This window comes from Anser anser (genome assembly GCF_964211835.1).
Source record: "Anser anser genome assembly, chromosome: Z".
NCBI classification, from domain to species: Eukaryota; Metazoa; Chordata; class Aves; order Anseriformes; family Anatidae; genus Anser; species Anser anser.
In genome coordinates, this window is record NC_139723.1 from 42,645,544 (window position 1) to 42,789,722 (window position 144,179).

The window sequence follows — 144,179 nt, forward strand, 5'->3', positions numbered from 1 at the left end:
TCTGGATCCTCAGAACTGTGAAGAAGAAATGTCCTGTACCAATGGACACTTCTTTGCATATGACAGAAAGACCTGACTCACTGATAAATGTTACCATGGGTGGGCGTATCTGAACAAAGGCTACTGGTCCTAGCTTGGTGTAGGAAAACCTCAGTCAGTGTTGGCTATTTTTACAGCAAACTTCCCATGATAGTAGTGGAAGCCATGTCCCCTTGAGAGTTTGAAGAGTAGCTCTATAATTTTTACACCTGAAGTGTTCTCACCGTGAAATGAATTCTTTCCAGGTGGAAATAAGCAAAGCTGGCAACATGAAAAGTCTACTGGTGCAAGCAGGCTTTGTTTCCAAAAATTACTGCTAGGGCTCTGATTCTTTAATCAGTGCTTACTCTGGTCGTGTGACTTCAGCAGCAGCTATGTGCTATGACTGCAGATTCAGACCTTGTCTTGAAGGTTAGCCAGCTACAGAGATATTTTCATAAACTGTAGACTGAAGTAATTAACTGGCAAAAAAACTGTGCATGCTATGAGAGAGACTGTTTGACAGGTTGTATGTATCTGTGTAATGAAATGAATTTCATTGTTTTACAGGCATTCTTAACTGCCATAGGAGACAAGAACCATAGGGCTGTCCTTGCCCTGGAACACATGTTTGCACCAGTGCTGGATGGAGCTGTGTCCACTCTGCTTGGAGTGTTAATGCTCGCAGGATCAGAGTTTGATTTTATTGTCAGGTAAAGCATTTGCGTGTGTCTTGACTTTATTTTAAAAATAAAAATAAGTATGCTTTTAATATTTAGTCATTTCAGTGTGTCTGTCATTTTATTACTATGCATGGTGTGTCAAGCATGCTGACATCATGGTCCTGCTTTCCTTCTGTTTTATTAACTCCTTGTTGCATGCTAGACATAGTAGTGTTTCCATTGCTGGTATTAAAATCTGTTCCAGGAAAATCTGACTCCCAGCGTGGAAGGAAACAAAAATGGCCCTCTTCAGCAAAGTTGGCTAATTCTGGATTTGAATCAGTTCAAAATAGCGAGTATTGTCTGGTATTAGCTGGGTTTGACCTTTAACCTTTAGATCCTCCAGACTTCTTGTATGCACAAAAATTTTATGTTGAAAGGACACATGAACCTACAAACGTGCTGCAACTGTGCTGCAAGCGTCGCTCTCTGGGCCTTCTCCTTCTGTCGTTATACGAGGCTTACAGCAGTGCTGAAAGCGGAGAGAAAGAAAGCTCTGGTTGGGAGCTAGGGAACCATAAGTATGAACACAGAACTTCATATTAAAATTTTGTAAAGCAAAGCCTGAAGGCCCTTCTGTTTAGAACTACAGGCAGGCTGTTTCTTGTGGATTTAATTAAGAATGTGAATTCGTCGAGTATGAGAGGAGAGCAAGTTTTTCTTTTGAGGGGAATTTGAGAAGTTCAGTGAAACAGATCCTATTCTATTCCAAACAACCTGTGGAACTCTGCAAAATGGCTAATCTTAGAAGTAACACAGGTTCTTTGTGGCAAACTACAGCATGAAAAAAAAAATTTTAAGACCTAAAACAGAACTGAGGTAGAACCGGGCCAAATACAAGTTGTCTTTAAGATGACTTAACTACTTAGGTAGACATAAGCTGGATAGATGACCAGACTTTGCTGACATCCACTTGACAACAGCAACAAAACATCAGAAGCAAGAACTGAGAGAATGGCTGCTAAATCTCATTAGGATTTTTTGTTTATGTGTATAAGAGATCTGAAGAAAGCAAGGTGGCAGGAGGCTTGTAGTTGGACCTCATGAAACCTGCATGGGGATTATTGTTATAGAGACACCGCATCTCCTGAAGTATAACAGGCATTTTTTGAGGTCAGGATTTTTTATTTTATTGGTGTTGAACAAATAAGTTAGAATTATTCTTTTAGGAGCTGATCTTGTAAGAGATGGAGGTGTTTGACATATAGGTTACTTACAGATTTAACCTAAATTTACAGGGGTACATTTGGTGTTTTACTTTCCTACTTAACAGACCAGATTTTGGCAAGAATATTTTTGTGTCATTGCAAATGGATGATTGTAGCAGCCCTTCATGCCAAATTTGGATTGGATATTCTCTTAGTATATAAAATGTGCCTTTCAACTTTTCAACTTACGTTATTTTACTTTTTTGGGCCATCAGTTTCTCATTTTCTAGCACAATCTGACTTTAGTTTGCCCTGTTTAAAAAAAATACAGTAAAATAAACTATCAGAGCCCAAGTATTGTTATAGTGGGTGAAGAAGATCCCAAACTTCCGGAAGGGGATAGATTAGTCCAACAATGTGGAAGATTAAGTAAATTAACAGACATTGTATACACCAAGTGGTCAGAGCTAAAATCCTGCTGTTTATCCTAGTGTTAGATGGATGAGATGCAAATGTTTTTAATGCCTGTTGTTGATTTCTGTCCCAGTATAAAGTTCTGGTGGTTTATGTTAGTGGAGTAGATTGGTTTGCTGATTTTTGCTAATGCAGATCAGAAATTCCAAAATGTTTATAATAGTAGGATATTTGTAGTTTTACAGGAGTCTGATATATTTGATCAAATGTGGAAAGACAGAGGCAGTAAAGTTTGTTGCCAGCTAGACAATGTAATCAGCAGACCCATTAGTAGCAAACTTGCCCTCAGTTCTTCTCCTACCCCTTCTCCTCCAGGAATTCACCAAGACCGAGTCCTTGAAATCATTAGTTACAACGCAGCCTTAAGTTTAGTCTGAGCCCCAGCTGTGCCGAATACCAACTAGCAAGGCTTTCCTTTTACTGACAGGTTTACCTTGGTATTCATGAAGGATCCCAGACCTTAGCCCTCAATGGTGGGAAAGGACAACCACTTGTGCACTTTCCTCTTCTTCCATAGTACTTCAGCCTTTATGTTTGAATTGGCTGACGCAAAACAAGAGTATTCAGAGATGCTAAATTGTTCAACAAAAGATTAGCCTGCAATGCAGCTCTGCCATTGTGGAGTGCTCTTACTCAGTACAATGCTGAAGCTCGCTATAGAATGGGCAGCATTTTCTTTGCAGAAAGCGGGTTCCTGTGTTGTAAAAAGGTTGCAATTTGAGCTATTTGGTAAAACTGGAACTCACAGAATTCTAGGCGGAAAGTTGTGATTAATGAACAGCAAGGGAAAGCCTTACCTGATACACTAGAGATTTAATTAGAGATTCTGCTGTAAGATGCAGAAGCATTTCACAGTGGATTAGCTGCTGCGAGAAGAGGGCTTCTTTTCCTTCTAGGCTAAATTGTTTAAATTCTACACCCTTCACTTCATTTGTTTGCTTCTGCTGGGTTTTCACTAATGGGGGCCCCTTTTCATTGTATTTGTGCTTTCAGTCCATTCAGCTATTCACTGCACATTCCATATTTTTGTGTTTGTGTAACACATTCATAAATAACATTGCATGCTTCCAGATTCTGGGAAATTAACAAATGTAATTTTTTTTTCTTTCCTTTATGAACTAACACTTTTGGTTGTGGAATGTAGCTTCTCTGATACAAAAGGTAAAAAAACCTCTATATCTCTATATAGAAAGTGATACAATTATTTAGTACAATATTAGTAATACTTGAGGCTTAATTTTATAAATGTATTATTTTAATATATTTAAGGGTAGTTTGTAATCCCTTATTACTAACAATATTTGTGGCTCCTTTCTTTTCCCCCCAATCCCTGAAATCTCACTTCAGGTATTTCTTTGCTGTTTTGGCAATCTTAACCATTCTGGGAGTTCTCAATGGATTGGTGCTGCTTCCTGTTCTTCTTTCGTTCTTTGGACCGTACCCTGAGGTCAGTAAAACTCATAGAGAACAGAAGAAATAATAACATTGTCTTTGCAACCCCACCTCCCAGGACTACTCCCCTTTTCTAGAAACTCTTTATTTTTAAAATTTTCTTGGATTTTTAAATGTAAAAGTTTCTTGCTCTAGTTTTATTTTAAATCTGTATTAAATTTGCTATTTCTTGTTTATTTAATATTCTTATATTTTTAAAGTATGTTTTTTAATAAGTATTGTTTTAGAGGTTGTCAGCAAACTAGATACGAATGTAGGTTTTAAGTACACTTCTAAAAGCATAACGTGATATAAAAACTAGCCTGTAAAATTAGGCTTTTCCTCAATATTTCACAAAGGACGTTTCCTTTTGTACACATACCTTCCCCTTTCCTACCTCACTGCCTCTGTCGCTTTCCTCAAAATATTTAACTGAGCAGACCACCAGGAAGGCCTGTGTGGGCCAACATACACCAGTGGTGGTCCACAGACCACACCTTTATAACCATGACCAGAAGTCTGCCAAAAGGTCCCCCCGTCCAGTTGCCCCTCCCTGCAGAATGCTCTTGGCTCGAGCAAGGTTCTTGATGGATGGGAGGGTTCACTTAAATGTCGATGACTTTACAGTATGAAGCCCAAGTCCAGCAAAAAAAAAGGATTCATAGCTATCAAATTTGTATTTGATTGTACACTCTCGTTAACACAATTACTGTGTTACACAGGGTAATCTTTATTATGCATTAGTAGGATAAGTATGCCACGCTTCATTTGGCTGTATGTGTGTGTGTATAAAAGTAGAACACAAGGTATATATGTAGCATTAGTAATGTGAGATGTATTTTTTTTTGAATTAGTAAAACATTTTTGACAAGTGTGACATCTCTTACCTTCACAATAGTACGCGTACATAGCCTGTCCCTTATTCAAACAGTAAGTATGTACATGTTATTACCACTGTGTCCTGTTAAGTGTGTACCTGTCTCCTTTTGCAAATAGTCACTGAACCATACTATACACACGTTTGAGGCAATTTATAAAGCCACGGTTAGTGTATGCTGCAGGGGGAGGGAAGCCCACAGGTGACTTCTGTATTTATAACTGCAAGAGCCCGTGCCCGTACACATACATGCACTTGCTGAAACAACAGTACCTAGAAGAACCTCAGTTCATATACGTATCTGCAGGTGGAGATCGTGTCTCACTTTCATGTGTGTTTTTCACATTAGTACAGATGTTCATCAGAAAACTGGTGCTAGGGTTCTCACAGCATTGAAAGGTGTATTCGTCAGAAGAACATTTGTATCAAGCGATCACAATTAAAAGGGTAATGCTAATCATATGTCTTTGAAGGCTTGTAATTATAATTAGCGTTGTCATCACCAGGTTTCACCAGCCAATGGACGAAACAGATTACCCACACCATCTCCTGAGCCACCCCCCAGCATCGTGAGGTTTGCTCTGCCACCTGGGCACACAAATAATGGATCAGATTCCTCTGACTCAGAGTACAGCTCTCAAACCACAGTGTCAGGCATCAGTGAAGAGCTCCATCATTATGAGGCTACCCAAGGTCCCGGGGCACCGGTCCATCAAGTGGTGGTGGAAGCCACTGAGAATCCTGTCTTTGCGAGATCCACTGTAAGTATCTCAAATATTGGCTGCTGGATGGGCAAGAAGAGTGTTTGGGGTTTTTTATTTAAATGTATTTATTTTTTTGTGGAAGATTTTTTCATGTTTCTGGCTGATAATGCTTCGTGACTTTGTGCCAAAACTTAGAGTACTTATAAACAGGGAGTGAAGGCTTTTCTTATCCTCACTTTAGAATCACGTTGGGTATAAGGTGATGGTACCAGGGCTGAGGTCTCCGGGATGTGTAATTGTTGTTACATCGTATTGGCACCGATCACAAGAGAGAGCTCTCTGTCTGTTTGATGGCTGTTCTAGATGACCTCTTAGAATTGGGAGAGATAAAGAGATCCAAACCTCTTCCGTGCACCTCCTCGTGGATCACCATCTCATATACCTCTTTCTGACAGCAAACTTTGGAAAGAAAAAATAATACAGCCTAGAAAAAAGCCGTTTCAGGGTTGTACCAAGTCTCAGGCCTGTTGCATCTTGCTACTGGGTTGGCATAACTGCAATTTCAAAGGAAAGTGAAAAAGCTCTTGTCTCCTACCCCTGCTGATGCTGCATGCTGAGCTGCAATGTGGATCTGTTTTTGTTCAGCAGAGGCCTAGAAATAGGTACAAGCAGAGCCACATTTGAAGTTGGTCACGGTTTATTGACTGATGTGGCTGCTGTGCTTCACGCTTTTTACAGAAATCAGAAAACAGATTCCTACAGCCTATACAAACTACCCTGCTAACATCCTGTGTATGTACCCTGCACGGAATAGAGCCTTTTCCAAATGCCTGCAATTCTGTTTGCTGAATCAGTTAAGATGAAGTGCTTCTTATCCATCCTTTTGAAAACATGGACCACTATGTAGGAAGCCTATAATAATATTTTCAGCTGTAGTCCTGTGTTTTTGTGGTGTTATACTTTCCAGTTTTTAATAACTTCAGACAAAAACTGTTTGGAAAAATCAACAGTTACAAGGCTCCAGAACATGACCTTTGTAGAGCCAGGACAGCAGTCTTGTAAGTCTTCCTAGCGTAAGCTGTAAGAGAGCATGGCATTTGTTTTCCTTGCTTTTTCAGAGGCCTGACTGTGCATCTATCTTCCAGGTGGTTCAGCCAGAGACGAGGCACCAGTCAAGTCCCAGATTACAATCGAATCCAGAGGCCGGCACACAGCAGGCGTGGCGTCAGGGCAGACAACCCAAACGGGAAGTGAGGGAAGGGCTGCGACCACCTCCTTACCGTCCTCGCAGGGACGCTTTTGAAATTTCTACTGAAGGGCATTCAGGACCCAGCAATAGGGATCGCCTGGGCCACCGGGCTCGTTCTCATAACATGAGAAGCCCCGCGTTCGGTGCCATGGGCACCTCGGGACCAGCGTACTGCCAGCCTATCACTACTGTGACTGCCTCAGCTTCAGTGACTGTCGCTGTCCACCCTGCTGTGCACAGCCACAGCTCTCGGGGAGGAAGCTTTCCATCCTACGAGGGGTACCATGAAGCTGACCATGGGATGTTCGAGGACCCCCATGTGCCTTTTAATGTGCGGTGTGAAAGAAGAAATTCTAAAGTAGAAGTTATAGAGCTTCAAGATGTCGAATGTGAGGAAAGGACAGCTGGCAAAAGCTCAGTGTAAAGGTGGGTCTGTCTGTTGTAGCTGTGAGCTTTGCCTATGTTGGGCAATGGTGTGCAAAAGAAAGGGGGAAGATAAAATTTCTCTGAAGTACCTTACCTTCAGGTAGGCGTACTTCTTGATTCCTGTTCATCGTAAATCTGCTGACTGTGAAGATAGTACATTTTACACTGGATGAGATAGCACTTTACAGTACTAAGAAGTTATAAGGTGTTCAGACATGAGTTATTTCCAAGCACCTTGCAAAGTGGGTAAGTACATAGTACGGTCCCGGTTTACCAGATGAGGAGAATGAAGCAGATACGTTGTGTTATGTTCAGAGCTGTGTGATTACGTTTACTGTTGACAGATCCTGTCTTCTGATTACTGAATCTTCTGCCTTTTAAAAGCATAATACTGAATGACATTGTCTGGGAGAGTGTAAAACTGCTATCTGCTTTAAGAGAGATGGGAGATGGGCTGAACGAGGGAGGCAGAAAGGCCTGACCTTGGCTAGTGCACTGCTGAGCTGTGGGGTGTCCCCTTCACTGTGCTCAGGGACCTGCCCTGCCCGTTCACAGCCTGGAGGTGTCCCCTGGCCAAGCTCTCCCTCTTGCCAGGGTAGCTGCAGTGGCTGTCACAGATTTGTGTAGCTCACAGCTGACCTTCAAGGGCATTTAATGTGTTCCCATGAAACAATATTCCCCTTATTCACCCAGGCGTTTGTGTTACTTGAGACTTATATCATTGTCCCCCTAAAGCTTGCAAGAGAAAGTTGCAGGAAATAGTGCTGTTTAGAACAGACAAGATATTTTAGCAGATGTTTGAGGAAGAAAAATGCTGCTTTTTTCCTGAAAATGTTACGCTAATCTCACAGGGAGTGCTGCTTCAAAGAGGAGAAAGTAATTGAGTTTTTTACTTAAAAACTCTTTCTACTTTTTAAGTAGAAAACTTTTTTTACTTAAAAACTCAGTTGTGGCTTCAAAACTATGTCTCAGTATTTTAACTCAATCTTCCTCTACTGGGGAGAAGAGGAAGTGTTAAATTGTTAGCTGTGGATTCTTTTTGTCTCACTTTTCTTTTCGGAGCTTTCAGGGACAGACACTAGTGTGATCAGAGCAAGCCATCTTATTTTGGCTGTAGAAGTATTCTGTGTGCACACACATAAGTAGAGAGTTTTGATGAAAAATTTTTGATGGCTCGTGATAAAATTGCCTTCTGATTTATAAAATTTCTCTCCAAGCATCTCAAAGTTCAAATAGCCCTGAATGCCTTTAGCCTCACAGGCTAGAAATACTGCAAGTAATAGTATCGAATGAGGAAATACTTGGGCTCGGCTTTTCCAGGTTTAACTGCAAGCTAATGCAAGAGTCTTAACTGTGCCCAGTATCCAATACAGTTTATTACTCCCTGAAGCATCCATTGGTTTCGACTAAATTTGTGGCAGGTATCTAAAGCTGTACACTCTGAAATGAAAGCATCTACATTTTATTTAATTGGTGTCAGTATCTTTTTACCAGGAAGTTCATGACTAAAATGAAAGAAGAGCCCACGTTACCTGACTGCTGACTGTAACCATAAGAATCATGAACTGAGTTTTAGATTAGCTTGATTTGCTTGTTTTTCTTCAACTGTAATGAATGTTTATTTGTTGGTTTGTTGTTTTTTTTCCCCCTCTTTATTTTTAAAGGGTGATAACTGAAGCAAAGAAGAGGCCAAAGATGGAAAACTGTATTTCCAGAACTGCTTGAAGAGAAGAACTGCTTGAAGTTATAGAAAAGGACATGCTGCATCAGGACAACAGTTCACTGTTACTGTAACCTATTGTATTATTTTGTTAAATATTTCTTTAAGTATTTAAAAGATGTACACATATGTAATATACAAAAAAATCAATGTAAAGTAGTATAATCTGGAGTCATTTGCCTTCAGACAATAGAGTGGGGACATTTTTGTTTGTGCTCTGTACTTATTGTACATTGATCTCTGTGCCACAACTAAGCTTAATCTAGTTCTAAATTTCAGCACAAGTTGCTGCTGCTTAAATATTGTATAATTTACTTGTATAATTCTATGCAAATATTGCTTATGTAATAGGATTTTTTTGTAAAGGTACATGTCTGTTTAAAATATTTTAAGTTTGCATATCACAACCCTGTGGTAGTATGAAATGTTACTGTTAACTTTCAAACACGCTATGCGTGATAATTCTTTAAAATAAGCAGATATGAAGAAAAGCACGTTAATCTTGGAGGCTTAAATAGATTTAGCTATGTGCAGGTTTTGTTTTGCTGTGTGTATCCATGTGTGCATCTGGAATTATGCATGCCTGTGTATGTGTGTTCCTGATGTACTGTAGTTTCTCTTATACTGTATGGTAACCTTTAGTGGGCTTATAAACCCACTAATGCTGATGTGAGTCTGCTTTTCCCTCTTAGCAGGCAGTACTGAAAACTACGTTGTTTACCAACATGTACCATAGACTGCCATCAACAAAGGCCCAGGATAAAATAGAAGAGAAGACAGGGAGTCAGGGTGTTGGTGTTGTGGTTCTGTTTCCCACACTATTAATGACTTGGTTCACGTGACTTTGGTCAAGTCACTTAACTGCCCTGTGCCTCAGTTTCTCGTTCTGTAAAATGGGTATAATTATACTTACCTACCTCCGAGAGAGTTGTGAGGCTTAATTACTGTTTGTGAAGTGCTTTGATACTTTTTTAAAAGGTGCCAGGTAAGTGCAAAAACTATATTATTTTGTCACTTCCAAAGGTGCTGGATATTGAGAGGTGCTGGTGGTTACAGAAATTCAATGAGCACATGCCGTATTTTGATGCTGTTAATAACTATGAGTGGCATTAGAAGCTGAATAATCGAGTTGTCTGATGGTGAGCCACAGCTCAGCTTTGTCCTTATAGCATTCAAAGCAGTATCTTCTGTCACCTTATTTTCATGGCAGGAAAGAAGTTAATAGTAAGTGATAAAAATCAAATGGAAGGATAAATATATATATATATATATAAAACTTCTGTTTTCACTTATTAAGTATAAATGGCTTTCTATTGGGTCCAGGACTGTAATTAATGACACACAAGACCTGGGGTGTTCTTTTCTCTGTTGTTTGTATTTTCCCATGCTGCATTGGCACTTTTAATTAAAACAGCTAAATGGGGATCTCTTTGCAAAACTAATTTAGCTTTTTGTATTATTATTTTTTAACTAAAGATGGATTGCTGCAGGTGAAGGGTCTGAAAAAAAAAAAAACAAAAACACAACAATATGTGTTCTGGTTGGAAACAAACCCTAAGTATGGAGAACCTTAGATTAAAATACTAGAAGAAAAGTTTTCATTATCTCTGTCCTCTGCTTTCTCCATTATTTTTTTCTGCCCTTCTACAAGTTGTTTTTTTAGAGCAGGTAGAAGTGCAAATGTATGTTCGGAGCCAAGTAAACGCAACCAATATTCAGTTTCTAAATACAGCACTGGTGAGGCTTTTCTTCAAGTACGATGCCTGAAGGGCAGTGGCCGGTTCTTTGATGGGAAAGGGTATTTCTCCAGTGGCTTCAGGGAGTCTATCTTTGCCCACAGACCTTCCTAGCGCAGCAAATGGGGATAACTAGAATGCACAAATTTCCATGCCTTTTTTTTTGCTCACTTGAAAACACTTTGATATGAGGCACTTGTTTACAGATCTCCAATGTGAACGCTCGAAGAGCAGGTGAGAGCCTGGTATTGTTCCCGCGATACATAAGCTACTGTTTCAACGTACACTAAGGGTTAATGTCGCAACTGCCTACTGGTCCAGTTCACTGTCTTAGCATGAAAACTCTTAATGGCAAAAAGACGAGGGGCCCCAGTTTAGCACTAGCAGCATAGTGACCTCAGATCATGAAAACTCTGCAACAAAACTGTATGATACTAATTGGAAGCTACCTTCAACTGCCAAGTGCGCGCGCTCCTGTGTCAGAGGTCAGCAGGGCTCCCTCCCACTGACGCTGCCGCCGGCATGGCCGCAGCAGGCCACCTCGCCTCGCCTTCCTCCCTCCCTCCTCTTCCTCTGAGGCGGCGGCGAGAGCCTCAGCATCTCCCACCCCCCGTGCGTTTGTGCGCAGGGTGAGCTGTCTGCTGCTTCGTGCACGGTGTGCGCCGCCTCCTCCAGTAGTCACATTGGCCAAGGTTGAACTCAGTGGCTGGCAACATTTGTTCTGTTTTGGCTTTGTCTTAAACTTTTTTTTTTTAATCATGGGTGATATTTATATTTTTGTATCATAAGAATGTTTTCTTACAGTATTTGTCATGCCAGTTTATAACAAACAAAATGCAGGGATTTTATTTCTATTGGAAACACTATTACAGCTATGTTTTTACTTTTTAATGGATTTTTATTTGTATAGAGTGCTTACTAATGTTAAATAGGAAAGAGTATATAACATTTACATTAAGGACTCGTCGTAGCTTTTAGCGTTAAGGAGTTAAAAGGAAAAAAATATTCAAACTGGGTCTCATTGCCTGCCTGTTTTGGTAGGAGTGGGTTTGTGTCATTTCAGTTACAAAGATAAAATTATGCCATATAATTTATTTATATGAAAATTTATTTTTGTAGTGTACATAGTAGTCATCAAGTCTTTTGACAGAAGTATATTTTTAAAGAGTTATATGTAATGATGATACCATTATGTTTTGGAACACTGCTGAGATGTGATTACGGTGCACACTTTTCCTTGTAAACCCCCTGGCAGAAAAGAAAGTGTTTAACAGTGTTAAGAGAGAAAGAGAGTGTGAATATTCATACAATTCTGAACTGTGTTTTAGTTACCATTTGTGATCTAGTGTGGTTCTCATTTTAAACTTTGAATGGAAATTTTACAAACTCTCTAAATATTAATGTTCAAACACTGATAGAAATTCTAACATGAATAAAAAAATATTATAACTTACTGCTTATGGACTTGTTTGTTTATAGAATGCTTTTTTTTTATGTACTGGTCAACTGTGCAGATACAATCATGCAGCTATACTGATTTGAAGCACGGATTTGGGGTGTTTTAGGGGATTCACATATCTGGGAGGTTCAGTTTTGGCCCACTCTGTAGCAGGAGCCAATTCTAAAATTGTGCCTAAATTGTGATAAACTGGTGCTTATCCGTTGATTCTGTTGCTTCTTCTATATGTTAGGAGCATGGGGCTTGGGCTGGATTACACATTTCATTCTCATTCTGAGAAAACCATTTTGTATAAACATTGAACACAAAGCAGCTTATGCACAGATTATTTGGGTTTAGAAGTAGGGGAAAGTTTTTCGGCTTTTGGTTCATTCCCTAAATTGGATTAGAGAAATAGCCTACTTTTTCCAGCTGATGGAACAATAAATACATAAATAAATCTGGGGTTCTAAAAACTACAGTGCTCCTTGAGAAGGGAGGCTTAAGAAGCATGCAAGCAACTACTGCCAGCCAGACTGCAGTTCCCTGTGCCCATGCAAGCATTGCTTGGGAAGGAGGAGAGACCACTGCATTTCTGTCAGAAGCCACTTGCACCATAAACGTGGTTTGCTACGTGCAAGCGCCAAGGAGAGTACCATAGAGGCAGCAATCCTCTGCTTCATCCTACAGCCCTTACATGCGTTTATCACGAGTCTTCTGAATTTCTTAAAAGGCTCAAGCGAGTCTCAGCATAACTTAGAATTCAGCCTCTACTTTTCACAGCCAGATGAAATACAAACACAACTCTTTATGTTTTCTGAAAGTTTAGCCAGAAAAGAAAAAAAAATACAGCTAAAGGACTTGAACTGCCAAACTCCTACACATATTTTCGCTACTCTCCATCAGATGCTTGGAACTGGCCAGACTAAGTCAGATTACATATTTGGCCTTAGCGGGTTACACACCATGAGAACAGCGTCCACTGAGATCCTGCATTAGCTAAAATCACTGACTTCGCCCTTTGTGTCCCAGCTATGCATGGGAGCAGCTCCGCTCGCTAGACCAGAGATGATGGGAATAAATCAATACATTCTTCCAGTCAGAGCACAGGATTTTTCTTTCAAAATTCCATTTCACATCAATGAAAGCTATTTACCTTACACTACTTGTCATGTGTAGATTTCTTATAAACGACACTTCTTGCTGTCAGTCTTATTAACCCCAGGTAAGACTTTAATCAGATTTTTGTCAGAGATCGGCCATATTTATTCAGGCCTTAAGTAAACATGTGGCCAAATTTTTGTTGGCGTAATGCATGTATTTAACAGCTTCAGGAATGCTGCATGCTGCTAAACTGCAGCAGCACTGATGTATGAACAGGTGTTTCATTTTTGTTAAGTTTCACTCCCAATGAGCATCTGAGACACCGACTCTTTATATCTGAAAACCACCTTTGCCAAATTGTAATTACTTTTAATGGCTGTTGCAAGTAATGAGAACAATTACTACTTCCCTATTCCATTTAATCATTCTTGTCCTTTTTGTTGCAGACATGTTGAACCTCACTGCTAGAACAGGATGCAGGCCAGGAAACTGCATTACCCAGCCTGAGCGGCTTGAAAAAAATGCTTGCCCACTTCAGCTTTGCATGGTTAATTGCAGGCGATTGCATACAAAACTGAAGCAGTACTGCTGCTTTGACAAAACAGTTAAACATACATACTGGCATAGCAGGTACTGCAGAAACCATTCTGACCCTGTAGGTAGTATGTAAGCAAATAAAATCTGTATCTCAGATTTTTGGCTGCCTTTAGTGGCATCATCTACAGCGGCACCTGAGCTTCTCACTGCCCTACAGTAGCTTTTCTTAGAGACGTTTCCACCCTGCCTTTAAGAGCTGTAACTGCACAGACAGGTCGCTAATGTTTGTGCTGCCCTGGTAGCCGTACCTGCTCAGCACTGAGGTAGGGTAAGGCTGCACAAAGAAATTTGTATCTACCTGGGGTTAGTTAAAGTGCTGCAACAGCTCGCCTAAAGAAGCAGCACATACAAGCCAGCATACATTTTAATTTGTCTTGCTAATTCATGCCTCCTTGCAGGCCTTTCCCCAGGCTTAGCTCACCCTGCCAGTTAGGAGCTGCAGGGCCTTTGAGCCAGCGGATTTCAATAAGGACCTCACCTTCACACGGTGGGGACGGTTTTGCACAACAGGGCACAACCCCTCGGCTTTTCTGCCTGGTCTCTCAGCCCCTTGAGCTCAGGCCTTTGCAGTGGGGCTGCCTTTGCAGGGCCCCGGCTGCCTGCAGACACCAGAGCCTTACAAAACCTGCCAGGAAGCAAAGCTATAAACCAGGGCAGATCAGGAAGAGGAGGAGTGTTGGAAGCTGGAGGCTGGAAGCTGCTTCCTAGGCGCGGGAGGGCTCTGTCTTGGTTGAATAAGGGAGGGCTGGGAGGCATAGGTCAGACCTCATTCACGGGTGAGTGAATTAGGTGGGTTTCCCCGTCTGCTGAGGTGTTTGCAAAGTGATTTATGCCGAAAGGGAGAGACCCTGAGTGCTCTGAAAGAGAGAGAGCTCCACCATCTGATTTCAGAGACCCAGAAGGGCCTTGCCAATGCGTTGTAGAGCCTGGGTAAGACTGACTATTTTTTCTCTATTCCAGGTGCTGTCCATTTTGGCAGACCTTTTGTTCTGAACGTCATGCTGGGGAGCAGGCCTGTAGGGAGAAATGTCGGGCCAGCCCTTTGAATGATGAGGGGAAGAGAAAGGAATTAAACAAGAATCGTTTGGTAACTAGAAAGAGCTCACAGGAAGAGCATTATTATGATTCCTTTTTCCATCTTATGTTACTTTGGCTAATGGAAATCTTTCCTCTCTCCCTCCCTCGCAACCTATGTTTTGTCCTGCCCAGAAGGAGGGGTTGCACCTCCCAGGCCTGTCGGACCTTGGCAGGGCCTCACGTGGGGACCTTCCTTCAGGAGAGCTGTCACCAGAGCGTGCTGCTCCTGCCCAGGTGTTGCACTGTCGGCAGCACGTCTGGCTCCCGAAGTCACCAAGCAGAAGTTTAAGAGGCGTTTGGGCTGTGCTCTTAGTCATATGGTCAGAATTGTGGGGTAGACCTGTGTGGTGCCAGGAGTGGGACTCGATGATCCTTGTGGGTCCCTTCCAACTGGGGATATTCTGTGACTCCATGAGTCTAAGTGACAAACGACCTTTGAGATGGGCTGGATTTACACGAGTAATCTCGAGGCTAAAATACCAATTTATCCTTACCTAGTTATCAAACGTGTAACACATCTGTAATTACAGTTTATCCCTATTATGAGCCAAATGGGTTGTTTCTTCTCATTAAACAAGAGAGCAGGTGTTTTATTAGTTGCTAACTCTAATAAAGGTAAAGGATCTGAGTACCTTTTTTCGGTAGAGTAACTGGTGTAAATAGGAAGCTCACAACCTTCACCCTAAATAACTAGCATTTGCCATTAGATAGTTTGGTCAAAGCCTCTTTCACTTTATTGCTTCCCAATTAGGCAATCATATTAAGCAGGCTATGTATTTTAACTTTAGAATATTCACTTTAGTATCCAATTTAATAAGCTTCTGTAGCATTTTGCGAGACTTTAGAGGACAAACGCATTCAACTTTAAACAGTTACAAACGCTAAGGGAGAGTGTTATTGTATGGTACCACAGACCTATGCAAATTTTCAGATGACATCTAACAGCTGGAAAAAAGCAGCGTTTTGGAGTTAGTAGTACGGAGCTTTCTATCTGGCAAAAGGGCAGGGAGGACCTCTTTTTGTTCACTTTCATCTTCTCATGATTTGCAAACCAAACTGACAACAAAGTTCTTGTGCAACTAAATGAATGGAATAAAAGTATGCATGGTATGAACTCTGTGAGCACCATGCAGTTGCTGTTTCATTCAGTTAGGCCTACATTGAATCAAATGAGGAAATGGAACTGTAAATGAGTTATTTTTAGCCCTTAAAATGTCCGAGTATGAATACAGCTGATTATTAAGCACATATTTGTTAAACATACCAACAAATACATAAGCTGTGGTGTCTGACTATTTAAGTTACTTAACATTGCTTGATTTAGTTAAACTTTTCATTCTGCATCTCCATGCAGTTGTCAGGCATTTCAGCATAGTTTTGAGGAAAAGTGTATGTATAGAGGCAGAAAGTGTTTGTAAGCATATTCTCTGTGAAAGATCTAACCTCATTCATAAGCAGTTTTCCCAATTCATTCGATAACACATGGATTTAAACCAATTTCAGTGGATGTTCTCTAATGCAACAGGCTGTAATGCTCCCAAGTAATCGTTACAGTCCACTGAATCAGTAGCTCATGAATTAATGAGGATTTACACATTAGCTGGTTATGGTTCCTTAGGAGCTATTAAGAACTTTTTAACATTTTGTTGTTGAAATGAACGTACATGGAGCATCATGGAAATTCCTGCCAAATCAAGTGGGAATAGACTGTGAGTCAGCAAGGGCATTTAAGAGCCTTAAGCAACTACTGCTTTTTAATTGTCTTCAGCAGGATTACTCACCGGTAAATCTGCATCAGTATCAGTCTTTCATGGTTTGTCCTGCAGAGTTTATAGCGAAAAGTGTGGTCTTGGTGATGCTACTAACACCCTTCCTTTAATCCAAGATATGTGACTTGGGCACAGCAGGTCATCCCTCCATCTGGTCTCATTGACTGCAGAAGGTATATGGACTATAGAGGCTCTAACTCATACTTGATCTAGATTCCCAAAATTGTGGATGAGAATCAAGTCAGGGTGTTTTTTCTCTCCCTCAGGCTGCAAATTGTACTTTTGTTGATGATACTCTGGGACTTGAACAGATCCACTCGCTTAGGAGTCTGTTTGAGCTGCAATGGAAACACGAAGTTGCACAAGGAAAGACAGCGAGCAGAGGGCCTTGTTTGTGAAAGTGACCTATCTCTCTGCCATCTGAGACATGCAGAGGAGCTATGCCAGAATATGCTCCAGAACCTTAATTGTAGGCCTCCAGGTCACTGCCATTACATCCATGCTTTCTGTCACTATTTTGATATTTTAAAATTGCATTTTATTTCGACCATTCTGTATTAAATTTTCACCTTTTTATGTTCCCTTTATTTAAATATTACAAAACCTCTTAAGTCAAGAGAATTACTATAGCCTAAGTGCAGTGACCCAGATTGTACCTTTTATCTCTGTGGCAGTGGATTTCTGCAGGAAAATAGCTCTTTTTTTTTTTCTTTTTTCATTTTAATATGATTTTAGTCATATCTATGACACTATTCTTCCTCTCTATTCCCTTCCCCTTCCTTGCTTCCCCCCGGCATCCCCATGCAGATGTCCATCCAGCAAGGCTCATCATTACCTGGCAGATACAGCAATGCCCAGAGATATCTGTGGCATGTACTTCAAGCAAAGCTGCTCCAGAAAGCCAATGGAAAAAGCTGGTGCAGAATTGCAAGATCTCCTGTGAGCCAGCAAGATAGTACAAATTCGAGGCTGGGCAGGCCTGAGGAATCCCAAAAATGAAATGACTCTAACAAACCTCTCAGGGTATGTTCCCTGGGAAATGATTACCTGCATTTTTTCTGCTTTGTTTTGTTTCCGTGCTTTCTGTGTACATTTCACAAATTGATGTATGGTTCCAGTTTTGCATGAACCTAAGGAAGAGTTTTACATTTTTAAAAGCCAAGCCATTTTTATCAGACATACTTAGCAGAAAACATATTGTTACAGAAAACTCAGGCTTCTCTAACAAAATGTGACATGGGCCCTGATCCCCTAAACATCTAAGTCCTTTGTTCATCGTGGTAAGTAGCTGGAACTATTCAAACCAGAAAAATTACACAAGTGCTAAAGTAGTTGCAGAAATGGGATGTCACTGCTGTATCTGGCAAAAACACATGTAAGAAAGTTTGAGTTTTATTACTAGTGATGACGAGACTTGGTTCAGTGTGGCAGCATGGGTCTCAGAATATTCTGCACACAGCACAGACAGCAGACACGCTTGTTTGCTTGCCCTCATAGATGCAGAGAGAAGAGATGCAGAGAAAGAGGGAACCAAAGAGCCAGTGAGCCATACAGCAGAAAGTGAAGGGAAACAGCAGAAAAAGCGAAACAAGAGAGAACTATACCTGAGAGCATGTGGGAGGACTCACAAAAGTTTCTTTAAAAGGTGCATTTGAAGTCTGTGTAAAATGACGAGGGGTGCCGTTCTGCTGGACAAGGGAGGCTTAGCTCTGCCTAGATGCTGAGCATAAGAGCCCAGTGTTCCTACTCATAGGGGAGGTGATAACTTGCTTTGGGGGATATTTTTTATAATGTTGATGCTGGCTTTTTCAATGTTTTTCTATGCAACGTGTGTGTGTCTATGTGTGTGTGTGTATGATGGGAAACACACGAGCATGTAGAAAGAACTGTGGTTTCAGTGTGTGGAATTTGCTACTGGCAAGTTATTCTAGCGTGGAGTCCAAGATAAATACCAGGTAGGCTCATATTTTTGCATGTGCTTTTTTGTCCTGAAATGTTTTAAAAGTTTTGCAAAATGCAGGAAGTTGCACCTGGGGTTTCAGAATTTTCTTGGGGTCGACGACCCTGTTGGACATCTCTTAATACTCTGCTTCTGCTTTAATTTTTGTTGATTGGCAAAATCCTGAAGGGAAGCATAGATGAAGAGGCTTCAGAAGACTGTCTCAATCTGGGGGCTGGCTTCCCTGACTCTTTCTAAAGATTTTCTTCCGCACTGCCCTACAGACTATGGGAGTCTCTAGACCTCCTTTCCATACTCCTGTTGCGTTGATTCATTTCTCCACGGTACAAGTAGGACCAGGAAGAATGGAAGGACACTGACTTATTGGAAATGGTTGTTAGCTTCCTTATTATACATGTTAGTTTCCTTATTATACATTATACATATACATAAAGGCTTTGAATTGATGACACTCCACTGTGTCGTTTAAAATTATTTTCTCTGGCCTCAGAGAAAATACCTTTCCCTTTAAGGTCGCCTTTGCACAGACAGTGGGACAAATGCTTAATTGTTTCCCATTGAAATTTTGTGTCAGAATTTTTTTTGTGTCAGCTGTTTGTGGCCCTGCGGAAGCCTTTTTCCTATTGCAAGGAGCACACATCCCCTTATTAACCATCATACTGTTCCTCACGTGCCACCTAAGAGGCTAAGTACGTCAAAAAGCAGAGGCTCTGGAAGACCTCGTGACAGAGCATTGCAGAAGGGGGTGTATAGGAAGCCATCACTTAGGGGACACCTGGGGGTCGGGGTGCCACAAAGGCTTTTCCTGGCTTTTCTCTGGGGATTTGTGGTACATGTGGCTTGGTGTGTGGTTTTTAATCCCTGAACATCTGGTCAAAAAGAACTGAAAGAATGAATGGACTTGGCTAGCCGTGAAAGACAATAAAAGGGTGGCAGATGGGGAGAAAAATGCCAGAAAGAGCATTGTCTGGGTCCAAATTATGGGTAACAGCAGCAATATTCCCTTGAGTGGCCATGGGGCCCAACTTTGTGTTCAGGCAGTGGCAAGGAAGGTTTGGGAAGTATCGGGGATTTGGCTGGGGATGGGTGAAAGGGGCTTGAGCCAGGAGGGGAAGGGTTAGAAGGAGCAGGGGACTTCTGATATAGGAGCATCGCTTTGGGAGGAGTGGGATGCTGGGATCAGTTGTGGGGAATTGGGACCGCTTCAATGTAAAAGTACAGAAAAGTGAATGAAAAACAGCATAAGAACAAATAATAGAATCACACAACCGTAGAACAGAATCCCAGACTGGTTTGGGTTGGAGGGGACATTAAAGGCCATCCAATTCCAACCCCCTGCCATGGGCAGAGACACCTCCCACCAGCCCAGGCTGCCCAAAGCCCCATCCAGCCTGGCCTTGAACACCTCCAGGGATGGGGCATCCACAGCTTCTCTGGGCAGCCTGTGCCAGTGCCTCACCACCCTCTGAGTGAAGCTTTAGTTTAAAGCCATCAAATCCACCTTCTCTACTTAAAAGTATTCAGAAACTTAAAATACTCATAGAACTTTGGAACAGACCAACAAAATGGGATGCACAAACTGGAAATCAATGCATTTGCAATTGAAATAAAATGTAACATCAAGGTCTTTATTTTTGCGTCATAAGAAATCAGTTCTTGTAAAATACTCATTAAAAGCAGGGGATAATTATCTGTTCGGTCCAAATATTATATTTCCGAGCCCTACGTTACAATAATGATAAATACTACGGAAGATTAAGGCAGTTGGAGAGGAAAGGGGCTGCCATCACAGGGGTAAGCTAATGCACTTACAGTTCACAGACCTAAGAGCAGTCAAGTGTTGGCGTCCCGGAGGCTATGTTCTCTCATAAATGTGCTTTACTTGACACTTTGCCCATTTTGCTGTCAGTTTCTTCATAGCTTGGAATGACCCTTAAAAAAAAGAAGGGGGAAAAAAAAAAAAAAGGAGGGGACAGTGCTGTCCTAGAGCCTTTTCTTACAAAACTCTGCTATATTAAAATCACCAGTGGTAAAGAATGAATTTTATACCTTTCTTCCTGTTTTGGTTAAAAGTGGTTTCTTTTTTGCAAGATCAAATTTGTAATTGTCATCTTATTTATAAGCAAGGAATTAAAAGGCAAATGGGGCGTGGGGATGTCACGATAGGCTGTCAGTAAGAGTATAACTTTGCTAGGAACACCATACAATTAAGCATATACTTTAACTTCAGAAATTCTGCTTTCAAATTCATCAGTGCACATCTACTGTCTGTGACAAGGAACACTTCTCACTGAGTTAACATCTTGAACATTTGTTTCTCTAAAGCTTCGAGAGCAAAACACCTCTTCAAAGCAACCAGGAAAGAGAAATGCACTGTGACGCAGTTAACTGCAGCAAGTGGATAGGGAATTCTGCCTTCCTAAAAGGCTTGTCTGGCTTCGGTTTTCCCTGTGGGTCTCTCCAGGTCTATACAATTTTATTTAGGCACCAAAAGAGGTCACCAAAATTTCAGGAGCGCTGAGAACTCAGCTGTGGTTTCTGTGTTGGATGATGGCCCCTTTGTTCCACCCTACAGAGGTAGGAAAGAGTTATCAAAGCTTTTCTTTTCTGCTACGCTTTGTTCCAAAGGAAGTGGGCTCTGGAAACATTCACTGCTGTAAATCATGGCTTAAATTCAATCTGTTCATCTGTTCAGCCGCTGCTCTGCGTTCTCAGGAGTGCTGCAGTCACAGGAGAACAGAGGTAGCTGTATTGTCTTTCAAAAATATATGAAAATCAAAACGGTTTGAAGTAATTTACGCAGCACGCTGCTATTGAAGAGTCCTTTAATCTCTTTTTAAAATTAAAAATGCCTGCACATCCTATTTATTGTGTGCCATGAATCCTTCCCCATTCTTTTTGATTATATCTTGTAATAACTGATAAAATCTAAGCCTTTCATCCGTCACAGACTTTCCACATCTCAGTGCACCTTTGATCCAATATGATCTCCTAAAACAATGCATAGGGTCAGGGCATTTTCTCTGCAGAGTTTTGAGCTGAAGCATATTCCATAATAAGGCCCTCTTATTAAGATCCATTCTGCCACTCTAATGGAAAACATAGATCTCTGATCTGCCCCTCATAAGATATTAAACAAAATTTTTACTATATTTATTGGATTATTTACCTCGATAGCTTCAGAGATTAACTCATTATAACTGAGGTTTTCTAAATATTGCTTGTTCAGTGTGGCTGGAGTTTGAGTGATCCTGTAACTGGAAAATTGATGAAAGGACTGGCAGCATGATCTTTTAGGCTAATAAAAAAATGTGTGACTCTCAGCTTCATACAATTGCACTTGATTTAAAGTCCCCCCTATATTTTTATTAGGATTTTAATCCTGCTCTGCTGAAATTTTCCCTGAAATCAGTTCCATGCTTAGCAGCGTGGAAAGAGGAACCAGGGAAGGATTTTTCTGTAACTAGTTAAGAAGAGATGAGCTGAAGTGAACGTGCAAATCTGACAGCAGGATTTACGCTATGTGCAGAGGCTTTAGATCAAGTAGTCTGAGCAGATATTTACTTCTACAGCTTCGTATATGTTGCAAAGCTTGTTGCTGAAAAAGCATTCACTGGGTCAGCAGAAACATAGCCAGAATACTGGTCCTCTTTCCCAAGGCCTCTGATAAGACTGGTCTGCCTAGGTGCGTGCCCATTTAAGCAGTTTATTATCATCGCCAGGGGACAACGGTGTACAGCACTCTAGGGAATACGGGAATTTGAAACTGCGTGTTGTTTGCAAGCTGTTGAAAGAAGACTCTGTCTCTATAAAATGTATGCATTTGTATGCTGCTATATGTAATGATTTATACTCATTCTAGGAGTCTAATGTGAAAGTGCCCCTGTTAGGTTCTCTCTAACATTTTTAAGGTGCATACAGATAGATCTGAGGAAGTCCCTGGGAATAAAGAAAAGCATACTTGGAATCCCGTTAGCAAGGATGCTCTGCTTTCCCCGTGAAATGCTGCAGTGACTCCAACATGTGCACACTACCTTCCAGAACTCCTCCTTCCACTAGGCATACACCTGACCTGTTGTTTTGGGTTAGTGGTTCTGTTGCCGCAGTTAAGCCCAGGATCTCTGTGCATAGATTAGTTTAACCCTTCATGAAACCCAGCCACATTGCTGCGTGAGCTTCGACTGTTCCAATTTGTTTTCGTCTGAAATTATGAACTGAATTTAGTGGATGCTGCTTGGTAAGGCCTGTGACTTCTGAAAGTTCCTGCAGTGGTTGCATTTATTTTGTCAAAATACAGAAATTTGTGTTCACTTCTAGTTTTCAGCATTTTGCTTCGGACCTCCATATTGGTCATATATTTTCACTTGTGTTTTTCACTTGGATTTTCACTTGGGTTTGCCCCTATTTTCATCTTTCATCCACATTAAAAACTGTGACACTTATTGAGCCGAGCCACCTAAATGGGTGTCAGGTAATGTACAAATAACAAATGCTAAGTTGTAGTGCCATGAGAAGGCTTCTTTTTATTTTGATGCAATGTATTCATCTTAGGAAAAACAAACCAACCAACAAACAAAAAAAAACACTTTATATCCAGTCGAGCGACATGTAGCTATGCTCACAAGGAAAGACTTCTGCCTAAAACCTGATTAGTATGGAAAAGTGTTAGTTCTTGGGATACCCCAACAAAAAAAGAAAAGAATACATATATATATGTATTTTCAAAGACTTTTTTTTTTCTATTTGTCCATAGAAAGATAAACTGCAGTATAAAACCTAGAGGCATTTATATCTTTTGCCAGTATCCCTTCTGAACGTCTGGTACGGATTTCAGGGTTGAAGCTATCCATTTGGTGAGAAATTTTTGTTCAGAGCAATGTGCAACATGTTGGACAATCAGATAGTGCTAAACTCGGGTATATATCTGGGGTGCTAAATTGTGTTTTGGAATGGTGGTTTTATTATTAATTGTCTGGTTGAGAGACTTAAACCATTTGGTGCTTGGACAAATTGGAATCCTTTAAGTAAATAGTTTAGTCTTGGCATCCTTTCACTCTAACTGCTGCAACTTATCCAGTTAATGTCGGAGGGGTGGATGTTTCATCTCGAAAGCACATTTAGAAGGACAAAATTTGGTTTTATACACACTGTCTCTTACTCTAAAAGCACAGATTTCCAAACAGTGTATAAAAGTCCATAATTCATGCCCAGGCACAAGCAGCATTTGCAACTATTTCAGCCTTAACTAGGAAAGTGCCTTTTTTTTCCTGTTGCAGAAACTTGAGTTTCTTAGACTGCCCTGAATTCAGGCTGGGAGGCTGGCTTCATGGATTGCATTTGGCTACTGCCATCAGATGCTGGTGGCAGAGAAGGAAAATTTACATTGTGAGCAGACAATAGCATCACAGGATATGATCATACTCCTATATGCATAATAATGTATTACAATAAAAAATACTTAAGCTTCAATTCTGCAAATGTTTATTAAGTGCTTAACTCCCAGAGGACTCTCAAGTCTGTAAAATTAAGCAGATGTGTAACTGTTTACAGGATTTGTGCCTTAGGACTCGCTCTGAATCCTACCAACCTCAATAGAGGCTCGGTTTGAGAGATTCAGAAGCCTTCAGATAACATACATGCACATTGCTGGGACGGTGAAAAGTTTTTGAGCTGGAAATAGAAGAAACCTTTATGTCAGTGGAAATAATATCAAAATAGGATGGAAAGGGTATTGGGGTGTATGTGTGTATAGAGAGAAGGCAAACAGTTGTAAGAGTATTTCACTAGACATGAGATTTTTAGCACAAGAGGACACTGACGGAACTGCTGGAATTATCTTGTGCTCTGCAGCTCTGAGCGCTGTAAGAAAATAATAATTATTTTCACAGTTGAAACATTGTTTGCCCAGCAGGAGGACTAGCTTTGAGAACTGCCCTGTTTACTGACAGTGATTCCAACAACAGCTACCAGGGGATCTGTTGATACTCACTTTCATCTTACTATTAAGTGCTGAAGTCGAAGCCCAAAGCTCGGAGCCCTGCCACCTCTCTGAAATGGTAATCATTCAGGGAGTGAAATTTTGGTGAAATAGCAGGCTTTTATATGACAAAAACGGAATTAACTTTATGCACTGGCCAAACTTGGAAGCTCCAGGTAAGTAGTCTAACTTTTAGTCTGAAAATCATCAGTGAGATTACAGACTCAAATGTTATACAATTGGCGATATGGAAGATTGAAAGCCTTATCTGTACCAGGACTTCTTTGTGGTATCACAGTACAAATGCATAAAACAGGTTTGGTTTGGTTTGTTTTTTTCCTACGAAACTTCCAGAATTTCTTCTCCTCCTCCTGTCCCCCAGCAGTAGCAATATTTCAGCAATGTTTTTATGTTTTTACTGTTGTTTCTTTCTTCCTTCGAATCAGAATATTACAAAAGTAAAAAGCCATGTGTGGATGGCTATCCTGAAAGATAACTGATTTGTTAGGAACATAAGACCCAAGAATTATTCAGTAGTTTGTAGTGCTTAAATCAATTTCTCTTTTATTCAAAACTGTGCAGTTCCCATCTCCACTTATGAGCAGGAATACTTCCACTGAATGCTCCTTTTCTGTTCCAGCAAATCAATTCCAAATGTATTTTCTTGAATTCTTTTCTGCTACTACATTGTCTCCCCAGAAGATGTTTTAAATGGAATTATTTATTATTTATAGGCCCTTGTTAAAGCCTATAAAATCCTGCCTCTGTTAAATTTTCATTTCGGCTTGTTGGCCAGCTGGTATTCTGAATGATCATGTCTTTGTGCAAACACATTAGATAATGAGGAGAAGAAGATGGAGTCCTTACTTCTTGGCAAATGTATGTACATTGCAATGTTTTTGTTTGTTTGCTTGGGAGGCAAAAAACATCCCATGTCTGCTAAGAGATCTGAAATGATAATCATATAAACTGATCTGAAAAGTCAGAGTGCTCTGCTTCCATTCTTCATAATAAGTATAATTAAAAGTGTATGAAGACTGGAATGCTGAGAGGTGACTCAAGTAATTGGCTGGTTAATGTTACGAAGGTGTAAATTCTCCAGAAAAGCCCTCTGCATACCAACTGAAAATGCAATCCATGAAATAAATCCATCTGCCTACATTTGTTTTAACAGTAATACTGACCTTAGAGCAAGGTATTTCCGAAGGATTTTTAATGACCAGCTGGAGTTAATAGCCTTTGGCTGTACCTCAGGCTTTAAACGCTGCCCAGTCAGTCATTAATTCTTAGGAAATGCTCTGTTCCTTGATTGTTACTGCTTAACTGCAAGTCAACCTGGACTCCAAATAGCTGTTAGCAGAGAAAACATAATTATTGTTAAATGCACATAGTACCTTCCTTCACAAAATACTCCAAAGTATTTACAAGCTGAGGGTTCTGAAAAAAAAAAAAAAAAGTAAGACAAGGTGATTTTTGTTGCTGGGAAAATAGCTTGTTTTGTTAATAGACAGGACTAAGAAGATTCATTTTCGCAGTAAGTCTCTGAGAAATTAGACATCCTTAGGGTTGTCTGACTGCCAGCCACGGCTGATTCTGGCTATAGGCTAGAGAAGCATTACCTTCTTCTACCCCTGGCTTTTGGTTAAGAGGATCTGAATTTAATGGACATTTACCTATCCCCTGGGGAAATAAGTCAGAAGTCTTCAAACATCTCCCACCAGAGCTTCTACATGGAGAAAAAAAAATATATATGCTCATGTAACTAGTAAGCAGTTAAGTCTTATGATATGGGTACTACATCTAAGGAAGCATAGCGTTACTTGCAATGTCTGCGTGCTGCAGGGGATTTAGGAGGGAACATCTCATTGCTGAACAGGCTGAGCTGGACCAAGTAAGTCTAATTTCTTCCCTGTCATCAGCAACATTAATGCAGAGACATTAATAACCAGAAGGATGAAGAGACAGACCCAGTGACCGATAAAGCAGAGGAATCAGGGGGCTGAAAGCCAGATTTTCTGGCTTGCTCTATGCCAGCAACGTGGTCAAAGACCATCATTTTCCACTCAACCACAAGCTTTAGTGAGGTGCTGAGAAATTTCACCCTGATGCTGGAAAGCCAGGTAGGCCTGCATTGGGTGTCATGCATATCATCTGCGCTCTCACGTGCGGGAATGGTGTGCCTGGTGTGAAGCACAGGACCAACTGCTTTGCCAGGCTACCAGCAAAGGCTGTACAGGTTTTGCTGGGCATGCAGCTGTGCTGTGCAGAAGAACAGAGTTTCTGGAGCCTGAAGCAAACTCCTAAAGAGCCACCATTAGACCAGCCTCTTTTAAAATTGTAATACTGCAACAGTCCTAAACTTAATATGAGAAATGAGTTTTGGCACATGCAGGCTCAGGAATTTTATCATGTGAATATGAAGAAAAACTGATGATGAGCACAAAGCTGCCTGAGATATCACTTGTACATAACTTCAAACCCAGCTGACAGAAAAAATGGTGTTGTTCTTATGGACAATGTAGCATGGTTGCGATCTTTTCAATTATATCATTGTTTGTAACTGGCCTAGAATGACTTTTCTAGATCTTATATAGTTACAAGTTTCCTGAATATAGATTCTTCTATAATTCTAAGTTGTGTGCTGTTAAAGCTACCAAAATGACATTTTAAAACCTTTTCTTCAGTGCTCACAGACTTTCTTAAAAGAACATACTTCTTATATTTTCTCCCTGCTGTTTCTTAGTTAGAATTAACTTATTACATGATAAATGCTTATCACACCATTTCCCAGTTACAGACCAGTTGTCGCATGCCTTTCCCATGCATGTTAGTGCATCGGCAAGACCCAGAGCATGATTTGATCATGCTCCATTTGTAATTTCTCTCAGGGGTACAGAGCAGCCCCCTCTGAAGAGCGTGCCTGGCGAAGCGTGAATCTCCCAGATGGCAGCGTCAGCTCAAGGGCTCCGCTGACAACAGAGGTGCCACATCCCACCGAGTTTTTGCTCCTCTCTGTTGCAGCCAGAGAAAAAATCCAGATGGGGGTCAAGCCCTTGGTCCTTTTGGCCACCTGCTCCCGTCAGCAGCTTGGCTTGCACCCCTGAAGCCTGGAGTGGATTTCTGGGAGGTGACGAGCAATGCTGCATCCCCTACATTCGTTTTGAATAGTGAGGAATTTGGAACCACTAACGACAGATGATGTCTCCTTAACTTAGTTACTTGTTTGCAGCCTTTCCTATGCTATAATGTACAGCTACATACTACCGCATTTAAAACATGTATCCTGTATGTTTCCAGTAACTATACTCACTGGAAACCGCCTTTTCAGCAGCCTTTTTTGCATCCTGGATGCCTCCCCCTGTAAGTTCCTACTGATAGTTTGAATTTTTTACTTTTAACTATGGCCTTGTGGCATTTAGTTAGCACATGAGAAAGCTGAAGGTTAATGTCTTCCTAGAAATCATAAAGCCAGTTAACGATGACTCTGAGGAACCAGGCTTCCTGGCTGTCTTTCAGCTATCTTTTTGACTCTACAATAATGCTTGGAATGATTTTTTACATCACGTTCCTTAGCCCTTGTTCCTAGATTATCTTACAATGCCAGTATCACTATCCTCATTTAACAGATGGGGAAAAATTGCCACTTGGAGGAAGGAAGTAAATGTCTTTAGCCAGCCAGAAGACTCATTGTTCTTCCAGTGCACTCTTCACAAAATTCATTGCCCAATAGATTTATTTTGAATATGGTTTTATTGCCCTATGGTATGCAAGGCACTGTGGCTTCAGTGAGAGAGGGTAACTTTTCTAGATAGGACAGAAATGGATGCTTAGGTCTTCAGCTTTTCGGTAAGGTCAGTCTGGATGGATTTTACTTTCAGGCATAGGTGGAGATCATGGGTGAAAAGATTACTACCTCTGTTCTCTTACAGTCAAATACCACCTATTTCTGGAGTTACTCCAAATCTAGTTGTCTCTTCAGTCAATTTGTACAATCTGAATACCTGAAGTAAGAGCCTTGTTAATGAGAAAGTAAGAGGACTTTTGATATTTAGGAAATAGAGAATAAATAGTACTTCTAAATGCTTACATTTTAGGATTGGTAATACTAATTATTTTTCCATTTTCATCTGTACAAACTAGCTGAGGAGAAAAGAAATTAGCATCGTGGATCAGGCCACCAGTATAGCAATCTAGGTTACCTGTCTGCAGTAGTAGCCCATGGGTAAGTAGCTCTGAGCTGTTATTCATGGGTGCAGAATTGCTTATGCTAGCATTATCGGTCACTGCAGGCTCTGCGGCTTACGCTAGCTCAGGTGCCGGTAGCTGAAAGGCTCCCTTGTACACCCCTGCCTTCACAGCTGGGCAGCCCGACACCAGAGAACAGAGGAGCACCTGGAGTATGGACATCTCACAGCTTAATATATTGGACTTCGTCCACAATATCTTTATTGAATGCTCTGCCCAGACTAGTGGATTTCTGATAAGAGCTTTGTGGGCAAGAATTATGGTTGCTTACACCTACCTTCAGGTCCCCATGAGCCCCATGTTGTACAGCCTAGTGGTGAGGGGATTCAGCTTGGTATCCTTATCTGATATCATGTTATTTCATGACAAAAAATTGTTTTACAAGATTAAATACAAAAGAGCTTCTAGCAACGCTGTAGATGTTCTTAGAGTTCATATATGCCCTATGGAATGAAAGTACACGACTGTAAGGCAATGCATAGTTAAATTCTAAGGCTGGGTTAAAGCTCTTGAGCAAGCTTCCAGGGTCACCACCAAGAGAAAATAAAGGGTGTGACATTGTGGGTGACGAGAGAAACAGGAAACAAGCAGCTATTTCCAAAATTCATAAAATTCTGTATGGAGCAACCAACTCTGTATTTTAATCCTGTGGTTATTTCATGAACAGCCTTACAAGATTTTTCTCTCTTACTTTGTATTTTGTAATACTCTTAGATTTATTTTATATGTGATCTTAGCCTTAGTTCTTAATCTGAGTTCCCACTCAGATCTGGGATAATTCAACACAACTAATGTTGAATTTATTGATTTGTGATTTAGTGATACACATACTCAACTGTATCACAATACATTTTTTTTTCTGCCTTTGTTATTTTATTACATATTATGTATTTGTATACCCATCTTTCCTTTGTAGAGATATCTGAATCAATGACTTTAAACTGGGCTTTACGGGCCTGCATGAAGCTGTGTAAAGCTGTTTTAACTGTATGCATTATATGCATGTAAATTATTATCAGTTGTGAATCAGATTCACCATATTAGATTATAGAATATTTTAAAGTGATCCAATGTAAATACTCAGTTAAGGCGGCGAGGAAATTAAGGAAACAAAGGAACACTGTTTTAATGAGAGAATGATAGGAAACAAATTGATATTTTGTCTGGGATGTCATAAGGAAAGGACTAAATCTGAAGATAGACAAGGTTAAAGAAAGGTTAATACCAATAAAGGAAGAAGGATTGCTAAAACAACTGAGAGGAGATTTATGAAAGAGTGCATTCCAGAGATTTGCAACTATGAATATTGCAGGCAAAGGAGTGTGGATGACAAACTGTTTAAAGAAGCAGTGAAGGCACTGGAATATTGGAGTTATATTTCCTTTGGGAGGTCAAAGAAGCACCATATTGTAGTGTCCAATAAACTAAACGAAGGAATGAGAAATATGAGGTTTCAGTTAACATATAGAAAACATGGGGGCAAAGCAAGCAATCCACAAATTGCAGTTCTTGTTTTTTGGCCGCAGACCTGTATTGTTTCAACCTTGTTTTGACCAACAACACGATGAATGCAGTTCTACAGAGTTGCTATACTATTTTGGTAGTTACTTTAATACTCAGTAAATGAAAACCTTTTCCATTTTTAAAATAATCCCTGCTTGGGGACTGTTTTTGTGAGGCAGGGATCTGCTACGCTGAGGAAACACATAATTCCCAAAGTCATGAAGGTTAGGCTAGCGAACTGGCCTATCTGACTGTGAGCAAAGGATCACATACAACATTCAGCAAATGCTGAAAAATGCAGCACACGGAGGCAATTTACTAAACTGATTAGCTGATGACTGTATGAGAATGGGTTAAGCCTGAGAGATATATCTTCTTACTGTCTCTCCATCCAGTCTTCTTTTCCTGCATATTTTATTTTATTTTATTTTATTTTATTTTATTTTATTTTATTTTATTTTATTTATTTTATTTTATTTTATTTTATTTATTTTATTTTATTTTATTTTATATTTTATTTTTATTTTTATTTTTATTTTATTTTTATTTTATTTTATTTTATTTTATTTTATTTTATTTTATTTTATTTTTTGCATTCCTTGCACTTTGGATTTCTTTGGTTTTTAATGGTGATTTTGGTGATTTTTGATGGAAAGACTTACAGATGAAAAGACAATTTGTTTGGCTGAATTTTTCGTTTAGCAGGGAAATATAGGGCAATATTTTGCTTTTATCTCAGTTAGTGATTTCTATCATGTTATGAAAATTTGAGGTGTACCTTTCACGTGAGTGAATTTTGCTTTTTGTTTTATTTCAAACTTCTTGTGTTTAACGGAATAAGAACTTACAAACTGTTTCCCTTGTAACGCTTTACAGTTCTGTGGGCTTGTCTGAAATTTTATTTTCAGGCAGAGCTCAGCTTTCTTGTGCATGCATTTAAATTGTGAAGAAAAAATAATTCATTGAAATGTAATTTCTTAATTTGATAATCTCATTTTTAATAATCAAGTTTGCAAAAGAAAAATATACTAAAGATTTTCAGTGGGTGAAGTTTTAGAGTTCACTGATGTACTTTTAATTATGCTGGTAACTTCATTTTCTAAGATTTAATGCTTCATAACTTGACACGAGTTTGAATAATGATGTAAGTCACGAGAGAATATAAAGTTTTGTAGCTGCATTTTGATTCTGAACAGGCAGTTTCCCACACCTCCAAATCTCTGTAAATTGGTTCAAGCATGATCTTTATCACATTTTGTTGATTTGTTATTTTGACTCCTGCTTGGTGGCGATAAAACTGGTGTTTCCCTTTTTACTATATTAAATTTTGCTAAAACTTTTCAGGTTCTAGGATGTGTAAACACCTCGCCTGTATATTTTATGTACAGCAAGAAGGAATATAGTCCCATACATGAAACTGAAGTTCTCACTGAAGTATTTCATATTGGTAACAGCTGTCACTGAGACAACAGGTCAAAGCTCAGTCATTAACTTTCCGTTCTGCAGCAAGTATTTTATGCTCCTTCCGAATACGTCCCAGAAACATTTCGGCGTATCAACAGGGAATATCACAGAAATGAGTAAGCTCTCGGCTTCTATGCGCCGCACTTAGTTCCTGGGGACCAAACTTCGGAAATGGCTCAGTATTCATCAAGTGTTTGCCCTTTCCACAACAACAGCGGGATGTCATGGAAGATTTTTATGTCTTGCTGCTTTCTCGGTGTCTTGGGAATGACTGACTTCACTCATGTTTTTCTCTACAGCACCTGCTGAGAGTGCAGATAGGTACAGGGATAGGAATTATTCTCAGGATATGAATCCACGAGGAAGTTTATAAAGACAGAAACATAATCAATCACCAAGCTAAATACTTCAGCTTGGTGAAGCAATGTGCATATTGAAAATGCACATATTGAAAAGATATGCAATGAGACAAATTACGACAGTCTTGACAGTGTCAAGATTAGCTAAATGATCAATACATGGCATAATTTCCAAATTTTGTTCTTGTGAACATACGTTTTACACAAGACTGGGAAACAGCAAGGGCATCGCTTAAATAGATACTAAGAGAACTCCTAAGGCCCAGTTTAAGGAGCATAAAATACCATTGGCGTATTCAAGGCCAATTTTTCAGAACCTTGCAGAGGCTCCCCAGCTAAAGAGTTGATAGGGTTTGTGCTGTATGTGTATACGTAATGGCATGGAGCTGGGACAGGGGAGGGTCGGGCTGGGTGTTAGGGAAAGGTTCTGCACCCGGAGGGGGGTCGGGCACTGGGACAGGCTCCCCAGGGCCATGGTCATGGCACTGAGCCTGCCGGAGTTCAGGAAGCGTTTGGACAATGCTCTCAGAGATAAAGTCTGATTTTTGGAGGGTCCTGTGTGGAGGCAGGAGTTGGACTCGATGATCCTTTTGGGTCCCTTGCAACTCAGGTTATTCTATGATTCTAAACATAGATAGGCATTTAAAACAATTATGTGTATGTGTGTTACACACTGTGGTCTTCTCTGGAAGGAAAGGACGCCTTTTGACTGTTTTTGACACTATGCTTGCCAGGCTAATACTCAGGCAGGTCCAGGTCAGTCCATAACGGACAACAATACATATTCAGTGGATATGCTAACTCCTTGTTGTCTTGTTCAAAACAACCATTTTGAACTAAACGTGGTCTTACCTGAAGATACTTAGCATGTTTACTTCAGGTACAGTGCCTGAGGGCATTTTGCTTGGTACTGTGACTTCCCATAGGCAGAAGCTCTTCCAGTCCTTCAAGCAGCACATGTTCTTTAGCTCATGACCATAATGTGTACGAAACATATTGTATACACACTGATGCACGCTGATAAATTATACTTACCACACACCTTCTGAGTGTCTCACCTGCAGTGTGTCCCATTAATCTATCTCCCCCAGTATTTATTCTAACATTCCAAGCCTCTGAGCAGCTTCAAACAGCTGTGGGGCTTTTTGTTTTGTTTTGTTTTGTTTTGTTTTGTTTTCCAACACCTGTCAAAGATGTATTTCTTTCTTGTCTCCCAACAGGGGATTCTTTCCTACCAAATTAATACCGGCCAAAAGACAAATGGTGACATTTTGCCCTTAACCGAAGTGTGGTATCTGCTCTATCTCATCAAAGTGCTCAGCTTAATGAGGGGCTTTTGCAATGTACCCGAGGAAAGACAAGATTGCTGCGGCTGTATAGGAGCAGCCAGCAGCTCTCCCGTGTTTGGAATATCCTTCCCTTCCTGTTCAGATCTTGAAGTCATGGCATTTTTATTTCTAGCAGTACTATTTCTGGTGACTTTTATCAGTTTCATATAATTTCTGGAAGTTTCAAAGATTTACTCTTAGTAATTCCCTCTTCGAAACTAGATGGCTGGGTTAGCTGTATGCTTAGTACTGCCTGCTATTAAAGGACAAGGCTATGAGAAATGGTCCTAATAATATTTTTAAACATTCAGATGTTTTGCACGTATTAAAGGTAGGATAGTGGCAAGCTGCACACAGAATGTCTGAAGTAACATAACATTTGTCTTGGCATTCACTTGATTTGTACTACCTAATTCATTATTCAAATCAATGCCAATTATTTTTTGAGTATTTAAAATAAGGGTCATTTGAAGGTAAGTGCCAAGTATTCTTTCCACCTATTGGAATTTATGCATATAAGTCATTTGCTTTCATCTTTGCTATGATATTTACTCCTATTTTTATACATATGTTATACCGCTGCCTGTAACTTCTTAGCGCCTTTTTTTTTTTTGCCCTTTTTTTTTTTTAAATCATGGATTTATTTTTAGCAGCTTCTGGTATATTACAATGATTTTTGGCCATATGTTTGGGTGTGCATGAGAACGGGTATGAGGATTCTTGCATAGAAAAGAGAAAATTGGCTCTGTTGGTGGTATAAATATCAAGCTGATTAACTAAGGCAGCTTTTTGCTACTCTGTGACTACAGGATAGAAATAGACTTTGGACAGCTATGGAACGTACCCAGTCAGAACCATGAAAAATCGAACTTTTTGCAGTCAAGTTTATTTCACTGCACCAGAACAGTTACACGTTTCAGCAATGAAATAATTAATAATCTTGACATCTAAGGAAGTGTTAACACAATTGATGGTAGAAAACAAATATAAATTTTCCCGTGTTTTCACTTGACAAGAAAGGGAAGGAGCAGAATGATTGAAGACTTGCATGAGTTATGAACTGGACTCACAGTGTGAATATGGGCGTCACACCCAAAGCTCCGAGCTGTGCTGTGCAGATGTGCTGGATGTGTGGGAAACATCCCAGCCAGTTTGTCTTGGTGGATTGCCTGACGAGCAATTGCTGTTTCCCAAAAAAGTACTTTGGAACTTCCACAGCCGAGCCTTTTAATTCGTCAGGTGTTGGTGATTCGATAAGACAAAATGAAAAGAAAGTAACGTAGGACTCATGGAGATATTACTGCACAGGGTAGGCTGAATTTGCCTTTGTACGGAACGGGGTTGTGTCTCATTTTACAGAAAGTTGAAAGCACTGGTGATTGGAAAAGATGACACACTGCACAAAATTTGAACAGAAGACTATGAAAGCTGAATGAGATTAAGGACATCAGCTAAAATGGGTGAAAACTGCAAAGAGAAAAACAACTTAGCAGCAGTGGTCCTGTATTTATGCAGGACAAATCCTCTTGAATATCTAATACGAATTAGCCTGTAAATTCAGACTAGTGATGTTGGTAGGGAAAGGAAAAAGAAAAGAAAAAAAAAAAGGGAGAAAGACTGTAGCTGTTTCTCACCAGCTCTTCATCTCAAGTGTTGAATCTGGAGGTTAAAACGGTCAGGAGTGGAAAAAGTGCAAGGATGAAGACGAGCTGGTGAGAGGAAGAATGGCGAGAAGGTGAATAAAAGTCAGTGTGGAAGTGGGACGGGGCGATGAACAAAACTGCTCTAAATAGCCGAACCGTATAGTGCTGTTATTTTCAGCAGGATTTCCTTCAGGAACAGACGGAGAGGTTAAATGACAAAACGTGGGTGTTTGCATCTTATTTACTACTCGGACACTTTTTAACAAGTTGAGGGCAAGTTTAGGAGTGTGTATTTCTCGTTTTACCACCAGAACAAATTCCAGCCACAGAAATCTTACTTTTTCTTCACATTTGAAGTTTATTCAACCCAAAGTTCCTCACCCTACTGTACTTCTGTACCCACGCTACTTGCTTGTGGAAAACAACCCTAGGGGCGAGGAAAAACGTTTTCCAGTCACGGAGCCAAGCGCCCCGCCACTGTCACCCCCCGTCGGGGCAGCGCACACAGGCCGCATGCCCGCGTCCCCCCTCCCGCCCCCGTTCACGTATCCGGCTCTGGGGACGGGCCGGGCGCCCGGCCTCCCGCCAGTAACCGTTAACGGCCGCCCAACGGCTCCCGCGCACGCGCACGGCGCTGTCAGTGTGTGTGTATGAGGGGGAGGGAGGGGGCGGGGCCACCGCCGGCGGAGCGCGCGAAAATTCCAAACCGGCGGCGCGAGCCGGGCCGCGCGGTAAGGCGCGGGGAGGGGGCGGGGCCGCGGCGGGCACGGGGTGGGGGGCGGCGGGGGTCGGGGGAAGCGCGCATGCGCGATCGCGGGTGGGTGGGGGGCAGGGGAAGGGGGAGCAGGGGTCCCCCTGAGGGAGGGGAGATGGGCTGTGCGGGGGGGGGGGTCACGTCATGTCGTGTCACGTTACGTCATGTCGCGGCACATCACGTCATGTCGTGTCGCGTTACGTCACGTCGCGGGGCGCTGCCCTTGGTCCCGTCTGTGCCGTGTGTGGGCACTGCGTGGCTCCAGCGGCAGGCCTTCAAAAGCCAGGAGAGTCTGGGCAATTTGGATTTTTTTTTTTCTAGTGTGCGATTATAATAAAGATTCGAAGCCTTTTTAAAGTCGAAAATCCTTTTTTCCTATTACAAAAAAAACCTCTTCAGACTGCCGCCACAAAACCAAACATCGCCCAGTCTCCTTTCCCCCTTACGGTGGTTGTGAGGTGCGTCACCTCTGCTTGCGTTCCTGTCCCCTTTGTCCAAGCTCGAAAAACTGCCCCGCAGAACTCATCCGTCTGTTTCCCAGCGGAATTCGAGATAGCGATCAGATCGTATCGTGAGCTGCTGACAGGCCTGCGAACACCCTCTGCCTGTTGAACCCTGGCGCGGCTGGAAAGCCTTCCCGGCCGGGTATGTTTTCCCCCCCCCGACGCACGACCCTCCGCCCCGTGCCTCTGTTCGATCGCTGCCGCCCTCCCTCGGCAGGAAGCAGGCCCGCCGAGCCTTTGTGCGGGTTGTCCTCTAGCGGCTGGCGTGCAGGGGCAGCGCAGGCTCTGCTGCTGGGCTTGCCCCCCGCTGGGGGCTTGTCTTTCGAGAATAAGGCAGTGGGAGAGTATGAGTCGGGAACTGATACTGGAGGTTATCTTTTTGCTTGCAGGCACGGATCGAGTTTTGATAATCATTTCTCTGCGTTTTGTTCTTAGTTTCCTGAGGGCATGAGGTCTACGTGATTCTGCACCATCCTGCCTTTGGCAACTAAGAATTGAACTTGTTAACCAGTTTTAACCAAGTTTGAAAGCAGCACGGAACTCTTGAAAGCAATTCTATTCCCATATATTTTCTAGAAATTGGATGCAGGGTGAAACAGAGAGACTGAGATGGGTACAACTCTGTTGTTCCATATTTTGTTTACCACTAGCCCTCACATGCGAATGGATGGGCCAGCTGGATCCAGCGCATGTCAAGTCAACCGTAGGATACTGCCTTTGCTGGGTCAAAGTGCCAGAGGGGACACCATGTGTTAGGTTTTTTGAAGGTGATTAACATCACCTTCCAGAAAGGATACCCTCTTAGAAAGTACTAGACACAGTTACTCTCCTGTTAATGGGGCGGCTTTGTACACTGTGTACTCTAAAACCATCTCTTAAATCTCTTTTGTTTCTTTTCCTCTAAGATGCGTGTTTCCATATACTGACCTAGAGTTGCAAAGGTGTTGTTTTTGACAAAGATGTCACCCAAAGATGGGTGAAGGATCTTGTGGCGGGTGAAACAATTGTTTCCTGAAACAATCGGTCAGAAAATGTTACAGTCCTTTCATAGAGACTCAATACATGTCCTCTAAAACATAGGGCTGATTTGGATGTTTACAGGAAAATTCATATATTGTGTGAGCAGGAAAATTCATATATTGTGTGAGACTAATCCCAAATAAAAATATTCAGCCTTCATTTTATCAGACTTTTTTGGTATGAGTACAATATGTTTCATACCAACCTGATCTGAAAAATGGGTAGAAGTATGCCAGGCCATAAAAATCTTATTGCATGTATAAATGGTACAGCACCTGTTATAACTCATGTAAAATCTCTAATTAAACAATATAACTTTCACTAAATTGGTTATTCCCATCTCTGTTTTTCTGGTAAATGTTATAAATTGCTGCTGTTAATGTTGCTAAATTGAATACAATGGTAACATTCATTAAAAATCTTTTCTTCTTATTATTTTCTTTTATGTAACTTTGGAATAAAAAAAAATAAAATCCTTTCTATACTGAAATTTGGTGGCACATCCCACCAATTGCTGAGAGCATTTTAGGACCAAATATTGAATCCACTTTTTACATTATAGGAATGTAGAATATGTTAAATATTTTCTCTTTAGTGAGAGCCAATAACTTCATGGGTATTGCAAAAGTATTTAAAAATCAGTAAGACCTGTTGTGCATCGTTGGGACTTTTACTTAAGCATTTTACTATAGGAATATGATTTTAGATGGCTATGACAAAACGGTATATGATGGTCATGATTTCTGTCCCTTGTACAAAAATACACAGTATTATATTAATCATAAATGGAGGAATCTATATTAATTTAACACTTATAGTTTAAACCTTTTGAACTCAAGAATTTCTGAGTTACAGCGTCTTTAACACTGTAATGGTAAGAGCTGAAGAGTTGTTACCATTACTCTACCTGTAATGGTAAAGGATGGACTGATGTCAGACTTTACCTCTTTGCAAGAGGTTTCTGCTGGTTTTTTGAACTGTTGGCCTTGCATATGGATGTAGTAATTTCTGTGTACATGGGGTTTTTTTGTGTTTTTTTTTTGATGTGTTTTTAACTTTGAATAGAAATTCTGCAGGTAAGAAAAGCCTTGAGTTATATTTGCATAAACTTGTTAGTCACTTAATTGTACAGATATTATTGGACGCAATCTAAAGACATCTGACTTGCTGAAATGTAACTTGTACAGCATCAGTTATGGTAATCTGGAGAGATAAAGTCCACCAGGCTACAGCAGCACAAGAAATTTTGTGAATCTTTGAGAGCAGTAAGTTCTCTTAACTCGCAAATAGATCAAAATGGATGCTCTCAGATGTGTAATTATAGTTTGATTAAAAAAAAAAAAAAGTAAGAAAGTAATATTTAAGTCTCAGATCAATACTAATCAGGTTCCTGAAGTAGAACAAGCCTCGGGGAATGAAATTACTTCTTTAGTGTCATATATGAAATGTGTCAGAAATGGGAATCAGACTTCTAGGCATCCGAATCCTGGAGCCAAACTGCAGGGTTGTCCTTCCTCCCTCCCTGCTAGCAGATTCACTAGACATGTTTATTTTATAAATCTAGATTAACTATGTGACAGTACTGAAATATTCCAAGCAGTTACTGTAGTAGAAGTATTGTATCATACAACTTAATTGGTATACATGAGTGTCCAAGCAGAATAGCTCAAGAAAAAGGTGTACCACTACCTAATGCTTTTTTCCTATGTTCTACATCAAAAATTCTCATCAGCTGACACAAATTGATAAGGAGCTCCCTTCCCATATAACACCTGACCTATATGGATTTAATTTCACCCCAAGGGTGGCATTGTTAGATTGTGAGTTTTTCATGAATAGGTGGGACGAAAATCTTACTGGCAAGTCACAGGGACCTACTATTAGCACATTAACAAATACACAGGCACAGAATATGCAGGAATAATTGACTGAGAATCCCTCAAATCAGTGCCTCAAATATCAGTGCTGTGTCTCCAGTCTAACTGCTCACGGTTGTTGCTGTGGTACAAGTTTGACTGAGTCACGGAAAGCCTTTGCTCTAGATGTTTCTGAGGAAACTTATCTCTTCTTATTTGCAAAGAATGAATGGGCTGATTTAATGCCTGTGAATAGCATGAAACCTTGTCAATGGACTCAAGGGACAAATGTCTGTGGGAGTGTGTTAAAATAATGTACAACAAAAAGGTGTAAATGTTGATGTGGATGTCATGAAGTTATTTTTTTATTCTACTGAAGAATACATTTTTCTTTTTCTGTCAGGTATACTTAGTGCCATAAAGACATCTTTCTTCAGGTTTTATTCCGTGGCTATTTCAGGGAGAAGGGAGAGAAGTGTCAGAATTTTTGGTGAGTTTTTCTTTTGCCAAAGGGAAACACATTCTTTCATTTGCAGACTTGCTTATACTGTGTATGAACTATGTGAATGCTTTTCACAGAATTTCAGTATTCTCAACCGATGTTGGAATAAATTTGTATCACTTTTATTTAACACTTACTGCACTGTCATTAGAGGGCATATAAAAAAAGTATGTATAGTAAAGCCTGGATAGAAAATGTTTTATGTGTTTGTTGTGTGATCATTTACTTTTTGGTGGAATGTTGCCCTTCACCACTGTTTTCTGTTTGTGCCTCTCATTTCCTCACATTTAGGATGTTTATCTAAAAGTACTTTAATTCTGTAGAGCTGGAGAATTAAAATGAAAAGTACATGCTTTATTACTAGGGTAAATATTAGAGGTTCCTTTTCTTTAAAAAAAAAAAGTTTCTAGAAATTTTGGAGAAAAAGAATTCACTTAGCATAACCAAGACAATTCTATACTCTCTATGAATAACGCTGTATGTCAGTACCATAAGCAGTATTTCAACTGATTTTTAGATACTTGTGCTGAAAAGTATGGGCCTTGTATCTTCTTTTCTTATAGTTGTGTAACTCAGGGTTAAAACTTGGAATTCAGCAAAGTTGCATGGCTACTAAAGAAGAAGCATAATTGTTGGGGATATGAAGCCCTTAGTGTTAACTTACAATTTAATTAAAAAAAGACTAGTCATTCTTCATGATATCTAGATAGATTGTACCCCCCTTCCTTTTTTTATTTTTATTTTTATTTTTTAATGATGAAACGAACATGAATATTTTGGGAGCATGCTTCCAGTTTGCAGGATCTTCTGTGTAGTCCAATTGCAGGCAGATTTTTTCCGGCAGGAACTTTTTTAGGCTTTATTTCCCTAGTAATTGTATGCACAGGTGGAAATGAATGCTGTTCCTTGATATACTAGTGTGAAAGAATATACTTTTTTCTGTTACCTTGTGGATCATGCATAACTCTTCAGAATCACAGAAGAGGGGACTAATATTCTATCTTGCTGCTTGCAATTTAGTTTATGTTCTCTTCTACTTATGCTTTGAAAGTAGGGAATTAATGCATTTTTGGTAATGGCAAAACTTGAGTGAAAGTTATAAAAAGCAAAAAACAAAACAAAACAAAAAAAACCCCACAAACCAATGAACCAACCAAAAAAACAAACAACAAAAAAAAACAATTACTGTATATGCAGCTGTCCCCATGCTGGTATAGTAACTATGGAAAGAGACAAATGCTTCATGCATATTTCAGGGTGCAACTTTGAATTCATCTCTAGTTAAAGGTTTTTGCAAAGGAACTAATATACAGAGCAAGTAATTTCTCTGTATTCCACTCAAGCAATATACAAATAAAAGTTAATTGCAGAGGAGGTTCAATAATGGGGAAGTTTGGATGGTTGGTTTTGTTTATGATTTGTCTGTTTATGTTCAGATCAGATTTTTTTTTTTTTTTCCTGAAGATGTTCCATAGCGAAGGGGGTGACGAAAGCCTTTTAGGCATCTGAGTTTATACTAGAAATGTGTCACTGTGAATATAAGATGCAGGAGACAGTGGTAACCAGGTGTAAAAGTTTAGCTGAGAAAATACAATTTGTATTTGGCACAAAAATGACTCTGTGTCTAGATAGTCATAGTTCGTTCACACCTTTGCATTGACTTATATAATGCCACGTGAGAGGATGCTGTTTGCCAGAAGAGGGTAATGAAAACTTTAGACAAAGTTCATAAGAGATAGCCCATGAGTGGTGCATTGGCTGGCGGATTGGGTTTAGAAGTGATAAAAGTGTTAAATTTCATCTTACAAGAACTTGCCATTATTGCCAATAGTGGTCTAACTTAGCTGATGTTGCCAACACAGTGAGAGCCCTTATGATGTGGGTAATCCTATCAGTGTTATGAATGTACCAAATTTAGGCCCCATTGACACTAGTAAAAATTTGGCTGCTGACGTAAACAGGATGAAAATTTCTTTCCTTATCATGTAGCCTGCCAAAGAAGGTAAAATTTATACAGTGTTTAGGATACTGATATCAGAGGCCCGTGTACAATTGATTTGTGGTATTACTAGCCGTAGTGAAGATAAACTGGTGTTAGCAGTGATTGGGCTTTTTGCAAAGTGGTGTGAAAACAGATTACTTCTATGTTCACAGATATTCTTCAGGAGCAGTCATACCTCCTGCAGTTCACAGGCAGAACCAGACCTTCTGCCTCTTTCCAGAACTGCATTTATTCTTTGTTTGCATAGTCTTCTGAGCCGTGGTTTTCTTTGTGTGGCCTTAATTGCAGCTGTTGCCCAATAAATCAGCTGAGAAAGAACTGGGCTGATTGAAAAGGCTCTGTCCAGCAAAATAAATCTGAGAATATTTTAACGTTCAACTTTATTAGACCTATCCCCCCAAACTGTTTATCCCTTCAGCATTAGGAAAGATTGTACCAACCAGTGTTAGCAAAATAATCTCAGGAGGCTTGCTGTTTAGATTGTGCAAGACGAGATATGTAACTTTTTGCCTTGCAGGGGAAATACCTTGAAAGACAATGATCCAGCCCACCTTCCCAGTCCACCACTGTTTCTAGAATGTCGTCAAGGTGTGTACTTGTTTGTGCTTCTGTCCACCATACCCAGCATGTAGTTTCTAGCCTCTGCTGTGCTTTGTCATATTGTTGCCTTTCTGTGATAGATCGCTGTGGACTGATGAGAGATTGCCAATTCAGATATGGGAGAACAAGCAAGTAGTTAAATGGTGAGCTAGAAGTCCCCTGTTTCTTTCAAGTCTGGCTTCTGTTTTGGAGGGCCACGCTGATCTGCTTAACATCAGTATGCACCAGTCAAATCTGGGATTTGCTTTATTGCCTCGAAACAAATTTCCAGTTTGTACACTCAGCCGGTTCCCCGGTATGCACAGCTTTATGTGGGCCTTGCTGGATTTTGATCTGGCTAGTCCTGATGCTGGAATTCTTTTATATTAGCACCTCGTATTGTTGAGGACTTTGCTGGATTGCATAAGAGCTTTCTGTCAGAGATATAAAAGTGCTTTACCTCATTGTCTGTTTTCTCCTGTTAAATTTAACTTTTTCTTTCAAATACATGTTGTGTTGGACTCTTAATAATGTAGTTGGCTGGTTTTGTGCAGGAGAGGCTTCCATTGTCTTGTGATCAGACTTTCTATTCATGCTGTGCCTGAAGACATAGTAATCTGTTTTGTGGGCTGGTAATTACATCTCTTGTATATGGAAATAATAATTAATTGTCTTGTTTTCCTGTTAAGATTCATTATGGAAAGGTAACGAATAACATCTGTAAAATTCAGCGATATCACTCCAAAACGTCTTTCACATCTTTTACTGTTCCCTTGGGCAAAAGATAAGAGTTAGATGGATGTGCTGGGATATTATTTCTGCCTTTTGCATTAGAGAAAGTTTTATTCTTAGGCTCTTCAGATGGGGAGGGTCAGAAGAAGGGACTACTGCTGCCAGAGAAGCCTGCCATTAGGACCAGAAAGTTTTTAAATTATTTTTTGTGTGAAGTGGTTGCTGTTAACAAGAAAGGCTCATAAATGATATTTATTGGTTATGAAGCTTATAGCCCGCTGAATATGAAGGAGAAGCCTTTATTATGGTCATATAGCTCTTACGCAGGGCAGGAAGAGGGGGAGGTGTAACGTTTTCAGAGTGCTGTAGAAATGGAAATCTTTTTATGAATCCCAGCAATGCATTACGTGCTTCCCCATGATGTCAGATCTTTTGCAGTCCAGCAGGGCAACATAACACAACTGCAAATACCATTTTGCTCTTCTTAATGTTGTTCAGAGTAAACCTGTGTAGGAGGTTGCATACATTTGTTGTCCACAGAAGTGATACTGTCAGTATCCACAGCCCCTTAAAGATGAAAACTGGGCTCTTTTTCCAATGAGACCTGACAATGAATTCAGAAGGCAGATATGACAACTGTTAAAATACCAATACTAAATATCAGAGTAAGTAGAGAAAACAAACACAGAGATGTGGAATACTAATTACTTTCTCTAAGAGAATTACCAGTCTAAAAGATGAATGATTTTAGCACGCTTTACATCTGCTTGACAACTATTTACTTTACCAGATTTTGCATTTTACTTAGTTAATGTTGGTTCCTTTCTTTTGGCAAAACTCTTTGTTGGTTTTGTTCCCAGAGGGAGATATATTTGAATGCAATTTGTTTTAATTTGGAAAGTCTGTATAAAGACAAGTTGTTTTCTATAACAGTGGTTTGTTCTTTCTGTAAGATAGCTGTGGATGTGGGCACAGAGGAATAGGCAAACTTGCTGTTATCTATCCATTTATTTGTTTGTTTGTTTGTTTTCTTCACAAGCTGGGGTTGCTGGTGGGTATGATTTCAGAGAGGAGATGGAGGGTGAAGTGCTCTTTTGGGGTGTGGAAGTACTTGTCACCAGTTCAAGGAAAGGTACGCCAATGAGAGCTTTATACATTGAATAGAAATTTTCATCAGAGTTACTTGGAAACCTTGATGCTATGACATAAGACAATATTATACCTTAATGTTATCTCAAAGATCCTTCTACTTGAAATATTTTTATTTATTTAAAAATAATAGCCGAATGTACAAGTAAGAAAACTAAGTAATAAAATTTAGTAAAATTTAATAAAATTTAGTAGCACTTCTTGGCAGGCTGGTGCAGCCTCACCTTGAATAGTCTGTGTGGTTTTGGCTGCCACAGTATAAGAAAGATATAATGCTGTTAGAGAGTGTCCAAAGGAGGGCAACAAATATGGTGAAAGGTCTGGAGGGCAAGACGTATGAGGAGCAGCTGAGGCCCCTTGGTTTGTTCAGCCCAGAGCAGAGGGGGCTGAGGGGAGGCCTCATGGCGGCCTGCAGCTCCCTCACGAGGGGAGCGGAGGGGCAGGCGCTGAGCTCTGCTCTCTGGGGACAGCGACAGGACCCGAGGGGACGGCATGGAGCTGGGACAGGGGAGGGTCAGGCTGGGGGTTAGGGAAAGGTTCTGCACCCAGAGGGGGGTCGGGCACCGGGACAGGCTCCCCAGGGCAGTGGTCACGGCACCGAGCCTGCCAGAGTTCAAGAAGTGTTCGGACAATGCTCTCAGACACAGGGTCTGGTTTTTATTTATTTATTTTTTTTATTTTGGAGGGACCTCTGAGGACACAGGAGCTGGACTCAATGATCCTTGTGGGTCCTTTCCAACTCGGATATTCTATGATTCTATGAAAGACAAATTTGGGGACTTTGAAAGCTATGAAACACAGCTTTGAAACATAGCTTTGAAAGCTATGAACATTACAGCTCTAAGGAGCTGTAATGTTTTAGCTACTGCAGATTCCCTTAATGTTTTATAGTAGCTGAGTCCTGAGTTTCAGGATTTGGACTAGTGAAGAAGTTACTTTGCTTTTATGTGATTTTTGTCTTGTGTGGTTGTGTTCTAAAAGATTATATTTCTACAGTTCCAGAGAAGAAATCTTCACTATTTTGCTACCTTATATGCTGGATGTGCAAATATGATTTCATTTTCAGACTCTGGATAAGGAGATAGTTGCAAACAAGTTCTCTGAAACCTGGTGGTGTCTCATCTGCTTTTGCAAATAGTTCTTTATCTACCATTGAAGAATATTACATCTGTTGTGGAAGGCTGTGACAATGTGGTGCTTGCATGTATGTGTTCAGGAGGACAGAACAGTAGCTCAGTTGTTACCTGGAGCGTCATACTGTAGAGCTTTGCCTCCAGACCTGGTAACAAAAGTTACCAAGTAAAATGTTATATTTTAGACACTAATCCAGAGAGCTCTCTTGGCAAAATAAAGCTAATCCGTACCCTGTTAGAAATGCAGCCTTCAGCTTCTAAACAAGTACCTTCATGAGTAAGCTCCACAGGGTTCCTGGTGTTGAAAGTACAAGACCAGGAGAGTTTGATTCTTGGAGAGATTCTGATAGAGGAGACGAGGGCTTTTTCTCCTCCTTCCTCCTAGAAGTAAAGGATATCTTATGAGGTGATTCACAGTAAATCCAGCTTCTGAATTTCTCATATTCTTGGGTAAATAGTCCAAAATAAGAAGCAGTTTTAGATTTTTGGCAGCTGAAATAAAAGGAATCCCAAGTGGAAGAGAGTGGAAAAGAGGCTGAAAAGACCTTGGGAATACCCTTGACAGTATGACAGGTCAAGTCAGGTTTGACAGGTCAATTTATTTTTTATAATTTCTGTAGGCATTTTAATACGTTTTATAATGGAGTATAAATGGTTAACTTGTAATTAAATTTAATTAACCAGCAGTTTTATATTTCTCTCAGCAATAAACTATTTATTCTCTGACAATTTTTGAGATACAACTGTTGTATTTTCTTTTTAATTATGTTATTTATACATCCAGTCATTTTACTGTATGCTTTCCTGTAGTGTTCAGGTGAAGACAATAGTAAGTGATATTAACAAAATAGTTGTTTTCAGGACTAGATGCTATAAGCAATCACGAAAATCGCTATTTCAGTGGAGGCTTCTAAAGAAAGCAAACACACAAGTACAGCTTAAAAATCATGATATTGTGAATAGAATGGGAGCTTGTGAGATTTTTTTCTGGATTTCTTTTAGTCTGACATAAGCAATGTGATGCGGCAAAATGAGCTGGGATTTCAGACTTCTGGAATAAGGATATTCTTACTCTGTCATAGCTTCCCCCCTTTGCATCCTGGAATAGTAATTGCATGTACCTGATGTAGGAGAAAAGCCTGTTTGATTTGCTTACCTGGGGTGCTTTGTTAATACTCAGTCGTCTCTTATGGCTGGCCCCAAAATGCTGGAGTGTTTGTGATACTTCCTTTTTTTTTTTTTTTTCTTTTTTCTTTTCTTCCCCTGGCCCCTCCATCCCCCTCCCTCTGCCCCCTCCCCCGCCCCCGCCTTTTTTTTTTCTTTTAAACTTTCAGGAGCCATTGTGTTAGAGGACTTATTTTTGATTAATCGGACCTGGAAAATCAAATAAGCTCATTTCTTTACTCAAATCTATAAGTCCAACTTCCGAATGTAATTTTTTCTTGAAGCCTTTATTATGCTCTTGTGATGGTAGAAAGTTTGATGGCAAATTGCAGCTGGATGTTTGACCTATGTTACTTCTGAGAGCTACTGTGATGAAGTCTCATACCCTATTTTAGATGCTTACTAGCTAATAAGGTTTAGGGGTATTTAGAAGATCAGTGAGATTTCAGGCCTGCACATGCTGATTAATAGTTACAGGTTAGAGCAACAGTTACAGCTAGAAATAGGCACACAATAAAGAATGTGTGAGAATAAAGAAATAAAGAATAAAGAAATAAAACATGGGATTTACCTACATTGTGTTGAAAATGATCAGGACAAACATACCTTGAACTCTGACAAACCATCATATTTACCTTTTTTTTTTTTATGGACAGAATCCAAACTCAAATAATAGTCAACATTCATTATGAGGTATTTATTTATTACCATTAGAAACTAAAAAAATTTATTAATAATCTTTAGGTTTTTGTCTGGCTTGGATTAGCATGCTATTTAAGTAAGTGATTATAAAGAGTTAGCTGTATAAAGCAGACTTGATTTGCAGGGCTGCCGCTCAGGTTCAGGTTTATTTTTTGGTCTGTAGCTTCATGTCTGTAGCTTACAAAAGAAAATTTCACTGTTTTCTGTTGCTTCAATGAGTGTCTGAATTCATCTCCAAGCGGACTACAGTTAATTTCTGAAAACTGCCACTGTGTGTGTTAATTGACAGTTGTCTTTACCATCTGACATAAAAGACAATGATTGAATGGCTGCAAGAGCTCCTTTACTCTTTCAGCCTGTGGGGTATTTCTTTCAAAGAGATTTAAAGGTTGGTGTAGCACCTGCTGCTCTATTCTGTCTCCTTCTGCCAAGGAAAAATACAGCAAAGGAGGAAAAAAAGAAATGTTTTGTGTCTTCTACTGGTGAAATTTGGTTAGTTTTTAACATTTGTACTTGACAATAATCCTCTTAAAGATCTAGTTTTTACATTGAAGTATGTAATTGGTTGTAGATTATACAAGCAATTGTACAGCTTTTGTTCAAAAGCTTTTATATGTAAAGTTGAATGTGGTCATTTTTCTTTCTCCTTTGTGTGATAATAAAAAGAACATAGAAAGAAAATCAGAGCAAAAATACTGAATTTATTGGCTTCCTTTAAAGAGAATCCTCCTTTTGCACTTAAATATAATGATCAATTACAAATGCAGATCTTAAAACAAGCAAAGCCCCAGCGCATGCCCTGCAGCCCCTTTTGTTTTGATTGAACCTTTTTTTTTTTTAATGTTTTCATTTATCTTGAAATGGGCATTTTCAGTTTTTCCCCATGCAAAGCATTCTAAATTAGTGTGCACTCATATTATTGTAGTATTCGCTGAGTTAAATATTGGTGATGACAAGTTCAGATCATAAATGCCTGAGACACAACTGGGTGGTACATTCTAAGCTAATTTACTGATTACTATGCTGCCTTTGTTACTTTGTCACAATTGGGTTATTATTTTACCCTATTACTACTAGAAAGAAAATTGGCACCTTTATGAGGTGCAATTCCCCCCCACCTTCCCACTGGAACACAAAAAAAGGTAGTAGAAATCCTTCTTCTTGTTCTCATTCAAGGTTTCAAGCCCCAGTGTTTGGTTATGCCTGTTTTCGAGTTGTATACTTTTTTTATTTTTTAATTTTTTTCCCAGGGTTGTGGAATGGCCCAGGATACTACAGCGCCGACACTGGACTTCAAATATTGGTTGGATAAAGCTGTTGAGTGGGGTCAAGCCACCACTTTGGAAACCCAGAAAGATGTCTGCCTTCACTTGCCCCAGCTGCAGGAGTTTCTACAGCAGACCTACGAGACTTTGAAACATATGGTAAGTGACTTTAAAAGGAAGAAGTGGCCTCTTTTGAAGACACCCTCAGAAACAATCTGCAGCATGTTTTGACAAAACCAGAAGCAAAGAGGCTTGGGTTACTGACCCAATGTATTACCGGATCAGAGAAGCAAACTGGGGAAGCAGTCACAGGTAATGCAAACAGGAATGTGCTTCCAGTTCCCCTGGGTTATCAGGAAAGGAGCTTTTTCTTCTTGATTGGTCGTTGTCACGTGAGATTTCCCGGCCGATGCTCTAACCTCTTTAAAAAACCCTTTAAATAAACAAGAATTTGATTCTGGTTTTCAAGCCATATATTGGATTGTTTAAAGGCCTTAACATGCAAAATTGTAACTGATCCTTTAAATCTCAGGGAGTCTGTTGACACGCTAACCCCAGTGCTGTGGCATATGTAGTGAATTCCATTGGCACATGCTGCTGACTGTTCTGTTTTCTAATTTGATTATTGTCTGCACTCACTAGAGTGCTTTTTTTATTTTCCAAGTAAGTTTAGTTGGTTTTATGCTTAGTTATGTATACGTTTTCCTGAGCGTGGCTTTTTCAATATATGTATTAATTTTAATTAGCTTTAGAAATGTTGTGTTATGGTATGAGGCTGACTTCTTATGGAAGCAATTCTTGTTAAATATTCTTCTCTAAAAACTGCAGTTTTTAAAAATCTGAATTTAATTTTTAAATACAAGATTTTCGAAGAGTGGCATTTCTTCCTCTGTATATCTGTCTTTTTCTTAGAAGAAAAAAACAAACAATTTTTAATGTTGCTACTTCGAGTAATCTGAGGCTTGGCCTGAAATGGACCTTGTGAATATGGCCCCAGAAAGTCTGGGGCTAGCCCCAAATGTGAGACAAATGTAAGGAATTTATTGCAGCAGCAGGAGATGGTTATCGTTCCTGCTACTTGCATGTTATCTCAGCACAGCACCATTTTTAAAAGCCTTCATTTATTAGATAGTAAAGCTACAAAAATGGAAAAATAAGACTGATTACACAGGATTGCGTATAAACTACATTGCCTACTACTTTTTTAGTGAAGCTGCTTTCTATTTGGTTAAAAGTTAAATGGCAGTTTGTTACTGCCTAGTCATAAAATAAGCTAATTTAAAGAAAGCAAGCAGAAGTAACAGAAAAATACTTAGTTTTATGCTGTAGTATTATTTTTTTCAGAAACTCTGTGAAGCAGTATATTAAAGTAATGAGGACCAACAAAAGTATATTTTAATTGTGCTTTTGTTTGTCACTAAATCTCGGTTACTAATACTGTTTTCTTACTACTATATGCAAGAGGAATTAGTAAATTTTCTACCACAATTAAACATTAGCTGAGGAAATTACTTAAACGTTAACTTATGTGAGTTATGATATTATAGCTGATTTCACCAAGCTCTGCTTTTATTACCTACCTGCAAGTGTTTTGTTTCCAGAGCATTTCACAGCAAAATCATTGGGACTGTAATTTACAATAATCTGTAATTAGCAATTCTTCTAATTTGCTTTTGATGTATAGTATGTTTATTGTCTTTTTGTTTGCTTTTATGTCTTAACAGAATTCAATTGTAGCAATTCAGCAGTTCCCTTTAATTGGCCAGCTACTAGGAAGGCTTTGTTGGAATCCTTTTGTTATAGGATATGGTAAGAACCTGTAATGATATTTCTGTAACAGTCCATAAATTTTATTCCTTAGGAATTAAAAAAAATACAACTTGATATATACTTCAATTTTTCCATAAAAATGCAGCATTCTTTCTTACTTAGGTAAAATTTTGAAATAAAAATGCTATCCAAGTTATTTAAAACATGTGTCACTGAGAAATCTTAAATTTACTTTTACTTTTGGAGATAATTAATTTCATGGATCATTTACAGAATGTTGACTTGAAAACAGTAGGTTTTAAACCCAGTGAGTGTTTATGTGCATCATTATTTCTGTTGTATTTCAAATTTTCGTGTTCTATTAATTTTGTTAGTCTCCCAGAATGCACAAAAAAGTTTTAGATTACTTTCAACTGAGGTTTCTTCCAGTTATATGTCAGAATATTCTATCAGATAGTTTAACATAGAAGAATTAATTTTTCTGATGTGTTCTTTTTTTATTAATGAAAAGCTGTACTGTGTTATGATTGTGTTTGTTTTTACAGATTTTATTCTGAATGTTTGTTTTTCTAACTTGTAAACTAGTGAAAAATACACATAGATTAAAAAGCAAAGCAGTAAAATGGTGACTTAGAAAGAAAAGGTGAGAAAAATCAAAAATGTCTTACTGTTGGGGTGTAGGTGAGATCAAACAAAAGGAGAGAAACTGCGGACAGGAAAACTGTTAGGAGGGACCAGACACTACCTGTGCTGTATACTACCTGTAGTACTATACAGGTAGGTATACTACCTGTATACTACCTGTAGAACTATACAAGTAGGACAGTACCTGTAGTTCCAGTATACTTACCATGCATTGAGATGTTGATAAATGGCTTAGGATCTACTCTGGAAGGGAAAGCTAATTCTGACCTTCTTTGTCAGCACCTTGAAATAGTATTTTGCTGATGTCCTACATCAGTTTGCTACAGCTACATCTCCCCCAAAAAGAAAAAGTGTTGCATTTTGTCTCTTCTGGTTCATGCTTTCTTTTGGAGACATACAGGAAAGGGCAATTTTTTTGGTCTCCTGGAGCAGTTTATTAGGTCAAGAAGAGCACTGTGCTAGAGTGATCATATGTCTTCTGGCTTGGATTTATCTTTTTCCAGTTAGCTCCAAGCATAGGCAGAGTGAACTTGCCTGCGAAAAACATGGTAGATGTGCCTTATGTCAGCACTTCCCATCTAAAAGGAAGACTTGGGAAGGAACCATAGATTTAAACGTAGGTCACTATGGCAGAGATACAAATCTGTGCTTTTGTGACATCTTTTGAGAACAGACGTCTTCTACTTCATGGACTTATTTTTGTGAGGTTGCATTTTTAATCATAGTTTCAGTTTCTGGGAATGTTGATAACTGTTGATGTTTACAGATACACACATGCTTTTCTTCTCTTTTTTGCTTTGGAATAACAAGTCTTGAGACCACCAGTCTTTAGACCACCAGTGTCTCTGAGCCAAAAATATATTATATTAGAGAATGGAGCATCATCTATTTTTTTCATCTTTTTTTCCTTTTGAATCATTTCCACAACAACCCCAGCTATACATTCTTAGTTTCCTCTACTTCTCCCTTCCTTTTTATCCCTATGTATTTTCTAAAGCAGGAAAAACACTTTTTCTTCAAGTTGATCGTTACCTCTGAAGACTGCAAGACAATGAGTTTTACTACATTTTCGTTTGTTTGTTTTGGTCTCAAGGTTGCAACCAATCCAATTCAGAGAATTTCACTTGCTTTAAATGGAATCCTTCTCTTCACTTCAGTGCTTGGAGATGGGAGAAGGAGATTTCCCAACATCGGTAGACCTGAAGATGTCTGCTTATCCATTCCCACCACTTCCTCCTTTTAGAGCCACCTGATCTCTCTCTGGGCTGCTGGCACTTTAGATTCAGCTAGTTCTCATTTTCTTTGGCACTAGTTTTGAAGATATTCTTTAAGGTAGTGCTAGTAGATGCTGACTCTCAAGTGGGTTTCATATAATTTCTCATTTGGATAAACAGCTCATTCAGACATGTCTGAGACCAGGCCACCCTTGCAGTAGAAGAAACTAATTCTGTTCAGTACAGTCTTTCATACTAATAAATGGAAGAGGAAAAACAAAAACAAAACAAAACAAAAAAAACACAGCACACACAAAACATTATATATCTGCATCTTGTCCAAACCACAATACCTATCACCTTAGATGTATGTCTGCTGGTGCTGGATGCTGGCATGGCTGACCACTCAGTGCAGGGAGCGTGGCCTCCAATGGAAAATAACCTCCTCATAAACACTCTTGAGCAGGAGGGGGCCAAGTTAGCCACATATAGAATGCTTATGTGAGGGAAGCACTACCAAAGAAAATCTCATGGCTATACTTGTGGTCCTGAACCACGAGGGACACATGAGGAATTCAGTCTTGGTAAGGAATTCCAGTGTTTTTTCTGTGGGCTGGGGGATTATGTTCTCAGTAGGCCCCTCCTGGTTTAAGTTTTGAGCCCAAATGTCTTGAATCCCAAACTAATACTATAAATGCTGGGGAATTTCTTGGTGGCCCTCTATGTCAACATATGTGTGTGAGCGTGCATGCTTATGTATGTATTCATTTCCCCTGAAAGTTCAGTTTTAGCTAATCTACATTTTGTGTTATGTATCTGTATATATGTAATATCTCTATGCATTTTTCAGTAAAATTTTACAACAGGATCTAAAAAGAATATTTCTGCTTCTAAGATAAGTGTTTTCTCATTAGTTCTGTGCATTTGGCCTGGTTCATGATGGGTTATTGATAAATGGACTGCATCCCAGAATGATTGAGACCACACTGAGTTATGAGAAAAAAAAAAGCATTGCCTTTTGTCTTCTTTATTTTATTTTTTATTCATGAGAGAGTGATTGGGAAGGAGTGCAGTGTGATTAATACTAAAGCTTTTTTGTTGTCTCAACACAGCTTCCAAGCTGTCTTAAATTTCTTCCTAAAAATTGTTGCTAATTTAGTTGGAGTTTCAACATAATGTGTTTAAGAAGTCCAGCAGAAAGCTGGAAACATTCTTTTTTTCGTATAATTTCCACCTTGGAGTAACTAATTTTGTTCCTTTGGATGGCTTACTTGGGTAGTGAGCATTCTTTCGTGCTATTGTAAGATCAGATATCTTGATTCATATCCTGAAAATGGTTTTCAGTGCATGCGACAATGGTATATTTTTCATGGTGATCACAGTTACTAGAAAAATGGAAGGAAAAAAATGCAGAAAGTTTTCTATGGTTCTCTCTGGTCTTTTGATGCAATTGTCTCTCACAGCTGCCACAGTTATTTTAGAAAGGTCTATCCCATCTTATTCTTAGGCATCCAATATTTCTTCCCCAATTCTAAAGGAAAAGGAAAGAAAGTTTTGAAAAGGAAAGAGTGAACCTGGGAATGGCCCTCAGATTACCACTGGTGCTTCAGCAAGAGGACTAAGTGTTCCTTTTTCCTTATTTTCACAGATCTGTGAGAAGCTACTTCACTTGTAGCTGAAAAGTAATTTTGACTGGGAAAACTGTGAATTTGTAAAAGTCCCTTGTCTGGGGGGAACCATTGGCATGGCTTTGATACAAACATACCCTGGTTTCAAACACAGGTTGAGGTTTGAAGGTAGCTATATCCATGTAATCTCATTATACTGACAAAGTGTACATTGCTCACCGAAGCTTTGCTTTCATCATTTTAGCTTTTGTCATACTGATTTGCATTTCTGACAGGCAATAGTATATATAATTCACTGCTATACTATGCAGCAAGACTTTGTATGTAGCAAAAGTTCTTCTCATCCAGAAGTCTAATTCAGTAGTTATGTCCCTTCCCTTCCCTTCCCTTCCCTTCCCTTCCCTTCCCTTCCCTTCCCTTCCCTTCCCTTCCCTTCCCTTCCCTTCCCTTCCCTTCCCTTCCCTTCCCTTCCCTTCCCTTCCCTTCCCTTCCCTTCCCTTCCCTTCCCTTCCCTTCCCTTCCCTTCCCTTCCCTTCCCTTCCCTTCCCTTCCCTTCCCTTCCCTTCCCTTCCCTTCCCTTCCCTTCCCTTCCCTTCCCTTCCCTTCCCTTCCCAAACATCACTTAAATAAAAGGACTGTATGACATACTGTAGATGTACAGTGTAACTAGGATGAGGCAGAAGAAGGGACACCTGAACTACATGTACTTTGTTCAGGATAGGTGATTTGAACTCGATTTTTTAATTTTTGTCCTGTCTATTTTTCAGTTATGTTTTGACTTTGTAAATTTATTTCTCTATTACGTTTTCAGTTAGTAAAGTCTGAACTTTACCAATTACTGGTACTAAAATAATGTCTATTTGTAATGGTCAGAAACTTCTGTGTTTCCAAAAAGCAAAGGGTTATCACGTAGTTGTTTAAACAAATAAGACATTTTTTTTTTCTCCCCAAAAATTGCAGATTAGAGTTGTATTGGGTAAAATGTTTTTTCTGAAGGAGATAGGGTTGCCTGTTCGTGTTGATGTCTGACTGCTGGTTCAATATAGGTGCAATCAAAGTCTAAGGATACTTTAAATTTCTGCTGAGGAGTATGCAGGTTGTCTCTTGCTCTGATCTTAAACAATGTAGGAAATCATTAGCCTTGTAAAAACCCATATTAAAAAAAATATATCTCCAAACACACAATGTTAGAGTACCTTAAACTGTAGTCAGTTAAATGTGTATAAGAAACCATTTCAGAGCAGACATGCTAGTCAGTGGGAGGCCAGTGATGGCCTACAGGCTTGTTGGACATTTATTGAGGAATACTGGTTTAAATCAAAATTAACATCTCTGATCACCTGGTGAAAACACAGGCATTACTTAATGGAGCTCTTATTTTTTCTTCAGGCTTTGCCAACAAAGCTCTTCTAAATAATACTCTTTATTACATCCTGGGTAGCAAAAATACAGAAAACAGAAGAAGTCATTTGTTGAACGTGATAATATTTAAATTATCTCCTAATGTAACTTCTGAAAGTTATGTGGCATTATCTGTTTGTATCATTTATATTAAGAATAATAGCACTTATTAAGTCAATATCAAAGCTACAATGATGCATCTAGTTTTCATAGTTTGGGTTACAATTATGCAATTTTATTCTGGCATAAAATTCAGCTTAGAGACTCCTTGTATCTGCTTAAGAACAGTTAAAAAAAAGCCTATTGTGAGCAAAGTATTGGAAAAATTGTGACTTACATGGCTCTTTATCTGCTTACTCCAAATAATCAGCTCTTCTATGATAATATCTGTGCATCTAGGTGGTGTCAATATTGATGAGTATAGTAGGTTTTTAGAGAAGGCAACTTGTTTCCAGCAGTACATTATAATTAAGTAAAATCTGATCTCATGCTGAAGAGAAAATAGGATTTTTTCCATCAGCATTTAGCTGTCTGCAGAACTGTTATTTTCCTGAAGCATGGGGAATTCTAATATATTTTTGCAGAAAACTTCATGTTCTACGTTCTTGTTGTGAATGATTTCATACTTAGCAAACTTAAATTTTTCAGAATGAGCACTTTCAGTTGTGCAGAGTTTGGACACCAATGTAATAACTACTTACTACAGTTGATTATTGTTTTTTAATTATATTAGTTAGATACTTAAATGAATGTTTCTTGACAATAGCTTCAAGTATTTTTTATGTAAACAATTCACTAGGTCATACATGTTTCTTAAGAACATCTAAATATTCTGTAGATTTTAATTTGACTCCTTTTAAAATGCTATTAAGGAAATGACTACACAAGAACTACTACATATGAATAATATTAAATGTGTTGTGCAAATCTGGTAGATTGAAGCATTATGAGTTGAGACTGATATTTGGGGCTTTATTTTTGTGGATGGATAGGAATTGTTGTGTGTAATTTTGTCTATGTTTTGATTTTCCTTTTTTTTTTCCCCCTAAATGTATCCTTATTTACTTTTTTTCTCTAGATGAAAGCCAGAAGACTCTGATGTGGTGCTTATGTTGTCTGTACAGCAGTGAACCACAGAACCCTGTGGAATTGAAGGCCAACAGCTGGATACGGGTAAGTGAATGAATCCTTCCCAGGACTGCTTTGAATTAAATTGATTATTTAAAGGTGCTACATCTACAGCATAGAGACACTGTCATTTAAGAAACCGTTTCAAACACAACTTCCATACATATTGCATTGAAGTGTGTACTGCTCTAATTATAACACAATCTGTGCTAGCCTGTCATTTCAAATATTAAAAAGATGTGGCATTTTAAAGTGGGTAGTTCTGATGGCTTATAGCCTAGTAGAGTCTCTGAATCTAGTAACTGTGAATAGTGAGCAAAGACCACAACTCAGAAGGGAAGCAAGTGTTATCAAAAAAAAAAAAAAAAGAAAAAAAGAAGAACCTTTCAATTAGGATAAAATAAATAATCTGCCGAAATACCATAGTTTGTTTTGAAAACAGCTTGTATTTCCTCTTTAATTTCATTCTTTTTTGCTTTTGTTTAGTCTCGTGCCTATGAAGAAGCTAATTGTATCCAAACTTTCTTCAAAGGCAGTCATAGAGGGGAGGGGTAGTACTTGTGTGTGGATTTATATTTAGCGACTTAAGGAGTAATGAATCCTTAACTTTAATCCCAAATTTAGGGGGTTTTCATAGGCACATCTGTTCATATTTTGTATATTTCTACAGTGTACCAGCGAAGCACATGAGCATGTAAATAATTTGCAGCACATTGATGCGTAATGCTATACATTGCTGAATAGCAATTTTTGGGTGCAGTATTGCTGATTTTTACATCTTTGCATTCTCTGTGGATTTTTGTCATCATATGGTTAAAAAAAAATAATTGAATTGTCAATACATTTTTTATAGCTTACCGTCCTCAGAACTAGTGAGACTGCAGCACCAATCTCATTATCATTTAAGTAAAAAATTCAGCTTAGCAGAAATTTACATCTCTGAGTAGTTCATTTCTTAATTATTAGTTGACTTTATACATTTCAGTTTATCTAGGTATGAATGTAATACAGAATATTATAAAATAGGTAATGGTTTTGCCATGTTTATGTTGGTAACCAGCTGTGCTTAGCTAAGTAGTAATATTGATATTGGTGCGTTAATTCTCAGCAGTACATTCTCACATTCTGATGCCCCTGCGTTTCTGTATGTGTGTGTTTGGTGGGTGGTACAATACACCATGAAATTCTCATTAATTTTATAATAACTAAAATTACTCTTATTTTCTTTCTGTTTTGAACCTTTCTCAAGAGGCTTTTCAGGAGGTTAGTATACTTGTGATTGACGGTGAAGCAAAGTAAAGGACTTTTTAAAAGTCTTCTTGAACACCTAAGCAAAGTGATGCAAAAACAAATCTGTCTTTTCTTATGCATTCTTACTGGTTGGACATATTCTTCATATGGACATAGGAGATTGACAGTAGCATCCACTTAGGTATTCCACAGAGAAGAGTTTGTCATGGTATGTGTTATTAACAGCAGCATACACATATGCCATGGTGAGGGGGAGCTAAACCCAGGCAATGATTCTGATCTACTGATAGCTTCCATTTGTGGTGGTGGGAAAACATGCCATTTTAACCTCGATAGGTTACCTATGTTTGATGTAACTGGACTGGTGGCTTTGGTGGCACGAGAAAAAGCATCAAGTAAACATGAACAAGCATTTAGGGATGGATGGAGGAGGGACTGCTGCTCCTGGCAGCACTGCCACTTTAAGCTGTCCAAAGTTGGGACTGACGCGTTGATATAAGACACATTTGATATAAGCATTTGATATAAGACACACTGTACTCTGCAGGAATTTTTCTACCCAGTCTGTGAATTTGAATCAACCTTAAATAATAATTGTGACTCGATGGGTCAAGAGTTAACGTAAAAGTGAGAGGGAAAAGGGCACGGAGGAACTCAAAGCAATCTAGTTCTGTCATTCAGCACTTCCCTAGCTGATTAAAGTGTGTGTAGCATAATATGGCCTGAAATGTAACAAGTTCGTATTTTGATTAGAGAGAAAGAAATAACCCTTAGAAAATTTTAATTTAAAAAATCGGTTAAATAATGGAGATAGTAAAATGCACGTTATAAGAATACTTAAATTGAGATTAAAAGAAAGGATATTATTGCTTTCTACAGTTGTTAGAATTTCTTCTCACTTCCTCACAGTCCGGAGTGCATCATAGTGCAACCACTTTTTAGAGAAAGTGGTTTTATCTCCTTTTTCAAATCAGCGTTGTAGTTCTATTTACCAGCAAATGTGATATGATAAGGACTATTACGCTTGTTTGTACAGAAGAATGTAAGTTAAGTATTTTGTTACTCTTGAATAGTTTCTTTTTTATGAAAATAGAAATCAATATCAGATTGCAAAAGAAACATACAGTAAGTCTGTTGACCCATCTAATGTATACTGACAGTTATTTCCTCCTGATCTGTTTTATTTTCCACATTATTCATCACAAAATATTGTTACAGTGGGGGATCAAGATACTTTTGCTATAACAACTATAATTTTGAAGTTTGTGTTGGCTGTTTTCCTAGTGGCTTGATAACCAACCTGTGCAGTGCCTTGGTCTGACCTCAGCCTTGTTCATTATACAGTGGGAGCTCTTTACAGTGGGGATATTGACTGTCTTGTGGAGAAGATGCCTAATACAGTTGTTCACTATGGAAAAAATGACCCAAAGGTTAAAATATATAGTTGAAACAAATTCTTGGGGATGGGGAGGAAGATAATTTTGTAACAATGTGGTGTAAGGAAATTGAAATCCAGAAATTAGTTCTAAATAAACCTCTGAAATTCAGATTTTACTTAAAATGTTTTTAGTATTATGGAAAACTTGCCTATTCTTGGAATGAAATAATGATCCTCTAAACTAGTTAAGCTCTATCTAGGAGGTATGCATGGTAAGCTTCCACGACAGTGCACTGAACGGACTTCTGTGTTAGTGCTGTATACACTGATACAGGAGCTATGGAAGAGATACTGGTTTACATATAGGAACTGCTTTTCAGCTTCTGCATAACTGACCTTAACAGTAGCATTGTCCTTTTTGCCCTGCAGCTCAGAGTTGGTATTATCTCCCCAGCTTCATGCCTCAGCACGCAGTGAGGAGGAATACTTATATTTTAAAGAGGTGAAGTAGTTCACTATGTAAGCCACCATGTATCAGATAAATGAAGACCTCTGGGTGCACCTTTAGTCAATGCTAGTGCAACAAAAACAAAAAGCAAAACCAAACCATAAAACAAACAAACAAATACATCCAAACAGAAAGTAAGAAGGAGTGGTTAACAGTTAGTTAGTGGTGGAATAGAAAACTTTACTTCTTCACTACTAATGGGTAAATTTTAACAAGGAAAAAAAATTGAAGATTGACCTTTGAAGATTGCTTCCTAGTTTTATGGGATTTAAGTTTGTGTTAGATTAAAATTCTTCTCCCAGAATGCAAGGTTATATGTGACTGCAAAATGATGCTATTCAGCCAGCATAGTGGTGAATATTCTTCTTTCCTTTGTTTTCACGTCAATGTCCATTGACTATTAAATTGCACCTTACTTTTTGTCATGGCAAGTACCAGTTCCCGAAGAATACTTCGTGGACTGTCAGTGGTTCTTTGATTAAGGTCATTGATAGGAAAGCTGATCTGAAGTCCTTCCAGCTACTAAATTAGATTTTCAATCAAGTAGCAAAAAATGTATTTGCTGCTTGCTTACTCTTTAAATTTCTTGGCATTGTAATAGTAAAGCTGAGTTGTTTGGGAAGAAGGAAGTTAAATATGGAAAGAAAGGTAGCTGCACTTGATCTATATTATTAATCAGCTTCAGAAATCAAGATGATGCATGTCTGTAAGTCCTTTGAAAGAATCAAATGTGCAGAGAAAAACCTTGATATTTAATTAACACTTGCAACATCAACTGCAGTGCTCTTAAAATGATATGCTATTTAAAATAATGAGAAGCTTCTCTTTTTTTTACATTCCGAGTTAGAATGTTGAAAGCTAGATTCCTTGTTTATGTACCAGCTCTGGCGCAGTGTAGAAAGCCAAGATACACCCTGCCACTGATTTGTCACTGAATAAATCAGTTGTGACCTGGTAAAACCAGTTTATCAGAAAATGATTTAGTTTCTCCATCTGGCCTTCTCTGAGCAGAGGCTTTTGGAGCTGCACGTGTGTTGTTCTAACACGGGCTTCTGTCTGGTGGGGCTAGAATGCTTCGTTTCAGTCACAATGCAGGTTGCTCTTGCAGTGGCATTGCACCAACAAGAGATAGAAAACTACTTTTCCGAAGTAGTTTTCCATTTTAGTAACTTGATCACATCTCCTCCTCTCCTTTAAATTTATAAACTGTGTTTATGGATTGTTTACTGCTTTGAAATTTGTTACTTTATTATACTATCACTGCTTTTGATGTATTGTTCTGGAAGGCCGTACATACTTGTGAGAGTGTTGCAGCCTCTTTCCTTTAGAGCTTAGTAAAAACAGGAACTGTAAATATATCTTTGTTTGTTTGTTTGTTTTTTAAGATTTTTTTTAATAGCTTACTTTCCCTCAAAGGAAAGCAAAGAAACAAGACAGTGTATGTGTAATACCTTAAACATAGGGGTGGAAGGCCGATCAACCTCTGCATGTGTTTTTGAACATGGTTTTGGGGCCTGACCAAATTTTCCTTTCTGGAAATGTGTGGTTCTTTTGGTTATCTGTATGCTGTGCAAGGCCACACTTTATTAATGGCCACAAAAGTGATAGGTGTCCTTTATAACAATAATTTTTAATGGCACTGTAATTATAAAGTTCCAGTTATTTAATAGCACTGTAATTACAAAATTCCAGTTATTTTTTGTAAAAATATGTAATTAAACTTGTGTGGTTTATCTTCATAAGATTTCATACATATTTATCTTTTACCACTTTTTTATTGGTCGTTTTTTAAAAATGGATGGTATGATGCAAAATTAATATAAAATTTTTCCTTCAGAAACCTTTACTTTTGTTGGCGTCAGTGAGCAACAGAAGTTCCTCAGCAGAATTGTGTAAAAGAAATGTTTCTATGAAAATACTAAAACTGATTAAAAAAAACAAAAAACAACAAAAACAAAACTCTAAATCTCAGACTTATCTATTATTCGTTCATTAAGTTGATGAGGTATTTCTGCTGTAAAATCAAAGTTTTGAATTAAGGTCTGCAGTCCTTGTCTCTCCCTATTGTCATTGAGTTTATCTCCATGGTTTTCTGCTGAGCTAAACAGTGTTGATGGAAAGGTGGCAGACCACTTATTTCCAAATATACGCTACCAGTAAGCAGAAACCATATTATTCTTTCCTTTGAACACTGTCAGCACTCAGTAAACAATGATAAGCACCCAATTACGTCTTTGAGAATGCAAATGTTGCCTTTTCAGATACAGGATTTCCATTTTGGCCAAATGCAGTATTTGCAGGAGAACTGCAACATTTGCTTTCTGGACTTTCCCCTGAGTTTTAGCGAAATCATCTTCCTAAGTTATTTTTGAATAGTAAACACTTAGACAATTTGAAAACCATTCATTTAATACAGTAAGTGTTTGGCAGAACTACTTATACACAATGCTTAAATGTTTCTGGAAAAAAGGGCTTTTTGTGTGTGTTTTTTTTTTCCTTGTGGTGTGTTTTTGTTGTTTTTTTTTTTTGAATTTCAGTTATTAATATGAAAACATAATGCCAAGGAGAACCTTCTGGTTAGTATCTTTTCCTTTAGCATTGATACATTTGCCACCTGTGGAGGACATGTTAAAGCATCTTGAGTGGAAGTCTTGTTTTTCCAGAAGAATGGAAGAGCATATCCTTGCCTTTCACATGCCAACATTTATGTACCCTAAGGTTGTATTTGTTCACTCTAATTTTGATAGAGTTCTGTCTATTGTATCTTTGAATTGTATTGAATTGTTTTTCAGTGGGTTGCCACTCCTCAAATAAGCCAGAACAAGAAATTTACTGCCAATTAAGCACAGGATGTTTGAGATTTTTAGTGATGTTCTCCGGATGACCTGTTTTTTTTTTATGATCATCTTGACTTTTTCATTAAGCTACAATTTTAATTGAGTTGGTTCAGTTAATGAAGCACTGACCTTTCACCCCTAGTTCTGAATCTGTGCCAGTATTTTCAGCAAAATGTTCTTTTAAGGCCTTTGCTTTCTGTGTAGCAGTATTTTGTTTTTATACAAGAGCATTCGCTTAATGAATGTCATTCTAATCTTGCTATGTATATGTAATACTGAAATGAATTAACCCATCATTGGAAGGATGGTCTCTCAGTGATGGCTGAAAATGGAAACATCTGTGATTTACTTCTTGGAGCAGTTGCACCTGCACTGAAATATGTAGTTACCTCTCACTATAAACTTCAGCTTGTGGGTGGTTACCCTTTTTTCCTTGGTTGTGAAGTGCTTATTGTCTTGTATTTTGCATCATGCAGCTATTTAGAGCTACCAAATTTGTCATTCTTAATAGTTTAATTTAGTGACATATTTTGAATATGATACATTTGAATATTTAGAAATAGATGAAAAAGAGAATTGTTATTAAAAAGAAAAAAGAATTCTGCAAAGTGAAACTTCTTAAAATTTTGGATTCAAGTGGACTTCCTGTTTTGTCTGCCAGGGAAGAGTTGCTCATCTTTGATTTATTGGGAGTTTGTGAGATTATTTACTTACTTCAGAAATTGAAATAGAAAGTATTACAAGAAAAAAGAGTGATAGTAGATATGGATGGAGCTACTGGCAAGTTACAAAGAATAACTGAAACAAAAACCTGGAAAGAAGTCATATTAAGGAAAGGTTGGAGACTGTGAAAGCGTGTGTAATTTCATATATTTTGGCTTCTATCCGAAATTATTTGCCTCTGAAAAATTATTTCATTTAACAGTTTCTGTGTTCCCAGCACAATGAGGACAATAAGGTATCACATTAAAACATGAAGGAACTGAAAAGGACTAGATTATCTATGAGAAATACAGAGTTTCTCAATATATTTTTATAAAATATGAAAACTGTTTTGGGAAATGGAAGAAGAAAAATTCTGTAATTCTCATTGCATCTTCTTCATGTGTCTGCTTTGTGGAACAAAGTTTAATTTGAGGGATATATAGCTCATATGTATTTGTTAAAATGCAGTATGCAGAGTATGTAGAAAGAGATTGTTTAGAACAGGACACAACTGTTCACAGTAGGTAATAATGACAACTTTCTTGCTTATTTTGATAGCTTCTACCTTACAACCAGTAGTGTATATTCTTACATACCAGCAGATGGCATTCTTCATATTATATACAGGTATGCGTATGTTTACATTAATGAGTACAAGGTTTTCCATTTCACGGCCTTCCAGTGCATATTCTTCAAAGGGAACATTAACGTTTTCTTCTTATAGTGTGTCTCTAGATTAGAATACAACTTCACTATTGTCCAGTTTGTGTGTCTTAGCTGTCTGATACCTGCATGAGTGAGAATTCTGTGTTAAGATTTCTTGAAGTTGTTAGCAACAACAAATTCAGGATACTCACTAATCGGAAAATTATTTTCATGGTCTTCCTAATTTCCTGTATATGTAATGCATGCAGTGAACTGTTTTTTGTCTTTTCTTGCCCATAATTATTCCAGGGATATGGAACAGTTCTACCTGTGTTTTTACTTGTTATGATGATAGTGGCTAATTCTTTAATTATTTGTTTATGAATTTAGGGACTTTGAGAATCTGTTTTGTTAAACACTGTAAACAAACAGTTTAGAATACATTTTTTGTTCTGAAGTGGTTACAATGAATCTATCATGCACATAGGTTTAAAAGAAAGAATCAAAATAAACAACTATGTCTTTCCTCCAGATTCCTCCATCCATCACTGTTATAAAGTTACAGGTAATATACTGAACAGTGCAGGTTTTTTGTAGCTCCCATTCTCTGTTTTCCCTACTCAAACCTTACCATTTCCAGTTTTATGGTGGCCCATTTATGTATGGCCATGCACTGTACTTTTAAGGACAAAGCCTCTATATAGATCAGAACTTTTTTTGTTCGTATGTCATCATATTACTAGTTTTGCTGCTCCCATGGTTTAATTTATTCAGTCCCCTGTTCTACTGGGGTCATTTTCAAAGGTTTATTTGTTGTTGGCATCAGACCGTCCCCACAATATTGGCTACAACAAAGCATCCATTCTTTTGTTTCTGATACCTTGTTAAGAGTAAGCCTTTTGCAGTGCGTTACTACAGCCCCTACCAAAACATAAGAAAAATTACACCACTGAACACCAGTAGATGGCACTCTGTTTATTAAGTGATTACCAGTATGTACATTCACACGAGTGTGCATATATAAACGAACATGCACTCTCACTCACAGTTTTTAAACAGTAATTATTTTAAATGTTGCTACGGATTAACAACAGCCTCCTTGCCCTTCCCCTTGAGGGTGCTCAATAGTGTTTGTTATTACTCGATAGGCACAGGCCAGGCCCCAGCAAAGTGCAGCAAGCTGTAACTGTGGAAGTATGTGAGGGTCAAGGCATACTTCTTCCAAACATTCTGTCAGTTTTTTAGAGCTTTGCACTTGTTCTGGGATGAATTTCCAAACCATTGGAGGTGACAGCTGTGATAGATACCTGCACATATCCTCCCACGCTGCTTGCCACCTATAACCAACCTGCCTCAGGGCAGATCTCTGGGTGGTATTCTTAAACAGTTGTTTAACCTTAAACAAAACCAGAAACATGTTCAGGAAACATACCAATAGGAATATACTGGTTTGAACATCCCAAGGATATTCAGAATTCTTAAGGGCTATTGTAACTATCTTGGAGAAGGGAAAGGTGAAAATTAACTCCATCCCAGCTGAAACCAGGCATTCTTATAACTCATGATTCACCAGAAAACTGAAACACTTTGAACTTAATGTAATTTTAGAAATGTTGTTGTTATGCAATGCAATTATTAATGTGCTTATTATTCATAAAATTTAATCAAATTTTAAATCCCACGTTGGCTCACATCCTGTGGACAGGATGGGAAATGCAGATTTCGATGGTGTTTATAAGTTGACAAGCCATTGAAGCAGTATCCAAGAAACCTGAATGTTGTATTTGACTTGTAAGTCAAGGAATGATGAGAAAGTATATCCCTAAATAGGAAAAGATGATTTAAAATTGCTCCTCAGATTTAAAGGGAAAACATAAAATACACTGCTACTCAATTCTGTCTAAAATTCTGTTTGCATAGTTCTGTGTGCGTGAAACTAAATGTGCAGGTTTTTGTTCGTTTGTTTGTTTTAAAGTTGATGTGTTTAATTAGGAAGTTGACTAAAGAATAGCAAAGGTACCTGAGCGAATACAATTGTCACAAGTGTTAAACTGATGTTTTTCACATTGTTTACTTAAGTAAAAAAAGGATCAGAAGTGTTTATTCCCCCCTAGTTTGTAGGTCAGCCCATCTTGCTATGTGAGGAAAATTAAATATGTAGTCATGGCAATGACTGTAAGATTGTTTTTTGCTCACATAGTCCAGTTCTCTTGACATGTAGTGCATATGCACACTGGTGGACTAGATTGCAGGAGGAGACTGAAATGGGTATCTGAAGAACACTTTCTTCTGTTGCTTTTTTTTTTTTCAATTATTTGTAATAGCAGGAATTAAAAACCTATTTTGACTGAAGATAGAACAGCTTTACACCCCACCCTAAGAGAGCTGAAAGAACATATAAAAGACTCAGATTTTCTGATTTGTATCAAAACCCAGAAAAGTCAGAAAATAGTCCTCCTCTTCATAATTATTGCAAGTAAATTGATGTTTTAGAACAATTTTCAGTTAATTCAGCTGGAGAAAGTTGGGTGAATTCTTATTACAGACATACATACAAAAGCTATACACATTGTGTAAAATGAAACAAAAATTAGATGTTTTAGGCAGGGAATGCATAGGGAAAGTGCAATTAGTAAATTACCTAAAAGTTTCTAAATAATACAAGGTGGAAAGAAAATCAGTCTTACAGACTTGAGGGTGGAATCACAAGAGATCACAATGTGATCAGGATATGGGATAAATGGTGAGCCACACTTCAGCAGATGTAAACCTAACTTCTGATGCCTTTTATTCATTAAACAGCAATTTGACACTTAAAGTTTTGTCAAAACTAACCAAACAAGCTTGTGTCAGTCAAAGCTAAAGCATGGGGAGGTGGAGCGCTAATTTTGTCAGGGTCCCCTTGCAAATCAAATCTGACAGGGGAAAAACAAAATGGTGATTTGAAAAGGCATGAATATCTCAAAACTCTTGGCAGTGCCTCATAACTTTTGTCAGGAGCTTGGGCAGTGGGCAAAAATAGGAAAAAGAAATAGATCTCCAGGTCAGAAGAGTAATATTCAAAGTGCTTGTGCTTCTATGATTCTTTTCTGAAGGCTGGCTATTCTAAAGAACACTTGACTGGTACATTTGTTGTCCATGTACAAAAAAAAACTAAACTAAAACCACAAGTTAAATATTTAAAAAGAGAATATCTGATAATGACACAAGGAGAAATATATCTGAAGGAGTGACTGATGCCTGATACTAAACTTGCTGTAACATCAGGGTTTAATAGTTGTTCTTAGGGAAACAGAGCAAATGTTTTCAAGTTCAGCCCTCTCCACAGGGAAAACTGCTTCTGTTTCTTTGTCTGTCTTTTGGTTTGGGTACAGCAGTCAGTTTGTCTCTCCACTGCAGTAATGTGTTTGAAAATATAGAAGTTCTATGATTCTGGAATGAAAAAACCACACACCAAACCCAACAATGGAAGAGTAGGATGAGAAACTCCAAACCATTTTTGAAAGAAACAGAACTTCTAAGTGAAACAATCAAAGATACCTTTTCATAGATGTAACATTGCCTGTGGAGAATCATATAGCAAGACAGACTGTACTAAGAGGAGCGTGCATGGACTGTGTAGAGTCTTTTGAAGGGACCTTATGTACTTAAGTTGTCTGAACGATAATTGTATGTGTAATGTTGTGAAAAGCTGTCTAATAAGCATTCTGTGCATTTGTTAAGACTTTGAGAAAAAGAAGATGAATTTAAGAAAAGAATCCTCAATGCTCGTGATCATCTCTGCAAAAGAATAGATGGTATCACTGCAGTCATGCTGCAGCCTTGCGATTAAAATGGGAGACTACTACTATTTGTATCATGGGCCTAACAAAAGTGAGAGTAAGAACTCCTACTCTTTCACAGGCCTTACTTCATGCAGTAGAACACTCGTCTTTTTTCTTTGTGGGAGTCAAACTTCAGCTGAAATGATAATAATCCAATTATGGGCATTTGGAGAAAAAAGTCTGAGGATAAATATAATAATCAAACACTTTTCAGCTCTAAATATTGCATTTACAAACCTAAATTTGGACCTTGGAGAGAATTGGTGTTTACTCGAAAATCCAATAAGCATTTGGAAAAACATCTGTGAGGCAAAACTTGGAGGCAGATCAACTATTTTAGTGTCATATCTAAGAGTATTAAAGGCTAATTGAAAATACGTGTTGGTTGCACCTTGTGAGGTTGAGTATTGAGCCCATAACGGGACAGATGAAGCTCAGCACAGATGAATGGAAAATGCTACACATGTGGGTGTGAGGGAGCACCAAGGATAGGCTGCTCCATGGGACAAGGTGAGCCAGGATCCAAGGGTGACGATATGGCAGATGTGGCTGTGGTGTTTTGCAGAAATGGTACTCTATACAGAAGATTGCATGGTATGTGGATTAGAAGAGCAGGGCAGCTCCAGTGACAGTAACCAGGCTCAGCCATGAGGAGAGGGATCACCAGGGCAAGATCATGGTGATGAGGTGGGTCCAAGGTCAAGCCATCAAGCCAAGGCCGTGGGCCAGGCTCTGGTACGTGATCAACCACAAGTATACCTGCAACATACCTCAAGCAAGGACCAAAGCCAGTGCTTAAATATGCTTTCTAGGAAAGCCAGAAGGAGCCAGCTTTGTACAAGTCTTGCTCACACAGTGCTGTGTCAGAGCTGGCCTGGAGCACAGGTGGCCAGGCCCCTGGGAAGGAGGGCAAGGTGACTGCAGAACGGACTATCAGACCCTTAGGTGATCATTATTGCTCAGGGGTAAGGTCTTGGGATAAGAATGGGTATTTCTGTGAAAATACCGCCGATCAGTAGCTGCTATTCAAGAGAGTATCATGACAGTAATAGGAAACAAAATGGAAAATACTTAATGCTGCTTAAGAAAATGATGGCAGTGGTAGTCTGTGTCACAAGTAATTGGTGCAGTTTCTTTGTCACCGTTTTGAAAAGAGCACTAGAGGTAGAAGAGTTGAAGGGATGAGCTATAAATACAGTTCAAGGCATTGGATAGCCTCTGTCTGAGGAATGACTAAAAGGACATTGCTGTTGTCATGTGGTGGTAAAGGGACAGAGGTTGGATTTTTACTGTGTATGTAACTTGTACACCTTTGTTGGTGTTGTGGTGATGTTATTATGACTTAAGCGTGGGAAGGTTTTTTTTGGTGAGGTACATGACATCTATGAGCATGGTGATGACTCTTTATTTTAATGATAATTCTTAGGCTATGTTTATGGTTACAGACCATTCACCTTGAAAAAAAATCCTATACATAGAATAAAATATCAGATGTCTGTAAAATCCCAGAAGTTTTAGAGAGGGTCAACAGCGAATGAGTTAATTCTTTGGTGGGCTCCAATATAAGGACTAGGGATCATTAGATGGGAAGTAATAGCTTGAAAACTAAAAGTAGTATTTCTCTGTGTAAAATACAGTTTAACTGTGCCTGGGGACAGGATACACAAAATGGTGTTGGTTTTAGTTCACTTGGGTTCACTGAAGACAAATTCGCTAAAGGTTACAAAGTAGAAAAGTACCAATTGCAGCTTGAGAAGATCCTGAGCTGCAAGATGTTAAAACTGATGTTACAATTAGGTGCTTGTTCTGGTCATAAAAGTTTTCCTAAGGCTTCTGCCTTTACCTGCTCTCAGAGACGACATACTGGGTAAATAGAAAGTTACTTGTTTGGTAATTATGCTACCGTGTAATTAAAGTTGTCTTGCTTCAAAAATACCATATGTAGTAATTGTTAAAGGTAGCATTAGAGAATGTAATTTAAGAGAGCAAGAATGTGGGAAAAGAATACTAGTTCAGAAGGTCACAACAACATAGCTCTAACTACTGTTGTTTGAGAGGACAAAGGGAGGCTATTGCAGTACTCTGCTGGATTGTATAATGGTTGTCATGGTGGTTCTTTTAAGGCATTGGAGGAAAATATATTAAAAGAGATAAATAAATCATTTTCAGATTAGGAAATTCTTAGTTTTGGTGGAGATGTTTTAGGCTGTTCTGAAATGGGTATGACATGATACTGAGAAATCTGTTAAGGCCTACTTCAGACATTGAAAATGCAGGGCAAGTAAAGAGAGAATCCCCTAACGCTGTGTAGGCATAGAAATATGTACTCTTTAGAAAAACAAACGTACTTTGATTACTGTTCTGTTTCCTATAAATAGCCTCCCTATAAGATATTGTATTTAATAAGTTTTTTTTTTTCCCTGACTACTTAATTGTAGTAGCCATAGCATATTCAGTATATATATGGCATTTAAATCGCTTCTGTGTAGCGTTTCAGTAGGCCACACATAAGCAGGCTGTTCTTGAGTTTGCCGCACTACTGATATTTTGTTGTTGTTGTTGTTTTTGACTGAAATTTCTTTCAGGTCTCACTGTTGCTTCACATGATTTTTGTGTCATACATATTGAGGTTTCTACAGTTGTGAATTAGAAGATCTAAGAGTACAGTTTCCAAAACTTTGCTTGAAAAATCCTGCGAGGGTGTGGGCAGTTAATTTTCCTGTATCTTTCAGTAGCTGCTTGTATTGAGATACAACTGGACAGTAGCACACTGAGAGAAGGAGCTCTACAAGGGTCAGTAAAAAGGATTTACAGTGGGGAAGCAGAACAGATTATTATGTATGATTTTTTTCTGACCAAAGGTCACAGTATATTTCTTACTGATGGCCAAAGCAAAGTGTGATGATTTTGTGTTTGAAATACAAAGGTGAGTGCATTTACTACACTGGTCCTGAGATGCTGTTATCTAATGTAACATTGCTGGCCTTCTGACAGACTCTTTTCTAGCTCCATCATTTATTGGTGTGATTCATATTCCTTCAAGTCATGTAGTTGGCTTCAGCTTGTCAGCATGGATAAGGCTGAGAGAGCATAATTATATTGGAAATCTGTGATATATTATTAGTTCTAATTCTGGCATATACATTGTGAGTTTTGTAATTTTGAAAATGTTTAACTTAATACTAACTCTTGGTGGGGCTTACATCCAGTTTCTCCATGACCTTTGCAAGTGATCATGCACCAGTGTTGTGCTTTACTACTTTGACTTTCCCTCAGGTGTCTAGTCAAATCAGAGCATTTTTGCTAGTGACATTAGAACTCTATTCCTGAATCACTGTCTCTTGCTTGAAGTTTTCCTTATAATATACATGTGTATGCATGTATGCATACATGTTTTTTTCTGTATATGTGCTGTTCCAGCACTGTGAGGCTAAGAGGAAGGATACCTGGTTACTTGATCCTTATTGCACTGTTTTCTCACCAGTTTCCTTCTGTTTCCATATTCCAGATTACCTTTTCCTCTCTTGTTTCTTCTTTGTTATCATGCTGATTTCAAAGAATGGTTTCAAATTTTGTCTTGTGATGATCGTTTTTCTGCCATGAGTACTCTGTATACTTTGGGGAAGAACCACTTTCCAAGTAAATGCTTTATTTCATATGAGATGTAGAAAGAATGAAGTATGAGATGTAAAAGATGTACAAGGTTTCTTCGCTGTCTCTCTTAGCTACTCCATTCTAACTAGCCTGTAAACTTTGGTACCAGTCTGGACGGTTTTTTTTCCTTGTCTCAGCATGTTCTGCTAAATCTTTGATGTGAGATGCTGTTTCTCAGCATAAGTTTCTCTTAGGACTCCAAGAAGATTCTAAGTCATAAGACTTCCTAGCCTCCAGAATTTAATGCCAGTGTTTATCTTTAGTTTTATAAAACTTTTCTTTTTTGCCTTAACTAATCAGTTGGCTTTTTTTTTTTTTTTTTTGAGGAGCAAGGACCGTCCATCTCCTTGTCCAACTCCTTATCTTCTGTTTCGGGTAGGAATACGTTATTGTATCACATTTTGTTACCCCACCAGGCAGTGTCATTCTTTCTTCTGACATAGGGTGAGATGATTCACTAGTCTTGGTGATAAAACAGAACTCACTTATCCTGATTTTAACTGGCAAAAAACCCCTCAGCACTACCCTGAAATTCAAATGAAAGTAGAAACAGTCAAAGCAGAAAACTGCATGTTCTTTCCTTTCCATTTGAGCTTTGAAATCTGAACACTTTCTTTTTCCTTCTCATCCAGCATGATCAGCTGCCTCACTGCACCATGCTACTGTAAAGCTTTGAAGAGTAGAAACAGAAATTATTCTGGCAGATGAAAGGAGCATCTTATGGTGTAGAGAGTGTGTCACAGTGAAGGTGAAACCCATTCTTTAGGGCATTCTCTGTCCAAGCATTCTGTCCTTGGTCTAATTCTTAAGTAAGTGGTCTACACAGGGACTCCGGATGACTTGATTCCATCTGTTATGTTGGCTAATTTGCAGGCATTACGGACTGCTACAATAACTAAATAGAGGTGTACTAATACATATTGTAATGCAGCTGTTTTTCTGCCACATAGAGTTTCAAACTCCAATCTCAAATTCCCTTATGAACACACTCTTGCTGTAAGTATCAGCACTTCATAATAGCTCATGCCTATGATCAGACATTTAGCTTTCCTTAGTACCAGAAGCTTTGTGAAAGTCTTCCTATCAGTGAGTATCTCAGGAGATTTATTCTCTTTCATCAAGAAAAATAGCTGTGAGAAAGTGCATCCAGAAGCTCAGGTTCACATACATGCCATATGTATGGAGCATCCTGGTTATTTAGGCAAACAATGAAACATACACTCTTTCATATATTTAGTTGAATTAATAGAGAGACTGTAGGATTGACTTGATCTCCATTAACACAGTTCTCTTTTGACTGCTTGCCCACTAGTTTGAACCTGTGCTGTCAGATGAGGCTTGTTTTCCCCTTTTGACATGACTTCACACTGAAGACCTTTATACTTCAAATAAACAGTTATTTTCTCAATATCTAATCCACACAGTATACTTCCCTGCATCCAGGAATATCCTTTCTCTTGTGAACATCTGGTGAATGAGCTGCTTTCACTTTTTGCCTCTTTAGTCTGGATGATTGTCATAGTGACTTATTTTTGGTCAGAGAGACTATTTCAGACACAGAAAATAGTTTTAAAAATTTGGTTCCCCTATTGAGAGAAGTATGTGTATTAATGTCTGAGAGTTCAAGCTGTTTGCAATCCCTGTATGCAGATCATCCTGTCCAGCTGATAGTGGGTAATAATTATTTTACTTAAATAAAAACAATAATAAAACATAATCTTCTCTGAACTAGGCAATAGTGCAAACTGTGAATCATCAAACCCATTTGTCTGTCATTTCTCCTTGATTCTATCAAGTTATCTCTATAAGATTATGAGCTTGAAAACAAGAATGATATCTTCTGGGTTATCTTCCATGACTGAAGGTTTTCTGAGATGAACCCTTTTGTCTCAGTGATGACCAAGAGATCATTTTGCTGAGGACACCAAGCTGTTGGCAAACTGGAGGGAAGGGATGCTATCCAGAGGGACTTTGAAAGGCTTGAGAGGTGGGCCTCATGAGGTTCAATAAAGCCACGTGCAAGGTCCTGCATCTGGGCTGGGTCAATCCCAAGCCCAAATACAGGCTGAGCAGAGAATAGATTGAGAGCAGCCTTGATGAGAAGGACCTGGGGGTATTGGTGTATGAGAAGCTGAACATGAGCCAGTAATGTGCACCTGCAGCCCAGAAAGCCATCCGCATCCTGGGCCACATCAAAAGCAGCGTGGCCAGCAGGGCAAGCAAGGTGATTCTCCCCTCTATTTTGCTCTTGTGAGACCTTATCTGGAGCACTGTGTTCAGCCCTGGGACCCCCAGCACAAGAAGGACATGGACCTGTTAGAACGAGTCCAGAGGAAGGCCACAAAGGTGATCAAGGAGCTGGAGCATCTCTCCTGTGAAGACAGGCTGAGGGAGTTGGGGTTGTTCGGCCTGGAGAAGAGAAGGCTCTGGGGAGACCTCATTGCAGCCTTCCAGTACTTAAAGGGGGCCCAACAGGAAAGCTGGGGAGGGACTCTTCGTCAGGGGGTGGACAAAAAGTAGGACAAAAAGTAATAGCTTTAAACTAAAAGAGGGTAGATTCACGTTAGGTGTAAGGAACAAATTCTTTACTCAGAAGGTGGTGAGGCACTGGAACAGGTTGCCCAGGAAGCTGTGGATGCCCCATCCCTGGAGATGCTCAAGGCCAGGCTGGATGGGGCTTTGAGCTACCTGGCCTGGTGGGAGGTGTCCTTGCCCATGGCAGGGGTGTTGGGACTAGATGATCTTTAAGGTCCCTTCCAACCCAAAACATCCTATGATTCTGTGATTTTTGCCTGGAACTTGTCCTCATCTGTTGGTCAGAGACTGATACACCTTCTGTCCCACACCTCTTTTTTCCCCAGGATCAACATTTTTTTTTTTTAGTGTTTGTTTATCATGCAGTCTCTTTGGACTCAACTGCATATCCTGTCTATTTATGGATCAGCAGATCCCCTGGCTGTTTTCTTCTCTGAGACTCATTTATATGCAGAAAATGTCCATAAGGGTGCCATGTTCTGTTAGTATTTCCTGTAGGAGTGCTAATGTAGTCAAGAGATTGAGGCACACTCCGCCAGAAGTTAGGCCTCAATCCAGTATGTGTGGGATAATTGCTTGAAGCTCTGTTCGTACCCTAACCAAAAAACAGATCATCATGGAGGCTTCCTGAAACAATACTGTCCTTGGCACAATATTTTTTGCTGAGACCAAAGTCTCCCACAATGTGACTTTGCATACTGGTAAGTCCTCAAACGTGAGAGAAGATTTTCTCTTTACACCCTGAAGATATGTAGTTTGCTACACATTTACTCAACTTCCTTACTGACCTCTTTCTAGTAGGTATTGAATTTAATAGGGTGTGTACTCCCCTTCTGAGGGCATACACCCACAACAAGGTAAGGCAGGGTGTGATATGCTCTGTTTGTAAAACAGTTCCTTTTCTTTGATTGTCCTTTCATAGAATACGTGTCAGCACATCTCAAAAGAACTGCAATTGCACTGTATTTTGTAGTTTTTGGAAGAAAGGGAGTGACATTACTGGAAAATGAGCTTTGTAAAACAAGTCTTTTGTCTGTTTTTTAGTGTTGTTGCTTGTAAGTTTGGTTTAATATAAATTAAATCATGATTTTTAGAAGATAGTATTCTTTCTGTTCATTTTTTTCTGTAACATTATATTAATAAAGACATTAAGTTATAGGTGAAGATATGTATTGTACACAGGAATTAGGAGAACCTTTTCTAAGGTGAAGAACATTCATTTGATTTTGTGGTCAACATACTTGTTTTTTAACAAGACTGTCTATACACTAGTTTTATTTATGTTCACGCTTTGTTAGACAGTTAATCTAGGGCCAAATCTACATTTTCTATGTAGAAAGAATAGCTGTAGACCTTAGCAGGAGATCTATGTGACTAATTCTTTGCAGGAACCCTTCACAAAATGTTGTTATTAAGAAAGAACATGATACATTAAGTGTAATCCAGATATAATATTGAAGTATTATTTGTTTTGTTTAGTATTCTCTTACCTTTTGAAAGTAATTCTAAGGTAACACGAGGAAGATGAGTGGAAAGTGGGAGATTAAAAGTTAAACTGAAATATCAGAGTTAAAATTATGAATGAGAAAGTTAAAGGAGAAATAATGCTTCATAAAACAGAAGGTTTAGAATGGTTTTGTTATAAATACATTGTTTGAAACTTTATTTTTGTTTTTCTCCCTTCTAAATTAGCAACGCTCAGACTAAAATAAATAGACTACTTCTTATGTTTGTAACGGTATTACTGTAATATTTAACCATAGGTAAAACACAAGATAATTAGAAGGGAATGCCAGTTTAGGAGAGTAGGGGAGGAGCGGACTGGGGGATCTGTTTTTTCCTAGCAGTTGTGGGAAGAGGGAGGTCTGTGTTCCAGGGGGCATGCTTCCAAGAGAGAAATGGAAAATGTTAAGTCTCCTGGAGGCCAAAGTAGTTCAAAGTTACTTAATCACTTTCTGAGACTCACTTTTGTGGTTTTAGGGATCTTATGGCTTTTTTGGTATGTTTGGAAAAGAGGAGTTGTCATTCCTCTTCTAACCTGTGCAAATAATCATCAGGAACTTTGATCACTGCAAAGGCTGTAGTGTATTCCTCCAGATGAAAGACATCTGATGGTAATTACAGTATGTATCTTGTTTATATTTTTCCTACTCACTCTTGCTGTATTTTTCCCCTCATCCTTCAGCAGTCTTTGTGGCACTTTTCTTCAGTCACTATATGTGGAACTTAACCTTGCCTGTAATCAAAGGCTTGTATCAAAGGGAGTCTGAAGACATTTCCACAGGAAGTGGTCTGGAGTGGGTGGAGACGAATGGGATTTTAACCAGTCGTTGAATTTTTTCGTTCAGCCTTGCTTCTGGTACATCCTTCTTCCCTCCATTGCTCGGCAGTGGCACACTGTTCAGTGTAACACTTCATATTTATAGCCAGTAGACAATCTGTGCTTTTCACAGGAGCATCTGTGCAGCCAACTCCAGGCAAAATTGTGGAAATGGTACGGGCTGCCTCGTAAATTTGGTAGGGAAGAATGCAATAACAGCTATGTGTTGTGGTTCCAGCAACAGCATCATACTGCTTAGTTTTGTCTGATAGAGCACCATACAATAAATAAATAAATAATAAATAAGATTTTCTGCTAAGAGAACTGCAGCTTATTTTGATGCTTAAGTTTTTTGTTTTGTTTTGTTTTGTTTTTTTCCCTTAAGTTATTTTTACAATGAACTGTTGAGCATTCTGAAAGGGAAAGGGAGAAGTTGTACTGCATTTAAGTCTTAGGATCTTCGGAAATGTTCAATGTGTGTAATCACTTAACGAAGTAGCAGATGGAATTGTAGTACTTCAGTGCTCTCTAGGTATATGCCTAGTCCACAAGTCGCATGGTTTTTGTGCTTTAAAGACATAAAGTTACAACTTAGCTCATTGTAAAACGTTGGGTGAAAAGATGATGTGTCAGTATATCTTCTGATAAGAAAGTTAAAGTGAAAGTTTTGGTCATAGATCTGCTTTCACTATGGCACTGGCTATACTGTAAGGCAAAATGTTTTCATAAAGTTAAAATACAAGTATTTAAAGTATCCAGTTTTCAAGCCATTTGTGCACATTAAAAATAACTCGCTATTCGTGTTCAATGGTTTTCTTGTTGGACAATGTAGGGGGACTTGCCGCAACACATGCAATAGATTATAAGAAGACTGCAAGTATAATAATTACAGCATGGAGCAGACTTTGCTGGCAGATACTAGAACATAGAACTCTCTTTAATCATAGTGCTTCCCATAGTGTGGGTGGTCACAGTCTGCAGACATTTCAGTCAATCCATTCTCCGTGCAACGGTGGTTGTAAAACAGAACTGAAGTAAACAGCATTCCACAGACTTTCAGGGTCTTTTAATTTTGAGAAAGTATAGCTTCTCTTTGGCCCCTCCTTTGGTCTGTTTGCTTCTGTGAGCTGTAACCACACAGGTTATGCTTCCTACCAAATCAATTCTGTTTGAAGTTAATAGTATATAATATAATATAATATAATATATATATAAATTCTCCAGAAGGTTTTTTTCTTAAAAATACATGTTACTTTAAAAACTGCATGTTTTCTTATTTTTTGACAATAAGTAACCTCTGCAGTTATGTTAAGTACTGCATAATGTTTAATCCTTTTTTAAAAACCTCTTATCTTCCTTGTTTTCCCTCTCCCTATTTGTTTTTCTTTGATGCTCAGTGTTGTTTTACTGTTTCTCTAAAAGGTTTTACTGTCAGTTTAGCCCTTAGCACAGTACTTTTCCTCCAAACAAAATGACCAAGAACTTTTTTTTTTTTTTTTTTTGCACCTGGCATCCCGTTTACTGCTTTGGAAGCTGATTTCACCTCCTTAATGTTTGACATATACTGACCTGGAGTCTTGAATTTCATGAAATAGATTTAAATGGCTAAGGTGGGTGTCATGCAAATACTTACACAGTATTTATAGGCCTTTTTGGAGTATGTAAATCAGTTGCAGTTGAGGACAAATGCTGTAATTCCATTATAGAAGAGTACAGGCATGAAAAGATAGGTTTTGACAGATGAGTTTTTACACGGTATTGAAGCATATGTGGAAAGAACTCAAGTATGTAAATGAGCTTGAAAGAATGTCTTAACTCTTTCACTGGATAACTCACAGTTGAAAGTTGGCTTTCTTTTGAATCAAAACAGAGAGCAAATGACTGTTAAATGAGATATATGTGCACTTTTAAGATCTGACATTATTGATTATAGCCCTAAGACTTAATGAATTCCTAATGCGATATGGGAGCTTTCAACTTATAAGTTACTGGTTAAACCTCATTTTGAAAACCAAGTCTGCTTGTGTTGCAGCATCCCCCAAGGGAGTAATGAGCAATAAAGGCACTTTTCTTACCCATTTCTGCAATTTGTTTGTGTCCCGTTTATCAACTTGGAAAGGATAACAGGCTCTTCCAAGCTGCTGGCCTTCTTTATTCCTGTCCCCTGGTGTATATGTCATGTGCATACACAAAATACGTGGGCCAGAGACGGGGTAATTTTGGAACTGTTGTTTAATGTGTTTGTTTGTTCAGCTGCACCAGCTGTTTAAGCATGTGTGATTACAGTGGGTACACACCTACTGAGATCCGCTTCTCTCAGGAACACCAGGAGGAGGTTCTAATTTGGTCTAGGATCAGTGAAACATAAATTGTTTTTACTTTTCATGGATTGCTAAATCATGTTTTAGTTGCAAGTTATTAGTAAATTCTAGTTGTTATTTACGGGAAGCTCTTTGATGGCTTTTATAACGTGTTGGCAATTTCAGTAACATGTTCTGATAATGCATATATTTGTCATTAAACAATTGGGTAAAGTCAGGCTAGCAGTGTGATCTGTTCTGTGCCCGGTCTGGGCAAATGAAACTTTCTTCTTTATGAGTTTCTTATTTTTCTTTTAGAGAAATGTAATGCTCATGAAATAAAGGAAGACCATAGATTATTCTCCCCATATTTGATTGGTGCAAGCATATGCTAATAAAAATGACTTTAAATGTCTGGTATTGCTTGGTTGTGGTAGACATATAATATAAGGGCTTTTCTGGCTGCAGTTTAATTTTCCACTTGTGCATTTTTCTTTTTGTACTGTCTGTGCATCCATACTTTTTGCTCAGAATTTAAAATGCTTCTGTATTAAAAAAGTATTCGAGTATTCTAAAACCTACATTTTGTTTAGAATTAGTTAATAATACTTGCTTAAGATTTGACATATCTGCCTCTTCTACATGCTAATACACAATTCTGCCGCTAGTAGATTAAAAATCAAGATTCTCAGGATTGTTTAGAGTGTGTCACTCTAGCCAATTGACCTGCGAATAAAAGCTTATTAAGTAGTTAATACAGTGATAGTATGTATTCAAGAATTCTAATAAATTATGTACTAAATCAGTGTTGTTAATAAAGGATCAAAGAGTGATTGAGGGTGTTCAGAGAGATTCATACAAGAAGAAATTGGGGCTGGCTCATTTTAATATAGAGAGAACATTTAGGAATGGAGATGGATTTTTACACACAGCGCATAATCAATTTTCATGATTATTGTCCCAAAGTTTTACTTAGTTCACTGACAACTTTTTCTAATGTTGTTCTTTCAGTTTTTGGAAGTCAACCTGAAGGAGTTCTTAGTCATTTCTAAACTATTGAAGATTATGCATCTAGATTGTTAGCCTTCTCACTTACCCTTTTGTGAATCAACTTTACAAGTTGACTTGGACTTTCTCTATCTACCTATAGATAATTGCTTGGTAGGACGTGAAAGTATTTGGCTTTCTTACCAAATTCTTCTGGTTAAGAATAGCGTGATAATAACAAAAGGCTGTGGAAAAGCAGATCTCAATTGTACTTTTTTCAAATAGACAATTCTTTAACAATGCCAAGCTAACATGAATATAAATAATTTCTTGGCTTCTGGGTCAAAATAAACAAAAGCTAAGTATCTCAAAGAACAAAATGGGAAACTAAGGATTCTGCTTTCCTGTAAAGCTGCTTGAGGTTTAACAGCAAGTGTCACAATTTGCTAGCCAGCTGACATTTCTCAAAGCACTTTAGTAGTGCCAGGTGGCTCTAGTAAAGAATAATGATTTGTTACTGACAAACAAGAAAGTGGTCTCCATTTGAAGGAATTCTGCTGGCATTAGCTATTTTTGCTCAGCCTACTATAATTAGTGACCAGCAGTTATTGCATCACCATTATATGTGCATTTTTTTTAACTAAAAAGTTTAAGAACGTTTTTATCCCTTTAAACTTTTAACAACCTGATATTTATGAAGTCCAAAAACAACAGACTAAAAATAATTTATCCTGAACATCGTCCTAGGTTGGATGACCTTTGAGTATTTGCAACACACACCAAATGGAAACATAAAAAACTGATATGGAGGACATATACTTATTGATAAATTATTTTCTCTAGAAAGTATTAGACTTAAAGATTTAAACTGAAAAGTGAAAAAAAATTATGATGCACCCAGTCTTCCTAAACTTAAATGTCTTCATCTTGTGGTGTTTTTTGTTTGTTTTGTTTTGTTTTGCCTTTTATTTAAAGAATTCTTCTGTGGAAAGCTTGCATTTTGGCTTTTGAAAATTGTGGAAGGAAGAGGGAAATTAATTCTAAATCTCTGGCTACTTAAACCTGAGGACTGAAAAAAAGAGATTTACGGTTGACTCTGGTAAAGCTATTGAATTTCCTTTTGTAAGTTAGTGTAAATGTGTGTTTTATTTCAGCAGCAAAAGTCTCTCCTTTTTAATACAAAGAGTAATAGTGCTTTCTAGGTGGGTGTTTTTAAAAGAGAGAGGAGAAAGAAAAGAGGAGATTTGAAACTGCTTTTCCTGTTTGAGGCCAAGTGTAGCCTCAAAGCTTGCCAGCCCCACAATTCCTAAGCTTTTTCTTATGATTTCCAAGGGTTTTGTTAGTGATTTGCAGATGGAACTTAGGTTTTGGAACTCATCCATTACAAAGTTGTGTGGTCTTAGCCACAGTAGTACTGCAACATGTTTTTCCTATCCTAGTCTCACAGAAGTTAACAGAGCTTAAATTGGTGAGAGAACAACAATGCAGCTTCCCTCCCCCTTTCCCATAGTTTTCTTTGCTGCATACCACTTGGAAATCAGGATCAGGTTAATTTTGAATTGTATGGAAGAATGTAACACTTTTCTTCCATTTTAAGAATTAGAGGAAAAACGTAAGCCTACTCTTTTAGTGAATTTACATGTATTAGCAAGATGAATGCAATTAATAGCATGTATTAGTTTCTAACAAAAACCGAAATCAGTCTGAATGATCTTTTGATATATATTTTTTTTTGCCATTAAGCCTTTCTAGTCCTTCATAGTCCTTCTGTGTATTTTAGCAATTATTATTTTATTAAAAAAACAAATTGCAATTACAATTGTTGATGCAAAATTAAGGAAATTGGCCTAATGTAAGAACATTTGAGCAGTTCTGCTGCAAACATGGACTAAAGGTAAGCCTGCTTATGTGGTTGGAAGGCAAAATGGGATGAAGGTCTCTCTTGCATCAGGTGAAGTGTGGAGAACTTGATAGAATCTATGCCTTCCTGCCCAGTAATATGTGAAAATCAATGAATTCTGCACATCTGGCAACATCAATTTGGTGAAAGAATAATATTGTTTCCCAATTATTATTATTATTTTTAAACTCTAAAGTAATATTAACTCAGTATAGTCATTTGTCTATAGATTTTCTTTAACTTGGTCAGATTCTCGAATGCCAAGGCCCTTGTATCTGTAGGAGAATTTAGCAGAGTAATTTGTTTACTATTGGCTAGTCTTTCATGGTTATCAATGGAGATTTAGATGTGGGCAGATTTTGGATTGTCATTCCAAGTGAATAAGAAGAAAAATGAGAAGCTCCAATAAATACTAACCATGTACTTGTGGCCAACAATTTTATTTAATGTGCTGGTATGGAAATTTAGCTGATGAAAACCATCCCATAAATGTAAAAAATGTGCATCCATAAACTGGGCTGAAACAAAAAAACTTCCTGACAGTAAATGTCAGAAAGAAATGTAGGAAGAAAACCCCTCCCCACCCTATACTTAGGCACTTTGGCCATGATCCAGTATTTACTGAGGAATATTTTAAGCTTAAAGTTATGTTGAAACTTAAGTGATTTGTTTGTGCAAAACATTTGAGTGGTTACTGGAATAGACTCAATTGGGTAAAGTGGGAGGTTCTGTTGACTAGCTAATCATTTAAATATGTGTGTATAGCATTTACTGTGTTTAGTGTATGTAGTATAGCAACTTGTGTATTTGAAGTATGTTTTAAAAATGTTTGAATTTTAAGGCAGAAATTTGAGATTTTCATTAGGTTATCATTGATAAGTAAATAAAGATTTTTTTTTACTAGATTGTAAAACACACTCTTACATTTTGGTAATAATTAAGTTGTTAACAATATATGCCATGTAATTCCCCCTAGTTTAAATGCTGAGATTTGTATAAAAAGTTTAGAAAACAATTTTGTTTAGAGTAAACTAGTGCTCTAAAAGCTACATTATGTTTAAATATGTATGATGTTTTACTACCTTATTTTCTTGTTGGTTTTGGTTTGTGGAAAACTAATTTTCTGTCTTTTCCTGGAACTAAGGAGCAAGTGAGCAAGAGGTCCTGTAAGCAAAATTAAAAGTCACAGACTTTGTTATGATTGGATAAGTGTTTGGAAATAATACAAATTGTGATATGTTAGCATCCTGCTGACAGAATTGCTTTTGTAAATGGTTGGTCTCTGAATGAGCAGGCTTCCTTGACATTTACAGACTTAGCTGCTATGATTCTCCATAACTGTCTGTTTATTTCATAGTATAAAGGTTCTAAAAATACCAGACCAGCTTGTGTTTTATTGACAATCATTTATTGTGTCCCATACCATCTACATTAAAACTCTCAAGCCTTCAGGCAGGATTTTAAAGAAAAATTGACTAAAAATTATCGGCAGGCATTTGGGTTGGATTGGGCTGCTGAAAGCTAATAAACAAACAAACAAAAAGCAACCAGGGAATAATTTAAACACATCAGGGCAATGTGCTTACCTTGCTTCCTGAGGACTCTGGTCAAATGATTTAAGAATTAATTTGAAAAGATGGAACACTTCCTCTTTAAAGGAAGAAATTTTGAATGGAAGATTGGAAGTTATGTTGAATCAAAATCATCACTAATGTTTCAACTTATTACATAGTCATGAAGCATTTTTAATGCCGGGTTGGAAATAGAGTGAGATCTCTTCTCTTCTAGACCTGTGTTGAAAGCAATGGACCCATCTGACAGTACAGGGAGCACTTCAGAGCAAAACTGATCTGGAGACTTTTGAAATCATTGCCATACAAGAAATATTCATTCCCAAACCTGATAAAATGTAAGGAGGAAATAGCATTTACTTCTAATGCTTCCTCTGAATAAGATTTAGCTTTTTGCATTATACCTGCTTTTTCTTTGCACAGCAGAGAAAGTCTGGTTCATGTCTAAGCAGATGGAGAGGTCAGAAATAAACCAGTTATGTGATCAGATTTAAGAAATTTACCCTTGGGTATCCGTGTTGTATGAATTCCAACAAATTCACATACGTTGTAATTTTCAGTAAAATGTCATTAATAATCTCTTCTCAAAAATAATGGCACTTTACTTAGAAAGATAATATAAAAATAAATAAATAAATAAAGAGGAGAAAGATCCTTTAGGATAAATGATAGCTCCTTCTGTTCCCTCCTGCTTTACCTGTCACTTTGACTGACTCATCCAAGTTGGCAAAAAAGCACAATAGTGTCACTGGGAAGTCCTAATTAGTATCAGATTCAATAGGCTCATCCTAGTGAAACCATCTGTCTTTTCCCTCCAAAACATATTGCCGCTGTTTATCTTAACATCTGCTTTCAAGGACATTCAAAATCGTTAATACATTAGAGAGACTGCGTTGAGAAGTTTCCAGAAACAAATGGGTTTATTTGGTTCTCTGGAAGGCCTTGGTGTCAGCAGTTCCAGGACAGTTGCTACACAAATGCAGATTCCAGAATAAAACTTGTCACACAATCTTGTAATTTTAAAAAATACTAAACAAAGCCCCCACTATTTAATTTCAAAAGAAATCATACCTTTAAATCTGACTTCCTCCTCCCCCCCCCCACCCCAATACTGGAGGTGATATTTGCTATTACAGAAAGAAGGGGGAAAAGCCTTTAGACCTGTTTGAATTCCTGCTTAGTAATAGCACTACCAAAAGACCAAACACCTTCTCCTCCTGTACGGAGTTGTGTATGCTGGCTGGGTTTTACCTGCCCAGTGCCGTGCAGCTTACCTCAGCAGAGGTGCAAACTCTGCTCTGGAAAGTGGTTTCCAGGCTTTTGTTGAAGCATGTATTCAAAGAGATGGTTTGTCTCTGGGAAACAAACTGAGTGGAACGACTCAGCAAACCCATTGTAACACACAGAAATCAGCCTTTGTTACTTAAAAAGAAGTATCTAAAGAATTGTCTTAGCTTAATTGGAAAATGGTATTTAGCTTAATGGAAAAGTGATATGAAGGAAATGTTTCTCAGTTACTTAATTTCGTTTAGATTCAGGTGAACAGTAAGCAGGAACACAGCGATTCATATTTCTCCACTTCCATTCTCAGAGGAAAGACTTCAGTTTCAAGTCTATTCTCATTCCCACCACCTTCCTTGAGTGAGCTGACGAGAGACACTCTTACAGCCAATCTATGAATCAGAGGGGTAAAAGCTACATCAGGCCTCCTCTGCTACAAAGCTTGGTAGATACCAAGCACCGTGTTTACGTGGATGACGTAAATAATTTTATATTTTCATGCACATACAGGATTTTTTGTCTGTTAAAGATATCAGAAACCTCAGTGCATCAGGTGATGGCCAATTCAGTTAATAGAGTATTACTCAATATAAAATACATCAGTATAATAAAGGCATGGGCAAGGTAGTTTAAGGAAGTTGTTCACTATGAGAGCTTTATGAAAATTGATTAATTCAATTTCAAGTTGAAAGGGATTCTGTCACAGAACTTTAATCCAAGGCTGTGGGGATGGATGTATCCTCTTGCAAGTAAAACTAAGATGGTTTCCTTTCTGCCTCCTGCTGAATCAGTGGTGAGGAAAATCAAACTAGAACAGAAAGAAATAATTTCTGATATGACAGCGTGTCTTGCTGCTGTTCATTTTCCAGAACCATGGCACCTTGTTATTTTCCATTCTGAATGCGTTATTTCTGCCATAGACTCAAGTGTACTTTATGGGTCCAATCCTTAACTTTTACCCACAAGCTCTCTACCTGTCCATGGCTGTTTCTTAGAGGCAGCTCTTCACAATCTTTCCATTTCTTAACATAGAGGGAAGCACCCCTGCCCCTCCTCTCATGCCTATCTCTTCTGAAAAGCTTGTAGCCGTCTATTCCAGTGTTCCAGTTGTGTGATGTGTCCCTCCACGTTTCCATGATAGCAATTATATCATGATTTTCTAAATATAGTCATAGTTTTCTAATTGCACAGTAGCTTCAAACTCCTTCTCACTTCCCATGCTGTGTGCGTTGGTGTGGAGGCACTTCAGCTGGGCTTTCAGCTGCATCACCTGTTTAGAGGAGCCCTTCATAATTCCTTTGGGACAACTCGCAGGTGTATTTCCCTGTTGCTTCCTAACATGTCAGTGTTCCCTGGTTCTTTTCTGTCAGTCAGAGGCACATCCCCTTCCCCTGCTGAATCTAGTTTAAAGCCTTGCTATAATAAGGGCTTGGGCCCAGAACACTCTTACCCCCTGTCAGGTGCGTCCCATCTGGTGTCGACACACCTGGTGTCTCAAAAGTGCATCTGAGACTGTAGAAGCCCAAACCCTGAGTGTGGCACCAGCCGTGCACCCCACCGTTCACCCAATCTGTTTGTCGTCGTCTTCTTCTTGAGTTCCGTTCTCCACCTGGGAGGTTAGAGATTTATGTGCTCCTGATCCTTGTGACGTCTTTCCAAGGGATATAAAGTCCCCTTCAATATTTTGCTGACTCCTTGTTGCAGCCTCATTCAACCATACACAAAAGGGTAGGAATGGGTGGTAGTCCTCTGGCTTTACCTGACTCGGTAGCCTCTTGGAATAGTTTGCTCATTTTCTCTTACCATGCTCTACCTAGATAACTTGGTCTCTGTCAACTACCGAGTTTGCCTTATGGAGATTGTCTGCTAAGTGACTGGAAAACTCACATGCAAAAAAAATAAATAATAAATTAAAAAAAATTACCTGTATTTGAAGGTTATTAGGTATAAGCTTTATTTCTGGCCATTATCTACCCCTTCCATTCCATTTATGTACTTACACATAAGTATGCTGTTATAAGATGATGTGATAGAATAACTTAAAGCATCTTGTTTTTAAGAAACAATGAGCCTTATACAAATATAGAAGTGGACTGTATGTTTACTTTTTTTTTCAGACAGCTATCTCCTAATGCAATGTATAGTGGTATAGAATCATTACTTACAACCAGAGTTAAGTGCACTAAATAAACTAAATTTTCTAGAGAGGATGAGAACTGTCTGGGCATCTTTTTCACCAAAGAAAGCATTTAAACACATTTAATGCTTTATATTATTGTCACCAAATTTCCTGTCTATGTTGAATGTAAGTATGTCTCAGGCTTTGCAATGGCAGTAGGGTCTGCAAAATGAAGTATATAAGACATGGAGCTGAATTCTTAATGTTTTTCACTTTTTAATACCTACCTTTCCCTATACATATCTAACACGTCGTTCATATTGACTACAGCATTTCCTTGGCCCTGTTTCCCTTGCCCCCTTCTGGCTGTTCAGAGGTTTTGTGTATTCCAGAAAAATAGCTGAAGTGATCTGCAAAATCCCAGCAGGGATGTAGTAAAACGTATGGAAGAGGGGTGAGGGAACAAACCAAAGCCCTGCAAAACAAACAAGCAAAAAATCGTTGGGTAAGTGTCGGAGGCCATAAGCAGATTGGTGATGTTTCGTAATTTTGTCTTGTCTTTTCCTTCATTAAATGTTAACAATGACTGTTACACAAGAGCATTACTCTTCACATAAAGAGCATTTGATTTGTTTTGTCCTTAGGAAAATAGTTTGTTCTTCCCATTATTGAAGTCTTTCACTGAACAGTCCAACTGACTTTGTGTGTTTCAAGCTCCACCTTACCTCTAGCAAAATGTCATCTCAGCATCTCATCTACCTCCTGCTTTATTTTGTTTTCAACTGGAGATCTGATCCCACTTGCCAAACCCTCATGCTACGTGGGAACTACTTGTCTGAACTCTTGATAGTGTTCTGAAAATAAAGGCTAACTTGAGTAATAGTTGAAATGGAAAAAAATATAATTAATGGTTCCAGATTAATAAATTATTCAAGGTATGTTATGAGATTGCGTAGTTTAACAGATTTTAGTCTTTTTAATCACTTACACATTTTGAAAATCCCCTCCCCTCCCCCCCTTTTTCCTCCCTTAGGAATGCAAAAGTTCCTTTTAAGTTATTTCTTTTGAAACTGTGTTGCCTTAGCATTTTCCTTCTTTAATTTCAGGAGCGTCACTAGATGGCGCAAGAGCAGCAATTTCTTCTGGTGATGGCTATTCGGGAAAAAAGTTTACAATGAAAGAAAATGGTATTTAGGCATTTCAGTCTCCAACATAGTAAAGTAACCCTAAACAAAAATACTATAAATAATGTGTCCCAAATGCTTGTTGTTTACTTTGTAGTAATAGTTTTCTTAGATTTCTGGTGTGTTTCTCCTTTTTTATCTTCTCTTCTACATTAATATATCAAAAAAGGCATATATCTAATTCCAGGACTTCTGAAGCAGTTGTCTAGGGATATTCAACAAAAACGTGTAGAAATATTTTTGGATTTCTGAAAGCAGAAAATTAACTAAGTGGGTTTTATTTTTTTATTCTAGAATCTTTAATCAGATCACCCTTCTAAAAAGTACACATAGAGTAACGCCCCCAAGACCAGAGAAGTCACTGAGCTTTCATCTGAACTTTTCTTCTAATAGCATATTTTTAAAATGTAGGTCTTTTGCAGTGTTTGCTAATCCTAGCCCTATGTCACAAGGTGTTAGGTATGACTGCACATATTGGGGCCTCTTATAGGAGTGATATGGAAAAGTAAACCTTAACTTCATGCTTTTTCTTCTTGATCAGGGTACTGCTACATGCATAGTTTTTTGTTTGTTTTATTTTATTTTTTTTTCCTGTGTTGCAACATGGCTACTGCTGTCTGGGCCATATCTGACTGAAATGGCCGAAATGGCTCCTAGAGAACTGAAAGCTGCCTAAGCTCAGTCTGCTTTGACATGGGCTCTTTTGCCATTCTAGAACTACAGAAATCATGTGGCGTATGGACCTGTGTTTGACTGTAGTGTAGCTGAGGCATTTTCCTAATGGCTTGGAGGAGCTGCTTGCTCCTCTGTCTTGATGATATGGTATAAAATGACCACAACCCGTCAAGAGATCTTCCCCAGATACAGGTAAATAGCAGTCAGTTCTTTTCACAGGTCATGTTGTAGCCTAACACATCGTGTTTTTTTTTTTTTTTCCCTTCTGTTAATTTCTTGCAGAGTTTGCTGTGCCATCTCCTTTCTTCATCTAAGTGGGAAAGTAATGAAGCTGAAACCACGACATTCATATCAGCTCTTGGCTACACATCAGCAGATTATTACTGTCACTTAGTTGAAAATGTAAGTGTTTTGTGCAATTGAGATTTTATTTATAATAAATCACCAGTTTATAAGCACATACATGGAGTTGTCATTGTTATAAGGAACATGAACTGAACTTTGTTTATCTTTTCTTACCTCCGTTCCTTTTACAGCCTTTTAAGGGAGAAAATGAGGTGGGAGATCTTTGGACGGAAGAGAATATTTTTGATTAAAACATAGAAGTTGTAATAGAGGTTGATAATTTTTTTGTGGCTTTGTAACAAAAATGCCTGCCCTATCATTCAGTTTTCCCTGTGAAGATTAAGTTATATATATTATTTTGTGTGCAAGAACATGACTTTTTAATGTTTCTTTGACTGCACTTAAAATTGTAGATATGCCTTAAATCCTAAGAAAAGTGGATTTTATGTTTAATATATTAAAAAATAGGAGTAATATTTCATAATAGGTAGACTTAAATTAGACAAAACATCTAGGATTATTGCTTCTCTGAAAATTTTGCCTCAGCTCTTGGCAGAGCTAAAATAGCTTGTTAGTTTTCAAATGTGGAAGGTAAATAACATGATCAAAAACATTTTGAACAGTTTACTCAGTGATCTGGACAACTTTAATTTGGCCCCAATGAGTTAAAAAATAGAACTAAATAGAACAGCAGGGAAAGTTACTAACTTCACAGAATGTCAGCCATACAGAGAACCAATGCGACTAATGTCTGTTTCTTTGCAGTATGTGTATTTTACTTTATTTATATTTTATTTTATTTTATTTTATTTTACAGATGGTCTCCTCATTAGTAACAGAGCTCAGAGGAAATCAATTTAATGGACTTACCGTTCAAGGGAGGTAGGTGTTACCTAAACATTATTTTGATATGTTTTAGTATTGATCATTACAGTACAGTGAGGGCATTTTTGCAGTCTTGGAAATGCAAGTACTTAGGCTTCAGTTGGTAAGTTTTGGTTATGCATGTAGACAGTTTCAGGTGTGGACAAGCTTGCTAAGCTGTGCTTCATGTTACCTGATAATCACTGTGTTTACTGCTGCATACCTTCTTATAGCCAAACTTAACTGGCAGTTACTGAAAAAACAAAACAAAACAACACTTTTTTTTTTTCCAAAGGATTTTTTTTCTTGTGTAATGGTTTTATATGTAAGTGTTACTTTGCACTTGTTATTAATGAGAAAATTTTCCATGCTCATTTAAATAAGCTCCCTCATTTTCCTTCTATTATTAGTTCCTTAATCTGGTACCAAATAGTGCTGTGGCAATACCGTGTGTTTCACAAACAAATATCTTAAATGTACCCAAGCACATAGCATCTCCACCCTTAAACTGCTTCCATGCCCTGGTTTTCTAAGGAAGAAAGTCTGGAAAAGTGGGTGTGTGGGAAATTGTGATGTGCTGTGGGCAGATCTCCAATCCAGATTATCAGGAGATGCTAATAATCATTTTGCAATGTCGTGTAGTGTGTTCGTACATGTCTAGATGTAGTCAGTGTGAATAATCACCTTCTTCATCCACACTACATAAAAAAAAAAAATACATTTGCCTGTTACAACTATTTTCGAAATGATTGTGCCTTTCTACTGGCTTTGAAACATCAATCATAATCTTTTGTAAATACTCTAAAAGTTATTATTCTCAAAGTGTATTGGTGCATACCCTGTTCTTCAGAGTCAAAGCTGCTGACACTGATGAAATGATTTTTATTACCTATATAATGCCATATAGCCAGCAACTTTATAGGAAAGAGGAGACTGATTGAAAGATCCTCACAGTGTTGTGATTCCTTCTGTTTTTCTTGCATAGTTTGGCTATTTTCCTCCTTTCCTTCTTGCACCTAGATGTACGTGTAAAAAAGTATAAATGATCATGTAGACAGATTAGTCAGGAGCACCACAAAGCTTTGTTGAATGTAGAAAACAAACGCTCACATTTTATAATATAGGGTGAAACAGACTAAGCTGAAAAGCTAATGAGACTGTTGAGAAGGGGAATATCTAGTTTCTACCAGGAAAAAAGGAAAAGTTTGAACTTCAAGTGGATTTGGAGTATAGAAATGATGATATGGCTGTTGGTTTAACTTACAGAGACAAATCGTAGAACCATAGAATGGTTTGGCTTGGAAAGGACCTTAAAGATCATCTAATTCCAACCCCTCAAATAGGGCTTGCAGTTACAGGTGTACTTTGTTTTCATTTCTCTGTTCAGTGATGCTCACAGCAACATGGACAATATCTGTGGAAATTCATTGCACACAGTGAACTGCATGCACTGCACAGTGTTCTCCAAGAACATATTTTAAAGATTATGTAAAAGAAGAAAAAAATGCCTTTGCAGGGTTTATCTTCCAGAGTTAAAAGTAACAGTAAAGTAAGCAGCTAAAGTTTGCTAATCCTGGATTATTTTTTTAAAGGAAACTGATTCAAAAAGAGTCTAAGGCCTGTGAACTTTGCCTGGAAAATACTACTGCAGAATAAATATTAGCCTAATAATTACCATTCCTACATAATCACTTCTCATAGCAAAACTGCATCTCAAAGTATTTCAGCATGAAAAACCTTAAGTATATGTTTGATTGGGTACTTAATCAGAAATTTGAGTCTTTGAAAAGGTGTCATGTTTTATTTCTCTCACTGTGGGTATCACTATGGTTCTGTGTCTACAAATCATAGCATTTTGTCACAACATATGCCAGTGACCTTTAGGCAACATATTTTGGGATCAGCTTTCATGTTTCAAAATATGTTTATAAGTGACATTTTTATTCTTAGTCTTGTGGCAAGCTAAATCACTATCTTTAGTCATTTCCAAGCATGCAGTTTTAGCAAGCAGGTCAAGTGAGTGGTTCGTACATAAAGATTGAAATTCATTACATATTTCTTCAGCTGTAAGACAAACAGTTTTTGCCTGAATGCTTGAAGTCAGCAGGATTTGTAGTGTTTGGTTTATAGAAGTTCTCTCTGTTGAGAGGAGAGAGGTCAAGGAAACAGGAGGTGTTAAAAGCAGCTAGGTTTTCTCTTGTGAGAATCTAGCAAACCTCCACGGGAGCCGTGAAACTGTAGTCTTCTTTACCTGTGCTTTGCTGTTTTCTGGGAAGGGCAAAGCATTTCCTGCTAGGAAGGCAGTAATTACTGAGCGAACATAACTAGCTGCACTTCAGAATTGGGTTGATATCCCTCACGTGGTATTCTTTGAGTGCTAAAACATCACGCTTCTCTCAGACAATATGCAATAGGCAATGTATAATTACAAATCAACGTATTCATCTGTTGTGTTTAATCTTCTGGAATTAATTTTGTTTCTCTTACCCTGTTGGTTTAGAAATTTAAATTTTGACTTTTCTAAAACAGGAACTGTATTTATTTTTCCTCAGAGTTCCAGCCAGTCGTGTGAATGCTGTGTCCCTTTTCTGTCTCCCTCTTATTACTTTGCCTGATATAACTCCACTGCTGGAAACTCTTCTTCTTTACCATGGAGGTGCACCAAAAGAAATCTTGAGCTCACAGTTCCTGGAGGCTGTGAATGATGCCTTTTTAAAGTAAGTAGCTGTATAATTTAAAGTAAGGTCTGTATGATCTTTCTGCTTTCTGTGATAAAGATTCTTAATTCAATTAAATGTCTTTGCTTTAGATTTGTATGCTGAGTGCACTGTACATCTTCTGTGTTATAATAAAATATTTTCTTTACATTTGAATGGCAGAGCTCAGGTTGTTGGCCAAAGCAGAATTTTAGTGCTGGTATACAAATTGTGGCATAACAGCTTGAAATATTAACTGTGACTTCATCCCACCTTTTCTCTAAAACGGAGGTAAAAGTTTTAGGATTTATGAAGCTGGCGAAAGATATGATCACTTTTAATAGAAATGTTATCTACTTTTCATCTAGGTGTATCAGCATGCGTAACTAGACATTTTGAGAGCCATCTTTACTTTTCAATGCACAAGATAAATTCTTGTTTAAGTGGTTCCATATTTCTCTCTTTTTTTTTTTTCTGTAAAAATGGTTCTCAAGATTTTCAGTTCTGCTGATTTTCAGCAGATTATTTTTAATGAGGCTTATAGAAGCAATTTGTGAAATACAGTTTTGCTTGTTTTGCTGCCACTAAAGCCACTGTTTTGATAAAATCAATCTATGGATGAAAGCCAGCTGAGAGAAGCTGAACATCAGCAAGATTGGCTGTGCCAGGGAAGAAAAGACAGTTGGATTTATGCAAGTTGTAACTGAGAAAGATGGTTCTGAATTTTGTTTTGTGACAAAGTTGTTGTGTACCTGTGTCACTGGACAATTTCTGTCACCTTTGGTCAGCTAGGAAATTCCACTCAATCCTGACAGATGACAGCTTATCTTTGGTTTAGGAGTCTCTGGCATCTCGTGTTTTAATCGCATGTGAAATGACTTTCTCTGAACTCCTTCTGAAGCTGCCAGACTTGAAGTAGCCTATTTTAATGAAGGATGTTACAACATATTTGTGAGATAACATTGGATGCAGTTGCAAGAATATCAGATCTGTGCACTGCTCATTTCTCTTGACTTGCTCTAGGACTGTCATTATTTTCAGAGGACTTGGTGATCTTGGCGTGGGACAAATAAAAGATCACCTAATGCTAGGGAAATAAAAACCAAAGCTTTAAAAATAAAAAGGCAAATAAAAATGTAAAACACAAACAACAACGACAACAAAAACAACAACAAAAAACAGTGATCAAGTTGCAATTATGTATTACAGATTTTTTTTTGATACTAGAAAGGATCCTTTGTGAATCCTTTACTACAATTATCCATTTCTCTTCTTTTTTGATCAAAGTTTTAATTGCTTCCCCGTACCCAGCAGCATTATTTCTGAGATGTTTTAACGTTATATACATCATTGCTCCTCTGAGGGTTCCAGCAAAAATCAGTGATCAATAGAAAAAGCACAGGTACTAGTTTGTGCACGTACTCCTGGAAGTCAAGAAAAACAAGTGGAAAAGGAATGTGAAGGTCTGTAGTGAAAGGTGCAAAGTCTGTAGTGAAAGATGAGTCCCCAGAAAGAGTGAGCTACCTTTCAGTTGTCCTTTTTGCATGGCTTCAGATTGAGTGTGGTCTACAAGCAGAAATGCAGAGCAAGTACACAGTTTCAGCAATGACAGTTTATACTAATGACAGTGAGCCAACAGGCAGTCGACCGTGACATACTTTTGCCACTTTATAAAGTGAATCTGAATCCTTTAGACGGTTGTAAGAGGTCCTTCTGATTAAAATAAACATTGCTTAATCTTTGAGCTACTTGTTTATCACAGTGAGCAAAAATAATTCAGTTCATGTGTCTTTTGACAAAGTGACTCATACAGGGCCCTGGACAAAAGTATTTGGTTTCCCTGAGAGCAGATGTAGGCTCACAAGTCATTTGCGTGGTACACTCTTGGCCTGCTACTGAAGATCTTGTGATCTTAAGATGAAAGTACTTGTATTCTTTTCCACTTTAATAATTTAATTCTGTTCCCTAACTCTGTCATTACGTTCTGGACGCTGTTTTCTTTCTGAACACGGGTGAAGCCTGCTCCAAGAAACAGGGTCACTAATGCTAAAAAGAAAACTGTGGCTCATGATGCTCCCAGAACTTAGAGGTGTCCCACTTAGACTGAAATTTCAGTTCCAGAAAGATAATGACTACAGTTTTCTTCCTATATGGTTTTTAACTCTTGGAGCTGGAATATCTCTAAGAACACCTTCTTAGATTTCTTTTCTTGGCGTAACGTTTACAATACCTGTTGTGCTACTGCAAAAATAAAGAAAAGAAGAGGATTGTGGAAAAATATCTGTCATGATTCGTAATTTGTTCTGATGTGCATATGTGCTTTAATAGTGATACCATATTAATTATACAGCATCTCAAAACTGAGCAGTACTAAAAAAAATTGAAATTCTAAGGATATATTTCTTCTCGTCTACAGAAGTATAATTTTAAAGTAAGCTATTAAATAGACGTGAATGAAAAAACAGCTTTTCAATGGAAATCAGAATTTCGAAGGCTGATATTTAAGCAAGACTATGATAAAATACATTAAAAAATGAGAATCTAAAATGGAGTTAAATCTTCCTGCTAATATTCTTTTCTTTTCTATCAGTAGCTTCAGTCTGCATGTACTCTTCTGTCTAATTATTTTTAATCTTAACTGCAAGACACGTATTTCTTGTTATTTAGGTTTTGTTTTGCTTTTAAGTTTTTGATCTGAAACAATAATAATAGCTGCAAAAATGTTCCAGGATGTTTTGTGCTGCAATACCTGTTCTTCTTGGGTGGTTACTGTAAAAGGTTTTGATGTGTGCCAGCACATTGTGGTGCTGTCTCAAAACAAACTATGCCTTCTGTTTCCTAGCGATATAACACTATACTTCAGCTGAGCTATTGCTGAAAGTTTTAGGTGAAGAGATATTTCTCTTCTGAAGCATTTATCTGACAGGAGCATTGGCTCCTGTCGGTGTTGGTAGGGTCAAAAATTACCTACCTCTGCCTTGTTCTTTTTGAGTTTTTCCTTATTTCTTTGCAAAGAAAGGTAATGCTTTGATGCAGCCAGTAGTAAAGTTGTGTAGGACCTTCATGCTTACCTGCCAGCTGCTGATACTCTCTGAGCAGACAGGTCTACAGGAAACTGTCTGGGCATGAAAATGAGTAGGCATAGAGTCTAACCTTTCTCTGGGGCTAAGCAAACACCAGTCTCAAACCCTCTATTTCCGTTTGCTGGGGTCCGGCTTAACCATGCTTTTAGATTTTAATGATGTGTAAGAAAGTATCATTTTTAGGTGATGGTGATTCCTTATTACTCTTTGCCACTATTTTTTTATACTGAATAGAGTACTCCAAACAAGATTTTCTCTTTTGCTGCAGATCAACCTGCAGCAAAAGAGAAAAAGTAAAAGTTACATTTTTGCACGTCTTCCAGTTTTTCAAAGAAAAAACAGTATTTTTTTCCTCTAACCCAGGAAGAAAATCTCCCTTTCTGAATCAGCTGTCTTCAGTCTCTGGCTTCGTCACTTACCAAGCCTTGAAAACACTACGTTACATGTTTTAGACCAGCTGGTTTCCATTCAGATGAATTCACTGGAAGAAGTGACTTGTGTCATAAAAGATTCATTTCTGGTATGTACAATGTTGTAGTACATTTGATACTGCTCTTTCAGGCTTAAGAAGTGATGGTTTTCAAATATGTCAGCATCTTTGAGGGAACCGGGCTGTCATGTGGCAATAACTTTGGCATTACTAAAGGCAAACCTTGAGTCTTATAAATTTCACTAAATGTTTAATTTTTATAATTAATTGATTGACGGCAAAAAAGAAGTTTCATCCTGTGATGAAAAACAGATGAAGAAATTGAGAATCCTGTTGGTGGGAGTGCTGCATACCTGCCTATGTCTTTAAAAATTATCCTCTTTTGCCAGGGAGGATTTGAATCTGTTTTTACCTCAGTCTCTGTGCCCATTGAAGTTTAGCAGTTTAGACTGCTAAAGTTGAAATGCCTTGTAGTTTACTGTTATTGTGGACTGTTTAGTTACTCGGTTTTGTTTGAAAACTTGAACAAAATTCTTAACACAAAACATTTCCTAAACTGTGATTACAATCTATTTTAAAATGCACCAAAAATCTTTCCTGTTAGAAAACATAGTGATGCTGTACCTCTTACAAAATAATGAGATAGTTAGCAACGCTATATGCAAACTTGTTATTTAGAGTGTGAAAAAACATATGTACTATGCACTTAAATTACGTATTTCTTAAAATGGATAGCACTCAAAAATGGTACATCATATCTTATTTTCCACCTATGAAAGACTGAGTATTTTAGATAGGAAGACTAGAGTTTTAAAAATTCTTCTGTTTTAATTGAATCTGCAAATTTCTATTTCAGGGTGTCTTTATAATGCTTACGAATCTCATAAATGCTTGGCATCAACAGCGTATCATGCATCATCTGGGATTCTAGGTGTCCCAGAAGGCAAAGCTTATACACAAGGCCTGTACATAGTTTTATGTACCAGATACACTATGAATTGAATACAGTACATGGTACCACACATGGCTGAGAAGAAAAAAGTCTAAGTTAAGATGTAGCAGGAAGTAAAATGTTTGTTTTAATTGTTGGTTTATAGTTGTTTGTTAATGACTTTCATGTCTACATTGTTTTATTGTATCCTGATACCTGAAAATAACAGAACGTTACTCTGCTAGCACACTTAAATTATACTTCTTTGTCTCTGCTCCAAAGACTTGGTGCTTTCAAAAGAAGACATTCACGAAGGGGAAAGACCAGTGCAGCAGCTCTGAATGCTGGTTTAGAGAGGACATCCTGTGGACAAGGAGTGGAATGAAGGCAGGGCATAAAGATGAGAGTATTTGGAAGATGGATGTAGTTTATTGGTAGGAGTTGACAGAAGAGAGAGGATGTATAAAAGGGAGATGGCTTAGCAATTAAAAACAATGGGATGACAATCTTCAGAATTATAGAGGGAAAAGATTGGATCTAGAAACTATGGTCTACAGTATCTAATGATATTTTGTACGGCTTGTACCTGGTACTGTAAGGATAGTTGTATTAGATCAGTCAGCACCTTGAATCCAACAGCCTGCCTGAAAGACATTTGAATATTTATTTAGGAGTATGGGTATGCATGTTTTGACAGTTGGATTAAGGCATTTATAGGATGTGACCTCTTTGCTTTATGGGTATAGTAATAAAAAAGTGGAAACATGAGTCACCAATTGATAGGTTTAGACATTTCTTCTGTTTGCAAGAAGACCTACAGAGTACAAATAGGCAGATTATATGTTAGTGTTTTGATTATAATATATGATAAGAAGGAAAAATCATTAAGCTGTTTTGTAATTGCATTATCAGGGCCATTTATCTAAGCAAAATATTTTGAAACGGCAACCAAACTGTACATAAACCTCATAGTGACCTACAGTACCCCTACGGTTATAAAATACTATACTTCTATTGTAATAGCAACTTGATATGAAATACTCATATTTGAATTCCAAGTGTAATTATAGTGTGATGGTCCACTAACTTGTAGTTTTATGTGGTATGCTATTAGGTTTTTGGGGTTTTGGTCTAAACTGGAATTAATATTGGAAATTCTATGGTTATTGAGAAGTAACAAAAACAAGTGAAGTGACCATCACAAATTGTCTTTTGGCTTCTTCAGAATTTGGTGGGTGGATGGATGTCTTCCTTGCTGAAGTAATGGTGAAGTTTTTGTGTGTGAATTAACCACTAAAATTTAAGTAAAAACACATCAGAATGTTATACTTTCCTAGAGATATATGCATATATATACACAAATTTTAAGCCCATTTTTGTAAAGAAGTATGCAAACAAATCAATGTCAATTATAATTTGTATTCTGTCCTTAGATAGTTTTCCAAAGAAGTTTTATTTCATCCAAAGATATACGAAAACCCTACCATATTGCAATAGGTTGAGAAGGCTTAATATTAGTCATCTTCTGATGTACTTGCCAAACCAATCTCAATCATATTTGAAAAGGCATGGCAGTCAGGCAAAGTCACTGGTGAATGGAAAAAGGGAAAAAGTATTTTTCCTATTTTCCTCCTTTTAAAAATGGCAAATGGCTACGTTTTTGTTTGATTTTTTTGTTTTGTTTTTTGAAGCTCCACATCTCACACTCTTGAAAACATGTAATCATGATATGCATGACATGCAATTCCATTTCCCTGCATTTGGATCTTTTCAGCTTAGCATGTGTTGTGCTGTATGGAATGTGCGTGTTTGAAAAGTGATTGAACAAGCTGCCAGTAGACAAGATGTTAGATTTTCTGAGCTTTCTCTGAAAAATATCATGTAGTTACAGACAAGATTATTCAAATATAAAAAGCTCTCATCAGGGGGGAAAAGAAAAAAGAAAAAAAGAAAATAATGTTAAAACCCAGAAACCCTGTGAGAAACCCTCCCAAACTTGAGAATTTCTCCCAAACTCCAAAATTGATCTAGTATGATGTGCTACACCAAAGGCACGTCTTCAGATAGCCTTGGAGTCTTTGGTGCTATGGTTAGTATTCTTATTTTGAGTATTTTCAAATGAATTGGATACAGTCTGTTGATCAAAGTCTTGTGAAATTAGGTAACTTTTATTCTTTTTCTTTTTTTTTTCTTAATGAATAGGTGGTATTGTAGATTGGTGCTGTGGGTCAGGAAGGGGTGGAAAGATTTTCAGCACTGAAAATTTATTTTGGTCTTTTGCAAAAGAGCTATGGTTTGATCTTTGTATGTGTGGCAATGTACTAGTGGACCCTTTCTAGTTTATACTCAACATGTCTTAGGCAACAGGGGGTTTGTATGTTAAAGGTGGGTAGAGTATCTGAAGACAGCACAGAAACTGCTGAATTCAACCATTTAACCTGCGGGACTGGTAAACATAGCTTTAACTCTCCACTGTTTCCATACAGTGGCTGAGATTGGAAAGGATGTCTAGAGGTTGTCTAGTCCAGGTTTTCTTTAAAAGAAAAAAAGAAGTCTTGTTTGCTTGTTTGTCACATCCAGCCAGTTGGTTTTTTTTTTGTTGTTTTTTTTTTTTTTTTTCCTCCCTCTAACTGTGGAATTTTGGAGACCAGCCCTGCACCAAGCTGCATGCTGTTTTTCATACATCAAAGCAACCAACTGTAAATACTCACGAACGCTAGATGGCATACGTTCAATAGGACAAACCTAGCTACAGCCGTGTGACAGTGTGGTAAAACATAAAAATAAGGTTCCACCTAGTATTTCCAATATGCAAAAACAACTGTGAGAAAAAAAGAGTTGTCCTTTTAAGAGTTTTTCTAGACAGTTTGTCTTAAAGGTTGTCTTTTTGTTTTCTGAGATTGTCGTGTAGGGTCAAGTCCTCAGTCTGCCTGTGTGTAATTAAAAGGCAAAAAGAAAAATCACATTTACTTGATATTTTTTAGCTTGAAACAGATGCAGAAAAGTTTTCTTTGGAATGGTGCTTCAGACACTTAGAGCTGTTACAATAAATGCCGTGTGTACTCCTTCCATGCATCCTGAAGTATGTAAAATGCAATTAACCAGACATGCATTATTCCAGATTGCTGAGTAATTATGTTCTCATCAAATCTTCAGGTGCTAATTTCAGGAAAAAACAACACCAACAACAAAAAACAAACAAACAAACAAAAAACATGAGTTTGTTTTATGTTTGTTTTGTTTTTACTTAAGCTAATGCACTTTGGAGAACATGTAAATAGTAATTTAATCTTAGTGCTGTATAAAAGCCTACATAAATCTTAGAATTTAAGAACATGGGATTAGTAAGTAGTGTGTTTACCCGTGCACGTTTAATATAGTTTTCTTAAAATAGTCTTTTATGTGGTAGAACCACAAATATAAAAAGCTTCACTATTGAAAAAAAAAATAGTTTGATGCACTGAGATATTTAGCTCATATTAGCAACTCTGAAGTTCACAGAAGAACATAATACTGTGAAAATATGTCTTGGACCAAAATGCATGTGGTAGTGTTAAAGACAAAGGAAATAAATTTAATTTCTGGAATTTCATTTTGAAGATTTGTCAAGAATCTCTAAGGACATCCAAAAGGAATTGTCTTTAAAGGCAAGAAAAAAGCTCTTTAAAATCTACTCCCTGTCTTTTGCCTCCAGCAATTGCATGCAACAACCTGTTTTATCTGCCAGTCGTAGTATTTTTAGTGATTGTTGTCATAAACAGTTTGGTATCCCAGGTGTTTGCATTTATCAGCTGTTAGCCTGCTTGGTATCGTTGTGGCTGTCCCTTCACGATTTTCATGTAGTTATTTTGGAGAATATAACCCTGAGAAAATCTGAGTGTTTAGTAAGAACTAAGTTGAGATTTACAGTTTAATAATTGCAGCATAATAGTATCCATGAATTCAGCCATAGATTATACAGTGACAGTTGTTTGAGTTGCTTCTTAATGACTAATTTCCTTTCCTTTGTTTATGAACAGCCACAAGCAGCAAGCCATCCTGCCATTTTCAGAATTGTTAATGAAATCTTCAAGTAAGTTTTGAAATTATAGTGGAAAGTGTCTTAAATCACTGGTCTAAACACCAAGATTTTTCTTCATGAGAATATGTCATGTTATAATTTCTGGATGATATACTCTTTAGCAGAATGCCTCGGTATACTCCTTAGTGCAATATATATTTCAAATAATAGCAAATGTTAAAAATCCTGGGAAGTTTATTTGAAAGTTACATTATAACAATTATTGATACAATTGACTACATTGTGTTTTAGCCTTTAGAAGTTAGAATTTATTTATATAGTAGAGATTTGTGGTTGAAATATTATTTTGATGTGAAAACTGTAAATAATCTCTAATAGCTTGGCCCCTGCCAGCATGAAGATGGAATGTAACTATAACATTTGCAATTACCAATGTGGCATCTTTTCCATTATGTTAATTATCTTCAGGATCGACATCAAATATGCTCTTATTTGCACTAAACTATTGATCTGCCTAATGAGTTTGCAACAAACTAATGTTTGTAATGAGTTGCACAAACTAATGAGTTTGTGTTTGAATGCATCGAGATTATTTTGAAGCTGTGTATATTGTTCACCACATGGGGGCTTCCAGTCCTTTGTAGTTTCAGTGATTTTTTCTCTTTGCTTGTCCTTCTTCTATTTTATCATTCTTTTTAAGATGGTCTGTTGCTGTGGTAATCAGATTTGATACAAAGGTAGTGTATTTCCTGCTAAGAAGAAGCTGACGATCTTTGTTCATCAAGTGTTTTCCTTTATAATAAAACAAAATGCCTTCCAGGTGCATGTGATTAGGGGCATTTGTGCATGCTTAGGTTTGTTCAGGTACTGACAGAAGAGCCTCTACTGCAGAAACTGTAGCGCAGGGCAGGGCGGAGGCGACCCCAGCACACTCTTAGAAGCACACATCTAAACTTTGTCTCTTTCAGGAATAGCTTTTCCTACTATTTGTGTGCTTGTTATTGTGCTTTATTGTGCTAAATTGTTTCATCACAGGGAGATGGAGATACAAGATATTAATGAATGAAGATACAAGACATTAACTTTTTCTTTTTTTTTCCCACCAAAGTAGAAGCTTACTTTGTTGCTCTGTGCAGCTATAGAGTCCATAAGCCTAGCCTGAGTTTGTGTACTATTTCATGTGTTTAAACTAGAGATTATATTTGCCTGCAGCTTTATGAAATTTCTGAATTACAGTAATGTGTTAGTTGTGGTAAAAAAATAAACTAGTCTATAGTAAAAAAAATATATTAAATCCCCGTGGCAGCTTACTTTGAACAATTTTCTCCTGACCATTACACATCTTTTAATGATGGGAATGAAAATTACTCTTGGCTGTCCACATGCTTTTGTGCTCCATTTGCTCAAGGTTTCATTATGCCTTATGGAAAGCCAGTTAAAGGGTTCACATTCCTGAACCTCCAGAATGGATTTTATGATTTCACCAATGAAAGGACTTTGGAATCAGTCTCTAATCAAATCTGCAGTAATTACTGATCTAAAGTATGCCTTTGGTGTATACTCATTTCTGTTTGTGCTGCTAATTCATTACTTGATGATCACTACGGAGTCACAGTGATTGAACAGCAGCTGTATTATTTAATATTTAAGTTTGGTCTCCTTGTCTAGTTTGCTATAGATGGAACTTTTAAATTTGATTGACAACTTCTTTTTTTTTCTTTTCTCCTGACTACGTTAGGAGTGCAGTACTTAACAATTTAAGTCTCTCTCTCCCTCTTTCTCTCTCATATTTTTCCTCCAGGTACCATGCCCCAGGAGATTGTAATTTCTCTCTAATTTGAGATGGCCCATGGATGCCTTCCCACAAAGCAATGAAATATGCCTAACTGTAGGCATCGGAATACTTTCCTTGAACCCAATAAGACTGTTCCAATAATAAATTTGCCTAGTAAAGTTGTGATAGTCTGATAGTCTTATTTTATTTTTATCCTTTTTCCCCTGTTGATAAGGAAAATTCTACATTTCTGTGTGTGTACTCTATGCACATAAATCCATAGTATCTGTAGGGTTTGATATGTTTTCTTAAAGACAAAACAAAACAAAAACATGTGAAGTTGGTATTCTGTCAGTTTCCACACTGGCATAATTAGTATGATGAGCTCAAACACAGCCTGAAGCTACAGCCTAGAAGGAATGTACCTTTTTTTTCCTTCCTTTCAATAACAGTGGTGTGTCTGGGAGACTAATTTTCTAATCTGTCATAATTTAGCTTTTCAATGCTTATGCTTAGGAATGCACTGCTGGAAACTGATGGAACTCCAGAAGTTATGACCATAATACAGGTGTTTACACAGCTCTTCGTTCAGGTTCACCAGAATGAAAACAAGCAGGTTGGTCAAGACCTACTTCTTAATGTTTCTTTTCAGTGAGAAGATAAAAATTTTTGCAAGAAAATAACAATCCTACTGATAGGAATGGTGACTGAATATAATGAGTGAAGTGGTAGCGACTCTATGGCTGTACATGCATGCCAAAGTTTAGTTCAGATATTTTCACCTGTGAATGAAAATGCAGCATGAAACCAGTATACCAGAGCAATTTACCTGAGTTTATCCTGGAATAATCCTACAACATGTTGAGAACATACAAGCTGTTGTTTTCTCAAGAGCAGTTGTTGTCATGGTGCTGAAGTTTCTGCCTGTACAATGAGCATCATTATCGTCGTGCACCTTTGACAGACAGGATGAAAAACTTTAGATTAGTTTTTCTTTTGCAGTTGTAGGGTTCTTGATAATACATGAAACAGAGGTAATAACTCCAACCCCATTCCCATTCCCTGTCTGTCTCCCCCCACTCAATCCCTCCAAAAATAACAGTAAGTAGGATACCAAATACCAAAAGGTAGAACACACAGTATACAAAACAGTTTCAGTTTCTGGTCATTAATACCTCAGAAGTTTTTCCTCAGTTTAAAGCTTCAAATTTCCCAGCTTAACATCAATTCTTCTGCACAGAATTTTACGCTGTTCTTAATGAACTGAATTAAGTAGATTTACTTTTGTATGCACTACTTTAACCATCAGTAAGATTAGCTTCTTATCTTACATTTTTACAATGGGAGATATGAATAGGTTTTGTTCTGTTTATAGGTTACAAACTTTTTTTAGATTACCGTATCACTGTCACTTTGCATCCTGACCATTTTGTTTGTTTTGCTTGTTTTTAATTCCAATGCATATAATGTAAGTTTGGAAATTATCCTATCATTTAATAGTTTTTGGTTTAGACTCAAAGAAATTTTCCATTCCTTTGCTTTTTGCATCCATTTGGGGAGATAGTAGTTAAGAAAATGTGGGGACTTCATCTGGGAACTTGTGATGTACTGACCTTTAATTAGCATTGTGATTGAATCTATCTATCTTCTAGCTTCAGGCAATATGATTTAAGGATGAAACTGCAGCTGTGTTGCTTAATATTTCGGTGCCGTGCGTGTTAATTTTATGCCACCCTGGTTTCATGGCAGCAGCATGTTGTGTAGCCCCAGGTGTGGGTGACTGGGTGGAGAACACAAGTAAAGATCCCACACCCATCAGACACCCAAGGGCTAATCCTGTTGTGCAGGTGATGTTTGATTCATGGTGAAAGTTCTTCATCTGCTGACATCGCAACATGGACTATTGCCCAACTATTTGAAAGTGGTTTTAAATGTTAAGTTTCCTGTATTTGACTTTTGTACAGTTTAATTCATGGGTTTTTAATTTAGATACTATCTTCATTCTTAGAACTTAAAATCCTGTGTTTCACAGTTTATGAATCAACTGTAATGTTAACTAACAGTTGACATAAAAATACGCAGGCACAGACTACTTCCTAAATATTGTTTAAATCACTGTGATTTATTTATCTATTTATTTTTTTGTGGTCATACCAGTATTACATATATTCATAGGGCAACCGTTTTGTAGTATCTGGATGTCCTTGATGGGGATTCAATTTGCTCCAGTAACATTTCTTATGGTAAATATTAATGGTAAAATCATTAATGACAGAGGATGAAGAAGGATCATCTGAGGCCATAGGATTTAGAGTACAGTTGATTGAAAAAAAGCTATGCAAACAGATGTGTCCAAAAAATGTTTTGAAGAACCAGGTCATGTCTGGCAGCTGCACAGGTTTGCAGGGTAGGTAGGAGGAAAATGATTCCCTATTGCAGTGTGTGCTGCTTTTTCTAATAACTTTGTAGGCTGTACTGGGTTTGACTGTTGGGATGATCTTCTCTGTCTTGTGTAGAAGCAAATTTCATTCCAGTTAGTGACAGTAGTGAGAGCTGACTTGAGGTCAAGTTAGTTGTAAATTAATGAACTGAAAGCTCATGTTTTTATTTGATGGAAATTATAATTTTCTCCAGGGTTGTTTTCCCTTAGGATTGTCAGTGTTTTTCACCTGGGAATGTTGTTTTAAATAGCTGCATAAATATTTTAAGCCAGTCATCAACTTTTATTTCCCATTTGATATCATGGCAATTATTATAATCAGCTACATCCAAAGTAGTTCCATCTCTTGGTACCTTGTTTTGCAGTTCGTGATGGTTTATGTCAGGAAACAACTGCTTAAAATACTGTGTGTATGGTAGAAGGCAATTTTTATTTATTTATTTTTTACTTTGCTTAAACCATATGCTGAAAACTGGTTTTTACACGCTTTACAATACTGTTCTGATATGTAACTCACGCTGCGGTTTGTCTTGGCCACTACCGACTGTGTCAAGAGCTGCTTTTTCATGGGGATTTTTGATGCAAGCTAATTGGCTACACGCATACTTTAGAACAGGGATTATTAATTTTTAATTAGCCTAATTCCATTTGACAAGTACACTTTCAGAGTCTTACCACACCAGTGATACATTGACTGCCTGAGAATACCGCACATATTACTGTGCTGTAATTAAAATTAACTGTTGTTTACAGAACAATAACAACAAAAATAGTAGAGAGAGAATGTGTCGCTCCATTTATTTATAAGGTGCATAGATGAATTTCACAAATTAAGTAAGTCTTCTTAGACTGAATGTGGTCTTCATTGGGTTTAGAGATTAGTCACATTCTATAGTCTGTATTCCCAATCTGTGTTTCAAGAGGTGATCTGTTTGCTGACTAGTCTCTTATTCCTAAAGGAAGAAGCCAGAAGAGTTCTAAGGTCATTGGTATGGAGACTTGAGTCACAGAATAGCTGAGGTTGGAATGGACTTCTGTTGATCATCTGGTCTAAACCCTCTTTTCAGGCAGGGTCACTTAGAGCAGGTTTGCACAGGACCATATCCAGATAGTTTTTGAATAACTCCAAGGACAGAAACTCTACCACCTTTCTGGACAAACTGTGTCAGCCCAGCCTGATCAGTCACCTGCACAGTGAAAAAGTATCTCCTGATGTTCAGAGGGACCCTCCGGTGTTTCAGTTTATGCCCATTGCCTCTTGTTCCTTCACTGGGTACCACTTGAAAGAGCCTGGCTCTGTCTTCTTTGCACCCTCCATTCAGGTGTTTATAAATGAGATTCCTCCAAACCTTCTCTTCTCCAGGCTGAACAGTCCAAGCTTTCTCAGCCTTTCCTCATAGGAGAGGTGTTTCAGTCCCTTGATCACCTTGGTGGCCTTACATTGGACTCTTTCCAGTATATCCAGGTCTCTCTTGTACTGGGGAGCCCAGAACTGGACACACAACTCCAGATGCCACCTCACCAATGCTGAGTAGAAGTGAAGGACTACATCTCTTGACCTGCTGGCAATACTTTGCCTAATGCAGCCAAGAATACTGTTAGCCTTCTTCATGGCAATGATACGTAGACAACTCATGGCCAGCTCGGTGTCCACCAGAACCCTAGGTCCTTTTTTGCAAAGCTACTTGAGTAGCTGAGTGGCCCCCAGCATGTACTGGTGCCTGGGATTGTTCCTCCCCAGTTGCAGGACTTTGCACTTCTTGCTGAACTTCACGAGGCTCCCATCAGACCACTTCTCCAGCCTGCTGAGGTGCCTCCATGAAGGGATGAAAGACACAGACTCCTGATGGCTCTTGAACAGAAGGCCTTTATTGCCCTTTTTCACTACTTCATATACTTTCCCCGTAGCCCCACGCGCTGTCCTCGCGCCCAAATCGGTCATACAATTGGTTAGAGACCCTCAGACACGCACCTTGAGCCAGCCAGCAACTGGCCACTGCCCAAAGCTCATCTTTAACACTGCAGCCAAGTTCATTTATCTCAACCTTGCTCAAGGTTTTGTTTCTACCGCTTGTTTCCTCATTATCTCTAATTCAGGGACGTATGAAACAGCGCGAAGCCGCCTGCGAATTCCTTTCCCACACCTCCAGATGGCAGCACAACCTTCTGGTATATTCACCACTCCTCCCAGTTTTGTGCCATCAGTAAACTTGCTGAGGGTGCACACTGACCCATCATCCAGATCGTTAATACAGATGTTAAACTGGACTGAACAGTGACCCCTTGGGTACTCTGCTGATTATGGCCCCCAACTAGGCATTGTGCCACTCATCGGCACTCTCTGGGCCTGGGTGTCAGCCAGTTTTCAATTCACTTCAAATGGAGTTCGTGTTATACGTTGAACACTCCTGTTGTAGATGCTTGCAGAACAAGATTAAAGGATATTCTGCTGTTAGTCTCACATTTACACAAGCAGCGACATTCACATCATGCAAATTTCACACACCCAGATAAATAGAGGACAAGTTTGTTATCTATGACAACCTTACGTTGTGCTGAATCAGATCCAAGGAATTTTAGTTTTCCATTAATTGAACATAATGCAATAATCTACATCACACCCTCAGATTTTGTGGATATTATTATTTCTTGGTTTGATATGGTCCATGAGCCTGTTTACAGTGGAAAATTAAATTAAACTAATTAGTATCTTTTAGCCCCTGTGTATTAAGAGTGAAGACTTTTCTGATTACAGGAAAAAAAGACTAAGAATATTAAGATGTATTTTTTGTTATACTCTGAATCTTTTTTAATGCATGTATTTTTTTTAAATCCATAAATAATTACTTATTATAATCAATTTTTTCACTAGTATCTCCCTTTCTTCTGTATACTAAATCTTAAAATTGAGTTTAGAGTTAGTTTTGTGTTCTTCTGCTTCAGACTGTGTTGCTAGTTACTATGTTAGATGAGATTGTTTGCTCTGAGTTTGTTTTGAAAACTGACCAGAAAGCTCTTAAAATAATATATTTTTTTTTATTTTAGCATAAATTTCCACTGAAGGCCTACTTCCCTCACCATCACCAGCCCCTCGTAATAGCTTTACTGAGACGTCCTTTTGGTAAGTTTCTAAATGATATATTTGCAGCATTAGCCAACTTGCATTGTCTTCGTGTGTCTTAAAATAACTTTAAAAGGGACTAAGACTAAATTTTGCCATTTTCTAGATTGGGTGTTTTGACTTAGCAGTTTTAATAATATTCTTTTAGTGTATTTTTTGTAGGAACATCTACAAACATCTACATGTATTAACTTCAAGAAAAACTAAAAGAGAATAACAAGAGTACATTATATTTTTATGGAATCTGTGATATTAGGAATTAAGATAGGTTGCTACGATCTGCATATATACATTTATACATATATACACACACACACAAACACTTTTCTTATAATACCAGTAATTGTCATTATTAAAATTCTAGTGTGTATCTGACAAGAAATACTGTGTTGCTTTGTTGTTTGTCTCTGAAGCTTGAATTCTGCTGTTCTTTTAGGTTCTGCAAACTTTTTATCTTTTTTTTTTTTGATTTCCCATTTACATAGATCAAGAAATCACTGCTCAATACCATACAGTTTTTCATGAGCAGTAATTTCTGTTCAATACAAGAGCCTTTGAGAATGTTACTCCACTGATTATAGGCTAATTTTGAGGGAGGATTTACACAAGGGTACATCGGCCTAATTTGGAGAGTATTCCTAGCTGTAATTCCTCACATGTCTCTGTCAATGAGTTGTTCTAAGAAACATAGGGACAGTTATTGTTGAAAATTGGGAAATTATAAATGCTTTGTAATAACTGAATCCTGAACAAGTTTTAATGCTTGCTAAATGTGGTTAATTTCACTGTTCTGTTCCACTTGGACAGAAAGTTTTCATTAAAAAAAAAAAAAAAGAAGTCATCTTTTAAATTTGAAAAATCATCTTTTAAGAACTTTATTTCATCCTTCCTCCTCAGAATTGCCAGCTACACACTGGTCTCAACACTTGACACACATTTCTGATATGCTCAAAGCCTTGGTAGAAGACACAAACATTAGGTAAGCAGTATTTCTTAACTTTTTGTCTTTTGAATGTGTTACTTTGTGAAAAGTCATGCCATTTGAACTCTTTAGTGGCTACATTTCATTAAGTGTAATTTTCTTCTCTAAATATAGGTTTGGCTTAAAAACTTAGATTACTTACTGAACCAGAACGTTGTAGCACTTACAGACCTGTCCAACAAGCTCCTGTGTAAACCAAGTCTCCTTGCTTTCATTTCAGGAAATAGGTAACTGTGTAACAGAAATGCTTACTTTCCTACTTTGCCATTTGTCCCATCAAACTTTTTAAACTGATTCTGAATTGAATTTCTAATTCTGTTTAGCCAGAACTTTCAAAAGTTATTGGGGCAATAATGTCATATCCAGAGAGGGTCCAATGCAAGTTGCCAACAAGAACTTGTCCTTGGGCATTGCCATTGCCTTTAGGACGCAGAGTCACAGTGCACGCTTAAAATGAGCCCATTTTGGCTCATTAAAGCATCAGGAGTAAAGTCCTGAAGAAGCAGTGTGAGAAAATATATGGGAAGGATTGTCAGGGGAAAAATAGAGCCTAGGCTATGAGCTGGAGGAGGGGGAGCTGAGGATACTTATTGGAAAGTTGATCTGACATTTCTCCATTTTATTGCTGTAACAAGAGAACTCTTCCAACCAAAACAAAACAGCTAGTATTGGAAAGAGTCTGTTGTGAGTTGTACTCTGTTATGTATGAGATGGTAGTGGGATTCTGCAGGCTTGTACGAACATTCAAACTTCAAACTTCCTGTATTGTTTTGTTGTTGTTGTTGTTGTTGTTTCATAAAGATATGTCTGCTAGACTATTACATTGTTTGCTATATTGCTCCTTGAGCTGACACCCAGTGTTTCTGACCTGTTGCCCTTAGGTGTTTTTTTTTTGTTTGTGGTTTTTGTTTGTTTTGTTTTATTTTCCTAAATAGCTACTGTAATGAATGAATAGTGTTTGTCTAGATGAATTCTGCTTTGGTAGTGTATGTTCCAGGACTATAGGGAAAAAAAAGATACATCCCTATCTGTTGTTGCACTGTAATTCTTTCCTTTTGGGTCTGTGACGAGACTTGACTTGGCTAGAGTTTAGATATGAGTCTGCATAGATCTGCTCCAAAAATGAGCTTTCCAAAGAATATTGAACTGCTTTTAAATTCCAAGGAACCAATTTATTTTTTAATTTAAAAACTGAAAATTTAGATAGAAATATAGAATGCCTAGGCCAGATAGATTTGGAAAGTAAGATACCCAACTGTCTCCCTGTTCATAGCATCCTGGAAGGCAGATTCTTAAATCCACACTTGGTTTCAGTTAACAGATGAAAGCTTTTATTTTTGTTGTTGCGTGGCATAAAAAAGCTTTTTGCTGTTCCCCCTGAGACCTGGCTGTCTGCTGCTTGCTTCTTATTTTCTGTATGAGCTGCAGTTCAGTGCAATGTCTTGCCCATTCTGCTGTGATGTCAAATCTTTTTGCCCTTAAAGTGGGACCACTAGCTGACCATGATTTCTTAAAGAAAAATAACTCAGACTTTGAACAAACAAGTATCTTCCATCTTAAAGTGTTACAAAAATAGAAGCATGTCTTTCTGCTTTTGTTCCCTAGCCCTTTCTTGGCTTTTCACCTCTTCTGCCTTGATAATACACTAGTTTGAATAGCATTGTACTTGTCAGAATATCTTTTTACTTTCTTTGGGACTCACACAACAATTATTTTTTCCATCAAATCCCTCTCAGTTGTGAAGAAAATGGATCTGACTTGTCTTCTTCAGTACTAATATCAATGACTAACTGTATTTTATTTGCTTTTTCATTGCATTATTCTTGATTCTGTATTCTTTCTACTTAATAAGATTAACAGAGGAGCACAAAAAGCTACTATACAACATATCCTCTTGTCTTATAGTTACTACTCTGTATTTATACAATGCTTTCATTTTTCAGTGATTTTGTTTTACACCAAATATTAAGTCCTGCAGCAAAGCGCTTTCTGTGCATTTCTAATGAAGAGTTTGCTTCTGTTCCATTACTTATTATTATATGCAGTCATCTCAGTAAACAGTAAATATCATGTGACATTTTAAAACTAAATCAACTCACTTAAGTTTAGGAGAAAAAAAAGTCTCAGAAGAAGTGAAGGGCTACTTTTGGAAATGGCAGTAGTGTGGCTGACATAGTTGTCAGTACAGAGTGGACAGAAACTTTAACGGGGTCAGAAGTGGAAGTTATGTGATTCCAAACCAGGCAGTTTGGTGGAAAGTCATAGTGAGTTGTAAGTTCACTGGTGCCTAGACTGTCTAGGAAAGAGTTGGACTCTATTCTACTTAATACCTGTTAAAATCGGTTTAATGCTCAAGTTTAAGGACATGTATTTACCCTTTGAGCTATGAATGCTTCCAGCCGTAAATATTGTCAATGTTACCCTTAGTTATCTGTTCTCTGTAATTAACTTTTAATTAGGTTTTTTTGTTTGTTTGATTGTAAATCACTGTGTTTCAGAGCTAGCCTATCCACTTACATTGTCACAACATTGAATTATAGTCAGATAAGTAGGTTATTTTGCTGAGGGGAAGGCTGTTTTTCCAGATCACTGTCACATTTGTTTATTGTCGTCGTTTTTTTTTAAAAAGGTTTTTAATGTTGTATTTCTGGATTCTAATAACTTCAAATACTTTACTAGTGCTGATCCCGTTCCTTTATCTGAGGAATTTTTGTCTCACGTTTTGTCATACATATCTAGTTCTCTGCAGTCAGAGACATGCTGTTACCACTCCAAAAGCTGTGGAAAATCAACAGCAGTGACTTCTGTAGCAGTTACCTCAGTACACTATTTTCCAGCCCATCCTATATCAACCTCTTATGTCTGATGTCAGTGACCAAGCTTATCCAAAAATAACGATAAGCTTTTTTGGCAGATTTATGTTTTAGGAATAGAATTTTGAGATCCTGGGATTCTGTGGTATAAAAGTATGATTTACAGGGTCAGTAATTTCTGGGGTACTCATTGACAATGTAAGTCAACAGTATACTCTAGACATAGAATATTATGTGTGCGCATTACATTTTCCATCATAAAACAGGGCGTGCCTCCTTCAGGAAGTCTTAAAGATAAAGCAGTTTTTTCCAACTATCATCTCATGATATTCTCCAGGTGATGTGATCAAACAGCTGCGTTAACTCTTGAAATTTCTAAAATATTTTGGAGTTTCCTGGAAGGGGTGGTACAGCAACTCTTGGAATCCCCATGAATAAAACTTAAGGAAAACCTCTGATTCTTCAACCCTTTTACCACACTTAATAGTAATATATCCTGCTTCTTGGTTTCCTTCCAGATGTCCTTTCTTCCTTCCTCACTCTGTTTGTCTTTTTACTTATGGGAAGCCCATCAATAGTTTGCGTCTCCCCACGCAAACTAATGTGAGAGAGTGTAGAGATGGGCTGTGGTCCATTCTAATCTTTCTTTTCCTTAATGCAATAGCCCAGATTGTAATATCTTCAAAATATTCATTAAAGAAGATCCAAATTTTAAAAATCAGGAGATAAATATCCTTAAAAATTTTATATTTATCCCACCTAAATGTACTTCCTCATTAATTACCAAAAACATGTGCTTTTAACAGAAAATAACCCAGAAAAGCAAAACAGAGAAACAGAAAACCAATATAAGGCAATGGCATTTTAGAATACAGTAATACACATAATATATGACTTAAAGTTTTGAAAATCTTTAGACAGAAGAGCATAAACTGTGAATACTTTTATGATATATATTTTAATACATAAATTTTGTCACTGCTATTTATTGGAAACTGGTGTTATGGATGTTCTGTTTTGCTGATAAAATTAACCTGTTAATAGCACTGGGCGGTGTCCCTATTGACCTTATTGCAGATAACAGAGTACATGGCTCTGCTTAACAGGTAAGACATTATCTGTTGAAGAATAGCTTAGTGGTCTTTATATTCATGCCAACACCCTTTGCAGTTAATGTAAGAAATTTAAGAGTGTTTAATAAGAAATACTTAATTACATCTTTGTCATATTGCAGTTCCTCTGACCTTTTAGAAATCTGGTTTTTGGTTGCTTGTTTTGGAGAGTGGCTGGATATTGCTGCAGAACAATTGCTGAAGACAGCTGTAGAACCAGATGCTTTGCTGTGGCTGTTGGCATTTTACTACTGTCCTCAGAATGAAAACCTACAGAGAATTCAAACAATGGTGAGTAATGTAACAGTAGCAATCACTGATAAGCAGTTGATAGTCTGCTTATATCTTATTGCTATAAAACAAATTGTACACACCAGAAAAAATGAAAGGTCTGCACTGGAGAAGGTATTGGTTTTACAAGGTCTCCTGGGAATAGTGTTGCAGTGAAGTTGGAAGCTAATTTTTGTGAGTTTTCTTGTTGACAATCAGAAAACTTTTTCCCTTTTAGAGACTGTTATATATATTAGCATCATTTTAGCTTTCTTTGAAACAACTCATGTGCTTTTCATTAGACGTAAGACTACTCTGGGAATGGTATTTTTGAAGTCTCTGTGTGGCAGAATTCAGCACTCCCGTGTTACGGCATCTTCTGAGAACAAAACACAAGAGAAATCACAACAGCAGTCGAAGCAGTAAAGACATTCATTACACGCAGCCCTGAATCCCAACCTCACCCATCTATTCTGATTTATCTTACATCTCTTTACTGATTCTTGACATGTTTGAGGCCGTAAAACGTATGTTATATTCTCACATGCTAAATTTCTAACAGAATGAAGCAGTGTTCTAACTTTGCTCTCTGTAACCGAGTGGACTGGTGCATGTCTTTGTGTGCCTGCAAGTGCATGAAAGTCTATTAAATGCATGAAAGTCTACTAAAAGCGTTTAGATCTATTCACAAGTTTGACCTAGCCCAAGCTGTCTGCTTTACAAAGCACAGATTGAAAATCTGGCTGCAGTATCTGATTTTTCTTAATTAAAAAAAAAAAAAAAAGATTTAAAAATGCAGCTCAATACACCACACTAACATCATGTTTTCATTTTGCATCTCCAGTGTGTTTTGTACATCTCCAGTATGTTTTGCAATATTTCATTTCCTTTCCGTCCCCTCCCCCACTATATATGCAAACTCACATGCCAATCACTTTTTACTTTCTTTCTGTTAAATTTCTTATACTCCAGGAGCAGGGGTGGAATATTGATCAAGTAGAGTTAGGTTAGAGCTATAGTGTAACAAAGAAACAAGGGTTTTAGAGTGCAGTTTTGAGAAAGAAGGCAATACCCAAACAAACAGGAGTGAATGAAACCAAATGACTGTAGGTGCTAGTATCTCTATACGTGGAGCATTGTCCACCTCCAGCACCACAGAACGAAATCATATTGTCACATATATAAAGTCACCTTCCCGTGTGTCCCTTATGCTATCAGTTTGTTATTCTCAGTCAGTGTATGATAAACTTAAATGAAAAAAATGTTTTCCTTTTAGAGCCCACACAGTTACTCATCTGTTCCCAGAGGTCTCATATTTCAGTTCAGTATGGTTCTTTTCTTCAGTTACTTAGAGTGAAAAAGACTTTTTGCACAGGTCAGGCTACTTGAAAAGTATTTCCACAGTTCATGCTAAGCTTCTGCCGTTACGTTCTTAGATGTTTGATTTATTTATTATTATTATTATTATTGTTCTTTGCCAGGAATATTTGCCATTATTTGTTCCTTGCCAGGTTAGCTCTCAGCTCTGTCAAATGGAGCTATTTCATCTTCAACCCCTGCACCTTTTACCAGTTAAGAATTAAGACGGGATGGCACTTTCTGGCAGAGAATAAGCTGGAGACGTTTTCATTCAGTATATTTTTGTCTGGAAAGGTGCACACTCATGACTTAAGATTGTGTATTCCTGAAACTGAATTTAGGTAGCAGCTTAGATATCAGAAAGAGTGGAATACATACTGTTAAAATGATTTATAGAAGGCAGCGGTGCTTTTGCTGTTCACTAGAGTTCACTTACATATGCAGGACAGAATATTCTGTTCCTCGCTTATCTATTCATCTGCTCTTTCTTACCTTTAGACTGTGAAACATTGAAGGAACAAAATTTGGAGGTTGGTCATAGTAACTTTGGCTTTAAGAATGAGTGTCCTAGGGTGCATGAGCTCATGGAGCAGGTCCTGTTAGCTATCAGTCTCCCTACTCTGGCACATGGGATGGAGGCACACCATGAGTAGGATGCACAGAGGGAGAAAGGATTTTGGAGAATTCCAGTTACCTTTCTTTAAATTCTGGTATCATTTGTTGCATTACAAGTAATTGTGAACATAATTCTTTTCAAAAATAGAAGCTGTTTTATGGGGAAGGGATGAGAAAAATGAGGTCAGGTAAATGATTGCCATAAATTGTCCTAATGAACATGGTTGAGAAATTGATGTCCTTTTCCTTTGGATTTGCAGTTGTTACATTCTTCCATTGTCCATGCACTTACTTGTTTGCAGTTGTGGATTTTTTCTTTTTCTTTTTTTATTTTTAAACACACATTTTTTGGTTTGTTTTTAATAGGGTGGACAGAATTACTGTTATGATTTTTTTTTCAATAGTTGTGTATAATTCTTTTTCAGTTGTGTAGGAGCCAAAGTCTTCTGTTTTCTACACCCAGTAAAAATGAGTTTTTATTGGCTAACTCAAAAGGTAAAAACATAAGTTGCAAACAACACAGGAAGAAGGAAAGAACTGCATTCTTACCAGAACATTTTATCAGTTGAGGTCAGGTTGCATGGGGATTTGACTGATTTGTACCAGCAAAACTGAAATAAGCCCTTGAGGAGTCTCTATTCTTTTTCCCACAATGCAAAAACCTGACCATGTTCTACTGAGGGACTTTCTCTATTTCCTTTTATTATTAAAAAGGTCAAATCCTGGCTTGATGCCCTGCCCGCTTAGTTTGCAAGACTAAAGAAAGTTAACAAATCCTTTCTGCTCACCTTTGCATGTGTGAATCAGTATAAAAGAAATGTGTCCTGCCCTTCCTTTCCTGTTCTCCCTGCCTAAATGCTGAGTTTTTTCATGTTTGGGTAGTTTCTGCCAAGTATTCAGTGTCTTGTTAGTGAATAAATCCATAGGAAAAATACCATAGGTGACCTTTACTCTTCTCTGATCCTGCATCCTTTGAAATTGTTCCATACAGGCAGAAGCTCGAGCAGTCTACAACCATCTAATGATGCTCTTCAACACTACTACCCTTTCTGTCAGAGATCTGCAGGCTGCTGTAAACAATATAACAGATACAGAGCAACGTTATACCCAGCATCTTATAACACATCTTCTTACCAACTTTTTACTATTGTCTTCCAGTGGACATATGATTGCCCAGGAATTTATTTCCCATGTAAGTGATTTTTTTTTCCTTTTTTTTTTTTCCAGTTTAAGCAAAATGTATTTTTCTTACTATTCGGATTTGCATTAAATCCTCTTAAGAAAGAAACTACATACTACAGCAACTATAGCTAACCTGCTATGTATCTATTTCAGCTACAGTCAAAGTATTTTCCTTCTTGACATATCTTGACAAGATCCCGCTGAAAAAATTGCTGTATTGACTGCAGAAATACTCCAAGTAGTAGCTTGCGACTAAGGGATACCTACAGTTAATTTATAGCTGGCATAATGTGTAAACATCTTGCTGTAAATTTTGCTGTTTGCTTTCCCCAGCTGCAAATCACTACCTTAATTATCCAGCTACTGCAGAGGTGCTGGAACTGTCTTCTCTCTGTTTTCCTTTATGTAGAACAGGTACTAAGTGTCAGTATTGATAAGGCAGATGCTTGGTACTCTAACAAATCCAGAGAGAGAAAATGGTTTAAGAACTGAGAGAGAAAAAAAGAACGAAGACCCAAGAGAGTGTCACTTAGGGTGTGAAAAAAGATGAAGAAAAAAGGAGTAAAATTTTGCATGTTTGCTACAATATCTTGCTATTTTTGTGGAGAGCTTTCAGGGATATTGGTGCAAACTGTAAAATGTGCTTGTGTCTCTCAAGATTTTTCTTAAGAAGTACAAGTTTCCTGTACAAGCAGGTACTGTGTGGTTTTAGCACTTTGAAAATATTTCCTTCCAGCAGCAGTGAGCCCTTCTATTCTGTATAGGTTATGTGTTTTATATAATTGCTGTGATTCTGTGACAGGAAGAACTGGAAAACTATTTTGGTGGTTATTCCTTTTGAATGGCTAAAGAGACATGACATTTATCTGTTTAAGGAGGGCTAAGATATTTCTAACATTTTAGATATAGTTTCAGAAATGATCAATTTCTGCCCAGCATAAGACCGTAATATTATAAAACGAAGGGGGTTGTTTGTAGTTTTACAGTCTGCTGCCTTCAGCTTTTCTCTTTTGAGGACTTGATTGTTGAGCAGGGGTGCTGTAGTATGCCAACATGCTGCTGTAAAGCTGACTGAAAGGAACTTCTTATTTCTTCATAGAAAGTAACAAAAAACGGCTTTTAAAATTCCGAGTATTCAATTTCCAGTGCAGGGAGGTCAAGAGCTGTTATAGGCCAGAGTATGTCAGTCTGATTTGTTTTGATTGCATCTGTGTAATCACTGATTTATAACTAGGCTTTCCAAGTGATTTGAAAAGGCCTGAAACAATATATGGAAGGCAGAATGGTACAGAACCAAACTGGGACGCATGGCAGTTGTTTTGGCTAGCATAGTAAACTTTGGGATTAACACATCAGATATGTGGTGGAAAGTCCATCCTGGTCTGCAGAAATTCTACCGCAGGGTCTTTTCCTGGCTCTTAGTCTTTGGGGAAGGGATTTATTTTTACTTTCTAAAACATTGAAGAATTGAATTGCCTCCCAAAACCCATTAACATATTTTCAATTGGTTTCTAAGAAGATAGCTTCTAAATTGTTGTACTGTCTGCCTTTTTGTGTTTCCTTTGAAAACTTATTGACTGCTTGATTTTTTTCACTTAAATTTGAGAGAACAGTAGAAATCTCAAAGGTGCTCAGTTCCTTCAAGGTTTGTGAAAAAAAGACTGATTAAGCAGAAGGGAAGTTTCTTTTGAATTCAGCTTTTATTATCAGAGCATCTCACATGTTCAGATATCTGAGGGACAGATCTGTGGTTATGTTGCTAATATTAGATAGAGAATAGCTAGTACCCAATAACTTAATTGCATTATTTCCCATCTTCCCTATTTCCATTCAGATTACTGAGACAACTGATATAAGCAAGGAAGTTCGTAGCCTTCTTATCCGTACTGCATACAGAATTAACCAAAATGGAAAAGAAAACCAAAAGACTGTGAAGCTGCTGAATGAACTTCTTCAAAAACTTAACGTTTGAAGTTTAGGTTTTTAATGTCATCTCCTTATCAAGGCAAAAAATCAGGTCTTTAATCAGGTGTCAACCTTTCACGAAGGTTTTTTTTACTAGTTAGCAAGGTTAAAAGAAAAATCTGTCTTAGCATTCTGACTTAAGGATAGCCCATAACTTCTTCTTCCCTCATATATTTGAAAATTTATTTGTTTTGAAATGTAGCCTATTAGAATATAAAAGAAAGTGTGAAAGATGATTGAAAACTTTGTTCTCATCTCTCCTTGTTTTACAAGAGACCAATGTCATTTAAAGCAGCTTACTCATCTTGTTGTTTATCTGGCTGTGGATCAATTTTTCTCCCAAATTACTCATGGTTTTATTAGCAAATTGTATCCAATTGTTTGGTTGGTAAGTTGTTCCTAAAACGTTTTGTTCTACAATTCTGCTTTTATAGGAGTAGCGATGATCTCAAGTGAGAGTTAATGATTCATGGTGAATGCACTCCATGTTCTCAGGAAATCAGCAGTGTTTCCTGAACTCTTTAATTCTTTTTGAAAACATTTCCAAAATAAAACTCCTCTCAGATCTGGTAAGTGATTAACTAACAGTACTGCAGCTTTCACAGTACAGTGTTCTCTCCAATGTGCTATACCAAGAGCTGGTCGCTGTCAACAGATGCTGCAGATAGAAGGTTTCTCTCAGTAAAGCCTATTTTCAGTGTGTGGAGACTGATGCTATTGTTTATTTGTTTAAGAAATCTTTTTTTTTTTTTTTTTTTTTTTTTTAATTCATAGAGACAAAATAGGGCAAGCACAACATAAGTGTAAGGAAACTTTCTAGTTTGAAGGCCAGATTTCCTAAAGAAAGCATACGGTCACAACTCATCTGCTTCCTTTTTTGTGTCAAGAGGTACGGTTTGTTTGCTTACTTCTATCTTTGTGTCATTTGTCTGATGACGAGAACGTCAACAGGGAACAATGCCTTAGTGTTTTACACTTAGGAAAGTACTTATCCCAAGAAGTGTAGTGAACATGTTTCTAGCTTAACTAGACTAGTAAGAATGGAGAATGGTAATGGTAGAGCACCTTAACACATTTCAGTCATTTCTTCTCATATATTACCTATCTAGCTTTAACGTCAACACTTATGCTGTGTTCAAAGATACGCGTTGGAATATTATTCTTGCGTATAAAATTGGAGGTACATATCTTAAATTACTACAGCTTTATGGGGTGTAGCATTTGTTTTTGAGCAAGGGAGAAGAAAAACAAAGTTCTTAGTATCCTTTGGCTGCAAGAAGTGGAAGAATATTCTGTAACTGTTCTTACAATTTTGTTCCCAGTGAGTCATATCAGACTAAATTACGGAAGTTACGTGTCCTCTGAGCGAATTTATTAATATGGTTGTAATATTTGACTCCAGCATATGAAGAAATAATAAATATTTAATATATGTCTGTGAAGAACACTGCTTTTTCTCTTTTTGGATTAAAAATAGTTCTGAATAAAAAAATAAGAGGTGTGTTGCAGTTTTTTGGTTGTTGGTACACATATCTACAAAAGCAAAATCAAGAAACCCAGTTTTCTATTCCTTGAATAGCATAACTAAAAGATATGATTAAACTAAACTGTTTGTTTGTTGACCAGAAACCGAAGTATCTATCCAGTGGAAACAGATGTGTGCAGTATTCTCTGTAGAATGACAAATACTCTAAAATTGGTTTCCAAAGGAAGAACCCCATTCTTGGATGTGAAGTTCTTTGTTTTTTCTTAAATTTTCTCCATATTAAAACAATTTGTAATTTAACCTACTTAAAAGAAGAATTGGCAGAGAGTTGCAATGTGTGATTCTTGCAAATCTGTGAAGTGTAATGCTATGGGTATTAGAGTTACCTGTTGATTTCATTTGCTGGAGATGAATTTTTAACTGTCTTTTCACAGTGCAGTATTATTTTTTTATTATTATTTTACTATTAGCAAAATATATGGCAATTCTTGTTAACTTTCTTAAACAAAATCAATATCCTGTTAAATAGTGAGAAGTCAATTCAAGCAGGAAGGAAATGTGCAGTAAAGGCAGAAAGAACAAAATGAGTACTGAAAAGGTATATTCTTGTTTTACAGTGTTTCACTTAGGAAGAAGTACTGCATGATTTAAATATTACAAGGAGGATTTGCTGGTTTCAGGAGACTTCATAGAAAAAGAGCCATGTGATGCTATCTGTAACTTTAAAAAGAGACATCTGTACTGGTGTTCTTTTTGCTTAATTTAGCATAGTTGTTATAAAACTTTGGTGTTTCTTTTTTCTTGCTTTTTCACAGTGCTTGAATTGTGATCTAACATTGATATAAACCATGGTTTTGTGGGATGTCGAAGCTACTTCTGTTAGTTTGCCAGTGGAAGTCAAAAAACTATGTATTTGGTAGGTCTGAGTAATGAAAGATTTCTCGTATGGTGGCTCCATCCGTCTAATATGCATCTTCTCCTCTGTAATCCCTGCTTTCTGGAAAAGTTCTTTGGAGCCTCCAGGGCTGTAGTTTTATGCAGAACCAGCCAAGAAGCCCTGAAATCAGGGCCTCAAGTAGCTTGTTCCCTTCCCTCCAATCTCCACATCACCACACACCCTAATCCTGGATATTACACTGAATAGAGAGCTTTTCAAGATCCTTCTGCGCTGAATAAGAATACAATCAGTGAATTTGACATTTTTGTTGATGATCTTTATTTCCAGTCTAAGACTGATAACTTACAGCCTTTGGTACACTGCAAGCTGTCCACCCAGCATGGGACTGGTGGGTTTCTGTGCATTTTCAAAAAGAGATGTTGCTGTGGTTCTCTTCAGCCAGGATCTTAGCGCAGTGCATATACAAAGCACAATACATTTTATTTTCTAACATATGCTAGGAACAAGCATATCAGGTATGGCAATTTAGCTGACCAACAGTAACATGTTTATCTGTTATTACTGGGATTTGTAATCTGGTTTCTGTACCCGTGACATTTCAAGTGCAAAGAGGTGTTACAGAAAGTCAGACTGAACAAGTGAGTGAATATTAGTTTTGGTAAGTTAGCGTTCATGGCAAGATGCTGTGTGTTTGGCTTACTTTTGGTTTTGGGGGATACAATCCAAAAAAATCTGAAGTATTGTACAAGTTTATTTTGAAAGGTCTAGCAAAAATGACTAGCAACTATTAAAACCAAACACTAAAAGCAAACAAAAATTAATACATGTATTTTCTGTATTATCCAGTGGCAGAATAAAATACTAATGTTTTGTGAGAGTGAATAATGTTGTGCTGATTAAAATGCAATTTTTATTGTGATGTAAGAAGAGTGAAGAAAGGTAGGAAATTCTGACACTGAACTGCAGCTACTAGACTGAAGTTTGAGAAGTCAAAACCTACAAAGTTATACAAGGGGACCTTCACCACAACACCGAGTGTGTTTTTAATCCATATTTTTGTACTTTTCCTATAGTCTTCAATGTCTTTTCCTATAGCCTTCCAATAGTCTTCAATGCATGTTTTGTGAGGCAGCACAAAAATTTATACCACTGTAGCTATATTATCTGGTGCTAGATGTCCTCTAGCACTTAATTCACGGCAGTGTTCACATGTGGGGCTGTTTAAGTCCACCTACCTCTCTGGCAAGTTCTTCTTACTGGTGATCGATGTTTTCCTTCACATGCTTGTCTGGACTTTAAAAGATGTGCTAATGCTAGCCATTTTGGTTGCTGCCCTAGCAGGGAGTAGTTTATTCTGGGAATTTGCAGTTAGGTGGTCCGTTCTCTAGCGGATGCCAAGGAAGGAGTTTCCCGTGCTTGCGTTGGCCATCTTGCCTTAACCAGCTGTCTGGCTGCTGGAAGGAAATAAACCTCACCAGCCCCTCACGACGGCTTAAGTGTACTCGTGGTGACTGGGTCCTTTTAATGGCCAAGATCCAACCGGGGATAGCACTGAATTGCCATCAGACACTGGAACAAAAACCTGAAATGTCAGCTGGCTGTAGCTGAGTTCTAGCAATACAGTCAGTGGGCATGGATTGTGCCTTTGTATTTTATATTCCTGCATGTGTGTGAAGGAAGAGAGGGTGAGAAGGAAGGAAACCTAGCATGCTAAAGCCCAGTTGCAGAAATTTGTCTGTGATTTTTATATTCAGTTTAACTGTAGAACTCACAGGATTAGGAAATAACAATTCCATACAAGACAGTTAAACTAAACATCAGCAAGTAGCAGAAAAAAAATCCAACAATACTGTCTTTAGTAGCTCTGTGCTCTTAACTGACTTCCCAGTCTCTCAATAAATCTTGCTACTTCAAAAACATGCTTCATAACTTGTCTGTGTTACATTAGATAGACTCATTTCATAAAAACGCAGCCCCTCTGAAACAATTCCCCTCTCTTTCATATTGCTTTGAATGAAAATGTCCATTTAGACCATGAACTTTTGCATATGCACATTTCCATCTTGAACACAGTTTTACATGTTCTTGGCCACAATAATTGGCTGCACTTAGTTATCTGTGTTCTGAATTGCACTGTCCTTGAGATTTCCCATGTGTATGTGCCCAATCAACCTGTGTGTACAGCTTACTCACTCCTTGCTGTTTTATTCCTTAGTTTGTGGTTTATTTGGAGCATCCCAAAGCAGATGTGTTCAGCATGTCATTTACATGCTACTGTTAAAAGTTCCCCTGATTTTTTTTCTTTCTTTTGTTGTTGTTGTTGTTGTTGTTTTGTTTCATTCCAAAAAGAATTGTAATGGCATGACAACACACATTTCCCATCTGTATTATTTTTCCTGGTAGAGACTACCAGGCAATGTTTAACTGTTCTTAAGCTCACATTTGTGCTTCACTCTTGTATCAGCTCGAGAAGTCTGAGAATACAGAGAGAAAAGCTGTTCTCAAATTCCGTGGATGAGGAGAGAGGCCTTGCAGTTCGGTGTGGAATTAATTCTTAAGACGAAAATTACTGATACGTGTCTTAAGTCAGGCATTATCTGTGAGTTCCCAGTAGGCAGAATCATTGCCATCTTTTCTGGAGGCGTGACAAAAATACAAACTTTGTTACCACAGACCAACAAATTCGTTTTTGAAATACATTGCAAAAAACAGTGTTATGTTTCAGCTTTTCTTTCTTGTGGGTTTGCTTCTTTGCTAAAACACAAGTGAGCAGTGCTGAGCAGTATACTGCGTATCATGCTTTTAGGGCCAGGCTGAATAGCTATCCTTGCTTACCCTGGCCTGTTTAACTCCCAGGAGCATGCTGAGCAAATAGCCAGCACAAACGTTGAGATACAGCTATAACAACCCCTAAGGAAAGACACTTCTGTTGGAATTCAAAGGTTTCAGATGATGGCTTTTCATTATCTGTCATCATAGCTCTTCTGATCTTAATTTCTTTTCAACAATTTTGCTTCCACTTGCAGTACTGGGAGGGAGCGAGCGCTCAGACTCAGGTACCCTCTAGGCAGAAGCACTGCCTTCTCTTTCCCTTTCCACCCTCTTCTCCCTCTGCCCAGGATCCAGGACAAATGTGGGTATCAACAGGTTACTAGGTGCATGTGAATCAAGCAACCAAAACCAACCATTTTTACCTAGGCTAAGCTAGGATATAGTGTGAATTATCCAGCATATCTTGTCAGAGAAGGGGAAGAGGCATGTCTCAGTCCCTCATATGTCCTTGTGTATGTGGTGCCAGCTCTGCTCCCAGGCACGACCCTAATATGAATTTTAGTATGTCAATTACTGTTAATTCACACCTATAAAATTAGTTTCACAGACTGCTCTATGTTCTGCTTTTCCAGCAGCTGAGCAGGGGACCGAATTGTATCTGCTGCCTCTTCTTGGTGGATGGGCAGGTTGTACAAATAGTACCTCCAACAGTTTAAAATGCAGTGATTTTTTTTTTTTAAGGTAGAATACTGCAAAGTTAGGTAAACATCGTAGAATGAAGTTGAAGGTCATGTAAGATTACACATAAGCCAAATATCCACCAGTGTCTATCACATACATACTTCTAACCATACATCAGTCTCTGCGTTAGCTCTTCCCTGCCCTGATTTCTTCAGATTGACAATCATAACAGAGTTCTTTCAGATGTATATGACACTGAAAGCAGAAGAGAGTTTGGTATTATATTAATTCTCTCTTCCCTCTGTTTCCAAAACTAGGCATTTGAACAGCCCCGTAAATATCTGCCATTCGTACAGTAACTCTGCTTCAGCACAGTTTGTCAAAATATATTGCAGTGTGGCAATCGACGTGTATATAAAGAAAATAGGGAAAGGACTGCCATGTGATGTGCTATTGTGGTTCCTGTTCATCATTTTTCCTTCAATTCATGTTTCTTTCATGAATCTGAAGCATTGTTTAGCTGTGATTTTTAAGATGTTTGCAGAGCGGGCTCCTCTTCCCTGGCTGCCCTGGGAGCAGTGGGTGCTCACCACCTCTAGAACATGCCAGCAACCCATATCCTTACCAGCTGTGCTTCGGGACATAGAGAGGAATAATTTTGTTTCTTGCCCATTATAAACATGTGGTTGTGGTGTAGGAAGCTCTTAGTGCCAAAACGTAAGTTATAATACTAAATACACATGAAGTGCCAGCATTGACGTTTTCTCTTTGGTGTAGAGCAATTGGTTTTCTCAGCATCACATTTTCCCCATAGCTGATGCTGCCATTACTGGATGAGAATCAGCTGGCTTAGGTCTTACCATTTTCCTCATATGACTGCTTCCAAATTCCCACTCCTTCCTCTCAGCTCTCAAGTGGGAAACGTGCACTCCTGTGACTCGATTGAAGAAAGGAGAAGTGTGTGCTAAGAAAGCTGTGCAGGTGCGTGTAGAAACTAGAAAAAGCTCGTAGACAGGTTCTTTGCATAATGTGGACAACCTTGTGAGGTGTTCTGACTCCTCATCTATGTTTAAAAAAAAAAAAAAGAAAGAGCATTTATATGGTAGTTTTTTGTTGTTGTTTGTTTGTTTGTTTGTTTTTTGTGTACAAGAAGATGGGGACAACTCAACTAATATTGGGAGCTTATTAAACAGCCTTTTTGTAGTCAGAAGCACCAGGAGGTGATAATGAGTTAGGGCATGAGGCGCAATCCCAGGTATGAATGCAGGCTGAGCGATGAGTGGATAGAAAGCAGGTGGAGAAGGACCTGGGGGTGTTGGTTGATGAGAAGCTCGTGAGCCGTCAATGTGCGGTTGCAGCCCAGAAAGCCAACCATGTCCTGGGCTGCATCAAAGGAAGCGTGGCCAGCAGGGCGAGGGAGGTGATTGTCCTCCTCTGCTCTGCTCTCGTGAGACCCTGCCTGCAGCACTGCGTCCAGCTCTGGGGCCCCCAGCACAAGAAGGACATGAACCTGTTAGAGCAAGTCCAGAGGAAGGCCACAAAGGCAGCCAGAGGGCTGGGGCACCTCTGCTCTGAAAACAGGCTGAGGGAGTTGGGGTTGTTCAGCCTGGAGAAGAGAAGGCTCTGGGGAGACCTTATAGCGGCCTTCCAGTACCTAAAGGGGGCCTACAGGAAAGCTGGGGAGGGACTCTTCGTCAGGGGGTGTGGACAAGGGACAAGGAGTAATGGCTTTAAACTAAAAGAGGGTAGGTGTAGATTAGAAACAAGGAGGAAGTTCTTTACATTGAGAGTGGTGAGGCACTGCAACACGTTGCTCAGCGAAGTTGTGGATGCCCCATCCCTGGAGGTGCTCAAGGCCAGGCTGGATGGGGCTTTGGGCAGCCTGGTCTGGTGGGAGGTGTCCCTGCCCATGGCAGGGGGGTGGGACTGGGTGGTCTTTAAGGTCTCTTCCAACCCAAACTCTTTGATGGTTCTAGGGCAGGTAGTTCCAGTACAAGTGGTGGCAATGAGAAAATCTCAGTGACAGTACGGCAGAGCAGTACTGCAAGATTACTGAAGTGAACAACTGGGTTCTAAATGAACGATGCCATGACTCGAGGAGGAGGGCGCACGTGAAAAGTAGAATGAGATTTTATATCACTGAACAAGAAAAAGGAGTATTATTTTTCCAATGTAAAATGAAATAGGAATAAAGTTTTAATTGGTTGAGCTTGGAAGTTAAAACTGGTGAGTTTTAGGAACATCAAGAGAAGCAGAATGGAGTGAGATGGATGCTGATGTAGTGTATATTTTAGTTTTGTTGTGGTTGCAAGAGTTTACTGCAAAGGAGGTACAGTTGTAAAGCAGAAAATTGCTACTACCAAATATATATATATATATGTTATATATATGAAGAACGGATGATACTGTGATGTAACAACATTAGGTAGTATAATACAAAAACAAAACAACAACAACAAAAAACACAAAATGGGGACTTTTTTCTGTCTATTAGAGCTACAGAACTGAAGGCTGCAGTGGTGCACAGGAGGGCAGCAGCACTGTTGTCCCCAGCCCAGAGCCGTAAGCAATAGCAGCTTTGGTAAGGCAAACAGGAGTTCTGTCGGGGTGCGGAGCAAATACAAAACGGTGGCGAGCTGAAAATCAAGTTCTGCTTTCTGATGTGTAAATTATCATGATAAAGCATCTATTCACAGGACTTCAGTTTCAGATGCCTTTAAATAACATGAGAGATGCCGGTTCTTCTGGCAGCTATAAGCAGCAGGAATGAAGACCTTAATTTTGTGCAGCAGATATGCGGTCAGCTTTAGTCACGGTAGATGGACAGACGCAGTTCATCTCTCAGATACTGCGCAAATTTCTCAATTTCCTTATGCGCTGACATATTTCGCCAGCATAAAATTGTCAGTCTGCCAGCAAGATTGCTCCTTAAAATAATTCTTCCGATATAATGTGGTTGTGGAAACAGCAGGCCATAACCACATTAGTGTATACATGTGCTTCATTATTTATGTGTTCCCAAACTCTGTTTAGTTATGGTGAAATTCTAGATGATTCAGGCTCTCTTTTTCAGTTGCTTCCTTGTCTTTTCTTACAATCAATCCTTTATTTTTTGGAGTACTACTCTGAGCATCTAAGTCTGGGATCAAGGACAAAATTACTTTTAACTTATTTATGTATCTGTTAAAAAGTTTACCTATTTTAAGGAGACAAAAATCTCATGGTTACTGGCAATTATAGTGCAAAGGTAAGTATATTACAGTTTAAATATTGTTTTTTAGATATTAAGACTCAGTGTCCTGGAACAGTGTTTGCAGTGAATTAAAGAGCAAGGTTTTGTGCTCAGAATGTGGGTTTATGTCACATGTTAGTCTTACTGTAGAAGAACATTATTACATTAAGGGAGTGCTTTGCTCAGAGGAAAATACCATTAAGTTACAGAAGCAAAATGTGAACATTCCCAGAAAATCCATGTAATTCCCAACTTTGAAACTGCACATGTGGAAACACAGGCTTGTCAAAGCATGGAAATTCCTCCCTCTTTTAGCACAGAAGCTGAAGCAGCAGTGCTAGGCAGTAGGAAAATCCGTCCCAGGATGCCCGACGGTGCCTGCACACGAGCCTTGCAGCGGGCACTGTGCCCTCCGTCCCCTGGGTCTGCAGGACAGAGGGGCAGCACCTGCGGCCCAGTGCTCAGGGGTGGGGTTGCAGCCAGGTATTTCTTAAAGCTTGCCAAGCTGCTTTACGGAAGGAATCCACTCAGGACTAGTAAAGCCTTGGGCCCATGAGGACAGAGAGATGAAATGGCTGGGCAGGTCTGGGAGTGCTGAGCTGCAGTGGTAGTGGGCACGCTGGGGAAAGAGTCACGGGGGGAAATGGGGAGAAAGAAGCAAGGAAAGCTGAATGAAAACGTGGCCACTTTTAAAGTAAAGCACCATGTGCCAGAGGGAAGAGGGTATCTGCTAAAGGGTAATGTGCTATCAGGAAAAGTTAAAAAAACAAAAAACAAACAAACAAACAAACAAACAAAAAAAAAACCACCACTACATCTCTGCGGTAACATAGCTGCTGCTTCATTCAAAGATGCACTGGTTTCCTCCCACATGCTTATGTAAAATTTAAAACAAAAACAAAACAAAACAAAAACAACAAACAAACAAAAAAAACTAAAGTGTTCCATAATAGAACTTTCCTTAACACTCATTCACACTTTCATCAGCTTTGGAAATAAACTGGCTGGCTACAGTACGTGTTATGATGACCTCGCTCTACGGATTATAATTATTTTGGTGTTACGCTTTTTCATATATCCCCTTAATCTTTGTGCTAACTGAAGAGGGATTTCCAGACTCTGAAATCCTTTTGCCCCTTTGTGTGGCAAAGTACAATCTGTTGCTCCTTCCTGGAGCATCCTTTGTTTTCAGTGGTACACACATTCTGTGTGAGCACCAAAGCTCGGGTTTAAAATCTCTCTCATTAGTGACGGGGTATTTTGTGTCTGTCAAGATTGCCCAGCTGCACACACTTGTAGCTGTAATATCATCAGGGCTGTGCTGGTCACCGTAACCTTTCGCTGCTGCAGCGTACGATCAGTGGCAGCGGTCCATAACCGGCTCCTTGTGCCTGAAGCCCTGGCTGTTCTCTCAAGCTGCCCACTTGCTCAGGCTGCTTTTCTGGCTAGACCCGTTTCCAGGCTAGACCTGTTTCCTTCCCTGTTATGTGAGAGGAACATGCAATATGGTACAGTTAATTCCCCCTTAAAGAAGAAAGCGCAGAGCCAAAGCAGCTGCAAACACATCCCAGCAAAGCTGAAGACAAAACAAAGCAGAGGAACTGCTGTCAGCAAATTGGTATGTTTTAAACCGTGTTTGTAACAGAAAGCGTATGATCAGGAATGCATCTCGTCTGAGAGGGACGAGTTATACAGCTCACAGCCTCCTTACAGTCTGGCTTTACTCTAAACAAGTGACCCGTGAGAAAATAGATGGTAGTCCTTGCCTAACCGTACGGACAGATACAGTTTTCACTTAACCTGAGATTCATTTTTACAATTAAAAGCTATATCCTGAAAACATAATCAGCTAGATCCTGACCAGCTGCTGACCTGATGAAATAGGTGGGACACAGTCCAGAATTCTGTACAGGGACTTCTAACGCGATCCAACGTAAAACTATCAGCATGTTTGGCAAGGCTGAGCTCGGGGTGGGGAAACGCTTCGTTTGATTCAGAGGGGGCTTGCTGACCCTTCACACCGAGGGCGGTGAGGCCCTGGCACAGGCTGCCCAGAGAAGCTGTGGATGCCCCATCCCTGGAGGTGCTCAAGACCAGGCTGGATGGGGCTTTGGGCAGCCTGGTCTGGTGGGAGGTGTCCCTGCCCATGGCAGGGGGGTTGGAACTGGATGGTCTTTAAGGCCCCTTCCAACCCAAACCATCCTGTGGTGCTGTGATTCTGTGGTGACAGAAGTAGGATGAAAAGTAAATAGGGCGATAATGCACCTACATGATTGCTTGTGCTTGCTGTCATAACCACGTACACTGCTGTGTGATGTCTGACAGCCTTGAGGTATTAGCGTTCACCTCCAAAGAGAGAGATTCAATGACATTGTAACATTTCTGCCACTTTAACCAAACGCCTGATTAAAGAAAATACTGTTTTAAAGAATAACATGGTAATTTCACTGGATTTTAGCGTGCTGACAGTCAAAGCTGTTAGAGTTAGGGCCTGATATCACTTCCAGTAACGGTTTTAATTTGTTACAATGTTTCTAATTTTTTTTTTTTTTTTTTTGCTTACCTTCATTTAGTATAACTAGTACCCACAAAGTTCTCCTCTAAGGAAATTAATATGGGAACCCCCACATTGGGGGAATGCTGAGTAAAAGAAAACAGTACTACACTTTCTGCTTATATATATTTATATAAAAATACAGATAAAACTTTTGCTAGGCTTTATTAAGAGCTTAATTAACAGGCATTTTGTGTGTTTCACTCCCAGAACTTTCTACATGATTCACCAAGATATAACACCAGTGCTAACACTTCTATCAGTTTAATGAAGCTACTCTTTAATATATTGAATAGTCTCCTTTGTTCTCTTTTGCTTATGATGAGTTTTGGTGATAATAACTATTTGAAACTACACTCCAGCTTCCTTCTTAATCTGGAGCCTCATTCCGTTTAGGAATGCTTGGATTAGCAACAAAAGGTCATACAGCCCCAGGTACAGAACCAGGGCTGTCACCGCTGCCGTTTGTGGGTTATGTGGTGATGGAGTTTTATTTGCCATTCGTTTCCTCTGTTGCTGCAATGCACAACGGAGCACGAAGTTGTTGTGAGGAACATCAATGTTCACATGAATGCTCTCGTTAATACTGTTTAAACAGACTGCAACAGCCACAGTAAGCATCTAAACCACTACAGTCCTCAATGAAAAAAAAAAATAATAAAAAGGTAAGAAAAATAATTGTTCCAAAGAAGAAAAAACTTGGTGATATGTGCAATGTGTGGAACGCCTTATTTGCAATGTAATTTTACCAGCGTTGGCTTACAACACAGTTAATTGACATGTCTCATGTAAAAACCTTATTCAGCTTTGGGTTCTTTCCCTTACATAGGGGAAAGTCAAAAAGGAAGTTGATTTTCTTTGCTGGCCTTTGCAGAAAAACCTTGTGAAAGGAAGCATAACTCTTTTATAAGAGAGTAGGATCCCTTAATAAATACATCTATGAGTGTAACTGCATTAGAAGTCATTGCAGTATCTCAGCAAGACCTTGGACAATTTCCAAACTCCTGCTGCATGTGAAAGAAGCTGCTGACTGTCCCCTGATTCCAGTAACAACTCTCTGTGCCTGGAGAAGGGGAGGTCGGGAAATGGAGGGAGGTGAAGAGGAACAGGACTCCTTGGAATTAAGTCACTATTAAGGCAGTCTTTTAATAGACTCTCTGCACAGGACCTTTAAAGAAAAGTAATTTCCACACTTACTTTTTCTTGTTGATATCCCTTAATTTCCACTTTCAGCTTCTTCTGTCTTACTACACAAGTAGAAAAGAGGTGATTTTTTTCTTAGGTTTATATATGAACTTTGAACAGCTGTGCAATGGAAAAACTGCACATATTTGAAAAAAATATTTATTTTTACAAGTGTACAGTGTAAAACAATAGTATACAAAGTAAATATGTTCACAAATGCTTTTGTTTTAAAGTCTCTCTGAAAAGAACAGTTTAGATGTCTTGTGATCAGTGGAGCTGTACATTCCTAGACAAGAAGAGCTGCATTTGATACATCACTAAGAAAAAAGGGGCAGCACAGAGGTATGGAAGAAATTTCCAGAAAATGAAAGGTACAGTTCTGGTAGAAGTCAACCTAAACAAGACAGAGACAAAATCCTGATCTTAATTTTTGCTTCGGTGCATCCAATCACCAGATCGCTGGTTGGTCGCTTTCCACAGATTATTCCATCTTCCAGTTAACTTCCCCACCCCAGCCATCCATCTGATTTTATGTTAACTTTTTACTTTGGCATTGAAGTTACAAACAACATTTTAAGCACAGAATACAGTGTTATCAAATTTCATCAGTTCCTGTGTTTGGCCAAGTTACTGGAGTACGTAAAATCATTCAAGTCAAGAGTCCTTGGGCCTCTGCAAACTGCAACAGTTGTACCACCAAACAGCAAGGGTAAGACCCCAACTGCTGGTATTAAAAAACTACCTAGAGGCACACTAGAGTGTGTGTATCCGTGTGTGTAGCTGGTCTTGTGCATGTGCATTTTTACCTGTTCTTGGTTACACTGAGCCTCTGGAAAACATAAATACTGAAAGGTAAATGTTTCTGTCAGCTGATTGTTTTAGCAGTCACATAATCCTTCCTTTGATGTCTTGGGTCAATGAAATCCTAGTACCACCGGGGTTTAGTAGGAGATATATTAAAAGAATTTCTCTGTGATCTTTCCTGCAACGGAAACAGCAGCAAAAGTTATTACTCTGTCACAATAGAGGATTATCTGTGCATTCTTGATTGGCCCAGTCTTTCAAATTATTTTTTTTTAAGCTTACTAGTGGAGCATAACGGTGGTTACAAAGTTAACAAAGCTAAATTTATAACTGTATTTTTAAAAACATTGTTTCCCCTTATATTTTCTGAGATAAGAAGTCTGGGTACCCAGAAGGGAGACCTCCTTAGAGCTACCACAACAATGTTTGGAGAAGACATGAAAGAGCCAAAGGACAAGCAATTCCCCCGGTTATTAGCAGGTTACTCTGAAAACAACGCTGGAGGTCAGTTACTGGAGCAATGCTGTGTGATGTTACACGTATCCACATACCTTCTCGTCTTAAGCCAACAGTTCTCTAAACAGTACTGAGGTAGCTTGTCCACCTTAAGCGAATGGTGTTTAACGTCAGGACAGCGTAACGTGTACTAATTTGATTTTAGAGAGAAAACAGTAACAACATTTCTCAAAGGCTCCTAGAAAGGTAATTTATTTATTTATTTTTTGCTCTAGGGCTCGACTCCTGTTCCTGCTGAACTGAGCCAGTGTGTAAAATCAGAACTGATATCAGCTCAGTAGGCACCGGAGGACGGGTCCATCAACGCTTGGAACAACAGCAGCAGCCGTAAGTGGCAGCTCCAGTCGGAAACAATCATTTCCTGCGAACGATACACAACGCTAAGCTACAACTGCAGAGAAGTCATGAGAGCATCCGTTAAAGAAGAGCCTACAAAACAAAGCTTTATAGACAATTCCAGTTTAGCATCGCAAACATTTATTTCCTACGACCTTTAGAAAAGCTCAGTAACCAAGCTACTGTAGGGCATACCCTCCTTTTGCAGTCAGACTGAGAATTTTAGGACCGATGTTTATTTTCAACTACAAAAAAAGCCTGTGGTCCTTCCTAAGCCTCTTTGCCCGTGAGCCTCCATGTACTGTATCTGCGCACAAGCACTTATTATAAAACTGCCCGCCAAGCAGCAACGTATCTCAGGCATCGAGTGCTCTCTGCCCCACGCAGGCTGACACTTAAACGTCCTCATCTCACCTTCTCTTCAGGTGCAGAACTTAGCCACTGTGAACAAAGAGGGAAACAATCACTGTTCACCAATCAGCTAAGCTCTGCACCTCGCCAGAGAGGTCTCCGTCTGAGTACAACTATTTATCAGATGAGGTTCTTCCGTGACGCGTCTGCTCCTTTCCTCTTTGGACTTTTTTGTTTAACGGATGGAGAGGATGCCACAGTGTACATGTATCAGATAGTTACGGAGATTGTCAGAGTAGCAGCTGCGGTCATGGCTATGTGGTAATCCCTGGCAATGTGATTTTAATCTTAACTCACAAATCATCATGCCAGGAACCCAAACAGCCACAACACTACAAGAAAGCTGTGCAGACACATAGTCACACTCCTAATGGCATCTTTAGATTTATTTTTTTGTAGCTTGCCATGCATTTCTCGTCTAAAAGGTCAAACAGGCAATTCTAGACTACTGCACACACATACTACATAATATTCCTGTGCTAGGTAGATACTTACCACCAGAAGTTGTAGAAATTTTTTATTTCATTATTTAAGGATTATATGAAGACAGTGCCAAGCACAGTAGTACCAGAATGAACTGCATCACCATCTTTCTGGCATCTACTAGATTGTAAGATATTGAACGTAACTCAAGTTTTCTGTGGGTTCCTGACAACTGGCAGCATGTAAGCAAGTCTCTTAGCCCTACCCGTTTTAGACAGCAACCCTCCTTCCCCATTACTGCTATCTTGGCACTCTTTAGTCTCACCCATATTTCCCATAGTGTTCCTGGCAGACAGTGCTTGTCAATACAGAACAACCTTGATTTCATGGTATCTGCTGTATTTCATATAAATAAAGTAAATGCCATGAATTCAATTTGAACTTACTACCAAGTACTGCTACGCGTACAGGCTTGAATGGGAGAAAGTCAAGATTCCTGCTAGATACCAAATAGAAAATGATGATTTTGCTCAATTAGATGCCTTAATGTTGATACCACAAATCAATTGTAGAGTTAGGTGAACAGCCAAGGCAATCATCAGTCTGTCAGATGAGTTAATTCACGAAGCAAAAAATCTGAAGAATGCTGTATTGAAAGAGACGTTCATACCAACCCTAGTTGGCTATGTATTAAACATGCATGTACAAACACTGTGAGGTTACCTCAGGCAATTCAAATAGACTGAGAAATTGAGAATATCTTTGCAAGTGACCCATTTGTAGCCTGCAGCAATCTTTATTTTGTGAACATTTCTTTCAATTTTGCTTTTTCTGTTGATTCCTCCCCATTAATTTCAGAAACAAGCTAGATTATGTATGACATTAACCATGTTCTTTATGTTAAGGCTGTTCTTACCTTATAACCATTCTTCAAAGACCTGACTACGCTTAATGTGCTTGAATTAACAAGTTGTTCTCACATGATTCAGATTTGGTTGCAAGTGTACAACTTCACAATTCTGTTGTGGGATCAGATTCTTTTCAAAGTTTGTGCTACTTATCAAGTCAGCACACAGCTGTGTTAAGCAGAAATGCTTCTCACAGAGTTGCAGTTTTGTGTAGGCTGTAGACAGAGTTCAGAATACAGAATGGAAAACAACTGCAGATGGAGCCTGGCCTTCCCTGGCCATTCTGACTTACAGTTGCCTCTTGTACAATCCATTACAAAGTTTACAACAACGCCCCTCCGTGCTCTCCAGCCAGTGCCTATGCATATCTAACTCACTGCTCCAGCAGCTGGGCTTAAAAACAAACAAACAAAAAAACAGAAAAACCAAGATAGTTCAAAAATTAACTCTTGTTTAAATAAGCTGCCACAAGCTCTGTGGTATGCCAAAGTTTACAGTGTTTAGTGAGTTTCTTTGTAAGGCAAAATCAGGGTATTTAATTTAAAAAGAAAAATCACCTCTTCAGAACAACATCTCTGCCACCACTTTGGCGGAGGACACGTCCATTTGTTCTCGTGCTGCAGCAAAGCATTTGTATGCAAGCTCTTGTTGTTTTGCATCTTCATTCACCATTAATTCACCATAGAGATACACACCCATTGCCTGAAAGATGAACACAGTACACAGTCATCCTGTCAACAGTTATGACTAGTTGAACAGTTTTCTTATTGTTGACCTCCAAGTACCCACTTAATTCAAAAACACCATGGAAAAAGCCTTATACTCAATAGCATACCTTTCCCCCCCCAAAAATGTAGTTTTCTTCGGCTCTCTGTAGCCTAAGATTGCCTATATGTTGTATTGAGTGTGTAAAAAAAGAACATTACTATAAGAAATGTATGTTGTGTTGTGACAAGAAAATGCTTTCTCACTCCATTTTTCTTGCCACTTTTGAAGTTGAAATCTGTTTTCTTTTATCCACTACCTGAAGTACTTCCAAATGCCCCTTAAGAAAACAGTTTGTCCTTCCTTCAACAGGATACACATTTTCTTTCCAGTTGGGATGTTTCCACACGCACTAATAAAGAGCAGAGCAGCTGAAACACCCCACTCTGAAATTCCCGTCTGGCAATGCTGTAGCTGGAAATCAACCACCTGTGGCCAGGTCTGTGTTTCAGAGCCTTTTCTTTAAGTCCAAGATACAGCTTAACCTTCTGTAAGAAAGCAGACTGTCCCTTAGAGCTCGTTCTGGATAACTGGGGCTAAGATCTGGGCCCCTTTGATGGCAGGTAGCAAAGCACCGGCTAACTTCACGGGAAACACATTGGGGATTGCCATTTTTTTTCTGAAGATACAAGCTTTGCATCTTGTTATAGGAGTTCCGTAAGTGTTAAGCTGCACTTATCAAAACACTATATATATGTTATTATTATATACATGCCATGCATAATATATATATTATGTACACAATATATGCCACATATATGACATATTATTTATATACACAAGACGTGTGATGTTATATATACGACTTAATTATTATATTTGGCATATATTATATATATGCCACACATATATAACTATTAAATGTGGCATATGTTATATATATAATTATATATTATATATAATTGTTATATGTGGCATATATTTTATATATATATATATGACAAAACTTAGCAGCTCAGCAGATTAACTTGTACAGTTGCAAACAATGCTTGGACAGTTGCAGAAGAGGAAGAATATGGATAGCATTGAAAAAACCATTTTGTAACATAATTCCTCACAAATTCTAGTGTTGGCTTGATAAGATTAAAAATTAAGCTTTAACAAGAGGGGAAATTTATAGTTTAACAGTGACTGAAATTATAGGAAAAGGTCCCAAACAGACAGAAATCTGCCAGACACTGTGACAGTGCCCTAACCATGGGCATTTCTTTTGCAGTCACAGACCCCAGGTTTCCAGAACCTGCAGCTGCAGATCGCACCAGGAACACTGCCTTGGAGCTGGGCTCAAGTTGCTTTCATAAAGAATTTCAAAAATGTTGGAATTTTGTTCCAAATAGGAATTATCTTCTCTACCCAGTATTAATAATTTTCCCCCTAACCTAAACATTAAAATGCAGTAAAAACACTGGGTTTTTGTAATCCTGGAAAGGATTAAATAGTCACATTTACATTTTTCCCAGACTTTAAAGGAAAAAAAAAAAAGTCTTTCATGATCAGTAACGACATACAACTACTCTGATTTGAGTTGTAATCATTCCAGAACCTGGTTGTGTTATAAACTGTTTCCACCGCTGGAGTAAATGAAATGAAATATATTGAGGATTACATGAAAAAAATATTGCAGAAATTCTTTCCCTGCACTGCAGAAAACATTTGTTTTTGTTTGGCATTGTATCTGTTCTAAATGTAATGCAATTCAGTATGTTTGTATGAACTTCAGGATTTTTGTTTTGCCTTTCTGCTGGTGGAGTGGACACCTGCATCGTTCCATATGATAAAAATATGCACAGCATATATAAATTCCTTGTTGTTCTAAATACTGTTGTTACATGCCTTTTTTTTTTTTTTTTAATTCAAATAAAGAGCTTGCCAGGAAGTCTTGAGACTGTTTATTGGCTGAGATATAAATAGGAGGTATACTTCAGAGCTGGAAGAAAGAGCATAAGAGACTGCAGTAACTTTATTATGCTGTTGTGACAAAATTTATTTATTTGTCTGAAAGCAAAAAAAGCTCATAGGCTGCAAATGGCTTTGTTCACTGTCAACATGAAAGGAAAAGGCATGAATATCTCTCTCAATGATTTTCATATACCTTGCAATGTTTTCTTTCCTTTTTTTTTTTTCATATATTTTAAATATAGCTGTGATCCTAGGCAGTGAAGGTCTTGACTTTATAGAGTTCACAGTGAATAAAAACAAATGGGAAGTGAAATCAAAAGAATGAGGCAGAGGTACAATTACAACTGTAATTTCATAATAGCTTAGCCATAGTAAAGACGTTTTATATAGCTGGCATTTTAAGACCTTCAAAATTGTCTCAAATCATTTTCCTAACAGTGGAGATGCATCCTTGGATGAACATCCTTGCACTATGCTTCTCCTATAAGATGATCTGTACATCAACTTGAAAGTTTCTGTCACTGTTTTGCACTAAACTCATATCTATGTGAGTTAATATCCACAGCTAGACTTGCCTTCGTCATCCTGCAAATCGAGGAAAATGCTTCTTAGCGTTGGCAAGGACCATTGCTACCTCTGGCTTGTATAAAATGGAAGCAGAAGAAGAGGATATATCCTATTTTACCGCTTTACAGATGATTAGCATGCTTAGGTGGGGGTGAGTAGGCAGTTTCCTTAAATTGCACTTTTTAAAGAAAGGGCAAAAACTGAATACACACTCCACTTTTTAACTGTCTCCAGCAAGAAAATATATTAAAATAGTTTTCAGTTTCACATTAAGGATCTCAAAAAGGTGTAAAAGGTGATTATTTTGAAAACGCTAATTACATGGAACTGACCTGATCTTCTCTGAGAAATTTCTCAACATCTCCATATCCAGGCACATATTTGTGTTTAACAACAAGTTCACACCACCGATGACGAACCTTTGGGAAGAGAAAAAAAAAAAAACAAGAAAAAATGAAATTATATCTGTATCTTTCTGGGCTTCAGAACTCCACAAGACCTAACGACAAACCTCTCATTCTAGAATAGTAAATTAATCCATATCCTGACACCAGTTTGCTGCATCTTTTCCTCGAGATTTTCCAGTCTAGACTTATGTTTGTCTAAATGTTATTTTCCTTCCTTTATATTTGCCTAAACATTATTTATTTTATACTGTTAGAAGTAAGGAATGGGGCAGGAGGAGCAGACGATAGCTAAAAATGCCCAGAAGAACAAGACAGAATTAATCATCTCCTCTACATAAGTTTAAAATCCAAGTAATAAAAAGACTTAAATATAATACTGTACCAAGATTAAATTAATGTTAAAAGCATAAGCGTTAGATATAAAACCATGCAGCAAGGTTCAGTTAAGTGGAACATAGTTTTGCCACCATCGTTTTCCAGTACTAGATTTTAAACACCTTTCAAAGAGTTTAAAATCTGTGTACACCCAAAAATCTAGGCTGTTCTACCAAATGCACATAGATGAAAACAGTTATTAACATAATGTAATGAAAAATACAGAGTTTTTAAAGCCAATCACAATTGAAAAATATGTATATTTAAGTAGTGTGAATAACATGACTTTGAAATGCCCATTTTTTTTCGGTTGCCTTTAAATTTCTGACTTTGTTCTTCAACATTCCTGTGGATTAAAACTCATCTTACACTCCAGCAAGGCTTCCACAGTTGTAGGCAGTGACCAGACTGATGTTTTTTACTCTATCACTGGAACATCACTGATCTAAAGGAAAACAATTAAGTGCAATAAAACCCTCCCACCCTCCTGCTCCTTCTCTTTTACCCTTTGGTATTACTATCTTTTGTAAGATAGGGCACCTAATAACAATCATTTTGTATATAATAAAATGTAAGCAGTTTTGATATTTTTCAAAACTAAGTCCAAATTGTGTTCATATCAAGTCACTGTGCATGAACCTTTTTCTGAATGACAGATTTACCAATAACATTGAGAATGGAAGCCAGGAATGAAGAAAAAGAATTGATACTTAAACATCTTATTGCTTTGGAAAATAAGGTATTTGGAAATAATTTCCTTGTCATCCTAATCCTTGCTAACTTTATGTCTCAAGAAAGTTTTACAGTCGTATGTGATTAGAGGATAACCCCATTAACATGATTAACAAGTAATAAATGCTCAGAGGTCCTGGAAGAGTCCTTTTGGGTAGCTGGAATCTCCTCGCAGCTTACCTGTTACATGACACAGTTTGAACACAGCTTCTGAATTAAATAAAATACTGCGTGGAGTCATGGCTGAAGGTGATTTGCACTCACAGCAGGTAAGACACTGCAGAGTTAAAGTGCAACGCATGGTGGGGGATAAAAGCTGTCTCTGAAAGGTTTTTGCTGACTAAATAACAGCTGTTAAGACTCCTGCATGGGGAACCAGAGCTAAATCCACAAAAGCAAATGGTGTTCCAAGCTTCAACTTGTTTTGCCATAGATACCCACACATCTACAATATGGGCCATCAAAACCCTATCCAGCTGCTGCGTTTCCCTGGAGACACCAAACGTACCACCAGTAAATCTTCCCAGGCAATCCAGCTCCCTTACAGGACATTTTTCATAGCACCAAAGAGCTCCATGCCTGGAACAAACCTCAGAAATTTAGGCTCAAAAATTAAGCATATCCCTCTCTCTCATCTGCAGCTTGAATTAAGTACGCAGAACAGAAAACACTGAAAAGGTTGTCTACCTTCACTGGAAGCACTTTACCCTACCTGTGCAGCACTGCTGTCAACTATTTAAGAAGAAAGAAAATTTTCCTTATGTATTCATGGCATGTACGGAATAAACACGGAGGAGAGAAAAGGGACTGCGGTGCTCTGCTGTGATCGCTGCGCTTCCAAGCCTCGTGGCCCAGCACCTACAGCACCTATCCGGGAGGCAAGCCATCAAGTACAGTTTCTATGTCTGCTCAAGATCTGGAAACACGCCTTTGGTGAGAACGTTCAACAAACAAATTACGAAGTATTTTGAGATGGGGCTCTCTTCATACCTCCTGGTGAAGCTGTTTTTTCCCCATATGTAATTATTAAAGCATTAATAATTACAGGATCCTACAGGAGATAGTCAGAGGCCCTTGGGTGCCAAAATTTTTAAGTACTTTCCGTAACAACCCAGGCACCTGGCTCGCACAGTGCAAACGCTCCCTTTTGTGATTGTTACCATAGCACCTGCATGGAGAGCAGCGCAGAAGTTATCGGTGTGGATGTACTCACGTGCTTCTGCTTACTCACGTACCTACGTAGTGCACGTCTGCCTTGTATTTTTATCATTGCCTGATTATCTGAATTCCCACTGTTTTGCAAAACAAAGAACAATTATGCTGTATCCTTTCCTTAATCGCCCCTTCCTCCATAGGGTTCCCACTCCTGGCAGTACACCTCCTTTCAAAGAGTTTGAAAGAAAAGCATTGATTTGTTGAGTGAGACTTGGTACAGCACACACTTTTCTTTCTCTCTCTTTTCTCTCTTTCTTTCTTTCTCAGGGTCATTACAAACCCTGGCACATTCCCAGACCTGAAGTGCTGGAGGCTCGCCAGCTGGGGCAGGAGCAGCACGTCTGTTATCCTCAGATTACACGTTTGCCTCCTGCTTCCCGAAAAGCCCCGAATGCCGTCATGGCACGGCGAGCTGCAGGAGAACCAGCCGCTGCTGAGGCAACCGTAAAAACCAGCTGTGGGGGCAGCCAGACCCCGGCTTCCCGGCGACCTGCAGGGACCCGCGGGGCAGCTGTGGGCACCGAGACCGTCCCAGCATGTGGCAGGGGCACGCGGCGACCTGCTCGGCCCTGCCACCGAAGCCTCAAGGGCGGCCTGAGTGGGCACGGCCTGGCTGCTGTCCTGCGGGGCCTGTACGGTGCGCGGGCCGCCACGTTACACAGCTGCCGCTAGAGCGAACGCGGCTGCGTCTTGGACATGAGCGCTACAAAAAAGTATTTTTTTTTCTGGCACAATCCAAGCCCTAGGCTCATACCGCACAGATGAGAACTTTATTCATGTAAGAGGAAGACAGAAAAAAAATAAGTTTGGTTCCCAGTGTTTCTTCCAGTGCTTGGAGCATAAGAAGCCCCACAGCTTTGCAGCGTAATGAATGTGTCATGCGACCAGGCCCTCTAACAAACCCCTATCAAAAAGAAATGTTGAAAGCTAAGCAGCTTGTGGTAGGACCGAGCTAACCGTACCGCATCCTGTGTATGCTCTTCTTGGCTTTTCCTTTCCTCCCAGGAGCAAATACTCAGTGGTGAAAATAAGAATTCATTAATCCCCTCCGAGTCCTCCCTCTGCACATTTCTCAGCGCTCTCCCGCACGGTGCAGAGATGCGCGCCGTATGTCACTTTGGCTGGCTCCTTGGCACCAGACAGACCCAAAAAGCAATTCGCAGCCATCCTTCCCCTTGCCGCTGGCAGAAAGCACGCACCTGCAGCTGCCCACCCACTCTCTCTGGTCCGGCGGCTGCAGGACATACGTGCCAAAGCTAGAAAAGCTGCTGGTTTTCCCGGCCTCAGACTGACGAGTCCTCCCAGGCAAGGGGAGAGGTGACAGGGGCCTGGTGGCACCTCCAGTCCCTGACCCACTCCTTGTCTCTTTCCTCCCTCCCAGCTTTCACCACTGGTGCCGGTATTTGAACAATCACCTTCTCGAGTTAAACGGGAATCGCTTCTTTGAGGTTTGTGAGACACCACACATCCTAGCAGTGCATTTCTGAGCCACACCTCAGTGGCAGGAAGACACCCAGACAGCCACTTGCGCAGGTGTGATGACTGAAAACGACTGATAGGTTTTCACAAATACCAGCCCCATCAAGATCTATGTGTTGGCTAACATCTAGGTGAAATATCTTGAAGGGCTGCTACTGTCATAAAGCACTGAATCTCCAGTTTAGAAGCTTATACAAATAACTTAAGTAGTCTCATATTATCTTTTAATTTGACTTCTGGAAGAATACCCATCATTGCACAACGTTATCAGGAACTCAAACATCGCCTGTATTTTGACAGTGCAATGGGAAACGTTTAGAAAACAAAATGATACCATTCTAGTCTATTTTCAGAGAGTAAATTGCTACATGAGATTTCGGCTGAAATAAGTACTTACATAAATTACATAATAAATTATATTAATATATATTAATATCCAGCTCTAAGACAGTCCTTTTGTTTTAATAATCTGGGCCACGATCTTTTGGTAAATGCTGCTTGGGGATGATGGAGTACACTCATCTCAGGCATCAAACACATGCCTTGACTTGCAAAAGAAAAGCTACTAATAACATATACTAATAAGAAATCTGAGAAACTGTAATTTTAAACTATTTCAAACAGGACTTACGTTATATATTTTTTCTTTTCTGACCCAGGGGATTAATTACTTTGCCTAATCTATTTTATTCTCCCGTGCCTCATACAAACAATCAGGCAAGCCTAAAACAAACACTCTCACAGAAAGCCCCGTATGTTCTACTGTAGAGATCTAGCTTGTTAAAGTTCTCAATAATATGTATACAAGCAAAAAAAAAAATATTTTACAGAGGAGAGGAGGAGAGTTTTATTAAGCTTTTGGTCTGCAGAATGGGAGACTAGCTTCAGGGAGAATGAGTACATTTTGCTAATAGCTGGATCCAATTTAACAGGCGCCAAGAGACAACAAATCTAAATCACAGAACAAAAGCAACTTACTTAGAGATCCCAGTAAACAGGCTAATGTGAAATACATTAAGAGCTATTGAACACCAGAACGGAATCTTTATTAAAGGTAGGAGGCATTTGTGATCTGTATAAAGCATGTGTTCGGACCTGATTGGGAAAAAAAAAAAAAAAGAAAAAGTATTTGAACAACCATAATCACAAATGTTAAACAGATCTCAGTTGCAAGACTCTAGTCTAATCTGGAGAAGAAAAATACAATGAAACTTTTTCAAATAACGATGCCTTCCTACTATAGATTAGTTTTAATTAACAAAAAGGAAGCTGGTATCTCCAGTTCACCAGAAAACTGTTCTGTTCTATCTGAAAGTATTTATCTCTAGTCTCTTTCTATATGCACTCAAACTGGATTTAAATATTAGATCATTTTCAGTCAGTTAAGGAACAATGCCACATGTTACTGGGCAATATTTGGCCTAAAAAGTCTTTTACAATTGGCTAACATGGACAAATTACAGTTTAAAAACTGCAAATTTTACAACCTTATTGTGGCAAAGTGGCTTTAATGACTTTTTTTTTTTTCCCCTGGTGGCTTTGCAACAGCAAACATTTAAGAACAGCTGAAATAGTTACTCTTTAACACACCAGCCAGGTTGCATCAGTGACTTCTCATTCTACATAATCTGCATTTCACATGTGCATTCCTAAGCTCTATACCACAGTATAAGCATGCTTTAGCATGTAAATTTGGTTTCATGAACATTTACCAAGTAAGATGATCAGGGAAGCTCAATGAGCTCAAAAGGAGCAATGAAACAGCCATGTGTGTTACAACTGTGCTGACAGAGTATCAGATTGGCAATCTAGAAAAAATGTACTCAATAGCCAAAAACCTACTGAATGCAAGCAGAACGGATTCATCACTCTGACGAGAGGTCTGTAATTGGGATTACTGTATACGCCAAGGGTTTGTCAGGAGGAGTCTGAGCAAAGAAGCTGTGTAACTGCTTAAATCAGGTCCAAAAAATTCGGTAGTCTTCATTGCATAAGTTACTTCTCAGGCAGTGATTTGTAATGCTCCTTCTGACAACACTGCAGGGCCAAAGAAACCATGGCCAGATAGAGAGCCACAGCAGCGGGTATCTTTGAAAGCAAACCTTTTTCCTGAGAAAAAGGTTTCTCATAGTGCCAAGATTTAATGCTGTGTACTGTAATGCTCTCTCCCAGTATTAAACAAGTCATTTTCCAGCACTGTGGGCAAAACTACGGTAACACCTTAAATGTTAAGATGGCTCTCTTGCTAGCCTTACTCATGCTGCTTTTCAATCCATGTGCTGGGAAGGACTGCTGTTCAGGGGGAGCAGGGCTGGCAGGACCCAAGCCTGATTGATTCAGGGACCCCCACCATGCTTTGCATTGGACAGTGATTGCACAGGTAGCTCCAGGACCATTACTGCTACCTTGGACAACATCCTATTCCTCTTTCTGTCCCCCAGTATTTTAGCCAATGGGCAGCCCAGCAAACAGGAACATGGTCATACAGAAAACCTTGAGCTAATGAAGGGCTGGGCTAATCAAAATGATGTTTGTCAGGAAATACTTGTCATTTTAAGGAGAACTATGTAGAGGTCTAAATACTTTAAAACCTGAAGTAATGAACTGGCTGTAAAAAAGTTATTTAAAACATTGTTTTAACAGAATACCAAACTGGATTTTGGTAACATTGGTACCAATATCATACTTCCTTAGCTCATTTTGCTCCTTCTGATTGCTGTTTCTGCATAGACGAAGCAATT

At 38.3% G+C, this 144,179-nt stretch overlaps 3 protein-coding genes across 22 annotated transcripts in view; 2 read left to right on the forward strand and 1 right to left on the reverse strand.

Moving 5' to 3' along the window:
* PTCH1 (patched 1) overlaps positions 1 to 11,966 on the forward strand; it is a 73,550-nt gene extending 61,584 nt beyond the window's left edge. For 4 of the 5 annotated variants that reach the window (XM_083817969.1, XM_083817967.1, XM_083817968.1 and 1 more), the window contains 5 exons: positions 589 to 731; positions 3,710 to 3,809; positions 5,177 to 5,431; positions 6,520 to 7,049; positions 8,714 to 11,966. In XM_083817969.1, the coding sequence (XP_083674095.1) occupies positions 589 to 731; positions 3,710 to 3,809; positions 5,177 to 5,431; positions 6,520 to 7,047 (1,026 nt within the window). In that variant the 3' untranslated portion in view covers positions 7,048 to 7,049; positions 8,714 to 11,966. Of the gene's footprint in view, positions 1 to 588; positions 732 to 3,506; positions 3,574 to 3,709; positions 3,810 to 5,176; positions 5,432 to 6,519; positions 7,050 to 8,713 lie in introns of those variants that run through there. The other variant, XM_083817970.1, reaches the window with a different exon arrangement.
* Positions 11,967 to 34,938: 22,972 nt separating this feature from the next.
* On the forward strand, positions 34,939 to 118,558 carry FANCC (FA complementation group C; the record flags this gene model as incomplete). 11 transcript variants are annotated; one of them, XM_083819222.1, is made up of 19 exons in its annotated part: positions 35,684 to 35,700; positions 36,265 to 36,368; positions 39,506 to 39,592; positions 42,124 to 42,194; positions 42,287 to 42,349; positions 48,316 to 48,489; positions 50,055 to 50,139; positions 56,067 to 56,161; positions 88,073 to 88,192; positions 88,953 to 89,017; positions 91,552 to 91,716; positions 95,142 to 95,298; positions 100,159 to 100,211; positions 102,451 to 102,550; positions 107,420 to 107,495; positions 108,393 to 108,474; positions 112,525 to 112,693; positions 115,638 to 115,838; positions 117,663 to 118,558. In XM_083819222.1, 15 exons carry the CDS (start codon positions 42,347 to 42,349, stop codon positions 117,798 to 117,800), a joined length of 1,683 nt encoding a protein of 560 aa, XP_083675348.1. In that variant the 3' UTR covers positions 117,801 to 118,558. The 11 variants fall into 11 exon arrangements, with proteins under 11 accessions (XP_083675345.1, XP_083675341.1, XP_083675347.1 ...); XM_083819221.1 differs by lacking the exon at positions 36,265 to 36,368 and having other exon boundaries at positions 35,649 to 35,700; XM_083819220.1 differs by lacking the exon at positions 35,684 to 35,700 and having other exon boundaries at positions 35,824 to 36,368.
* A 12,186-nt stretch (positions 118,559 to 130,744) lies between these two features.
* Positions 130,745 to 144,179, reverse strand: part of AOPEP (aminopeptidase O (putative)) — a 200,248-nt gene continuing 186,813 nt past the window's right edge. For 3 of the 6 annotated variants that reach the window (XM_083819210.1, XM_083819212.1, XM_083819209.1), the window contains 3 exons: positions 137,563 to 137,649; positions 134,557 to 134,701; positions 130,745 to 131,583 (listed from right to left, as the gene is read on the reverse strand). In XM_083819210.1, coding sequence (XP_083675336.1) covers positions 134,561 to 134,701; positions 137,563 to 137,649 — 228 coding nt within the window. In that variant the 3' untranslated portion in view covers positions 130,745 to 131,583; positions 134,557 to 134,560. Of the gene's footprint in view, positions 131,584 to 134,007; positions 134,393 to 134,556; positions 134,702 to 137,562; positions 137,650 to 144,179 lie in introns of all 6 variants that reach the window. The other 3 variants (XR_014577181.1, XR_014577182.1, XR_014577183.1) reach the window with 3 other exon arrangements.